Source organism: Protopterus annectens, chromosome 4.part1, assembly GCF_019279795.1.
Source record: "Protopterus annectens isolate FY-2018-M chromosome 4.part1, PAN1.0, whole genome shotgun sequence".
Taxonomy (NCBI): Eukaryota; Metazoa; Chordata; order Ceratodontiformes; family Protopteridae; genus Protopterus; species Protopterus annectens.
Window position 1 is genome coordinate 742,789,984 of NC_056734.1, and position 144,179 is coordinate 742,934,162.

General features: G+C 38.2%; 1 protein-coding gene across 1 annotated transcript; it reads left to right on the forward strand.

Annotated features, from left to right (window-relative positions):
- Positions 1 to 1,068: 1,068 nt before the first annotated feature.
- Positions 1,069 to 98,648, forward strand: LOC122801281 (thyroglobulin-like). The gene is made up of 9 exons (XM_044070828.1): positions 1,069 to 1,222; positions 1,762 to 1,929; positions 12,674 to 12,868; positions 63,444 to 63,641; positions 66,233 to 66,427; positions 74,142 to 74,336; positions 91,242 to 91,442; positions 96,914 to 97,108; positions 97,252 to 98,648. The coding sequence occupies exons 1-8, from the start codon at positions 1,069 to 1,071 to the stop codon at positions 97,105 to 97,107; spliced, it is 1,500 nt and encodes a 499-aa protein (XP_043926763.1). The 3' UTR covers position 97,108; positions 97,252 to 98,648.
- Positions 98,649 to 144,179: the final 45,531 nt, after the last annotated feature.

The following is a 144,179-nucleotide window of genomic DNA, read 5'->3' on the forward strand; positions in this document are numbered from 1 at the left end:
CATCTGAAAGCTATAACACAATTTCAAATTTTCCACCCTTCCAGTGTTCTCTGATAAACATGCACATTTGATCAGTTACAACAATTCAACCTAAGATGCATGCATACATTCTTTCTGTCCACCAGGAACTACTGTTGATGCATTTTTAGTACAAGTAACTTTACAAATATATTTTTAACTCAAACATCTGTACAACTCAGTGTGATAGTCAAATAACATAAAATTATTTACAAAACTCCAGCTAGGTATGCTGGCATAGGTGCACATATATTGCCCTACTCTCCCTGGCAGGGATGTCACTGCCTCATAACATCACACTAACTTGGACATTAGTTGTCTCAGGATCATCACTGAGGGTATCTATAAAAAATTCACAACCCTCTCCATGTGAAAGAAATGAAAATAGGCTTATCACATCAATGGCAAGAAATGCTATATTTGCATCAAACCAAGTTTAGCATCACGAGCAAATGACATGAATCTCTAAGTATGTGCTCTTTTTTTCCACCAAAGTCCTCATAATACCCTTGGGTGGGAGTTAATTGCACATCAACACACACCCTGGAGGGCATTATTGCTTGCATAGTCTGTTCAAATCTTCAGGGCAACAAAGACACATATATACATACTTTTATAGTGGCCTAACAGGCAAGAGTTTAGACATTTGTTTTCTGGAGGGGTAAAGTTCTTGATGTGACACTGCCATTTGAACAAGTGAACAATTGTGTAAATTGTTACTGCAAGTTTTAGGATTTATTAAATTCCCCATATTATTGCTATCTTTATGAGGGAGTCTACTTGTCAGGTGAACTTTCCTGCATATGTTGGGAGAATGTATCGGGACTTTAAACTACGGGTTGAATTTGTATAGGTTACAGCTATGTTTAAGTGTTGTAGTTTGGAATTGTTTGGTGTTTAGACTGTTGTTTGCATTTTTTAGTGTTCAGGTATGTCTGTTAGACTTGAATATGCTGTGTATTGATGTATAATTCCATAATTGTTAAAGTGTGAGCACAAGTGTGGTAACCTGTGTTGTGGCATACATTTTTTTATTCCACCAACACTAATATGGCTGCTAAAACTGGTAAGAGCACATCCTCATTGAAGTCTTACTTTTCTGAGGCTGAGAATGATGTGATAGTAAAGGCCTTCTATCTTTGTGATGGGCAGCTCCTTGATATACATGACTCTGGCAAGTTCTTCCATGACCGTTTGTCAGGAGGTGATTGAGGATGTCAGTCTTTTGGTGGCCAGGCTATATATATATATATATATATATATATATATATATATATATATATATATATATATATATAGTCCAGCATAAGGCCACAGATATGGCATGGGAGCAGAGAGCTACTGGTGGTGGACTGTTTACCAAACTGAGACAGAAGAGTTCCTGTCATTATTCAGAAATGCAGGCAGCTCATCATAGTTTCACAGTGTGGTTCTGGATGCTGGAGCAGAAATGGACAGGTCCCTGAAGATTTCTACTAGTAATTACCCAGTTATGCTATTCAAATATTTTACATCCACCTTTGCAATTGATAATGACATGCTTATTCTACCGCTCTCTCACCTATTGAGTTTAGATGCATCTAGCACTGATGTAGATTGACCACCTGCACATGGTATGGATATACTTGCATGTATTGGTTATGTTTAGTAGTTAGTAAAGTTATAGCACTTGCAAGTGTAGTTATGGCATTTCAGCTTAAGCAATATGGGTAATTTATCGTTATTATATTGGTGTGTTCACAGAAAAAGAGCTGTCTGGCACCAACTCTGTGGACCTACCTAGGTCTGACATTCTGGGATCCTTATCCTCTGATAATGATGATGCATATGAACAAACACAGTCTGGGACTGCAGGGGGTTTATCAGGTGTAGGAAGTATCACTACACATTCTCTTCAAACATATGGACTCTGTTAGTATATCTATGCAAACCCATGACAACACACCATCTGAGAGTATACAGGTTGATGGAAATACAGTTGACCAGGTTAGTGTGGTAGTCCCAGGTGAAGACATATAGCAGATTCTCTCCCTGGCCACCATAAGTGGGAGGTACCACACATGGGGTGTCAGTAGAGGTGCTCATAGAAGGCATGCTTACTGCCCAACCTAGAGGTCATTGTGTCAGTAAATGCCATCCAGCATATAAGCAGAACCATTGTGGAGGCCAAGGCAAGTTCCACCATGGCCTTGGAAGAGGTTATGAGACTACTGCATGTAGTTCATACTGATACATAAGACTGCATGAGCTATGTGTATGATTGCTTGGGCAAGAGGAATGTCAAAATAGGAGCATGTAGTGTCTCTTCTGTGACATCCTTTAGGGATAGCCAACATCCACAAGCCTGGTCGACTGGTATATCATCAAATGGCTGTGTCATGCTAGATTCTGCTTCCACAATGATAGCACTTCCGCTGTTATATAGGTTGTGGATATGTCTACTTCTGGGTGAGGTCATCCACATGGTCATGGTCTTGCACATTGTCATACTGATAGCTTATCTAGCAGACAACATGCACATTGAAATAGCACTCCAAGTTCTAGCTAAGGTTGTTGAGCTACCAGTGTACCTCCTGAGAGAGGTAGCTCCCATGGATATAGCCATCAATGCAAAATTTTAGGTTCATAGGTTCATAGGTAGGTACTAGGCTATCGGCCCAAGGGCCTACATAAGCCTAGCCAACAAGGTTCCCTGGCTTACTCCACCGAAGAAAGTTATTTTCCTGTGCCACTGTCAAGCAGAGACACAGAAGTGATCCCTGGGGTGTATTTCCTATTTCCCATCCACTCATCAAGATTTTTCTTGAAGAGTGCTAATGAAGAACTTTGCTTGACATAGATGGGTAGCCTGTTCCAGAGTATGGGAAGACTCTGGGATAGGAATCTATCCCTCCAGCATGTCCTGTTTATTGTGGTGACAAGGTTTAGGTCCCTAGAGCGTGTAGCTTGGAGGGATTGGGATTTCTTTAGGTGTAGCATGTCCAACAGCTCTGGGTTTGACACAGCTTTATATGTTAAGCAGAGATCACCTCAGAGTAGGTGATATGCTACGGAGTAAAGCTGGAGTTTTTTGAGATGGTCAGTAATCCTCTTTGTGAGGTACTTCTGTGGCCTTTCCAGCTGCTGCAGATGTCTTGTGAGGTACATTCCAAAAGGGGCATTGTACTCTATAATGGGTCTAATGAGTGTCGAGTAGAGGGGAACGATGACCTCTTTTTTCCTGGATGAGAACCCTTTTACTCACTTACATGCATGGTTGAGATGTGTCCAGTGTGCCAAAACATAATGGTGGGTTACACACTGTGGCTGTATTCCCACAGACAGATACAGTAACCCATGCTAGCTATGACACCTCACAGACACATACACCTCTCACACATGCACACACACACACACACACACACACACACACACACACACACACACACACACACACACGCACACACACACACACACACACACACACACACACACACACACACACACACACACACACACACACACAGTTGACCATGGACTTCCTCACAGTAGACACAAACTCTGTATCTGGACAAAGTGGCCTTAAGTGTTCATACTTGCTATTACCTCAGTTCTGACACTCACACACTTCCCTGTGACAGACATGCATGCCCATAACTCCCCACAATATGCAGATGATACTAACTGTGCATTGTCGTTTGCACAATGCATGACTTGGGTTGCCTATGTCTGATGCACAAAGTGGCCAGGCAATGTATGTGTAGGCAGAGTCTGGATAGCCTGTGCATACCTAATTATTTTTAATGTGTTATTACTCTGCTTAAGATCTATAGTAGTAATAGTAGTAGCAGCAGTAGTAGGAGGAGTGTTGGATAGCTTGCTCACCCACCTGTGCAGTGCTGAAAAATACCTACTTGATGCACAGGGTGACTGGGCAATGCATAGCTAGTTGTTGCCTGTTTTATTTGTATGTATCTTTGTTACTGTCTACATTTGCTGGCCTTATGAGTTTAGTGGAGAGGTATTCCTGTATATGCATCATCACTTTTACTGTCTGCTTAACCTGTTTAGGAGTCATAGTATTTGTGCAAGACAGCTTGATCATGCACCTCTGCTACTGCTATTGAGATTGGCCTAGCCTTGGGCTGCCTTTGGCTGATGCCTGGCAATGCATGGGTAAGCACAGCCTGGTTTGTGTCTCTTCTGTAGCCACTGAACTGCTTTTATTTGAGTTACGTAGCAAGTATATGTGAAATTCATTGTGTCTTAGCTACTGCCATAGCATATTGTGCCTGCCTCTGTCTAACATGTTTTTCTCCTACTGCTGGCTCCTCCCTTGACTCCTCATCTGTAAAAGTTGCTGAATCATGTAGTCCTGGGAACAGTGGTCCCTACACTGGCCACATTCCTGTTACTGTTTCCTAGGTCTAGTATTTTTAAAGGTGGCACACAGTTGATATTTTGTCACATGTGGTAAGGTCATATTGCAGGGCACATCTAGATGTATCCAGGTAGTGTAGATATGACTTGAGCAGTTCAGACATACATTCTATGACATTTCTAGCTTGTGTGGGTCATAAGCTCACAATGATTAAGTCCCAGCCCTTTATCAACACTGCCTTTCAGTGTTAATTTCTGCATGGCTGTGGTTGTAACTTTGCTCAGTGGTATTGTAGTAGCTAAGGTTCTAGGGCATGTTTTCTACTATTTTCTTCTGAGCTTTCCTTGTCACCTGCTTTTCCTTTTCTAATATGGGAAAGACAAACCAGAACTGTCTAAATTCTTTACGTTTTCCATAAAAAGTCATGTAGTCTTTTATTGTATGTTCACTCTCCACTCATTGGCCATATATTCATTTTTTTGCGTCTATATTAAATTATCGAAAGCTCCTATGAATGAATGGCATTTCATTGAATATGCCATTCATCGATTTCTGCTCTTGTGTGAGGCTCTGCCCTCCCACACACACACACACCCTTCGCTAATTACATATACCAACTCTGAGATTGCACTACAATGAAGAAAGAGCAAATTTCCTGATCTTCCGTGTATCACAATCTCATTATGAACAGTTCCGTGAACAACATGTTCGATGTAGAGCACCAAAAATGCCGTTCGCTGAACAGTCTTTTTGTTAATTTAATAGGGACCCCAATTTTTTTACAGTCCTATACTAAATGATATACATCCCCAAAGGGAGTTACCCCCAATAACTAACAATTCCTCTCTTATCATTCACAATTATTGTTTTTGAAATATGTTGACTTTTCCCATCCTTAACATCCATTGTTACCCACACTTCCCAACCCACACTGTGTACATTTCTTATATCACATTTTTTTAACTTCATGTACTTTACTACATAGTGAAAGAAAAAAAATGATTACCTTAAACTCATCCATATCTGAAGTTTTAAATTGTACACTGAATTTTCTTCTTTTGGTTGCAGTCCCAAGCTCTGAAGTAGCGTTTCCATGGTGTTACTGTATTTCTTTTTTCAGTCTCAGTCATACATTTTTCCAGCAAGTTAAAGCTTTCAAATGTCACATCAGAAAAACTTTCAACTCCCATTGTCTATTGTTAACCTATAGTTGCAAAATAATACTATCCATAATGTTATACCTGTTCACATTGCCATCACTTTTACTTTTTATTCTTAGCACTGGTCATCTTTCCTGTGGCTAAGAAACTGCAAATGCCTGTTTCACTCAGTCCCTTCTTCCATTCTTTCTTGCCTTGTTGCATCTGTAGAACTTATTTTTTTCTTGAAACAAAAAATCCTGTTGCAGAGGTAAACCATAGAAACTGGCTACTTCACTAGTTGAAACTACCTCCATTGTTTCCTTTCACCAGCTGTTGTTTTGTGTTTCCAGTCTCTCACTTAATTCCTCCTGTAATACATTCTCCAACATATCACTCCATCTCACTTCCACTCTTTTCTTTAGCTCTACCTGCTTCGGCAAATCTGTCAGTACTTGTGTTTGTACTCCACCATTTTCCAGCATTGTAACAGTTATTTCTTCTCATTCGCTGCTCCTCTTTCCATCTCTGCTGCACTTTCCTCCATCTTGGAATTCCCAGAACTGCAGTAGCAGCCCTCCAGCATCACACAGCAGCTCCAGAGTGCTTCACCCCAAGGTAGGGAAGTTTCCTGGTGTCCTGACTAAATTTTTCGTAATCCTTATATGGCCACTACATAGACTTTGACAAAACCATCTATAAAAAGAAGTACTTAACTGATTTATTTGGTTTCCTACTGAAATGTCGGCACTCATAACACTGAATGCCAACAGAATGAAAAAAAAGATCAAAAATCCAGGAGGTCTGAATCTCAAACATCTGTCTTCTCCATTAAACTTCTGTTTTGCAAGGAGTCAAGCACCCCTGCACCCACTGATTTGGGAGGGATAAATCCCCCACACTCCTAAATGCATATATACCATCTTTGAGACTGCCATACCTTAGAGAAAAGGAAATATTTTAGGAATGGACGTTTTGGACTTGATATATCGAAAGCCATTTTTTGGCCATTCAGTCTCCATGTTTCTAGACTCAATTTAGCAGGTTTTGACATTTGAAATAATTTCCATCAGTGCTTCTTTCTTAAAGCTTGTATTTATGTGTGAACATTAAGATGCTGAAACTAATTACTTTTTTATAATCTGGTCTTAAACCATGAGGACATCTATTTTAATAAGTTTCTCATCCTTCACTTTGTCCACAAATGTTAGCTTTTTTATATTTTAATATCATTGTCTATTATCGCCTGGGACTTTTCTTTCAGGGATTTTATAAAAAATGGACCACAAAACAGTGGGACAATCTGGTTATCAAATGCTAAATAAAACAAATTTTCCCTTTACCCAGGAATGTTTCATATTGGCTGCCATTGTAACTGCAAAACACTAGTGGTTGTCTTCTTTACCTGGTACCTTGAGCTGCATACTGTCTGTCTATAAAGTTGCATTGTTGTTAAACCTGAGAAGAAAAGGTGGGTCCAGTTCATATGGAGGTCCGTTTAAGAGCATACCAAGCTGAATGTTAATGGAACATTTTCCTGAAATCAGAAATCTGTATCAGAGTCATACATCGTTTTATTATCTTTCCAGCTTTTCTTTCTTATTTGTTGTATGATTTCGCTGGCATACTTTTGTTTCCTTCACAGCTGCATACTCATTGTCATAATAATTTTGTTCCATTTTTAACTTTACTGCTTTTCCTTCAGTTTTGTATCATACCCCTTAAAGTTTCTCTCCGTTTCTGTCTCAGCACTCAGAAGCCTGCATTGTCTGCATACCCATGTAAAATTTTATCCCCCTCAGTAATTAAATTTTTTACTTTAACCCTCTCAGCCTCTGTAAAGTACAAAATTTACCCCCCATTTCTAAACAATTTGTAGTAGTGTCTGTCATACAGTTGTGTGGTCTGTATAACAGATGTTGGCAGCTAATTATTCAAAAGAATTGAATGGAAAACATAATTTCTAGCAGTCTTTGTCAGGCAGACCTCTGCTTTACCTGTGAGTGCATACCTGCTATTGCTTAGTGTGAATATTTGAATGTGTGGTGCAGCTGTAAAGTTACCCCTTAAACAACACTGTTAATGATATTGTAAACATATGCAACATACAGCATGGTCAACAAACAGCATACACATATCCACGTGTGCACGCACACACATGCACACACACACACACACACACACACACACACACACACACACACACATATACATGCACCCATATACACATGTGCGCGTGCACACACACACACACACACACACACACCCACACCCACATATATACATGCACCCATATACACATGCGCGCACACACACACACACACACACACACACACACACACACACACACACACACACACACACATATACATGCACCCATATACACATGTGCGCGTGCACACACACACACACATATATACGTGCACCCATATACACATGCGCGCGTACACACACACACACGCACACACATGCACACACACGCACACACACGCACACACACACACACACACACATTCATGTAGCCATACAAAAACTAACTACACTGACTATGCACAGCAACACCCAGCATTAACTGCACATGACAAGAACATTTTTCAGTTTTTCAAACTAAATTTCTAAATGAGTGCTAAACAGCATGTACATTTCTAAGCAGCACTTCAGGGTTCATTGAAACTGTGGATACATATATGGCACAAGCCATCAATGCACTGGAGTGTTTTTAATACTTTTGCCACTACAGTTTGACCATGGAGTCATTTTATACCAATCCAACTGCTCACAAGTTACACCAACTGCTGAGAATACACAAGAAGTAGTATTTGCAAACTTGCTGTGAAAATATATATACCAAGAAATTATTTTTTAAATAAATTTATTGTAATAACGTATGTCAGTTACTTTCATCCATTTAGTTAAGGGACACCATCAGAAATGAAAATATGCAGTGACTCATCCCATTTATAACTTCATGTAAAAAAGGCGTACTAAGAACCCAATACCACCTATATCCAAAATAATTAAAAGTAAGTAATAACTTTTTCTTTAGTTAATCATAACCTACTCAATAAATAACTTGCCTTTTAAAAATGATAGATATTAAAGCATAAATGAAATTAATATTATAAAACTAAAAATATATATACATATGCTGGGATGGCTTTAAGTGATCCTTAACTAAGATGTTGGATATTTTTAAGAATATCTTGGATACTTATTAAGTGAATGATTGTTTTGGTATATACTGGCAGGTTAGAAGGGCATTATTGACCATGCCTGAACTATTTGTATGAAAATATGTATGTATGTATGTATGCATTTAGTCTCTGCACACATACTTACATACATATACACACATAATGTGGAGAATTGCCACTTCATTAACACACATATTTGAGATTTGGAAGGAAACTGATGAATCCAGTTGAAACCAATGTAGGCACAGGGAGGCTACAGAGAATCAACACAGAGGGCATCTCAGTTAAGGAATGACCAGGATTGCTGAGCACTCTCAAGCTACTATGTGAACTATGGTGTCACTGCAATGCCAATATAGATTGTTTATATTTTTAAGGACATGTATTCCACTGTTTCAAGGAGTAACATGTTAAAAATATTTTGTGAATACTTAAAAAAATTTAAAGAATATGAAATATAGCCTAACATCTATTTTAAATTCTGGACAGCTCCATGTTTGGTAGACCATTGTGAAAAACTGGAACAATTTGTAAGAAAAGGCCTGTCAGTCTCCTGTGGAGCCTACTAACATGATGACAGTGGTGGGTTTAAAAAGGGACTGAATCTGAGAGAGAGAGAGAGAGAGAGAGAGAGAGACACAGAGAGAGTGTGTGCTTCAATGCCATTCTGTAAGCATCCTTTGCACCATGTTTAAATTCAGCCCTTGGGCGGGCCCCATAAAGGTACTCAATGCTGACAACCTGAGATGAGATCTTTATGCTCACAGCTTCATATTTTATAAAAGCATCACTGATTCAGGCTGGAGTCTGCAGGAGATACACAATTTAAGGTCAGCATTGGATAGAGCAAGTTGGAGAACAAATCAGTTAACATGTTAAGACAATTTTTTATGTACTGCAGTTCATCTTGCTTATAACTTTTTCCCCCAGATGCACAAACCAGGTAACAAATGGCCTTCTGGCTTCAGTTCATGTAGTGCACTGTAATGTAAAGTAACTTGGCCATCCTCTTGCTTCATACCAATGGTTTCCTGGAGAATTTCCAGTACTTATCTATCATGCCATTAATATCAAGCCCACACTGCTGATACCACATTATTATCAAAATCATCAGTGTACCTGACGTAAGTTTGCTTCCCATATATTCAGCTTAAAACCATGCATCCCTGTACCTGTCTTACCAGCATTACTAACAGAATTCAGATAATATATAGGATTTAGGTCTCTGGTGCCCCTCTATTCTACTTTTTCACTTATTGTGTTCGTTTGTTATGTATATAAAACAGATAAATCCACATTTTGCTACATTAGATGCTGGGTAGTAAGAAGGCTTAGACAATGGGCAAATTGTACATTAAACCCTGACTGGAAAATAAATGTTCTCCACTTAATGCACTGGTAATGCCCACTGAAAAAACAAGTCTGCCTTTTTACAGCAGCAAATTAAGCTGACGTGAAACTCAAACAGTGAAAAAGCAAACCGCTTTATGTGCTAAATAAAATAAAAAAGAAAAGTATGCAGGTGTGTACATGGGTGGGCATGTGTGTGAGTTTGTGTTTGTGTGTGTGGTTTACATGTGTGTGTGATAGTGTAAGGAGAGTGAGTCCGAGAGATAGAGTTAACCAAGATAGAGCACTGTCTGTAACAGTCACCAAAAACTGACATCAACATGGATTCATTACACATTAAGGGGTAATGCAACTCTTAATGTCTGGCTTTACTGATTGACTTTAATCTTGAGTGATTTAACCTAAACTAATCAATGGACAGCATGAAGCAGCAAAACCACAGACTACAAGTGTGGGAGGAGGATGAAGAGTTACAATGCCTTTTATTTTCTTTTTATACTTTTGCTCACAAGGAGATGTCTGAGGATGTGTTTCCACAACAATGTGGCTATTAAGTGGTGTGTGTGTGTGTGTGTGTGTGTGTGTGTGTGTGTGTGTGTGTGTGTGTGTGTGTGTGTGTGTGTGTGTGTGTGTGTGTGTGTGTGTGTGTGTGTGTGTGTGTGTGTGTGTGTGTGTGTGTGTGTGTGTGTGTGTGTGTGTGTGTGTGTGTGTGTGTGTGTGTGTGTGTGTGTGTATGTTTGTGTGACTTATTTTGGATGGAAAACACTTTTTACAGCAACAAGTACATGTAGTAAAGCAAGTTTGAAACATTAGGCAGATGAACTATTTTACTATAATATATATCTATATTTAGATCTATCCTGTTTATCTTTATCTATCTACCGATCTATAAACATAAAACAATTTAACATATACTCCATTCTTCCAGGGTGTGTATTATTGTGGAAATAATGCCTTTACAGGTGTGTGGAGCCCTTGGGCATGAGTTATTTTCACAGTAATACACTCCCAGCCAGGCATTGTTGCTTGCATAATGACTAAATATCTTTCCTTAATATCTGAATGCAGAAAAACATGCATTAGTAATATAACTAAATGAGTTGCATTTCTAACAGCTCTGATTCTCCTCACACAAAACACATTCCCTATATGTATTACATTCATATTTAATGGGAACATAATTTCTATTATTCCTACTTTTATTAGAAATAGGAAATTCATATATGCCAGTGATAAAATAGGTTAGCATGAAGGCATGTAATTTAGTATGTATTTATAAATTAAACTTTTTAGTGTTTATACCATTAGCTGCTGTTTCTAAGAGGCATGAAGAAAACATAATTGTCTTGAAAATCTAGCTTTATTAAATAAATGGATAAAAACCTTGTATGTTAACTTGATATGATAATGCATTGAAGATCTACAACATGTCTGGCGCAGCACATTACATGCTAGGATGCCCTAGGCATATATCTAGGATGTCTTTCACTTTTCCTTCTGTGGAGATCAAAGTTTGTTCAACCATTATTTTACACAGTGAAGTTAGGCTGAACCCTGTGCCATATGGCACTGTCTTTTTAATTCGAAGTGTAGACTGGCCTGAAACCTCTGACAGGAAACTTGCAGCTGGTTTAAATGATTTTGATCTCATTTAAGACTTAGTAAACTTATTAAATACTGAGTGTTAAACAAGATAAACATTGGTGGCCTTTGAAGAATCATTTTTTCATTTCTAACCAGACTTCTTTGGTAAAGCCTTTCAAGATGTGTGCAGCCATAGAAAAAGCGGCACATTCCTATATTATATTTTTTCAGATGACACAGAAACATAGAAAAAGGAAGTGTGTTATTAGCCTCTATAGAGTAGGAAATATATGTTTAATACCAAAAGAACCTTATACTGTAAATAGCATCTCAGCCTAGTGTCAGCATGCTGGATGTTACATGTCACACTATTGTACTAAGAACTCTACTATAAGCCTTATATTAGCCCTTAAAGGGTTAGAAATTGAATGGTTCTTAGGTTTAATGTGATATGATTGAGAGATGGCCTCCCCTTCAGCACTAGTGCTGTATACTCCTTTACATTTTTCAAGGTTTATGGTTCCAAAAACATATCTTCTTACTTAATAACGATGGGCCACAGCCTTATGCAGCAACTGCAGTTGTTTTTAACTATGGAGATGGAGAGACACAGAGAAAACCTAGCGCATGGAGCAGGTCTTCCTTTAAGCTTAGAACTTTTTGAAAGACTGTGGGGAACAATGGAATTGTACAACTTGTAGATAAGAATAAACTTTAAAAGATTATTAAGGCATTTATATAAATCTATAAGTTTGTACTGTATGCAAAGTCACTGTTTTACATAGACTATTTTAATTCAATTCTTATGAAAAAAGTACAGCCAAAAAACACACGACAAATGTGCAGGACCAGAACCAATAACCAGCACATTTGCTGTATGTTTTTTTGGTTATTGGTTCTGTTCCAGCACATGGAATTTATTCCATGGAGGTATCTGCTATGGAATTTTCCCATTTGTGCAGTATTTCTTCAGCTTATGGAAAAGTAACATATCTTGTCATTGTTATGAAATTCTCTTTTTTTTAAAGCACATCCAAAGACAAAATGTGAGCAACAGACACCCCATAAGGTCCCCAACCTTGGAGCCTTCATACCTCAATGTGATGAGAAAGGTGATTACCTTCCAATGCAGTGTTATGGTAGTACTGGGCACTGCTGGTGTGTGGACAGGAATGGAACAAGGATTGCAGGAACTTTACGGCATGGAGATGCCAACTGCCAAGGTAATGTTTTTTATTACCTGGTTTCATAAAATGTCAATAAATGAAACGTTTGTGTGAATGCTTTTTTCCTGTCAGGAAATATGGAGCTCTATTGCCAGTTTATAAGAAAAGGGTACAATTTAGAGAACCACTCCTGTACAGTATCTACATTATTGTCTAGGACAATGTAATAGAAGGTGCTAAAGCTATGAAATTTGTTAAAGGATGGCAAAAAAACAAAAACAAAAACAACTTTGACTTCCAGGCAGAAAGAGTGCACATGATGGGTAATCCTGCAGAGTCCTCCTTGAACTCAAAGGATCTAATTGCTAAATATTGCAGCCATAAAATCAAAGTTTGACTGTTTCTAATGGTAGGAGAGAAAATGGTTGTAGGGATGACTGCTTACTACATCAGAGCTGATGAGGGCTTCTTTGCAGAAATGCAATATATGATAATATTTTCTTCCTACAATAAGAAAGCTGGTGCAAAAGGGGGTTTGATGTAGCAGATATCCCCAGTGTGCTGAAGCTGATATCCCCAGTGTGCTGAAGCTGATATCCCCAGCCATGCTGAAGCTGATATCCCCAGTGTGCTGAAGCTGATATCTCCAGTGTGCTGAAGCTGATATCCCCAGTGTGCTGAAGCTGATATCCCCAGTGTGCTGAAGCTGATATCCCCAGTGTGCTGAAGCTGATATCCCCAGTGTGCTGAAGCTGATATCCCCAGTGTGCTGAAGCTGATATCCCCAGTGTGCTGAATCTGATATCCCCAGTGTGCTGAAGCTGATATCCCCAGTGTGCTGAAGCTGATATCCCCAGTGTGCTGAAGCTGATATCCCCAGTGTGCTGAAGCTGAAATCCCCAGTGTGCTGAAGCTGATATGACAAGGTAAGATTTATCACTCACTGTCTATAATGAAGTTATGTGTAAAAGCGTAAACTGGTAGCAAAGTGTCTGCAGTGAGGATACAAGGATGGGGATCAGCCTTCCAATAAAGTTCTAGCAATCATCTAAATGTTCACAATCCAGCTGGGCAGAGAAAATAGAACAGATAAGCAATGAGAGTCCATGAGTGAAAACAGGGGCTTTGTAATCAAATATCTGAAGAAGACAGAGTGTGTGTGTGTGTGTGTGTGTGTGTGTGTGTGAGAGAGAGAGAGAGAGAGAGAGAGAGACGTATTCCCAAATAAACTCTCTCAAAAGCTTGAAACAAACACGAAGACACCTGAATATGATTAACATAAGCATTATCTTCAAGATAGCAGCTACTGAAGACCTGTAACATTATACGGCAGGCCATGCCACTTGGGTGGTGATATTGAGCTTTGTGTGGTTTCAGGAGGAGTACTTTATGGAAAGCATAAAATATGTTGGCTCCTAGTAAAGTTGTGGCACATTATAACTGAGATACCTTATTTCTCTCATCTGTTTTTCATTCATATGCAAGCTGAGTTCTGAAAGCTCTGATGAACATGCTGATTGTATATGAATAAGTTAAAGCTGTGACAGGTTTCAGGTCCATTACCTATCTCAGCATTCTGATGACATAAACAACCTGACATTATTATATGTGATCACTTAGCTCTGAAATGCTGTTTAGGTATAGTTTTGTCTTTAGTTTTCTCATATTGAAGAAGGGTGCCACACGCTCTTCAGCAGAAAACAGAAGTGAAGACTTAAGTTTATAACTTCAGCTAACAGCATTCAGGCCTGAGGCCATTAAGGAATGGTAATTCCTCAATACTAGGAAAATAGCAAATCACCTGTCCATTCCTCCATTCATGATTAATGTTAACCTATTCTATAAGGAGGGAATTTTGTGTGTAATATATGAGGTTATGTAAACTTTTGTCTTAAACATATAATTATTATGTTTGTGAGTCATGTTCTATCTACCCACAGTCTCTCACTACATAAATTGCCATTTTACATTTTCTTTAGACTCTTTTAAGTCTAATTGCCTTTTATTCTATATACAAAATACATTGTTGTATTCTATAAAAGGTCTGATATCAATTTTATATATATATCTATCAATTTTTTATTATTATGCATAGAAATATTTCTAGCAATACACCTGTCTCTCTTTAGTAGAATGGGAGTTACATGCTTAGAAATAGAACAATTGGACACCAACATTCCCAAATATTTATATTCACTAATAACAGTTAATATATCATTTTGCTATAAAATTATTGGATGATTTATAACATTTCCAAAAAAATTGTATAACATTGCATTTCTTCTTCTTCTTTCGGCTTTTTCCCAGTTAGGGGTCACCACAGTGGATCACCTGTCTGCTCAAGATTGGCAGTGGAGTTTTATGGTGTTGAGTTGTCAGCCTGGAGCCCAACCTTCCACAGAAGACATGCACATGCACACCTAGGGCCAATTTAGAGTGTCCAATCCACCTACAGCATGTCTTTGGGATGTGGGAGGAAACCGGAGCACCCGGAGGAAACCCACGTGACCACAGGAAGGACATGCAGATTCCGCACAGTAGGCACCCCAGCTGAGGATCAAACCGGAGAACCTCTTACTGTGAGGTGGCACTGCTAACCGCTGCACCACTGTGGCCGCCCATAACATTGCATTTACTGGTGTAGAATGTAATGCGGAATTCATTTGCCCAGCCTGATAATAAAGGCAAATGAGTATTAATCTTACAAAAGTAAGTTCCACAAGCTACAATAAAAAACATGCTTGTAATCATAAGCTTACCTATTTATCCAACATCTTTTAATAATAGGAACTGTTGAAAAAAACAATATTAAACAACAATATACCAATACAGATTTATGAAGAGCACAGGAGGTTACATTAAAAATATTGAGTTCTTTCCCATAACAGTAACATAGTGTTTCTTAGCATAAAGGCATTCAATAAGCCAATTAATTATATATGGAATATAATTACTTTAAACCAAAGTATCATAAATTGTCTTACATAGTATAATTTCAAAGGATTTAATTAAATCCAATAATATAAAAACAGCTGTCATTCCTTTGCCTATCACATAAATAACTTGTTCATAGAACTCTTTTAAATTAGTTAATACTGATCTCCCCTTTGAAAAGCTATGTTGACTAATTTCATATACGTTATTTCATATGTTTTAATATACATTATTCTGTCAGACACCTTTCAAAACATTTGCTTAAAGTGGAGGTTAAAGTAAATAAGTGATATCAGACTTCTTACTCTTCTTATAAAATGAAATAACATTTAAAAATGTTCAAGCCTTTGTTACTGAACCATTACAAAGAAGAAAATTAAATATACATGTCAGTGGACCCTTAAATTCTTCCAAAATTATTTTCAGTAACAGGTTTCTAATTGCTATATTACTTATAGAAATTATCAGACAATCATCAGAGATTATGTGTAATTTACAGATATTTGCTATGTTATTTCCATGATTGCTTGAAATATTATGAAAATGTTTATTGAATTCATTACATAACATAAATGGATTTATAATCATATTACCCTTAATCACAACTGTCAAAACCAAGTTTGATTTTTTTGCGATTTATTGTATTTACAATATTCATTTTTGCTAGCTTTGTTGGTGGCAATGCTGATATCAAAATACAACTGTCTTATCTTTATCTTCTTCTTAAACTTCTTAATTTCTTTTGTTCTTATATTAAAAATATATTTATTTGGTTTTGTAGGAAACCTTTGAAATGTATGGAATAATCTTTTTTGTATAATCTGATTAGGTCTCTTTTCCACCAATAAGGTCATTTATTGAATTGAGTTAGTTTCCATTTTTTCCAGTAGTACCTAATAATGAACTTTTTATGTGTTTTATGGTAAAATTCAGATCATTGTTACCATCTTGAATTAATATTTTAAAATATTTAATTTTACCTTCAAGTAGCTTATCAGTTATGTTAGACAAAGCTGTTAGTTTGAGACCTGAAAGTAATGACAGATTTACACTTTCCTTGTTAATAGCACATGACTTTCTGTCATAGTTTATCATAGAATTATAGTTTCAAAGATGTTTGCTTCTTTAGTAGGAAGTGAGCCAACTTTGCGCTTTCAGTAACATTATCATATCTAAAGTCTTCCTTTGTTAACAAACTATTCACCCCTCCCAACGATCTTAATTTTATTTTCCTCTCTCTATTGTTTTTCTCTCTTATATCCACATTCTCATGACTATCCCCACTAATGCTCTTATTCCTTACAAAAATATTTTATCCTTAGTCTCTGTGCCATCCAGTTCATCTTTTTTTTTGTCTTTGACTAATATTTTAGGGATAGAATATTCTAGCCTAGATGGAGAAATAGTATGATGAAAATCTAACTGATTTAAACATCATCCTCTATTTCCTGATTGTTTTCACTTATACCTAATGATACTTTTTGTATCTTTTGACTTTTATAACAGTTTTAATGCTTTCTTTTCTTTTTTTACAGTTTTTGGTATTTCTGATTATTTTTCTATGTCCTCCTTACCAGTTCTAACTTTATTAGAATACTGTTAACCTTTATTAATTGTACAATTTCCATAGAATATTATAGACCAATTAAGCACTCATTAAAATTGGACCAGTTTCTAGTCAAGTCTTCAGTATTAGCTCCTAAAGTGTCAGAGACATCTGGAACATCAGGACCATCCTTTAAACAAGAATTGATGCTGTTAGCTAATAAACATATGTCTTCATACCAGTCAGATAGAGAAAAATAGTATTTGTTTTTAACAATTTTCCATTACAACATTAGCAAAAAATTGATGGATCTATAGTTTTACATTTGACTACTTCAAAAATATTTTTTGCAATTAATACCTTTCTTATCAGAATGCTGACAACTTTTAAAAAATACCTTGTACCCATTACATCCTTCAGAGCATATTTATGTAATGTGTACATTTTATATTCAAGTAACATATTCTTGCTAACAAAAATACAAAATTACTACCTCACAGAAGAAAGACAAAACAAAAATAACTACAGTCTAAATATATCACATCTGAATCCTACTGAGTACTGATCCAATATAACTAAAAATCTGATTAAAAATAATACATACAATGAAAATAAAATGCAATTATAATATAATACCTTTAAAATGCTAGTATATTTTCAAAGATTAGCAACTAATCTATTTAAATTGCCAGTATTAACTGCAAGGGAGCCCGCAGGATTTTTTGCAGGGGGGTGCAAACCCAGAGCCCCACCCACATAGCTCACCCCGCCCCCTGCCAACACAGCCCCGCCCAAGTCCACCCACCCCAAGCCCCGCCCACACAGCCATTCCAGTGTCCCATTACTTGGCTATTTCTCCCCATTTACTGTAGACACTGTTCAAATCTGTGTGCATACTGTTTTATGCTTTAGTTCTACAATGATTACAGGCAGTTGGATTTAATTTACAACTTTTATTTCAAACATTATAGCCCAAACACTGAGACATTTACTAAACCTAAACAAAGCAATAGTCTTACAATGAAAACAGACTTGGCATTAAAGCTTCTCTACTTTTGAAACTCACATTCAATGAAACAGCATTGAAAACCACATTCAAAGAAAATGCATCTGGCCAGTGGCAGGTTATTTACCTTTGAACTGTTTTCAAGCAATAGGCATTTACAACTTTTATTTCAAACATTATAGCCCAAACACTGAGACATTTACTAAACCTAAACAAAGGTCTTACAATGAAAACAGACTTGGCATTAAAGCTTCTCTACTTTTGAAACTCACATTCAATGAAACAGCATTGAAACCCACATTCAAAGAAAATGCATCTGGCCAGTGGCAGGTTATTTACCTTTGAACTGTTTTCAAGCAATAGGCTCCTTGCACACCGTTAGGGCCATGCAAAAGTTATTTGATTTACCTGATTGTATTAATTATAATATATAATTGAATTATATCCCTTGTATTATACAGCAGCACTTGTTTGAGTGACTCTGCTGAAGTAAAAGTAATCTGAATAATTCCACATTAAAGATATCTGAAACTAATGAAGATGTTGTTGCTAGAAAACAACTGTATATTTCAGTGTTTCATCTACAAATTCAGTGCCTGTTGCCGTCAAAGAATAAATTGCCTATGTTAAATTAAAAAAAATGGTAAGCTGGTATATTGCAATAGAAAATGGATGACAAGCTGAAAAACAGGTTCATAGTTATTAGGCATCTCATCCAAAGGAGGACATCCTGAGGACTGCAGCATACAAATGTATATGCTGTAGGAATAGAACCTCAAGCCTTTACATTAAGATGCAAGTATTCTACTTGTGGTGCTACTAACATAGCTTTAAAACTTTATACCACAATAGAGATACCATTTGCTAAACAAAACAGTTGCACATTGTAAATAGACTTGGCATGAGCAGCAGTGAACTTAGCTTCCCTTAAAACTCACAGTTCCTTGAAAATGCACTTGAAAATTCCACCTGTTAACTCTAACTTGGGCATTTCACTTTCTCACAAACATACCACACCCTCAAGGCCTCAACCTTAGTGCAAGAAATCTGGACAAAGCCTAAAATAAATAGGGACAGATTATAAATATGGCTCTCAGAAACTTAGAAAATTGCAAGAGTAACAGGATTTGTGTTGGTATGCATTTTCTAAATGACATGACACCTAAAACTGAAATGTCTCATTTAGCAACTTCAATCCTTTTTAGGAGGAATATGGGGCAAAAATCTGGACAGCTGAGGGTATGCTACCTCCCTCTTATACACACACCAAATAATTCTGGTCAGACAAATTAGTTCTGGGAAGGTTGCACTGAACGGCACCGTGCTTGAGCTGAAGTGGGTGAAATCCTGGTAGCCAGTGATAACTGATCTGCAGCTCAGCATTGTGGAGCATTAAAGCATTTTTAGCAGAGCATTGTTTCATCACTACCTATTGTGTTTGCACATAAGCTGTAGTTATTTTAAACATTTGCCTTTTTTGATTACTACAGAGTACATTTACCCACCAGAGCTATTGTGTTTTGACTTCAGTGTGGAGCTAGTTGTTGCAGGGCTTGGCTTTTAAATAAGGTAGCAATGCTTATTTACCATATACCATTAAAGCCACCCTGACCCAACTACAAGTGTACTAACACACAGACGCTGCTATAAGACACTGGTCTGCAATAAAATGTAATGAGCTTCTGAAAATACTGTAATCCTGTCCTTTTATTACAATTAATATAAAATACTTCGAAATAAGGTAAAAAAGCTCATAATCTTAGACCGACAAAACTACTTTTCCACACTTCAAAATAATAAAATCAAACCCTCAGAAATTTTGGAAAGGTATCTCTACTCTACTTAACTCCAGCAAACCAGATACCCCTACCCCAGACCCAAACGCTCCTGACCAAGACTTGGCTACCCAATTTAACTCTTTTCATTGAATCCATTTCCAAATTAACGCCATCTTTCTCTAACACCACTACACTGCTACTACTTCCTCATTCCCATCTACTAACTCCCATCCCTCCACTCCTCCTACTACTTCATCAGCTTCATCTGCCCCTAATTCTCCCTCTTCACACTCCTTTTCCTCATTTAAACCTATACCCAACTTCTACTATAAAGAAATTCCTTATGAAACTGAAGCCATGCACCAATGCTCCTGATAACATCCCTTCTTACTTTCTTAGCAAAGCTGCTGAAGCAATCGCTACCCTATTAGCATTTTAATCAACTGCTCTATCCAAGAATGTATAGTACCCCAAGTCTGGAAAAGGGCCTTTATCATACCTCTACATAAAAGGTGGCAACAACAACAATGTTACTAATTTCCGCTCCATCGCTATTCTGTCCCCCATCTCTAAACTCCTAGAAAAGTGTATCCAACTACAACTCCTTCCACATCTCTTAGATAATCACCTACTAACTCCCACACATGGAGTCAGACCACATCATAGCATTATGACCGCCCTCCTCTCCTTCCTTGAAACTGTAAATAAAGCCCACGACTCTGGCCAAATTGTTTCTACCCTACTACTCGACCTCTCTAAGGCCTTTGACACACTCTCACAGCCTGCTACTAACTAAACTTTCTAAACTTAACCTATCTCCCTCCTCCTTGAACTGGTTCTCCAGCTACTTATCTAACAGATCTCAAGCAGTCAAATGGAAAAGGCCACCTCCTCATTTCTAAATACTCCTACTGGGGTACCCCAGGGCTCTATACTGAGTCCCCTTCTCTTCAATATATTTATAAATGATTTCTGCAACTCTATCCCATTCTCAGACATCATCCAATATGCCGATGATTCTGCTATTATCTGCGCTGCCACCTCTATCCCCTCACTCCTAAAACTGACTCAAGATGCTTTTATAACAACTGAGCAATGGATGAAAAGGAATCACCTAGCACTCAATGCCTCTAAAACCAAATTAATGTTATTCACCCCTCTAAGGCAACTTCTTTCAATATAAACACATTCCACATCTCTAGACAAAATAATCTACCCCTGGAACTGGTGTCTGAGACCAAGTTACTTGGGCTCCAAATTGATAACCAGCTCAAATTCAACTCCCACCTACAGTTAAATATCAAGAAAACCCGGTATGCTTTACCGACAAAATCATTACCTTACACCTGCTACCAAAATCACCCTCTACCTCATTTCTTATCCCTCCTTCTCTATGGAGCTCCACTCCTAACTAATCTACAGACCTCTCTAAAACACAACTTTCCTCTTGCTACAACAAAATTGCCAAGTTCGCTACAAACGACGAGTCCTCCACCCACGACTGTTCCTCTCTCCAACAACTAGAAATAGCTAGAGCTACCCAGTTATCTCACATATACTCAACTAAATCTTGCACATAAGCTCATTTTCAACCCCTCCCTTTGTCCCTCCCTTTCATCAGCCTTTAAAATGCACCTTCCTGCAAGAGTATTAAGGTCCAACAATCAAAATCTATTAGAAGTATATAAACCAACTAGTCCCCAGGCAAAAATCTTCTGTCTTATGGCCTTGCATGCCTTTGGAACTCCCTACCACCTTCCATTCGCACCACCCCAACCATTTTATATTTAAAAGATCTCTTCACTCACATCTAGTATCCCAGTGGGAATGCTCTTGCTCCCACACCACATAACACTTGCAAACTCCATCTTCTTTCTTCCTCTGTTTCCTCCTGCAACTTTCCTAATTACCAACCCTAACTCATACATATTATTATTCCTACAATAATCAGAAAGAATATACTAGGCCACACTTCCCAAGTATTGCTTCCCTAATACATTATTGCTTCTCAGTACTTTTGTGCATTGCTTCCTAATATGTTATTATTCCTCAATATTGTCATGAAATGCTTCCAAATATGTTGTTATTTCTCAGTGCTTTTGTGCTAAATTTCCCTTTAGTCTGTATTACCTATTAATTTCATCACTAGATTGTACTCGCTCTAGTTGTATTATTTTCAAATTGTTATTTCTTGTATGATTAACTTCTGTGTAATTGTATAATTTGTATGATTAACTTCTGTGTAATTGTATAATTTGTATATCTATTAATAACCTACTTAGTTTTGGAGCTTTTCTCCCCAGGACTCCATTGAAAACGGGTTCATTTGGCCCAATGGACTATCCTGGCAAACCAACTGCAAATAAAATAAATAAAACTGTCATATGCATTTCAATACCCAAGGCTTATACATTATCTAGTCATGTAAATATTCTCTGCATGGCAACAACGAAAAGGCTTTCAATGCTGGTAATTCTTTAACAATATACTTACTAAAGCTTACTTGCATCTTACAATATCCGACAAGCTTACTAAAGCTTACTTGCATCTTACAATCTCCGACAAGCTTACCTGATGTTCATTAAACCATGGCTACTTAAACAGAGCAACAGGGCACTGTGACAGCATACAATTCCAGAATAAGAAGCATAAATCAACAGTACAAAAATCTGATAGAAAACCAGAACATTTTGCAAAATCAAGGACAGATGAAAAGCCACGGTCGTATTTGTGATCTACTTTGGATGGGGGAATACTCTGCACATTTACACTGCATAACTGCTCCTTGCCTTCCATGGACACATCCAGAGCCACTACAATGGGGAGTGGGGTGCAATAAGTATGTCACAATTTGAAATGTCTCTGGCTGACAGTGATGGATCTGACACACATACCTCTCAACTTCAGAGCAAGAAATCTGGACAAAGCCATACATAGAACTAGAAGTGTGACAAGCCCAAAAATAAGGCCAATTTTTAAATATTGCTCTTATAACTTAAATAGAACAGGTAGATCTTGCATTAGTACAAGTTTTCTGAAGGGTATGAAATCTGAAACTCAAATGTCTGCCATTATTTTCTAACTTCAATCTTTAATGACTTGCCACTAATTTGCCAGAAAACCACAATTTTATGAAAAACGGACCAAAATGTGATGCAAAATACCTGTCAAAAGGGACACCTTTTTAATATTAACAGTTAACTTGAAGCAGCTAACAAAATAAGAGCATCCACATGCATTTCTGAAATAAAGGTAATCTATAAGTGATCATTACAGTTGTATATAATTGTAAACCCTCCACATTTTCTTCCCAAAATTGCCATTTTGGAGGAGGGATTATTAGGGGAGAGCAACATTTTGAGCCAGAATTGGGGACAATTGAGATGTTTGGATATTCCTAATCTACAAAGTGATTTGCACGTACCACTCAACCTCTTAATGCAGGAAATCTGAACAAGGCCAAATATATTGGGGAACATACAAACACTACTAAAAATTGCTCTTGTATAAACGTAAAGACAGTCTTGCATTAGCATGCATTTTTCTGGAGGTTATGACATCTGAAACTCAATGTCTGTCATTTAATGGCTTCATTCCTAAATGATTTGCTAGAAAATCACAAATTTGAGAACAAACCAAAAATAAGCAGCAAATATCTATTCATTCTGCAAAGATATGGACAACTGAGAGGTATAGTTCAACCGGGGCTGTCTGAGCTTGCTACCCCCTCACAAAATCATGGTCAAATGGAGCCTCCCCTGCAGCCATTCCAATGTCCCATTCCTTGGTTATTTTGCCCCATTTATCATAAACACTAATGTGCATACTGCTTTACTTCTGCGATGATTTAGGATTTCATTTGAAAGTTTTATTTTGCATTTTACAGCACAGACCCTAATACATATCTGTTAAAGCAATGCAGTCTCACAATGAAAATAGACCAACATTAAAACTTCTCTGCTCTTGAAACTCGCATGCATTGAAACAGCACTGAAACCCACTTTCAGAGAAAATACATTTCGCCAATGGCAAATATTAACTCTGGGCTGTCTACAAAATCATAGGCCCCTCGAACATAACATACACATGCTCTTTGATACACCTTCCTGACTGTATTACATTATATTCCTTGTACAATACAGTACAGTTGTTAGAGGGCATTTTAAATTTATTGTTTTGAACATTTTTCCAGTAAACAATGAAACAAAAAGCATCCACTAATGACAAAACTGCCCAATTCAGAACATTTCCATCATAAAAAGTCTACTCAAGTCCACCAGTATCAGTAAAAAATATACAAAATCTCTGAAGTAGTAAACACCACATTGAAAAAATTTGTAACTAATAAAGAGGTTGCTGCTAGCAAACACTTTATATGTCATTGTTTAATCTACAAATAAAGTGCCTGTTACTCTTGAAGAATAAATTGCTTTCGTTGCATGCAATAAAAAAATGAAAAGCTAGTAATACCGCAATAGGGAATGGATAGCAAACTGTTAACAGGTTCATAGTTACTAGGTATCTTTGCCAAAAAGACTGCAGTATCCACCCCCTTTACAACACAATACAGCATTAGCAATGCATTTACCTACTGTGGGAGTAGAACCCACAGCCTTCAGCATCTAAAGCAAGTACACTATCTGTTGTGCTATTAACAATGCAAGCAGACTAAACACAAGCAGCACTAAACTTTTGCTCCCCTGCAGCTCTCAGCTCCTTGTAAAATCTACTCCGACACTCAGCTGTATCTCTGAACTTTTCAGCACAAGAAATCTGGAAAAAGCCAAAATTTATTGGGGGCGGGGGGGACAAAAGGCCAAAAACCAGGGACACATTTTAAACATTGCTTGTATAATGTTTGAAAGTTGCTAGAATAAAATGCTGCGTTACCACCATACATTTCACTGCCACGTCTTGAACCCAGGGGTACCAGTGCAAAACAGTCAGAGCAACATACCACTACGCCAAATCAACTGTTTTGTGAAAGAGGAGGACTGAAACTTAAATAGCTACCATTTAGTGAATTCAGTTCTCACCATAGCACAGCTGTCAGCCTCTTAGCACAAAAGACCTGAACAAAGCCAATAATGGGTGACTACTACAACCACCAAACATTCAGTGAATTCAGTTCTCACCATAGCTCTCAACCTCTTAGCAAATAACACCCGGACAAAGCCAGTAATGGGAGAATATAGCCCCCAAACATATTCAGTGAAATCAGTTCTTACCATAGCTCTCAACATTAGCAAAATAACCTGGATGAAGCCAATAAATACCTGAACAAAGCCAATACTGGGTGAATACAGCCCTCAAACATATTCAGTGAATTCAGTTCTTACCATAACTCTCAACCCTAGCACAAAACCTGGATGAAGCCAATAATGGGGGGAATACAGTCCCAAATACTACCTAAACAAAGCCAATACTGGGTGAATACAGCCCCCAAACATATTCAGTGAATTCAGTTCTTACCATAACTCTCAACCCTAGCACAAAACCTGGACAAAGCCAATAATGGGGGGGGGGATACAGTCCCAAACACAGGGATACATTTCAAATATCCATCTTGTACACTTAGAAAATTGCTAGAATAAAAGCTTTTGTTACCATACACTTTCTGAAGAATATGAAGTCTGACAAGTGTGTCCATTTTTTTAACTTTTGTTAACCAGGAAAGTCTGACTTTGAAAAAAAAAAAAAAGCTAAGTTTTAGCAGAGGCCCAGGGAGAAACACTCCAGACAGCCAAGAATAAAACCAGAGAACATGTAGCTGTCAGGCAACAAGGACACAAATGCAGAAACCACAGATTTTATGAGGAACAGAAAAAGTATGAGGGAAAATCCTGCAACATTTTTACAAATGGTGGTGGGTAGGGAATTCAGGCTCTTGCCACTTGGGCCCAAGGTACAGGGTTCAAGCCTTATTCACTACCCACCACCATGTACACCTGGGGCATTACACACACACACACACACACACACACACACACACACACACACACACACACCTGAAAGTGCCCCCCCCCCCCACACACACACCTGAAAGTGCCCCATCTTCCTTCCGTTCGTTTCAGCTGCTGCTTGCTAAGTGTCCGGTCGTCAGGTCCTGCTCCCATCTTCCATTTCACACACCTCTCTCTTCCTGAAAGTGCTGCCGCTTGCTAACTGTCCGGTCGACAGTTCCCGCTCACAAACCTCAAACTGACAGCGATGATGTCAGCACGCCTGCGACTGGACTATTTGGACTTCTTCTTAAAGGAGAATGTGCGTAAAAAAAAAAAAACAACTTTTTTTGTAATTCTCTAGCCGTAGCCGATTCCAGGGGAGTGCAAGTGCACCCCCTTGCACCTGCCTGCGGGCACCCTTGATTAACTGGTAACATGGGTCATCATTATATTTTGTACTACAAAAGATTTGTTGACAATATCCTTTTATTATGGGATGGCTCCCTTGAACTGCTAGCAGAATTTATGTTTTTACATTCTACCACAGATATCCTGAGATTTACATACACAACTTCTGATAAAGAGATTGCATTCCTAGATGTATCCATCAGTAAATCAGTACTAGGATGTGTTAAGACCAAGGTTTTTAGAAAGGCCACTAGGAAGAATGTATTACTGCATAAGAAGAGCATGTATTCTTGGCACATACCAAGGAATGTACTGAGGGGTCAGTTCTTAAGAAGTAAGAGGCTTTGTAATGATGATAGCCTTCTGCATAAGAAGTTTGAGAGTTTGAGAGCTGACTTTCTAGCAAGAAGCTATGCACAGAATGAGGTAGATAGCTGTATAGCCCAAGTATGGCAAGAAGGGAAAGGCAAGGGGTGAGCTTATTATGCCCAACAGCTATCTGAGGGAGAGGCATCCCCTATATTTAATCCACAATGTACAGTGAGGGTTCCACTCACATTTTTGAGTGATGTAAATACTTTCTGTGATATAGTGAAGAAACAATGGGGGATTCTAACTGTCTCTGAAGAACTGAGTGGTGTTGTATCAGAAGTTCCATGGTTTTCTTTTAGAAACAACCCCAATCTGTAAAGACAACTATGCTATAGAAAGGGAGCATTAGGAGGGTTTCTGCAGTCCTAGCAGCAAGGCACATATCCCTGTCGAAGATGCAGTGCATGTAGTTATATACAATCTGGTATGGTTTTTAACATCCCCACTTAAGATTTTTTGTTGACTGTATGTTTTATGTAGACCTTTCTACAAATAACTTAATTTATTCACCATTCTTCATCCTCTGCTATGCTTTTTACATAGGGAAAACCAATTTATTCGCCAGTCTTCCCCCTCTGCTATGCTTTTTCCAAAGGAAAACCAATTGTTCCTTAAAGGAACAGATTTTGGAATACTTGAGAGACATTAGGAATGGGAGGCAGGAAAATGCATTAGCACACCATGTGGTGGTTGAAGGGAACTCCCGTAAGTTTAGGTTTCTGGCACCGGAGGTAGTTGAAACTGATATCAGGGGCAAGGATCTTAAGAATAAAACAGAGGCAAGGGAACAAGCCTGGATTTTATCGCTCCACGTAGATAGGTTTCCAGGACCAAATTAGGTTGTTTCCTTGAATCCTATGCTGAAGGCATGCCCACTCCCACATTAATGTGTGCATATATTTTTTGCATGAATGTTTTAAAGTTTTGTACTTTGGTGTTTTGTAAGTATATTGCCATTATGTAATATAATTTATTTTTTATTGTTGTTTAAACATTTTTTACATGTTTCTTGTAAGAGGAAATGATGTTACAGTGCTATTGTTATATACATGCTTTTTCATTTTAGTGTGACTGTCTGATTAAATGATCTATTGTATCGTAAAATCACTTACCAGTTTTTTACTTTTAAGTTGAATACATTTGATAACCTACAGCCTTGGTGGCCTGGCACTTTGTTTATTTGGACACTGTTTTTTGTTTAAGTGCCGTTCCGTTATCTTGGTGGTCTTTCGTTGTTTTTTGAAATTGCCAGTCATCCTAAACAAGTAATAATGCTAATAAAATTAAGTACACAAGAATCTATTTATGAACTACAGACTCAAACAAAAACAAGAATTAGCCCATAAAGAGGATAGTATATTATGCAAGATTTGCTGATCTATATAAATTCTAATCTGCATAAATTACCAGCTATCCAAAATAACTAGCATTATACTAAAAACAAATACACTGGAATCAACTGTATTTTTATACATAGCAACAAGCAAAGCAGTCATAAATGCAATAGCATAAATTCCCTAATATTTAAACTAAAAATATCACAAAAGACAACAGCAAAAAGCCCTACTTTACAAAGACCTTTCCTTCCACACTCCCACAACCTTCATGTCGATGTGAGATGTACGCTTGTCCGCATCTATTCAAAACAGACTTATCAAATAGCCCCTTATGGTTTCTGAAACATTGTAGAAGAGCCAATGCACAAATAGTTTTAAAAGTAATAAAATAGGCATTCCCTGCACCTAAATAAAGACATGGGAGAGCACCCAACGTAAAAGAAAAATATATTGCTTCCACCAGTCCTAGTTAAAACTGTAACAGAGACAAAAGCAACTAGTGAACACCACTTGAGATGGCCTTAACAAATAGCAACCTGGAGCTTCTGATAGACTGTAAAGGCAGTCAAAACTCAAGGAAACCAGTTGGGTGTATGTTCATACAGGCACTGCATATGGTTTTGTTGTGTTATTTTTATTAAATAAATGTCCCAAGGGCTAGATGCTGTTTTGTGCACTTGAAAAATAGGTGTAGTTAGGAAATGTTCTGTTTACAAGTTCTTCCCTTAAAGTAATGAGAGTATAAATGTTTCAGTAAGTGAGTTTTAGTGATCTTGTAGTTGTACAAAAGTTAGCACCATTACTTATTTTTCTTTTATGCAAATAACTGGTAGAATACTAATTAACAGTGGTGTTTGTACTGATGAATATATACTATGTTTTAAAAAAAAGTCTGGTTTAAAATCTTATTTCTTAATAATAACTGTTTTTTTAACAACTATGGAAGAACGGGATTTATTTGCAGGTAAAATGTCAGTGTGGAATAGTCCAAGCTTAGGAACATACCTACAGAAGTATGAGCAAGCAGTGGGGTCAGGATCATAAAGCATAAAGGGGTGGACTTATGAAAGGTGCACAATGTGTGTTTCAAGGCTGGAGGTTCATTTGTTGATATCCTGTAGAAAGGAAATTAACAGCCTGTTAGTGTAATAAGCTATACGTTATGCTCTATTGCTTAGTTCCACTTGAAAACTATGGAGTTAGGGGAGGAGGCATGGATCTAACTTAAAGTATTTAAGAGGATTAGAATTTACAATAAATTGAGAATTAATATGGATTTAAATGTTGAAATAGCCATGTCATAATATGTACAGAGTGTGCTGAGATACTGAGTAGGGGTGTACTTCATTTAGGAACTTCCCATTAAAAAAATGAGGGTTTGCATTTCAAAATCATCTGGACTTGTAAATTCAGGGATAGGATTACATATACAGTAATAGAGAAATGGTGGAGGTTATCGTTAAGGGGTAAATGAAAAAGATGATATAAAATCAATAAGTAAGTAAGAGGAATGGGAAGGGAAGATGCAGAATAAGTTGGAGGTAAAATGTCAGTCAGTATTTATTAATCTAGTAGGGTACTTGTATTAATTGTGGTAATGTCCCATGCCTCTTTTCAATATTGTTGTGTATTTGCTGTGGTGCTTAATGTAATTTTTTAGTTCTTGCAATATATCACTGACTGTACTTGTATAATGATTTGTTGAATGATGCACTCTGTCTAAAATGATATATAATGTCAGTCTCAATAAAAGGATATACTGCAAACAGTAGAATAGAGGGATGAAGGAAAGATTGAGGGAGTATGTGGGGAGGTGTAAATATGGGGGATAAAATGAGAAATAATAATCTGATAAACAGGATGTGGGTATTGAATTTCCTGGTAAAAGAAAGGGGTGATCTGATTGTTAAAAATGCAAAAATGGGACACATTTTTGTCAGTGTAAAGAAAGAAGGGAGTAGAGAAGCCGGTATAGTCATACAAGAAAGGTTCAGATGGGAGTTTGACCATCTACTAGACGGTGGGGAGAAGGGCTGTCTGGAGATGCAAGAAAAGGGGTGAAATTGTATAGTGCAATAGCGTATAATTTTATGTCTCAAATTTCAGTGGTAGAGTCAAAAGGTTCACGCACGGAAGACAACGTGCACGGCCACAATACCCATAAAAATCCACAAAAATCAACCAGCACGTAAAGGATTGCTTGAACTTGTATTTATTAGAAACAAAAATGAACTAAATGCAATGGCTGGTAAGCCATTACAAAATGCAAACGGGTTTCGGCTTGAAGCAGCCTTTTTCAATGCTCAAAAAATCAAATTAAAAACATCTCCACCATATCCTGGTTTTATATAGTGAAGCCCTTAAAGAGACATGCACCGCATACCCCCACAGTAGTCAACCCAAATTAGAATTTAAAAAAAGAAAAAAGAACACATAAAAGTAAAAAATGTATGAAAATAAATGAAAATAATTATGAATAACATCTCATACAATGATATCAAACTAGTATAGCAAAATGTAAATATTGCAAAATTGTGCATAAGCTATTTACACAAAAAATAAAGATTAGACATAGTATATGTATAAAGTCATGCATAATATGTAACTAATCAATGTCAGTCTATTAATTCAAAAAATTCAGAAAACAGAATAAACTATATATAATAATCTATAGTGTTATTCTGATTCATTTAATCCCGGCCTGAACAGGCCCCCTAATTTAATAATCCACATGTTCTCCATATGATTTAATTTAGTATGCCATCCTGCTTTGAAATTCCTATGTAATACTATCTTGTCAATGATAACAAATTTGAATGCAGCAGATGGGTGATCAATAGTATGTTTAAACAATGCATTAGTTAAACGTTTGTTCCTAATGGCACTCATGTGCTCCACTATTCCAAATTTAACAGGCCTGGATGTCTGGCCTATATAAAAAGCAGAGCAAGTGCACGTTGCTAAATAGACCACCCAATCTGAACTGCAATTAGCAAAAACTCTAATGTTGAAAACCTTAGAAGTATTCTTACTTGTAAATTCAGTTGTTTTAGATGTATGTTGACAAGCAGTACAATGGCCACATGGGAAACAGCCCACTAATATGTCCCCAAACAGGTTAGTTTGTAGTGGAATATTGGGAATATATCTTTTGTAATGAGTGAGGTATGAATTAATGTTGCGTCCTCTACGATATGAGAATGAACATTGTTCAGGTAGAATATTATTAAAGAAATCATGTGACTTCAAAATGTCCCAGTGTTGATTGATAATGTCTCTGAACCTATCAGTGTTAGTCCCATAAGTCATTACCAACCTCAAAGATTGATCAAAAGATTGATCAGAAGATACCCTGTCTTTGGATTTATATTTCAATAAGCCTGTTCGTGTCAAACCATTGGTTTCATCCATAGTCAAAGAGAGATTGTGTTGATTATATCCACGATTGATGAATCTTTGTGACAAATCAAGGCTGCAAGTAGAATAGTCTTGTTCTGAGGAGCAAATGCGTCTAATATGCATAAACTGAGATTTTGGGATGTTACGGATGATGTGGCGTGGGTGGGAGCTTTTGGCGTGTAATAATATATTATATTCCAGAAACGTCCGATGAACAGAAGTAGCCAGGGTGTTATCTGAATGTCTGGTGATGACTACGTCTAAAAAGACAATCTTATCATGTTCAATATTAACAGTGAATTTAATGCCAAAAGAGTTGTTATTCAAATAGGAAACAAATTCAGCCAACTGGTTCCTTTCTCCACGCCACACCATCCAACAATCATCTAAATATCTGCGCCAGATATCTAGATCTTGAATGTGTATATTATGCTGGACATCATATATAAATGTTTCTTCATAATATCCCATAAAAAGGTCTGCGTATATCGGTGCAAATTATGCCCCCATAGCAGTGCCCTTGATTTGCCAGTATGCTTTTCCTTTGAAGTAAAAAATATTTTTACGTAGCACAATTTCAGTCAATTTGATCAAAAAATTGTTAAAGCCTATGGAGTACAAATCAGATTTATATAGCCAATAAGAAACTGCAAGAATGCCCACATCATGAGGAGTGCTGGTATATAAGGATGCCACGTCCAATGTACAAAGCCACCAATTAGGCTCCAGTTGAGAATCATTAATGATGTTTAAAAATTCTGTAGTATCTTTTATGCGAGATCTAACTTGTTTTAATAATGGTTTCAGGTGGTATGTAAGAAAAGCTGACAGTGGCTCCGTTAAGGATCCTCTACCCGACACAATAGGTCTACCCGGAAGGTGAAGAGGGTCCTTATGTATTTTGGGTAGCAAATATAAATATTGTGGAATTGGTTCATCCACCTTAAGTTGTTTAGCTACCTGCTCAATTATAATTCCTTGTTCCACTGCCAGATCCAAAAATGAATCAATTTCCACCTTGAAAGTGGAAGTAGGGTCAATCATCATTTCCATATAATAACCGGAGTCTGATAATTGGCGTAAGGCTTCCTCCGTATATGCTATATAGTCCATGACTACAATAGCGCCACCTTTGTCAGCCATGGTAATAACAATATCATGATTGTCTTTGAGTTGAGACAGGGCAATTCTTTCAGCTGATGTAAGATTGTTAGATTTGGACTCATACAGAGTGGAAGAATGTAAATCTTTCATTACACAATCTCTGAATATCGAGATGTTTATTCATAGGTGGAATAAAAGTAGATTTGCCAAATCTAAAATCAGATGATCTTTGAATGGTATCAGAATCTGCAAAAAATAACCTAAGGTTAAGTAATCTACAAAACTCATTTACATCTTGTAATAAATGATTTTCAGAGACAGATGCACTGAGAACAAAATTCAGGCCTTTATTAAGTAGTCGTATATGCACAGGAGAGAGATCAAAGGATGAGATGTTAAAAACATTGTCAGTTATTTGACCATCTGTTGTAGTAGACACTGTAGGGTTGGAGATCCTAAATCTAGATCAGTGCTTTCTACCCCCCCCTCCTACCCTTGGATCTAAAGGGGGTGGTTGTTTCCTTTTGGCAGCTGGGGACGCCTGGCATGAGGGAACCTCACCATCAGTAGCCGATGATGTATCATCCTCAGAGGTTGCGTCAGATGTAACCTTCTTGTGTCTTAAAATGGACCTAGGTCGTTTCCTACTGGTGTTGTATGTATTAGTATGATCAGTGAATCTAACTGTCTTTTGACTAACAAATGGTTTTCCTTTATCGTAGTCCATGAGGTCTCTATTAAACTTATGAATTTTACGTTTCATAAGTTGTTGTTCTAATGAAGATAAATCCTTGGCAAGATCAGAGATATACTGTGGGTAAAACCCCTCTTTACTGAATTTTTCAGCTTCACCACATAACTCTTGAATCTCTGTTAGTTGACTTTGTATGATTCTATCATAATATCTAGTTAGAAAATCAACAAAGTGCATGGCAGACTGATGCTGGGCCTCTGCCCATTCCCTAGATAGTTCAGTATCTATATTAGCAACTAGGGGTTGTAAACGGACCCTAAGTCCCCTTGGTGTAATGTCCTTGATCTGGTATGCCTTGAACAGTTTCAAATGCCAAACATTTGAACGTAAGGTTTTCATATGTCTATTAAGTTTCGAAAAAATGGCACCACATCTTTGTTGACCATCTACTGAGATGTTATTTGGATTATGTCCTGTATTGTTATTTAAACCAAAAACTTCTAAATTATCTTTGTCGGTCGAAAGCCCTTGTAAAATACCACAAAGATCCATAACTAAAGTCAATCTTATAATGGTTGAGGCTGAATAATGTTGTGAGTCACTGTATTATAACAAGGCCATCAAACCAACCACAGATATATGGAAAAACCTTAAGAAATAAAACAAAAATATATATATATATCTCTGTCAAAGCAGTTTAAGCACCTATATACAAAAAATGTCCACAATGAAGTAACACAACCCAATGCAACCTGATCAAATTAAGTGTGTACCAAACCAGTCTGTATATATGTTGAAAAAGTCTGTTTGCCTTACTATAAGTGGCAATGGTAAAGATAGCAGAATGGGACCAAAACTATTACTGACTAAACATCTTTATTGTCAGCAAAAGCCAGTATTCCCATTGTTCAATTGTTCAGGTCAAAAAAAGTTGAAAACATTTTTAAAGCCTGAATTTTTAATAGCCGACCTTCATCTCTGCTATGTCAATATCTGTTATTGAACCACATAATCCAAAAGATAAGTAGTTGGCACTTATTAAATGATAGTCACCATACCACAATACCATATAACCACTGTAAGGAATAAATATATTTCCAAATAATCAATATTAATTTATAATATATTGCAATATTATTGTTGTTGTAAAAGGTTGTTAGCTCGACCATCATTGAGGACACTCATATGCATATAATTATAACCAATCCAAGTTAAAATTATCTGTGGAAGGTCAAAAAGCCATGCAAAACCAGCGACTCCAATATGTTACCAAAGGTTTATATTCTAATTAGATTAGAAGAATAAGTGTTGAAAACCATGATGTAAATCAGTTGTTAAACTAATAGGACCCTGAACTACCAAGAAATGTATATATATATATATATATATATATATATATATATATATATATATATATATATACAGAATCAAACTGTAAGTGTTAATATATGTCATGGAACAAACATTCATGATATGTCCTACAGAACCATGAGCATACTCGTTGTTTTATAACTTGACCCAAAAAATGATAAAATCTAAATAATCGTCAGGACACAGTATATTTTTTTGGTAAAGCAACCCTATTAGTACTTAGTAACTGACCTATGCTTGATCAAAAAATGCATATTAGCTGCAATATATCTGAAATTGTAAGCTGTACAACAAAAGGAACCATATAAAATTAAACTGTTATAATATTCAAAAAATATTATCAAAAAATTATGTGAAACAGTCCAACGGGTATTCAACTCTCCACGGCTTCACACAGTTCACTGGCCCTTGAGGAATGACACTGCCATAATCTTGCGAGATATATAGTCCAAAAAACAGTACATAGGTCCAAAACGATTATAAGTTTGGGTTAAATAAAGAAAAATGAGTAGGCCAAATACTGTAAAGCCCCCACAGTTCACCGGACCTTAGGAAATAACACTCATGGTGTTCCCAAGTCGTTATAACTTTCGTAATCCAAAAGACATATATAGAACACAGTACCCTAATTCCAAAAGCCCGTAAATGTCAGCCAAAATATCAGTGTAAATCTGTAGAGGTTCACTGACCATAAAGTATTAATATAAACAGTTATTCCAGAGCGTTATTCAAAGAAAATCCATATAAAAATCCAATAACTTAGTCCAAAACACATAAAGCTAGAATTCTAAATCATTGTAAACGATCCCCCTATGTTTCTTATATCCAAAAAAACATAGAAACATAGAAATGGCGGACCATGAAACCAAAGCCCATGTGGTTGAACTGCAAAAGATGGTGGACTTCTTCGTTGCTTAATTAAAACGCCAATAATAGAAAAAATGTTTTCCCGATGTTAGGATCCATATTCCAAGCTGCCAAAAGGATGAGTAAATACAGGTATGCGAAGACTAATGTCTTGAAAATGTGGAAACAGCACAATGGCGAAATCAACCGCAATCCAGGCGTCCCCAGCGTGATGGAAAAGCCAGTTGTAGAGTCAAAAGGTTCACGCACGGAAGACAACGTGCACGGTCACAATACCCATAAAAATCCACAAAAATCAACCAGCACGTAAAGGATTGCTTGAACTTGTATTTATTAGAAACAAAAATGAACTAAATGCAATGGCTGGTAAGCCATTACAAAATGCAAACCGGTTTCGGCTTGAAGCAGATTTCAGTGGGCCAGAAGTTGAAAAGTAATTATTGGAGGACAAATAGAAAGGAGAGTATATTATTAGGAGATACAATTTACTGTGGTTTTATAGTGGAAAATGGATTGCTTAAATGGAGAGATATAGTTCCATATATAATGTCACAAGGAGGTAAAGAAAGAAGTGGCAAAATTACATTTAGTTGATATATGGATGGAGAAGTGGGGATAAAAAAGGATCTCTATAAATAAGAAAGTAAGTTGTACAGAATCAACAGGATGTTTGTAGATGCAGAAACGTAGACTACTTCATCTTCACAGTGTACATCTTTCACATTCAGTAATTCTCATAAACATATACATAAAAATATTTATTATTCCAATTTATTTTGCGAAATCTTGACTGAAAGTTAATCTAATTCACTCACAGCCATTAGTCTTCACATTTAGTATATTTCCTATTCAGCATTCCCACCATTGCAGATATCAAAGTGTATTTTCCTTCTAATTGGACTTTTAAACTATTTCCTTGAAGTTGAAATGTTTCAGTTATCATCTGAATATATACACAAGTTAACACACATGATGATAAAACAAGTGGACAAGTACTTTTCTGAAAAGTATTGCTCATAATATGAGAAGTCAAATGCAGTAAAACTTCTAGAAAATACATATATGTTTCATGTATTTTAATAAACTTGCAGTATACGTGGCTTTTTATTATTCACATATTCCTTAGGAAAAATCCTTGTCATTTGATAAATACATCTGGTGCAACCCACTGCCAGAGAGACAGGGCATTTGCCAAAAAACCTGGATTAAGATTGTAATTAAGAGACTAAACTGGAGGCTTGGTTTGGAGGTAGCAGGTTGAGTTTTTATAGCATTGTGGGGAGAAGGTTCCACAGCCTCTTCTAGACAGGAATGCTCCTACTAATGGCTAAAGGACTTAACCAAACCCCACAGGTCTGCAAGTAGAGTGTGATGTGACAGGTCAGGTGCCTTAATTATATGGGTACTCACAGTAACATGCAAGTCGACATTACACCACTGTGATACCTCTGCATATCTCTATACAAAACAGGAGGAAAAAGAACCATGCATCTTAGCATACACCTTCAAATATTTAACATGAAGTCAATGATAGGGTTTAATGTTTGCATAACTGTACATTGCTGGTGCGACAGTCAAGACACTAACCATAGTAAACCAGGGAAATCACTAGAAAAGGAGTAACATGCATGCAAAGCCTTTTGAGAAATGTGAAGGAACATATCAGACAATAATTTTGCAAAGTCTGGAGGAACCCAAAGCTCAGGTAAGTGTTTCTTGTCACCTTTGTGTGAAATATAACATAGCCAGATGTACCCTGTAGGAACAAGCACAGAATAAACCCAAAAACAATCTCCCATGGTGGGACCATAATATCAACAAGCTTTATAATAAAAGGAAGACAATTTTGACCAAAGATAAGAAGAGTAATTCCCAGTATGATAGAACACTCATCACTGAAAAAAAAACAAAAAAAAAACATCTCAGGAGTTTAACAGAATCCACAAAAGCCAAGTATAACCCTGAAATAGCCACTTAAGCCAAAGACAAACACAAGGTCTTTGTCAGTTCTGGTCATAATCGCAAAAGCAAAATGCAGCAATGTGCTCAGCTGATTCTGAATAATGTTACCTACGCTGAGCCTAAAGATATATCAAACCTCCTGGCCAATAAATACAGTGCATATTTTATCTCTCTCTCTCTCTTCTCTCTATCCCACAAGATATTCCTGAAACCAGCTTACCTTCAGCTTTCACATATCTTAAAAAGCATGAAGCACGATTTATCCCCCCTTCCAACAACACTGTTTAACCTCAGCCACCACACAGGATTAACACTACATGAGTGTAGCCTGCATAAGGGAGGAGCTTTCACAAACTCAGGCAATTACCGACTCATAAATCTGACCAGCCTCATATGCAAGGCCATAGAAAGACCTATCAAAGAACTAATCAATAAGAGCATCGGCAACCTCCAAACACTGGACCAGTCTTAGTGGGATTCATCAAGAGCAAGTCATGCTTACTCAGCCTAGTGAACTTTTATTGAAAATGCCACCAAAGCAATGAATGACAGTAAAACAGTACATACAGCACACCTCAAGCTGGCAGAAGCTTTTGACATAATCTCCCACTTAGACATAGAAAAAAGCTAGTTAGGAATAAACCCCTACATCACCTGCTGGATTGCCAACTAACTAAAAGATAGGATGCAGGAGATCAAAATAAGGAAAGCTACCTCCACAAAAAGACCAGTCACCAGTGGAGTCTCCTAGGATTCAGTGTTGGGACCTGTCTTGTTCGATTTGGCATCTGCTTCTCTGAAGCACAAGCCAATACCAAAGGGCTCTCGCTGACTAAGTTTGCTGATGACTATAAGCTAGGAATAGTCATTAAACCCCTAAATGACTTAGCCATCCTGGAGGAAGATATCTCCCAAACAAATAACTGAGTTCAGAATTATGGAATGAAACTAAATGCCAAACAGTGCATCATCATGTTCTCTGAGGAGTCATATATCCTGGAAAACAACTACAATGACAATATACCCTAAGACTCGATCTAGTTGTTTAAGATTTGGTAACTTATGTGGACAGTGACTATACATTTGAGCAACATGTGCCCACTGACATAAGAAAGCCCTTCTATATTATACAGTTTTCAAACAAAGGGATTGTATCTGGATCTAGAAATTTGATTGTCTCTTTTACTCAGCACTTGGTAGGCCAGGCATTAAGTATAATACCCCCTTTGGCATGCATCTGTTCAGAAACATGCAGCAACTGGTATGCCCACAGAGATACATTACTGAAAGGATACAAGACCCAAACAATATGTCATTTGTGGACAGACTCAGAATCCTGCCACTATACCCTGTATCCCGCAGACTGCTAAAAGGTGACCTGTATCTGGCATACAAGATATCTTCTGGCCCAAAACTGATGGACCTCCTGCAAAATTAACAAGTTAAAAGGCATAAGAAATAATCAGTCCAAGGATCTAAACCAGTACTACAACATCAACAGAACAGTTAGAAGGAACAGATAAATCTCATAGAGGATACTACTACACTGGAAGAGACTCCCCATCAATGTAAAACAAAGCTCATCACTGTCCACATTCAAGTGCAACTTGGATCTATGATGAGTAATAGAACATTTACCCCAGGACTGTGCCTTGTGCTACAAGTGGACAGTAGCAGCACCTAAACACTTAATCCCATATATAGATCCCCTTCAAATTATCTATGATATGATACCAGTTATTCTCACTTGGGGTAATATATAGTTATCAACCACAGGATAGGGAGGCAAAACTAACACCAAATGGCATAGGTTAATTTAAGCAGCAAATGTGGAACTGACTAAGTTTAAAATGGCCTGCAAGAACAGTTATCCATGTATTTAACTATGAGCCTAAATTTCCACTAGTAGTATAAATGCCACCTCAGGTCTCCCATGAAATGAGGCTACTAGCCTGGTGGGAATAACCATTTAACAAAAGATAAATAAAATAAATATGTGTAGTACAGAACTATCCTGGTAAAAAAAAAAATCAAACTTGTAGTAATAAGCCAAAGGGGGGAATTCAATAAAGCCTACATGGAGTGATTTTCCATGTACTCATAGTGGCACAGCCCCAACACAGAAACTGGCAGCTTTGTGATCCAGTAAACAGAGCAGAGGAGTGTGCACGAGTGTCTGGATACGGAGGAAGTGTCTGTGGTATGGAAATCACCTCATAAGCTGATGAAATGCATGCAAATGAGGGTGATTTGCAATCCATTAAGCAGAAAGGTATCCGTGTAGAAGCCATGTTGGTGTCAGAAATGTACATGGAGAAAAAAACGTGTACAGAAATGTAAAAATTGAACAGCGGTTGTAAAAGCCCAGTTAGAAGGTTGGAAATATCAGTGTAGGCACAGATATCTGCAAAACTATACCCTGTGAGTCCAAAAAGTAATGCAAATTAATATAAAATAATATATATTTTTTAACACACGTATTACATTTGTGTGGCACGCTGCAACTTGCAAACATGCCTTTATGCCAAAAATAATTATTAAAGTGTTGAAAAACTAAAAATAAGACATCTGTGAAAATAATGCATCATAGTGCCCTGCATGCAGTATGTAAAATGGTAGGTTTCAGTGGTTGCTAAGGAGGCAGTCCCTGGAATAGTGAAGTATCCATGGTATATAGAAGGATCTGTATGCAAATGTGCTGAGGTTACTGAATAGTAAAAATGGGCCACTGTGTCAACAGGTAAAACTCGTGTAGCCTCAGAACCATGCTGATGTTAGTAGAACAGGTAGCTGACATCAGAATTGGGTGTATCACTATGTTTAAGCAGATTGGAGCTCAACAGCTCCTGTTTGTGCACTGCACAGCTCAGCTATACAGGCGGGGTATCTACTGCTGCTAAGCCTTGTTTAGCTGTGGGGCGAGTGTTTTAGCTGGCTTAAGCTATGCTAAGCATGCTTGAGCATGGGGGTGTGTCCAGACTGCTGAGCACTGTTTACACTGGTGACATGGGTTTGTGCCCTGCGCTGCAGTGCTTAGCAGTGAAAGCATTTAAAAATACAAGGAAATAGCCTGGGAAAGCCAATCATGTATAAATTACTGACAAGCCCTCTTCCACAGCCACTGGGCCATTCAAACCTGTCACTGATATATCTGACAGGTAGCATGCATCATAGTTAGCCAATTACACAGGCTGCATCTGCAGTGCACCAATACAAAGTATGCATGCACCCTACAATCTGATTTTTCCCACATACTCTGCACCATTGGAGTATAGATTTGGGAATTTTAACTGACAGAATGCTAGGGGCTGCTGCTGTTCTGCTCCATCTGTATGTGCTAGAGGCTGAGGTCAGTGCTGCTGCTGACAATAAGCCTAGACTGAGAAAGAGAAGAGTGTTCAGGCCCAGGATAACCTTCCAGGAGCTACAGGACCTGGAGATTGGAGAGCACCACAGGGTGGACAGGGACATACTACAGGAACTCACAGAGCTTTGCATCCCTCAACTCAGACCCAGAGCCAACAGAGTGGAACCCATTCCATTGGAAACAAAGGTATGTGTAGCCCTTAGAATTGTAGCTACAGGTACTTTTCAAAGACCAACTGGGGACATGATGGGGGTCGCACAGGCATCTGCATCCAGGGTACCCACTATTTCCTGGCTGCCATGCAAACACATGCCAGTGAGCACATTTACTTACTCCACACCACTGAGAAGAGGGCCAGTAATATGGATCTCTTCCGCCATGTAGCACACTACCCTGAGGAGCTGGGTGCCATAGACTGCACTCATGTACACATCAAAGCACCTCCCAGTGCAGAGAATAGAGTCTATGTCAACCGCAAGGGGTATCACTCCATCAGCAACCAGGTCATGTGCAATGCCCAGGGCATTATTATGAGTGTGTTTGCTGGCAGCCCTGGCAGCTGTCACAACTCCCATATCTGGCATGCATCCCAGCTGTACCAGATGTTTGCCAGGCAAGACATCCCATATGGCCACCTACTGGAGGATGCTAGCAATGCACAGGAACCATGGATAATGACACCCATCAGAAATGCACACACACCTACCGAAAAACGCTATAATGAGGCACACGCACAAAAGTACAGTTGTGTACACTTACCATAAATATAGATGTTCAAGTGTATTCACTGTTGCAGTCATTACATTTGGGTAATCCTGCTGGCAGGTTGCCCTCAGTCAGCCTGAATTCCAAAGTCTTGGGTTCTGTGTCAGCTGCCGTTGCCCCTTCCCTGACGTCAGGTCGTAAGGGGTATAAAAGAAGCAGCTGAAGCCATTTTCTTCAGTTTTTCTTGCCCCAGATGCCAGGTGCTCCCTAAAAGGGTAGCCAAAATTTATATATATATATAAAAATACATGCACCAATATAAACTTTACCTTCATCTACAAGCAAATACACCACAAATGTTGTATAAATCAGAGAAAGAAAGATAAGTTCCAGCAGAAAAAAGGGGGATGGTGCGTGGGTTACCTGGACTGCAACAGTGAATGCACTTGAACATCTACATTTATGATAAGTGTACACAACTGTACTATGTTCTTTGTGTTTCACTGTTGCAGTCATTACATTTGGGTAGAGTCCCAAAGCTGTGGTTGGGAGGCTGGAGCTAAATAGCATTAGGAGTGGCTATGAGGCCCTGCAGAACTGCAGTGGCAAAGCCTGTCCTGGATTTAGAGTAGAGTGGCATTAGATAGTGCTTTGTAAAGGTGTGCACTGAACTCCAAGTAGCAGCCTCTAAAATGTCTTTGGTTGGTACTCCCCTGAGAAAGGCTGCTGAAGTGGCTGCAGCTCTGGTTGAATGTGGCCTGATGCCCTTAGGCTCTGGCTTGTCATGGTTTAAATAGCAGAAATGAATGCAGTGGCCTATTCACTTTGAAATAGTCTGCTTTGAGATAGCCTTTCCTTGTGATCCTGCAGCATATACCACTAGTAATTGCTCTGTCTTCCTGAAAACTTTGGTTCTGTCCAAGTAGAATCTAAGCTGTCTGTGTACATCCAAAGAATGCAGAATTCTCTCCTCCTTGTTCTGTAGATTTGGATAAAAAGTTGGCAGATGAATAGTTTGGTTAAGAACCACACTGGACACCACCTGAGGCATAAATGTTGAGTTTGTCCTCAGCGAGACCCTGTCTGGATAAAAAATGATAAAAGGTTCCATAGCCATGAGTGCCTGTAGCTCTGAAACTCGTCTTGCAGAAGTAATTGCTAGGAGAAGAGCTGTTTTCCAATATAAAAACTTTATATCAGCAGTAGCAGCTGGCTCAAAAGGAGGTAGGGTGAGATTTTCCAAGACATAGTTGAGGTCCCATGCAGGTATTGGTGATCTCCTTGGAGGCCTTAAATTTTTGGCTCCTCTGAGGTACTGCTTTAATAAAGGATGAGAAAAGACTGGTGGCTCTGTATTGTAATGAGCTGAAATGGCAGAGGCATGAATTTTAATTGATGAAAAAGATAGGCCTTTGTCCAGCATCTCAGTTAAGTATTGCAAAATCTGAGGAATATTTGGTACAGCTGTATCAGTTCCTTGTGCCTGGTTCCAAGCACAGAATCTCTTCCATTTCCCAGCATAAGATTTTCTAGTACTAGGCCTTCTGGCTTCCGAAATGACATCCATCACAGCTTTACTGAGAGGTGTGTTTTGTATGACTACATTATCCGCCATGCTGCCAGGTTTAAAGTCCTGAGGTGGCTGTGCAGGATCTGATTGTTTTGCTGGGACAGTAGCTGAGGTATTTGAGGTAAGGCCCAAGCTGGGCATTGAGACAAGTTCCTTAGGATTGGATACCAGAACTGGTGGGGCCAGTCTGGGGCAATCAGTATCATTTTTGGCTTCTCTTGTCTGACCTTTAAGAGTACCTTGGGGAGGAGAGGCAGTGGAGGATAGGCATATACTGAAAGGTTTTTCCAGCTGAAAGATAGGGCGTCCACTTTCCATGCTTGTCTGTGATAAGTCCTTGTGCAGAATCTTTGTAGTTGGTAGTTGTGAGGGGAGGCAAATAGATCTATGTCTGGGCATCCCCATTTCCTTGTTATCATGCTGAAGACTTGTGGATCCAGCTGTCACTCATGGGGATCCATAAGGTTTCTGCTTAGTTCGTCTGCCAGAGTATTTTCCTGGCAGGAATTGTGCCTGCAGATGTACTTGGCAAATCAATGCTGTGTCCCACAAAGTCATGGCTAGTCTGCAAAGGGGGTAAGAATGTGTGCCATCCTGCTTGTTTATATACCACATGACCATAGTGTTGTCTGTCTTTATCAGTAGTTGTCCCAGATGAAGTAGGTCCTTGAAGGCTGTCAGGGCATTTTGAACAGCTAGCATCTCTTTCTGATTGATATGTAGATGCATTTGGTTTGAGGACCATGTGCCCTGAATGCATCTTCCTGCCATGTGGACCCCCAGGCATAATCTGATGCATCCGTTGTTAGTGTCTGCCTGGCTGAGGGTAATTTGAATGGCTGTCCCTTGTTCTGGTGACAAGCCTTCGCCCACTATTGAAACTCCTGTTGCAGGCAGGGAATGAGAGTAATCATTGTTTCCAGGCTGTGGCAATGTTGAGTCCAACACTTTTTAGGTACCGTTGACGTTTCCTCATATGCAGTCTTGCGTATGGAATTAGTAGGATGCAGGATGCCATGAAGCCCAAAGCCTGCAGAATTTTTCTTGCAGATAACTGGGCCTTTGTTGACAACATTTTGAAATAGGTAGTCAGTTGCCTTTGTTTGTCTGGCATGAGATAAGCCATCTGGGCAGTTGTATTTAAGCTTGCACCCAAGAATATTATCTCTTGAGAGGGTACTAGTTTTGATTTATTTTCGTTGACTGTGTACCCTAGGCATGTTAGAAGTCTTTTCACAAACGCCAGATGCTGTAGAAGAATGTCCTTGTTCTCTGCTTGAATTAGACAGTCGTCCAAATAAGGATATATTTGCATTCCTCTTTGTCTGCAGAATGCAATTACTGGCGCCAGGCACTTTGTAAAGACCCTGGGTGCAGTAGATAAGTCAAAGGGCAGTGCAGAGAATTGGTAATGCATTGAGTCAGCCTTGAATCTGAGATATCTTCTGCATGATTGTCTGATTGGGACATGCAGGTATGCCTCTTTTAGGTCTAAAGTCACCAGCCATGCATTCTTGCCCAGCATGGGCAGAAGCTGCTGCAAAGTCAACATTTTGAATTTTGGTATATCCAGGAATGTGTTCAGAATAGATAGGTCCAGTATTGGTCTCCAGGCCTTGTCCTTTCTTGGTACCAAGAACAGTCTTGAGTAAAATCCTTGTCCATGCTCTTGCTCTGGTACTTGTTGAATGGCCCCCATGTCCATGAGGGATGAGACTTGTTTTGTGCCTCTGCCCATTGATTTTTTGGCAGAGCTGGCCAGCCTTTTGTCTTTGGCAGGGTATGGAAATGGAATTTGTAGCCTTGTGACACTATATTTAGAACCCACTTGTTCTGGGTCATAATGTGCCAATTTTGAGAAAAAAAGTGATCATTTTCCCCCTTAAGGTGCTGCCAAGAAGATAAGTGCTTGGTGCAGGCAGGGGGAAGTCATTGGGGCTGTTTCCTGTATGGTTGTGATTTGTCTTCTCCAACTTTGGAGGTAGAAGCACCCCATTGCTTTGACCTGTATGAACCTTGCACCTGGGATCTGCCTCTAGGGCATCTAGATCTGCCCCTTTGAGGTCTGTCTGACACAGGAAAGGACCACTTCTTTGTAGGCCAGTGTCTACTAAATCTAGGTGGCTGTATTTGTAAAAAATCTTTGACAGTTTGCATAGATTTAGCTTTGTCCTCCATTTTCTTTCACACCTCTTCTGCCTTACCACCAAACAAAGTATCATGCTGTAAAGGTGCATCTAATAATTTAACTTTGACATGATCAGGCAGATTTTGTTCCTTTAACCAAGCATGCCTCCTAATTACAGAACCCATAACTGTGGCCCTGCAGGAGGCCTCCAAAGAATCAAAACCACATTGCAAAGTATGCTTTCCAACTTGTTCAGCCGCATGCAATAAATCCTGCATTTCCTTGTTTTCTGCACATTCAGAGTTTCATAACATTTTCTGTTTAAGCAATGCCATGACATGTTGCTGATATTTGGGCATATGAAACTGACAGTTGAAGGCCCTTGTAGCCAAGGGAGCAGATGTGTAAACCTTTTTTCCCCATCTATCCAGTGCCCTAGATTCTCTGCCAGAGGGGGTAGGGTTTTTTTGCAGCGGAAGCCTTAACTCCTTTGGGACCCTGTGAAATAGTTTCTGGGTCAGCAGCAGGGTTTTTAAAAAGGAATTTATGAGAGTCAGGAACCCTGTAATATCTGTCAGGCTTAACAGGAGCTGGAGGTAAGGAGTCAGGAGTCAGACTAGACTCCGAAAATACATCATCTACAATGTCTAACACAGGTGGAATGGCTAGAGGCCTGTGTTGAGGGAGTAAAAGGAAATCCCTGAGCCTCTTTTTAGATTCTGAAAAATCTTGGCTCTCCCAGTGGAAATGCTCCCTCATGGTATGCAAGGTTTCCCCAAAAGAATAGTCCTCTGGAGGAGAAGCTGAAGGTATAGATTCTTCAGCATCAGAATCCTCACTGGGGGAGGAGAGAATATTCCTGATCAGAAGAGGAATCGGAAGAAATAGAAACCTGATCTGAAGATTCATAGTCAGTCTTGCCTAGGCCTCTTATCAGGAGGGGGATGGGAATCCCTGATTAAGGTAATCAAGTCTTCGGCCATTCTGAGCATCTGTTTTTTGGGCATAGAGGCCTATCCATATATATATATATATATACACACACACACATATATATACATGTGTATGTGTGTATGGGGATGTACAAATGTCCCCACATACATGCAGGATGCTGGGGTTACCTGCACCTACACACACAGCAGTTGTTTGATGGTAACAGACCAAGGCTGCATAATGACAGACTCTACTCAACCACAGAACCTTCTGCCTGTGGAATGCCACCTTGTAGACAGACAATGGTGAGCAAGTAATATAATGTACAATGGCTTCAATGCAGAACTTGGACAAGTCATATTGTCAATGGTTACTTGTCCACCTAGCAAACTGCAACTGGCTAGACATCGCAGACATACACACCAGTGGTATTAACACATACCCCCCTGCTAGTACACTAGATACACCAACAACATAAAGCAGGTTCAGTCTTGCAGGCCACACATAATGTATAATACAAGACCACTTTGCATAGTCCACAAGGAGTGTGTCTGCAACCATGTCTGCAAAAAATGCAACCAGTGGAATGCGCAATATGTATTGTGAGCTACAGTCTGCAATAGTAGCTAGGTAGGGGTTCTAATCTCACTTCAGCCATTTTGTGTGTGTGTGTGTGTGTGTGTGTGTGTGTGTGTGTGTGTGTGTGTGTGTGTGTGTGTGTGTGTGTGTGTGTGTGTGTGTGTGTGTGTGTGTGTGTGTGCGCAGATATTTCCCTAACAGCAGTACAGATATGCCCATCTGGCCTTTGCCTGTGCCATGGTTAATCATTTTATGGCCTTGTGAGTAGAGTACTCCTGCACATTGTCCTCCATGTCAACACCTGCTGATCTGAACCACTTTAACAGGACTAGCTGACATTTGAACAACAGCTAAACTCTTTGGTCCATGCGATAAGTACATAGTGCTGTAGTGTATGTTACTAAATAGGCAGAGGTTCTAATCTCACAACAGGCAACTGTTTGCATGTATAAATATATCTCCTTGCTGCACTGAGCCTGTCTTATCTCTCTCTGTGCAGTAGTCCTACATTTTAATGGCCTATAGCTCCCTGACTGCCTCTCTGTTGTCCTCAAATTTTGATGCACTATGCCTACCTACCAGCCTCCCCATTGTCCTCCTTTACAGGCCCTTCTCATGTCATCCACCTTAACAGCACTGGCTGACAATCTCAAAATAGTTAAACTCCATGGCACATGCAATATGTCCCTAGTGCATTAGTCTATACTACTAGATTGGTAGGGGTTCACAATCTTACAACAGGCAACTCTGTGTATAAATATATCCCATTGCAACAGTGTGTCTGTCTCAACTATCTATGAGTAATGGTTATACATTTAAGGCCCTGCGCTTACCTTTCAACCTCACCATTGGCCCACTTTATAAAGCATGCTGATGTAATACACCTTAACAGCACTGGCTGAAATTCCCTTAACAGATAAGCTGTGTGGCGCATCCAATAAGTGCGTACTGCTATAGTGTATATAACTAGATAGGGAGAGATTCTACTCTCAGTAATGGCAACTCTGTCTGGGTGAGTGTGTGTAAATATATCCCCTGCAACAGTGTGCCTCTCTTGACCATCTAGGTGCAGTGGTTTAACATTTTAAGGCCCTGTGCCTACCTATCCACCTCCCAATTGGCCTCCTTTATAAGGCCTACTGATGTAATTCACCTTAATTGTACTGGCAGACATTCAAAACAACTAACCTGGGTGGTGTATGCAATAAGCACTTAGTGCTGTAGTGTATGCAACTAGATACACTATCTGTTTGTGTAAATATAGCCTCTGGCAACAGTGTGTCTGTGTTCAATAGTTATACATTTTCAGGCCCTCTCAACCCCCCTCATTGGCCTCCTTAACAGGCCCTGCTAATGTTATCCTCCTTAACAGCAGTGGCAGACACTCTTGCAACACATAAGCTCTGTGGTGCATATGATTAGTATATAGTACTATTGTATATAATAGTAGAGATGTAGGGGCTCTAATCACAAAAAGGCCAGCTCTGTGTGTATGCACATATACCTCCTTGCAGCTGTGTGTCTTTCTTGCTTGTGTGTGTGCAATGGCTATATCTTAAGGCCCTGTGGGTAGCTACTAGCTCTACATAGCCCACACTAACCTAGGCATAAATGCTATCTGGCACCACCTACATTGGTAGGTAGAGAAAACCCAGGTGACATGTTTCAAGAGTAGCATGCCTTGGCATGGAGTATGCATGCAAGATTATGCTGTATGCCCCCATTACCCCTGACACACTGTTCTACATATGCACCTTGGAAACCATGCACATATACAGCCATACCTTGCTGATGTCATATGTCTGCTCTGCTACCATGCTATCCTGAGCTGCTGTATTGCTACCATGTCTCCACAGCGAACCCACCCAGACCCCTGCAACAGACACATACAATGTTCTGAGAGACATTTGTCAGTCTGCAACACCACTGCCAATCTAACATCCTGCAACAAAGATACAGACACTTTGGTGTGTACCCATCACACATGCCAGTATGCAGCATCTGTCATGCATAACACAACCACACTACAATATGTCAAGTAATGTATTATAGTCATACTGTGTATCAGATACATATTTCCATGTCCTTGCATCAATGATATGAATGGCAGGGATGTGGCACAGGTATCCTCACATGCACAGGGTGTGATGTGGTGGTGCCAGAGGCCTAGGCTATTCTAAACAGATGACATCATGTGTGAGAGTCAGGAAGAGATACTGGTCTGCCGGGCCATGGGGAGGTGACATGTGTGTCTGTGGTGACCTGTATGTCACAGTGATGCATGGGTGTGTGCGTGTACACAGTCAAGCCATGTGCTAGTCCTACATGTGAGTATGGTGGACAGCTGTGGACCATACATGGCAGAATGGACAGTTCACCATCTCTAGCCACAGACACATGAACTGGCACTGCCAGGAGTGGCACTGGCACCACCATACCCAGAATCAGATGTGGTACGAGTCACTGATGGTGAATGGTGTCTGCTGGGCCTGTGTCCCTCATGGAACTGTCCAGGACCATGCACCCATTGTCTACCATGTTGTGGTGTTGACAGCACCTTCCCTTCTGTAGTGCTGGAGGTACTGCCATTATGGGAGCGTGAGTGTGCATGGCCACATGGACACTCAGTGGATGTTGTTGCTGACCTATGTCCATGTGTCTGACACCCTACTCCCACCACATGCTCTAGTGCAGACAATGTGTGGTCAAGGACTGACAATGTCTCACCCCATTGTCTGTCCACTACATCAGTAAAATGATGCATGGCATCATCGATGTGGTGGAAGAAGTCATGGATGTCAGACTGTGCTGTATCCATGATCCTGAGCATTCATCTGATGTTGCATTCAGAACGTGTCTGTGTCTCCATGATGGACCGAAACAAGCATCGAGTGACTCATGAGGTGACACCTGTGATGGTGGTGGATGGGCAGCAGTCCTCCTATGAGCACCCCTGTCAATCTGCCCATGTGGGACCTTTCCAGCTCTCTGGCTATAGCTAGTTCTGCACTCACTGATGCCATTGTTGCCACACTCTCCTGTTCGATGCTGCCACACTCTGTCCGATATCTGTGGCCACAGGGGACTGAGTAAGTGTGGGCATACTGACTGTTTGCAGGGACAATGGGGGAGGAAGTGGGATGTCAATTGATGGGACATATTCAGACCCCAAAAACACCTCCTGTGCCTCACTATGGCCACCATCATCAGCAAAATCCAATGAGACACTGACATCAGGTTGTTAGGGAGACAGACCCTATCCCCTATGGTCACCTATGAGGAAGAAGACAAAATAAGTGCATTACTATCTGCACTATTATGCATGGTAATCCACACACACACATACAGGTGAGGTCCCACAACCACATTACACATACTATATGTTATTTCTGATCCTATGCACAGCACACAAGCAGACTACAACACACACAGGCAAGACAGGCCAATTAAACCACATGCACTGCAGCTACATCTGGTTAATGTTGCCATTACTATGCACCTGTTTGATAAGCGACATGTCAGAGTATGTGATAGACCTACACCTAAAACACAGTCCACTCATCTTGAGCATAATAATGCCCCCTGTATAGCAGACTGCATAGACCTTCACAAAGATAAGTGCAGATAGGTTACAACTCCTGCACATACACCACTGTGATTACCAATACAATGCACTTCAGTTAACCCCTCCAAAAATAAACATACAAATAGTGTACTCTGGCTAGGCATATCAGTTGTGTGTACAGCTAAATGGAAGCTCTTAAGATTCTTAGGGTATATATGATGCATACAAAAAGAGTATCACACTCACCAGGTACATGACATTGGGCTCTGGCCAACCCTGATGTATCTATGGCAATGTGAGGGAGAGGTATTGTCTGCAACACCAAATGGGGCATGCTATAGTGTAATATGTGTGTATCTCCACATGTACAGTAGCTAATGTGATATTGCCTACATTGCCGACATTTTGTGTATGAGAGCAAAAGTGTGCATTACAAACAAACAGGTATGTAGTGGCTGCCACAATGACTGATACAGTATTGCAGTGATGAACACAGGAGTCTTACCTGGATGTTCCTGTGCTGTGGATGGTGTGGCACCCACCTCCACAATGTATGGGTTGATGGATGCTAGGGAGCTGGCGGCTGATCCCAGGTTTACTAGAAATTCCTCCATGCCTGAGAGTGGTTTTACTGCTGCAGGCCCTCCACTGGTGACAACATGGTCCTGGCCACAGTGGTGGCCCTTTGTCAAGCAACTCATAGCTCCTCTCTTGTAGATCTATCTGGTTGACTGCTGTTACAAGGTCAGCCAACAGTGCCACACATTGCTAACAGTTCTGATGACTCCTGGACAGCAGGATGTTGTGATGCAGTCGCAGGCCATCCAGGATCACTTCATTTTCAATGGTAGGTAACTCCATCTATACCACATTCTCTGAAAGACATGAATAGGGTAACACATCACAGGATCACATACATTGCTCTCCACTATGTACAGACTCTGCCCATCTAAATTGACCTGCACTATCCACTCTTACTTCCTTGTCATACCCCGTCATCTGTCAACACTGTATGTATGTGGCAATCAGCAACATAGTAGCAATACCAGTCATGTCCCTGTGTGCCATGACAGTGTGAGCTGTATGTCCCCATTTCCATCAATGCCATCTACTGTAGTGTGTCCTCTATGGGCAATGCCTCAGCACCATGTCAGACAGCCACTGTTTGACAGATAGCTGTGTGTTACTACCAGTGTATGGGGACAGTCCAGCAACATTCATGTGCCCCAATGACAGACAGCAATACAGACGTGCTGTAGGGTATCTTCCCTGTAAGTGTCCTACTTCTCTCATACACGGATGTTTGTGGAATGTGTATATGTGCAGGATATACGTGCTCCCTTTGCCAGACATGTGGATGTCTGGCAAATGGTTGGACAATAATTGATGGTTGTTCTTACAATGTGGAGAATCTCGCTGGCACACGGCAGAACCCTAGAAAACAGTTAAGCTACATATCTGTTAATGTATTCATACCTTTATGTTGTATGATCAATATGTACACTCTGTCACCGAGATTGGGCCTGTATCCCCCCACTACTAATGGCTATGACCTGTGGTCCTGCTATACAGGATTGCCAGGTATGCTAGCCATAGCTGTCCAGCAATGAGATACAAATGTTGACAAAACAGTGACCTAGCCATGGTATATCAGGGACACCTGCACAATGTCTGAAGTATTCCTGTGTGATATTCATAGACTGAGAGCAGTTGAATGACAGTACATCATGTGATATGGCAACGGTGTGCACTATTACTTACTGTCACTATGTCTAACATACAATCCAGTAGCATCCATACAGGAGCAGACCACTGGAAGAGGGAGTGAGAGGGCCAGAGTTGAAAGGCATGTCTCTAGCTGTTGGACAGCAGAGTATCACAATGTCATTCCCAGAGATGTACTGCAGACCAACTGTTGTAATTCCTATTCCTCATAACTGCATCCTCCCATCTGCATTCCATTATATGGGGACTTGTATTACATACTTGGCAGAGTGCTGTAATTCTTTTCTGTAGAAAACCTGAAGTACAATACTTGTGATATTACAGGCTGCCTTTGTAAAGTAAGTTACAGACCTTTTCACCCTAAGCATCTGCTTGCCTTTTGTAGGTAATGCTCAATAACAGGTAATTGCCTGTGCAGTAATCATTGGCTCAGACTTGCTAATTGCATCCAGATTAGCTGGGTTGCACTTTAATTAGCCAATGACATGGTATAACAGTGCAATATTTAAGTCCTTCATGTCTTTCATATGGACATTACTGAGGTTTGGAAGCTACAGCATTACAGAGGGTAGGTACAAATACTGACCACTGTGGGGATTTATGTGGTTTATCCACACATATGTTTAAACATTGTCAAATGACTTGACTTTCTGATTATGTGGAAGTTCAGTGGTAAACAATGTGGGTTGAGTTCAATAAGGGGGAAGACACATGTGAGTATTATACGTCATACACATCAGAATATGCATACTGCTGCAGTAGCTGCTGGTCTATCAGCTGTGTATGTTTGTAGGGGCAGACTGGGACACATGTCCTTGTTACTTTACCTCTGCCCCCACCCTTTATGTATGGGTGTTGTATGGATACCTTGTACTAGGAGGTTGTGAGGTATGTTAAATCTGTAGCATGTGGCTGACCATACTGCTGCATATGTTGTAGGCTGCAGCTACTGCTTTTTGCCCAGGACCCATACTGGAGAATGTGAACATGCTGGAAAATAGCAAGCTGTATGTATCAGTGAGGGAGCGGCATCAGCTGTGTCATTACAGCAGAGTCAGGGTGAGGATACCCATAACAGTCCAGGTGAGGCTAATAGTGCCAATCACAGAGTGGTAGGTGACATATCGGTAGCCTATACATACTTGTGCAGTGTGTCCCTACCTATAGGCCTTTGACATGCTAACATGGGTAGCAGTGACTGCAGTCGCAGTAACCTGTTTTGGTTAAAATTGCATAAACTCAGTCATTATTTGTTGTATTCACAAGCATGTGCTTGAAGTGCTACAAACTGGATTCGAAGCCAGGACTGTGGGTGGCCAAATGTACAGCATAATAGGAATCTTAACAGTCTGAGCTACAGATTCAATGCTATATTGGATATATTTGCAGGATATATGTGAATGCATATAGTCTGTTACACAGGATTCACATTAGCATGTGTGTTCGGATGGGTATGAAGTGTTATACTGAACTGTCTGTCATGATTTCCTAACCTCAATGTGTACTGACTTGCCAGTATTTTATCACACAGAAAAAGTTATGTGAAAACTATACCAAAATTAGGTGGCACAACTGTGGACATTCTGAAACAGTCTGTGAAATTCATAGCTATACCTGCTATCCCAGGCTTCAGGTACATCCATCAGTATTTATTTGGCTATGTAATGGTTTGGTGTCTGCATCACAGTCCCATGTATACTGGCATTTTACCCATTATATGTACATGCAGTGTGTCATTGGCAATCAGGATATGTTTATGGAAATACCTGTTTTAATTAATAGCTGAGTGGCCTAGTGAGCTAATGCACTATACTGTAGTTTACAGGGTTATGGGATGATTATTTTGCAGATGTGTCTAATACTGTTAGAAACCCATATGGTGATTAAAGCAGTTTTAAGCAGATTTGCGTGGCCCACAGTACCACTTAGCTACACTTAACCCCTTGCTAAATTCGAAAAAAGAAAAAGGGGTGGTAAGAGAGTGGTGAAATGGGGGCAAGCAATGGGAAAAACATACTTAAAGGCAGACAGGGATGTGCAGGGCAGGTGTAGGAAGGACCATAGCTTTCCATTTCTTGTACAGCAATAGATGTGCATTTCTACAGATTTTGTACATTAATTTAGACCCTCAAATTCCATAGAGAGGTCTGAGGACAACATAAAGGTGCTGTCAATCCAATTGGATGAAATGAGTTGTGTTCAGTGGGCACATGTGAAATGGGGAGCTATGTATGGAGTAATATTTATTTTTGTGGAACAGGTGCCCATTTTTTTTTTTTATAAAGTGAGAGTGGAATGTTCGGGAAGGGTTATAAGTACATGGGGGGAGGTAAGTTCGGTAGAAGAAGTCGCATTTTCAAACAGACAAGACAGCATACAGGGGGGATATATAACAATAAGGGGCTAAACACCTTGGATGTGGAGGATATTGTGGAATCGGACAGCCATGTGCCCCCAGATGGCAGCAGTGAGACTGAGCTCCCCACCCAAAGGCAGTCAACACTGTTCATTCACTGCCCCAAAGGTGGCTGTGTTGGGGGCTGGGCACTAGGGACACCTTGCCCCTCCAGGTTGCCCAGTCTGCCCTCAATCTTGCACAGGCAATCTTCCTACCTTTGGTGCATAATCCTGCACATCATCCCTGGTAGCTATCACTGGGTGACAACTCCCTCTCCACACCTGCTCCCAGGGGGAATGGGCACTGTCCTTGAGGCAGTTATACCTGTAGGTGGTGTGCAGGACCAGCAGAGGGTGCAGCACCAGGTTGGGTCACAGACATGCTGCGACCCAGTGCCATGGCTGGCTGAGGTAGGGTAGGTGGATCATGAGGAACTGGCCTACCCAGTTAAGCTATGGTGTTGAGGTTTTTCAAATTGCATAGGTTAGCAATGAACACAACATTTAGTTAGTTATAACAGCATGCCAGAACATTTCAAATAACCCAGTAACATAATACTGCATAGCATATGGAACACAACAATGAGTGGGATAACAAACGGTATTGTAACAGCATGGCAGTAACAGTTACAGTATAAGGCCAATGACATAGCTAATTCAACAAGGTATGGTACTATGCAGCCATTGTAATACAAAACAATAATAAAACACAAGGCCCAACATAACGTTTTGAGAACAACATATGTTAAAAGTAAACCATACCCGATGTATAAAAATAATAAATTATGATGCAGATAAAGGGTGTGGGAGAGAGAAATATATTCCATTATTACCAGTATAGCCTATATTGTATGCAACAGTACTCTTAAATACTCTACAGGTCTACCTTTACTTTATGTATGCCAGTGCCCTATAGCTTCTGTAGAATGTACATACCTCTCAAGCTATCCACATGAGACACTATGAGCCAAGCTATAACACATACAGGTACACAGCTACAGAGGACTATTACATGTCAGGGGGACATATATGACTATCAGGGTGTACTGTGGACTGATGTAGTGTGACTGTGCTATTGACATAAATCAAGTGAATGATAAATCTTTGTCTGAGGGATTTGGCAACAGTGATCATAGTCTGTGACAGTATAACACTTGAGAGACATGTATCGTGCACAGTACAGAGAGTTTACGACTATCATGGCATCCTTGGCAGGCATGGGATTAGACTATCAGCAAGCTAAAAATTCCAGCAAACCTTGGATCCTGGTTGCAAAAAAACTTTTATTGATAAAACTTGACCAAAACAAGAATGTAAAATCCACAATACACTCCACAGGAAACTAAGCGCTTTCACCCTCATTAGGCATCATCAGAGTACAAACTTCATTTCAAATCATCCCTTAAATACTAAATACTGAAACATTAAATGGATAATAGGAATTCATTAAACAATTAATTAAATCATTAAATAAAACAGTTCGTCTTTTTAAAAGAACAAGGAAAACCATAAAAAAAAAAAAACAACTGTTTTCAAGAACTGTTTGAAGGAACAAAAGATAGGTAACAATGCCATTTACATCAACAAAGGTAAATGTTAAAATGGTAAGAATCTAGATGTAAATATAATTGTAAATGTAAATATAAATGTGAATATAAAAATTAGAATAAATATGTAAATGTTAAATATTAAATATTAAATGTTAAATATAAATATAAATATGTTGTAAAATTAATTTGATGTATATGAAAAAGGTGTATGTAAAATTTATAAATATTGTTAAAATTATTAATGAATAAGCACATCCTGAATCACAATTGCTAAACCTATTAATAAATATATACAAAATATAAATAATTGCATAATGTTGAATAAAAATTAATGTCAATAAGTTGTAGTAATGATAGAAAATACTCTTACGTATATGTTTATATAAAATGTGATCTTAGTTTAAGAATACTGGAAATTGATATTTGTTCATTAATGCCAGGCCATTTGCTGGCGTTGAGCCTTAGTTGCCATAAGCACTCTTTTGCTTCTAGCATGTATTTTTCGTCACCACCTTTATGTATATTGTGTGGTATTCTATCAATGACGAAAAAAAGAAATCTTTTGAAATTAGAACAATTAATACTATGATTGTATAACGTACTAGTTGTTTTATGTTTTTTGATGTCACTCAAATGTTCTATGATACGTGTTTTTAACTTTCTAATAGTTTTACCTATATAAAATGCTTGGCAAACTGTGCAAGACGCAGCATAAACAACCATAACAGAGTTACAATTACAATGACCTGGACATCTGATGGTCTTCCCATAATTAGAAATAGAAATATATGGACCATCATTGATAATTCTACAAACATGACATGCACCACATTTGCTCATCTTAGAATTTTTGAACAAGTCAATGTTAATGTTATTTTCAAACAAATTTTTCAGGTTTTTACCTCTACTATAAGTGATTTTAGGTTTGTTACCTAAAATACCTGAAAGTTCTGTATTAGAATCAATGACACTGGTCCATGCTTCCTGTACTATGTTAACAATCTGTTGTGATCTATCATTATATGAAATAATAAAGGTATCATGTCTAGCTGCTGTTAAATTTGATGTATCAACTTGTTGTATTCCATATAAAATAATAGGTTTATATAAAATGGTCCTTTTGATTTTAATTTCTTTGCTAATTTCAGAAATAAAATCACAAGGGTAACCTCTGGCAATAAACATATTCGTGAGTTTTTCCAACTCCTGGTAAAATACTTTGTTGTCACTAACAATTCTGGACAGCCTAACCATCTGCCCTTTAACTAGGTTCCTTTTTTGGTAAACCGGATGACAGCTGTCGAAATGTAGGAATGAATTTGAGTATGTTTTTTTCCTGAAAATACCAGATTCCAATCTGTTGTTAGTAACAGAAAGCACAAAATTGTATGATTCAGATTTTTGAGAAACTCTGTGAGACTCAAATTAAAAGAATTTTAACTAAGAAGACTGTCACCAAATATAATTTGACATCAGCAGAGAAGTTCTGTCTCAAAGAGCTAACAGGTTCTGAAAAATATAGGATCATGAAACCAGATAAAGGGGGTGGTGTGGTTATTATGCTTAGTACCGAGTGTTACAATAGGATGACAACATTATTAGAAGACAGTGACACCTATGAAAAAGTTAGTCGACATGAAGTTAATAGAGCATATACTAAAATTGATTGGTTGTTTTATGAATACCTTATGGATGCTAGAATTGATCAAAACACCTTCAAATATATTTCTGTGGAATTTCCCATTATACCATCTATTTTTGGGATTCCCAAAATTCACAAAGAAGTACACAACCCCCCATTTAGACCCATTGTGTCAGCTAAGGGCTCCAAGACTAAAGCTTTAGCAGCTTATATAGATTTGAAGTGTAAAAATATTTTGAAGTGCTTACCACATATTCTCAGAGATTCATGGCATTGTTTAGACCTAGTCAGAGAATTCTCAAACAACTTTGACTTTAAATCTGAATTCATTATGACTACCGTGGATGTTGTTAACCTTTTCACTGTCATTCCTCATGGACAAGGGTTGGAAATGTTCGAAGCATGTCTTAATAAACATAACAGACTGAACAGTTCTGACAATCGATTATTAACAGAAATGTTCAAACTTGTTTTGGAGAACAATTTCTTGTACTTCAATAAAGAATATTATAGACAGAAAAAGGGAGTTGCTATGGGGGCTAGATGTGCCCCCATCTATGCTAACTTAGTTTTAGCACATTGGAAATCTGAGTTTATATTTACCAGCAATTTTTGGCAGAAGGTTTTGTTATATTTACGCTATTTGGACAACATCCTTATTTTTTGGGGGGGTACCAAAGATGAGTTCAATGATTTCATTACATTTTTGGGACTGACCACAGATTTATTTAAATTTACTAGTCACATTTTTGACAATAATGTGGAATTTTTGGATGTTGTGCTTTCTGTTACTAACAACAGATTGGAATCTGGTATTTTCAGGAAAAAAACATACTCAAATTCATTCCTACATTTCGACAGCTGTCATCCGGTTTACCAAAAAAGGAACCTAGTTAAAGGGCAGATGGTTAGGCTGTCCAGAATTGTTAGTGACAACAAAGTATTTTACCAGAAGTTGGAAAAACTCACAAATATGTTTATTGCCAGAGGTTACCCTTGTGATTTTATTTCTGAAATTAGCAAAGAAATTAAAATCAAAAGGACCATTTTATATAAATCTATTATTTTATATGGAATACAACAAGTTGATACATCAAATTTAACAGCAGCTAGACATGATACCTTTATTATTCCATATAATGATAGATCACAACAGATTGTTAACATAGTACAGGAAGCATGGACCAGTGTCATTGATTCTAATACAGACCTTTCAGGTATTTTAGGTAACAAACCTAAAATCACTTATAGTAGAGGTAAAAACCTGAAAAATTTGTTTGAAAATAACATTAACATTGACTTGTTCAAAAATTCTAAGATGAGCAAATGTGGTGTATGTCATGTTTGTAGATTTATCAATGATGGTCCATATATTTCTATTTCTAATTATGGGAAGACCATTAGATGTCCAGGTCATTGTAATTGTAGCTCTGTTATGGTTGTTTATGCTGCGTCTTGCACAGTTTGCCAAGCATTTTATATAGGTAAAACTATTAGAAAGTTAAAAACACGTATCATAGAACATTTGAGTGACATCAAAAAACATAAAACAACTAGTACGTTATACAATCATAGTATTAATTATTCTAATTTCAAAAGATTTCTTTTTTTGTCATTGATAGAATACCACACAATATACATAAAGGTGGTGACGAAAAAACCATGCTAGAAGCAAAAGAGTGCTTATGGCAACTAAGGCTCAACGCCAGCAAATGGCCTGGCATTAATGAACAAATATCAATTTCCAGTATTCTTAAACTAAGATCACATTTTATATAAACATATACGTAAGAGTATTTTCTATCATTACTACAACTTATTGACATTCATTTTTTTCAACATTATGCAATTATTTATATTCTGTATATATTTATTAATAGGTTTAGCAATTGTGATTCAGCATGTGCTTATTCATTAATAATTTTAACAATATTTATAAATTTTACATACACCTTTTTCATATACATCAATTTAATTTTACAACATATTTATATTTATATTTAACATTTAATATTTAATATTTAACATTTACATATTTATTCTAATTTTTATATTCACATTTATATTTACATTTACAATTATATTTACATCTAGATTCTTACCATTTTAACATTTACCTTTGTTGATGTAAATGGCATTGTTACCTATCTTTTGTTCCTTCAAACAGTTCTTGAAAACAGTTTTTTTTTTTTATGGTTTTCCTTGTTCTTTTAAAAAGACGAACTGTTTTATTTAATGATTTAATTAATTGTTTAATGAATTCCTATTATCCATTTAATGTTTCAGTATTTAGTATTTAAGGGATGATTTGAAATGAAGTTTGTACTCTGATGATGCCCTAAGTATGAGGGTGAAAGCGCTTAGTTTCCTGTGGAGTGTATTGTGGATTTTACATTCTTGTTTTGGTCAAGTTTTATCAATAAAGGTTTTTTTACAACCAGGATCCAAAGTTTGCTGGAATTTTTAGCTTATTGGTGCCTTTTTGGTGTTTGGACAAATTAGACTATCAACAGACATTCGCAGACACACTAAGCAAGCAACTGTACCAAGATTAAACAATTTTATTTATTTTATTAACTTTTATTAGTATTGTACTTGTTCACATTATTTAAAAAAAACAGTGCAAGGAACTTCTCTGTGTGAAAGATTTTCAGTTCAAATATCTTTAGTTAATCACTGTATATTAATCAGATCAGGCAATAGTAGTAAAAGTAGCGAACATGAACTCATCTTAAGTCAAAACAATAATAAAAATATATAATTTGAAATATTGTGCAGAATTACTAAGTATTCAAAAATAATCCAAGCAAGGCAGGCAGTCTGTTTCCAGCCAAAAATCCTTTATTAAGTACACAGCTAGTCTGAGTATATATGACCTGGTAATAGAGGTAGAGTGTTTTGCAAGACTGCAGTGACACTTGAACACACATGCATGAGAGTCATGCATGACAGAGATAGTAGATGAACTGTGCATTAATGCATAGAATGCAGGTGTAGACAATTAACCCCTAGTGGGTGAGAATATGTGTGATGTGTATAGACCATAGCAGTGTGATGGGTTGGCTACCTGACCCATATATACCTCCAGATAGTATATTTGCAGTCTACAGCTATTACAGTTTCATACTAGCCTGAAGCAGCATACCTAACAGCAGGAATGCATATAGCTGAAATGCAATGGTTATCACAAGACAGTCCTGAGATACACAATATGCCTTGTGCATTTCTATTATTAGTTCAGATCTTAGTGCAGAACAAGTATCATAATGCATTATATCTTGTATTAAGTTCCACATTTACAGTTCAAAACACTCTTTATTAGCTAACCTTCAGTCACGTAGTGATATTATTCCTGTTTTTACTTCACAACAGATGTAATACTCAGTTTCATGACCAACAGCCCAATATACATTCACGCAGTGATTGGTATATATCAAACATTCTTTATTGATAAACAGTTCATATAATGCAGGTGTTACAATACAGCTGTAATTCCACAATTAATGCAGTAGAAACTTTATTTCCTTAACATTTGTTAATGCAGTATAATTTTATTTTCTTAACATTATTAATGCAGTAGAACTTTATTTCCCTAACATTATTAATGCAGTTGAAACTTTATTTCCATACTATTATTAATGCAATAGAAACTTTATTTCCTTAACATTAGCAGGTTTCTTGCTTCCATCTTTATTGAACTATACCTGGCATTATTCACTTATATCAGTCCAGGTCTATGACCACATTCATTGCAGTACAATCAAAACTGAATTTACCTACTGCAGCTACTAATTTACTCTTTCTTGTTTGTATGACTATAAATTGCAAGATACATCTGTACTCACCATACTAATGGTGCAGCCTGGCCATGTGCCCTGCATGGGCCTCCAGCTTGAGAGCTCTCTCCTCTGCAGTTGTTGTACTTAAATAAGGCCCTTTACCACCATAGGGCAATTTTTAAAAATGTGGCACTTTGCTTAGCACCACACAAACCTGCTGAGCTCAGCAGAGCAGTGCTTAAACTAGCAATGCTTAGCAATGCTTAGCGGTTTGCAAACTCACATAGATGGACTGAGCACTGCTTAAATGGGTAATGCTTCACACTGCTTAGCAATGCACAAACCAGTTAAGCACTGCTAAAATGTTCCTTGTTTATGCAGCAATTGGTAAGGCTTAGCTGTGCTTTGCAAAGCTTAGCTGAGTGCAGCAAAAGTACAATTTTTAAATAATAATAAAGCATAATTATAAATAAGTCATAATGTGTATTTGTAACTTAGATGCTTAACATGTTTGTGCATACATACAATAGTCAATCAAGGGTTTAAAAATGCTTCTCATAATTGTGTATTTGCAACATAAATGCTTAATTACCTGTATTTGTATTCATAAAAATGCAATCATGGTTTCATACTACTTCTCCTAAATATGTATTTGCAAAATAAATATAATAACCTGTTTGTGTAATCATATAAAATGTAATTGGGATTTAACATAAGTCTTATAATATGTATTTACAAAATAAACTGCCTCTGCATTTGAACCCTGCACCTACCTCACACAAGGCTGTAACTCTAACCATTCAGCTACATGGCCATATGGAGTGCTGTTTTACTTCCTTATATATCTCTCCACTATGTTTAAGCACCGCTGAGCATCATGGCGCGCCATGCAAACATACTAAGCTATACTTCAATGTGACCTTTGCATTCATAATTAAATGCATCCGGTTTCTATTTTTAAATGTCTGGTGGATGTCCATTGCTGTGCCCTGCACCGCTCCATGCAAACACACACAAAAAAAAAATGAAAAACCTTTTATTACATATGCCTACATTGATATCTGGCACTTCGACAATGCAGGGGGTGTGTTACTCATCTCCAGACACAATAACACACTCCCTACACAGATTCAGTAACCATGTACATGGCTCTACCTCAGTAACACAACTTTATTAATATGCATGGTGCTCTACCGAGGGGGTACCGCATACACAGACATGGTACCTTCTTTGTAGGCCTTCCACTATTCTTACATGGAGTTTATTAAATCCCCAGGAAACTTTAAAAGGTACTATTATTTCCCAAACCAACTAAATACTGTAAATGAAATTGAACTGGATTTTAAATAATGAGGAAACTCACAGTTAAACTTATGAAATTAAAAAAGAAAAGAAAAAAGAAAAGAAAAAAAAATTGATTGTAACTTGTAAAAAAAGGCAATCAGTGGAAACATCTCAAACTTTTAACAAGCTAAGCCTTTCAGAAGACATGAATGCTTATGCATCTGTCTTTTAGCATAACGTATAGGGAGATAGTTCTATTATGTATGATTGAACTAGTTCAATGTTGAACTGAAAACACTGACAAAAAAGTTCAAACATGCACAATACTGAAAAGAAAAAAATATCGAATGAAATAATATGATGAAAGGAAAACTATTTCCTTTTTTGATATTAACACTAAAACCCTTCATTAACACTAGCCTCAAATTTATCTGAACACTGGAAGTGTTACAGGAAGATTTTTATGCAGGTAAGGTGTGGGGTTAGGATAGAGAGAAGGGAAATGTTAGGTTAGGGTTAACACTCATTACTAAAGAGAACAAGGGGGCAGAACCCCACTGCAAAACCTTATAATGGGTGCTTACCTGCTCCTTTGAAAGGTTTGTAAATTTTTAAAAGCATCAGTAAGAATAAAGAGATTACAAAAAATATTATTAATGTTAAATATGTATTTGTTTCTTGAAAGCAACTGACATTCAGAAAAAGTGCCGTAGAGAAGCAGCAAAAGTGATTCGAATGCCTGGAGCCTTCACTCCACAGTGTAACTATAAAGGAGATTATCGCCCAATGCAGTGCCATGGTAGCACTGGGCAGTGTTGGTGTGTGGATGTGAATGGAGACAAGATTTCGGGAAGTGAACAGCAGGGACCAGTTGATTGCAAAGGTAATAGTAACTGAACACTTTCTATAGAAATGTATTCTGTAAAGCATAACCATGTTGCATTTTCTAATATTTTTGTTGGCATTTGGTCACATTCTTTAATAGTTGTATAGTATTAATGTGAGTGATTGCAGTGAGTCTGTCAGTAAGTGGAAAGTTTATATTCAGCCCTCCCACTCTGTGTCTCACACACATACATACACACAGACATGCACACACATACACACACATGCATACACACATATATACACAAGCACACAAGACACACACACACACACACACACACACACACACACACACACACACACACACACACATATACACAAACATATACACATACTGTTCATATACATATACAATCATCAACAGCCCTTATTTTATAAAATATCTAAGGTTTTTGCCTCATATCTTCTGTCTTTCATGTCATAGATGTGTATAGTCCATCACTATTGCCAGGTTTTAGTGTTTCATAAGTATCATAGTTTAGTTGCACATTCTTGCTGCAAAATCTATTGTAATAATGACTTTTTAAATTAAAGCAATATTTTAAGTGTCCATGATCCCTAATGCCCCCTGCCATGTATTATAGCATTTCCTTGTTAGTGTAGTGGGAGATGAGAACTATGGAAGTTCACACCCTCATACACACATGCATGCACACACACACATACACCCTCGCACACACACACACACACACACACACACACACACACACACACACACACACACACACACACACACACACACACAAACACACTCACCTGAAGCCACACATATCCAGACATGAGCAAACACTGTAGTATTATTAGTTATCAGTGTAGTTCAAAGGTACTTGGGAAGAATCTTGGTTTGGATATGCCAAAACAGTTGCACTGATGGCTAATTGTTTTACTTACATGGAGTCAGTAGATCACAAGCCTTCAGCACTTCACATTTGTGCAATTTGAATGTGAAAAAATATTCAATTCTTTACGTGTTAGTTAATACCAGAATGTAGAGGGCATTCCTTGTTCAAGGAATATTACAATGAAAAATTATTGAATATGAACTAATTATGATGGTCCTTCACATTTTATTGAGACTTTTCTGAGAAGTTGTGAAACGTATTTGAAAAAAGGTTTCATAATCTGCTTCCTATATATGTTTTAATTCTGAAATCAGACACGATAATAAATACTGTAATAACTTCAAATGAATCAATATAAAAACCTCTGGAACACCCTTAACTATACTAAATAAATATACTATAATAGACGGTAGTGGTCACACTTGTGTAACTCTTTGCAATACACTATCTAAAAACTAACATCTTCTTGATTATAAACAAAAATTAAATTACAACATCAGTCAAGAGCTTTGGTTGCTTTATTATTTTTATGCTTTAGTTCTGAGCCCATTCCTTATATAAATGACACTTTTTCCAAAAGGACCACAGGACCACAATCTTCCTTCCAGTCTTTATTTTCCATTCAGAAGGCAGTATGATCAATTAACTGGCCCTTCTGCCAAAACAATGTGTGAAGACACAGCAAAGGGTATTGTATCTCTAACTCCCTCATCCTCATATTGAAACAATAATGCATTAGCCTGTTCTGTCTAAAACCTATCAAATAGTTTCACTCATTCAAAGTGCTAGTGGGCTAACACTCTATAAAACAATTTGATAGCATATTCATATTTAATTAAAAATAAAACCATGAATATTATAAATAATTACACTCATATATATATATATATATATATATATATATATATATATATATATATATACTGTACATAATTACTATACAACTCTCTCCCAATCTCTTTTATTTTTAATTTCAGTTTGCCTCTCATTTTTCTTTTTTTCTGGGCTTTGCTTCCACATAACCCATTGTTTAAAATAATTTGATTTGATATAATTTATTTCAAAATGCACTTATTTTAAATGAAAACATTCAGTCCTTAGGACTATGTAATCTCTTTTCCAAAATGCCCATCTCTTCACCCTGAGAAGCAGGCAATAAAGTAGACTAGATGTAACAACAAAGAATGATAATCTACAGACATTCATCACTTTGTAAAAGCAGAAAAATGAAACACTTCAATGAAATGTACATTTTTGGGAATGAATGCATGACAAAATATAGCTGCTCCCAATCATGTAATAACAAGCCATTAAATGTGATTACTTGTTATTTTCTGTGAATGTTATAATTGTATTCAGATGAAATATGAAAAACAAACAGAATTCATTAAAAGTTTATGTTATTCAGTGTGGCTACAAATACAGCCTTAAAGTAAGTTACAGCATTTGTACTTAAGCATATGCTATATGTACTCAAAACTAAAATAATTGTAACTCGGGCTATTTTGTAATTTCTTTATATAGAAACCAATTACTAACTAATGCTTAATGTGTACAGATCCTCAAAATGCATTCTTACCTTAACATTTAAATTACATAAAAGTCCATATGTGTTTAGGATGAGTGTATTCAGTCACTGCTTTATAAAATAGATGAATAATGTCATTATTTTATTTTATTTTTCAAAAACACTATGTAACTTTTACTCTCAGTTTGTAAACTAAAATATTTACATCATATTTCACAGCACATGATATTCAGACAAAGTGCCAGAAAGACGCAGAAAGATTCAAACCAAAGGATGGAACTGACATTCCAATGTGTGATGAGAGGGGGGATTATCTGCCAAAACACTGTCATGCCAGCACTGGGTTTTGTTGGTGTGTGAACAGGCATGGAGAGATGTTAGGCACTAAACAAAGAGGAGAACTGAAATGTCCAGGTAAAGTTCTGCTTTAATCCATCTGAGTAGTAGATATAGAGCTCTTGCATATATCAGACAGAGACTTTGGATTTATCATGTCACTACATGTTATGATCCTCTTTAATAATGCATGCTGTTTTACAGTTTATATCTTTGTTGCTTCATTAACCAGGTATGGAGGTTCATTACCCAAAGCATTTCCAGCCATGAACCAAGGTGTTAGGCAGACAGAACAGAGCTGTAGGTCTTGTGCTTAGAATGAAATTATGTACCTATTACATTCATTTCTTTTCTCATTTCTTCCCATCTAGACCCCTCTACTGACTCAAATCTGTCACAGGAAGAAAAATACACATGTAGTCCTTTAGAAATAGTCCTATGCCCTTTCTCATCCTTTAAAATCATAGGCACCAGCTCCCATAAATGACACCAAATTACTGCCAACAGGTATAATAATTCCACTATAACTCCACTATTGTCAGAAAGGGAGTTAGAAATATTAGCACTTGAAACAACTTTTGCCAGTGGTATGGCTGTCATGCAGATATCATTAATCCTATTTGCCCTGACTTTCATTGGAGCTAAGCAAATATAATCAGCTGAATGTACAATGCTGTCCTGGTTTCAGAGACTCCTATATCCACCAAAAAGTGACTCATTGTTGTGATTTTCTTGGGAGACTTATTATGGTTTATTGGAATTCTATCCTTCCGCGAATGCACTACAGAGTTAAAGTCTCCCTATGATCATAAATATATGCGGTCTATTTAAAAAGTTTCTCTGATATAAGACGTCCTAGAAAGACTCTAGCATATCATCATTAAACATGTAAAAGTTGATTAGTATCACTTCCCCTTTACAAATACACATCAAAATAATGTCACATTAGTCCTCATTGTCCCTAGAAACTGATAACAGTTTTCATTATAAAGATGAATGACTCCTAATCAGAACACTCACATTTTGCTGACCAACTAGCACTCCCCAATGCTTCCATATTTTAAAAACTCTTTGAAAATTATATATTTTAAGTTTGGTTTCTTGCAATAGTACTAAAGTAGTGCTAGGCTTTTTTTTATAAATGAGAGGCATGCATTTATCTTCTGCCAGGTACACATGCCTGAACATTCCAGGAAAATCTAGCTGCTTTGGGATATAATAATAAGTAAAAATTCTGAGATAAAATTAAAAAGAACTCAAAAGGGATATAGAAGCTTATAAAAATCAGTCTGCCTATCCTCCTCACCACCTTCACAAACCAGGAAACATGTTGAACAGCAGCAGACACATGTACAGTGTAACAGTATGGAAGCATGTAGCTGGAGACAGGCTACTCCATCCACAAGTGCAGGCAACAGTACTGCTAATTTTAAATTAAGAGAGGAAGCGTGTTCCACCGAACATAATAACGGGGTCGCTCCAGATGAAGATATTGAATATATTAACAACCATGGAGGGAGGGAGCAAGTCCCTTTTTCTAACAAAGGACAGAACCAGCAGAAGTTCCGCAATATGAGGGGGGCAGAGCAACAACAACAGGAAGGAGATCTACAAAATGAAGAAATAAATGGTAATCGTTTAAAAGTTCTTTTGAATAAGAACGGTGACTTTAAAATTTATAACTATTCTAGTTACTCAGTCCTGTTGAACTTTGTGAACTCTTTTTGAAGGGATTAACGTTTTGTACCATCTCAGCATTATAATTTTTCTAGAATATTCGTTGATTTAAAATTGTATATACATAAACTAAATTTGACTATACTGTTGGGAAGTAACGAGATGCCTAACCGTGTGTTGAGAGTTCCATGTACTTTCATCCCCCCATTCACCCTCTATTGTCTTTATATGAATTCCTATGTGAGGTTGAAATTAGGAACTTATGTTTAAGATGTTCATTTGCATATAATGTTTCTGTAATGGAAAAAGATGCTTTAAATGCTATTAAATCTGCACCTGTTCATCTACTGAAACCAAATAAGGGAGTGGGTTTGGTTTTAATGGACTTACACCATTATATAAGTAAGATGAAGGATGTGTTGGAGGAGGACACTTATGAAGTTTCAAGTATTAATGAGTTGAATATTGCTTACAGACGTATAAATAGCTTTTTAAATGATTTATTTTTAGAAAGAACTATTGATTTAAGCACTTTGAATTATTTGTCAGTACTATCACCTAAAATACCTTCTTTGTTTGGTCTTCCTAAAATCCAGAAAAATTTAGAGAACCCTCCAATGAGACCATTAGTGAATGCTAGATCATCTGTAACAAATGCTAGTGCAAAGTGCATTGACAACATTCTAAAAAAATACATGAACAAGGAAGCCCAAACTTGTAAAGACTCGTGGGCCTTCTTGTCTCCTATTAATCAGATTCTGTATAAAGAAAACATGATATTTTTAACTATAGATGTTGTCGATTTGTACTTTTCCATACCCCGCAACATGGGAATTGAATGTGTTGTAGAATGACACATCATGGTACTGAGAACAATGAAGTGAGGTTAGTTCAGGAATTTCCTGATATTATACTAACCAATAACTTTGTAACTTTGTGATGTTTGACAGTGAGATTTACCTTCAAAAGGTGGGTGTAGCTATGGGGTCCCCATGTGGTGCAAGTTTTTCTAACTTAGTAATGGCCCAGTGGGAACATTTGTTCATCTTTGGTGAACCGGGGACCCTAACGAAGGTTAAGTTTTATACCAGATTCCTGGATGACTTTTTTATAATGTTTGATGGAGACATGTCAGAGATTAACATCTTTTTAGACAAAATCAACAACAGTACAGCCTTTTTAAAATTTACCCACAAGGTGTCTATTGACAGAATAGCCTATTTAGATGTGGTGTTATCTAAAGATTTGAACAACAGGCAGTTTGTGGCTAAAATCCATCGTAAGGAAACGTACTCCAATACAATGTTACACTATACGAGTGCCCACCCATACCAACAAAAAAAGAGGGTCGTAAAGGGCCAGTTGGTACGTGTGGCTCGTATGGTAACTGATGATGAAGCATTCCTTGAAGAATGCAATGTTTTGAGAGTTTTTTTTTTACAGTAAGGGGTACCCAGATAGTTTGTTGAGGGACACCATTGAAGAAGTGCAGCAAAAAAGGAGTTTGGGAGTATACACACCTTTATTGGCAAGACAGGCCTTTATATCAGATGAAAGGGAGAGGATAAGAAACGTTGTATCCCCCCGTGGTGCCACTGATGCAGAGTTTTCGACATCTAATTTCAACACTAGCTTTATTACACCATTTAGTTTAGAAGCATGCACAATAAAATGGATTTTGTGTAGGAACTGGAATTTGTTTACTTTTGAGACAGATTTAACAGACAAGTTAGGTAGTGCACCCACAGTCATATATAAAAGGGGTAGAAACTTGAAGAGCATTATGGAAACTGTCAAAGTTGTGTCACACAGAATAGAAGGAACATTTAAATGTGAGGCCTGTAATTTTTGTTGGTACATAGCCTCTGGAACTTCTATCTCAATTAATAGTAAGACCTATAAACTAAGAGGGAGGTATAATTGTTTGTCAAAATCTGTCATATATTTGGTTTTCTGTCAGTCTTGTCCTGCATTTTATGTAGATAAGACTGGCAGGAAGTTTAAAGATAGGATATATGAACATATTTATTATATTAAGAAGAAGAAGTTGGAAAATGGTTTGGCTAGACATGTAAACGAATATCCCACACATTCCTTATTATTTAGGGTTCTGGACCAGATATCTCCAGATATAAAAGGTGTTCCTTACCAGTTACTTTTGGAGCGTCAAGCACTATTATGGCAATTGAAATTACAGTCATACAGAGCGCCAGGTATTAATGAAAAAGTGTCATTGACCTGTATTTTGAAGATGAAGAGCTTAATACGTTAGTGAGAGTGATTTTAACTATTTTAAGGAAATGTTTAGTGTTATTTTATACCTTTTTGGTTTATTTAGTTCATTGATCAACTTTAGTTAAAGTGTTATGTGAATGGTTTTGATACATTTTTGTGTAAGAATGTTTATTGTTTTTTAATAATAATGTTTCTTAATAATGTTTAAAAAAAATTATAATAGTTGGGTTTTAACCAGGATGTTCACATTTGGCTTGTTTTTCTACAGTACAGTAGAAGGAGTTAATTGATTGATCAATGTGATTGAATAATTGATTGTATATGATTATCTTTCATTATTTAAGCTGTGTTTGGTTCTCTTTCATTTGTCTGAAGAAGTTTAGCTATATGTGCTGAACGAAAAGCTTATTGGAATAAACTGTCGTGCTTTACATGAATACATTGCTTTGAGTCAACTCCTTGCGCTCCAGTGGAGTATTTTTGTTTTTAATAGCTTTGGGATGTACCTTAGATATGACAACAGTGGCATCATTTGATAGTTGTACCCCATCCTGTGAAATAGAAATGCTGAACATAGTCAAGTCATGATTCATATGCAAAAATCCACTCCTTTGTGCAATAAGAGAAAAATTCTCTCTCAGCAATTAATAAAGTTAACATGGGCCAAGTCTATGCAACAGATGCAGTCTTGTGGTCTGGATAGTGATCCCAGAAGTGATGGAAAGAAAACTCTTCCCTCAACCTTCCTAGAGTATTCCAACCTCCAGCTTGGGGTGCATGCCTTTTATGCAAAATAAACAAAGACATTCTTATAATATATCCCACACTTAGTAGTATTCCAAGGAAGTGTTAAGATTTATCCCATGCTACTATACCCAAACTTATTTTATGTTTGAAATGTCCTCATGGCTGTATTATTCTACTTTTTCAATGTCCTCTGGTGTTATATCTGGGGTAATAAAATAATTTCCTCTTCTTCCTTTGGTAATGCTTGCAGAAAGGAAAACCTGTTGCAAAGAAAGAAGGGGGACCAGTAGTATGATTTCTGGAAGAAAGTAAAGAAGCAACTGGCTGTTGAAAATCTTGTGGTCAAAGTATTTTCCCTGCAGGTGATTCCAGCTGGTGAGGATGTATTTCCACTCTCCGCACTTCTCTTATCCCTTTTGGCTTGGGAAACATCTATAACACAGATTTTAGTCCATGACAAGGAAGTCCTGTGCTGTGCTGTTAAGGAGTCAACAAAAGCATTAGTGTCTTCTGGGTTGCCACAGAGTGTTTGCTGGCCCAGAGCTGACACCAGTAAAGTAGATGGAACACATAATTGGTAAGGGCATCCCACCTCTTTCAACTTATGAATAACAGGCACCGTAGTTTTCTGTTTCACAAACAAAGCATTACAATAATCTGGGTCCAGCCTTACAACGGAGCCTGCAATAAGAAAATTAGATCCCAGCTCTCTCAACTACTTAAAATCATTCCCCTGTCATTACAGTCTAAACATATATTATGAAGTATGTAGGAAGAACATAGGATTTAGACCTACTTGAGATTCTGTAAAGCACAAAAACCAGCACGATAGTAGGTATTATATAAGCCACAAGAATGGGGAGATGGGGAGGCCAGCGATATAAAAAAGTGGTTACTTTATTAAAACAAACAAAAAAAATGTATATCTCAGATTTCTAGTGCCTCAGCTGTAACAAGCCTTTTACAGAGTATAACCCCACTTCTACCAAACAATCCTTAAATATACCCTTTCCAAACCAATTGAATAATTAATTAATAATTAATTAAATACATTTAGAGACCCATTCACAAAAAAACATTTCCAATTGCTTTCCCTGTTTAAACCTATAGGAAAAAGAGTATTGCACTGTAAAATAAAAATTGATTATCCACTGATTTTTTTATATCATGTAACATTATTTTTTCATCTGGTACTTGTTAAAAAATTGTTGCTTGCAACCCAGATGGATATATTTGAGATTTTGTTTGCTTATTCAATAACTGGGGGGCAGTTTCAGTTTTAACATTTTAACTAACTCCCTTCTTTTAAAGTAAACAAGAGGTCTCCTTTTCTTACCTTCTGGAAGCCCAATGACATGAAAATTGATCTGCCTGCTTCTAATTTCCAAACTGACAAAATTAAGCACCAGTTGGTAAAATCAAGTTTCTAGGTACAAAATTTGGGGTAGTATGTGATGGAATTAAGTCAGTATGTCTCTCCAGTTCTTGCTGCTGGTTATTCAACTACTCCAAAAATTTCATCATAACAGCCTTGTGCTTACTGCTAGCTTCTTTTAGTTGGGCAGTATATTTAACACTGTCTGTATGAGTGACATTTAGTTTATCAAGACTGCCTTTACTTCAGCAGATGAGGACGCACAACCCACTGTCTCATCTACCATCATACCAGCCCTGGCACAGTCATGTGGGTTCAGTGTAAAAATCCAACTGCTCAAATGGCTATTGCTGACACTGTATAATATACTAAGATTCTAAAAAGACTATAATGAAAAAAAACTATATAAGATACTGTAAAAAATAAATAAAATAGGATGTTATATCTATAAAGGCTGGGTGGTTTGGCACTACCTTAGAAAGGGTCCATCTCTGTGGACAATCCCAAGACCACCCCCAGCTATTCTGATGTTCTTTGTGTTATCAGTCAGACAGTATATTAACCAAATATTTTTCAGAAAGACTAATGTATATTAGTCTGCAACGGATCTTAACTGTATTTTGAAAAATGCATGAACATAGTTATATGACAAGATTAAATCTATTGTGGGTGATAAACCAAGTTATACCTTTAAAAATAATATGTCCCTCAAGAGACAACTTTGTTATAAATCTTCTTTTAAACCAGCATTGTTTTCTGAATGGAAAGGTACATATCCATGCAGAAGCTATAAAGTCTGTAGTTACATTTCTAATAAGATGGAGTTTAAGTATCCGTCTTGTGATGTGCTGTTTAAACCTAATTTCTGTGCTGATTGTAAGTCACATGGCTTGATTTATTAAGCTAGATGTAAACAGTGTACCTCATTTTATGTGGGGAAAACTGTTAGAATGCTTAAGGAACACATTCTTCAGCATTTAGGCAATATTAGATGGAAAAACTTTCTTAATGCCTTAGCCAAGCATATCTCTGTCTGTCCTGGTCATGGCTTTGGTTTTATAGTGTTGCAACTTGTGTTTATTAACAAAAGGCAAGGGGATTTTAATAATATACTTGAAACAGCAGAAACTAGATGGATTGTTAGATTGCAGGCGGATAACCCACCTGGGATTAATGCTTCTGTTCCTTTAAAACCATTGTTAAAAAAGGCAGTATACATCAGTGATTAATTCAATGTGTTGATTGGCTGTTTGCCTTTGTATCTTACTATTTAATGGCTTTTATTTATTTTATTTTGTGGATCTGAAGAAGTGCTTCATGTGTGAAAGTGCTTAACCTATATTAAAGCTTTTTATCTGACAGCCTTGGGGGATGCTTGGTTTGTTCGTATTATATTATCCATTTTTTTTTTATTTATATTCTATTTATTTATTTACTCTTCATTACCCAGGATGGTTCACTAGACCAATGTCCTCTTCTCTGAGGAGACCTGAAGTAGTATTCATACCGATTATCTATTTGAGAGTTGTATTTTGTTATAAAGTCATGTGTGTAAAAATGTATGCGTGAACAGAAAAAGTAGATAAATTGAGCCACATACACGTGATGAGAATCTTGTGAGATCTTAGAGATAGGTCATATGGTATAATATTTAAATCACTGTACCACTGTTGTATATAGGCTTTTGAACTAATGCTTAGAAAATCGTATTTTTACTCCTGAGTTACAGATTGAAATACACCCACATTTTCTTAACAGAGCACACTCAGACAAAGTGTCAGAAGGAAGCATCAAGGTTAACCCCAATGCCAGGAGCCTTCATTCCACAATGTGATGAAAAGGGTGCTTATCTTCCTATGCAGTGCAATCATAGCACTGGGCACTGCTGGTGTGTTGGTCGACGAGGAAAAAAGTTTGTAGAGACAGAACAGTTTGGAGAAGTTAGCTGTGAAGGTAAGACTTCTTTTGTTTTCCTTCAAGAATTTTTAGAAAGACAAAAAAACACATATATATTTTTAAAGTGTGCACTCTATCAGTATACATTGAACAGTGCATGTTACAGGTAGGTTATAATCACCAGCTTTTTCATGCAAAACTACAAACTAAAGTGAACAAGAGCACTCTGCATTAAGGGTAGCTTTGCTATATTGAAAATACACTTCTTAGTCTATAAGGCAGTCGGATGAAAACATTTTCCTCAAAAATCATCCTGCACAAAAGTAGTGGAACTGACAGTTTGAAACAAAAACTTTTTTCTGCAGGGAGGCAAGTCTGTACATACTAAAGTGGTGAGATCTGAACTATATGTACCCCACAATAAAATAATGACATTTGATGTTGCTGCACCGTAGAGCAGGGGCAAAGCCAGATCATAAAAGTGTTATTTTGGCAAAAGTACATTTCTTCCAAGTGCAAATCTTCAAGCAGCTGACATTTCCACTTCTGAAAAGACACTGCAGTCGTACTTCGAGAGGTACAATGACTTGAAGCTTCGACATTATCCACACTGGGACATACGCAGCCACACTTTCTACCAAACTGACTTGGCATGGCATGTATTTGGAGACAAGCTCCTCAAAGCAGATTCTCAATGAGCTATGTCTTGTTATAAGGAATATCCCAAATGGAGAAATTACTAAGCATAAATATACTAACATCTCTACTGTATTTGTGGCAGGCATACCTCTCAACCATACTGAATTCCTTGGAATGTCCCTGTTTTGAGGTTAAAATAATGGGATGCCACGAATTCCCGAGTGGCCACTTCAAATCATGATTTTTTTCGTTATTTACACTTTTTTCATTGATGGTGACGTCATTGCACATCACCAGCGTATCCCACATCTTTAAGATGGGCTCAGCATTTCACAATGTCTGCTGTGTGGCTTGGTTGAAACCATCTAGCTGCTGTGAGTGAGCACTTTAGGTCTGCTCTTGGAATGTTTACAACATCAACTTATTATTTTTTCTATCTGTTGAAGTGTATCTATGAATCAACTGTACTGATGACAAATTTCTGGCAGACATGCACCAAACTGCAAAGACATAACTCGAACTAACTGCCTATGATATTACAGAATGTCCTTGATTTTGCTCATATTGTTTTTTTTCTCTTGCTCTTCTAATTTATTTTTTATTTACATACACTAAAACCAAACATCAAAGTTTCATAGGTATTATTGTTCATAAAATGCATGCTGGTTCAGTCAGTGTATTAACGCACCAACACTCTCCATCTCCAAGTGACCAGAAGAGTATATTTTGTCAGCCGATTTCTAGCAAACTGTATTACAAGTCTTATTTATTGTTGATGAAGAACAAATGGCTATCCTTAATAAATAACTGCTTAAGCAAAGCAACCGGTTGATGTACTGCAACACCTCACTGCATCAGAAATCCCAGAAAGAATCGATGGGGAATCAAAACTTAAAAGGTGGAATGGAAACTCAAACTTACAGCTGAAACTGGCAGCAATTAACAAAAAGGTGGGATTCCGCTGGTGAGGACTATATAAAGGAGTTATGGATGACCATTACTAAAAAGAAGAGCACCTTTATGAAACAAGAAACTCTGCACTGTCTGAAACTGTTCCAGAAGAGTTTAGGTGATATTGTCGACAGGGAAAAGGGTAAGCTTGTTTGGTGTTTGAATATGTATGTGTGTATCTGTGTGTGTGTGTGTGTGTGTGTGTGTGTGTGTGTGTGTGTGTGTGTGTGTGTGTGTGTGTGTGTGTAGGTGTGTAAAAATGCCTAAAATTAACTTTCATAGCCTTGCCCTTTACTGGCAAAAGCAAATGGGTCCTAATTTCAAAAACAATTTTTTCATTGTTATTCTTAGAAAGTCAAGTTCTGAAACAGTCTGTGTTTAAGCCATGAAATGACAGTCGAGCATTACATTGTCATTCATTACACTCAGCGGAAAAGAAGAACAGCACCTCCATCTCCCCTGAGCTTTTTGGCTTAGTTGTTCAAATTACAGTTTTCTCTCCACACACAAGTATATAATTAATATGAAACTTCACCGTATATTAGTCTTTGACCAAGAAGAATTAAAAATGTGAACTACAGCCTTTAAGCAGTTTGTAAAAAACTTTATTTAAATGATCTTACAAACTGCTTAAAGGCTGAAGTTTGCATTTTTAATTCTTTTTTTGGTCAAAGACTAATAATGCAGCTATTCAACAAGCTATAAAGCAACCATGTAGATTCCGTGCATGTGTTCACCATGAATACCAAAACATTTGGAATACGGCCATGGAAAGAAGTATACATGGACAGAATAAAAAGTAAAATGTGTGAGATTTGTTCAGAAATGGCATTAATATGTGACAGTAGGCTGGATGTAACAAAAGGAGAGTTACAATAGCAACATAAAAACTCGTTTGTGCAATAACACAAATGCAGCTCTGCTCCCACACCCCCAAATGAACAGTACACTTGTAAGTAATGCAGGCAGATAATAGTGTAAAAGTGTGTGCTAATGAAAATAAATATAAAGAACATTAAACAGATAATTCATAATTACATGCCAGCATATGCAATATGTAGCTGACGAAATGCAGGCATATCATCTAAAAATCAATACTTCTCTGTGCAGGTATATTCCAAAGTAATATCCTGTCTTCTGTGTTCAACACATAAACAATTTAGCTCCCCTTCAGTTTCCCTAGTTACACGGTTTCCTTCTGGTGCAGATTCAGTGCTGTCAGCATGGTGAAGATGCACATGACGTGTGAACTCATTAGAATAGCTGAATTCCAAATTCTTGGCTCTGTGTATCAGATGTAAACATAGTGCAGGCACTCCCTCACTGTATGGATGGCAACTGTGAATGCCTACATTAGGTGGGTATGTCAGGCTAGAATTGCAAAGTGTTAAATGTATGTCTATCAAAGCTGGAAATGCAAGTATGCAGCACACAATTCACAGGTTCTGTTTCATTAACATCCAACCTCTTCTTCATTGGTATGCAAATTGTGTTTTCTCTGTTATTTTTTTATTATTATTTTATTATTTTTTGCTATAGCTTGTATAATGGGGTGCTTAGTGCAATCGTTGGTAATGAAGGAATGACTGGAAGGTTTGTGCTTATCTTGTTTGCATGGCATTGCATGAAGGGAAAAAGGGGGACCTTAAAAATGACTAGTACATAAGGGATTGTCATGTAACTATTCCAGTGGCAGCATTGTTAAATTATGGCAGTTAGTATTGAGTCTATGGTATACACTTGCTACTTAAAAGATTCTGTACCAACAGGTGTTAATGCAGTGATACATTCCTTTTTGGGGCCAGATGGTACTGGGTTGGAATACAGCTGTATCTAATACTTTTAATTACTTTTGCTTTACCGTTGGTGCTTGCTGATGTGTGAGGTGCACCATTGTGCAAAAATGTATTAAAGAAAAGAAATGGGGAAGACAGGACAGGAGTGAAATAGGGATGCCAAAGTCTGACAGCTAGTATTGAGTCTGTGGAATACGCCTGCTACTTCACTGACTCTGTGGTGGCACATATTAATGTAGCTAATGCAGTAATCCATTCCTTTTTGGGTCCAGATGTTAATGGGGTTCAATACAACTGAATTGAACAGTTTTTAAGTACTTTCATAGTACTGTTGCTGCATGTTAATGTGTGGTGTGCACCATCATGCAATAATTAATTAAAGAAAAGAAGTGGAGAAGATAGGACAGTGGTGAAATTGTGAGAAAACAGGGTGAAAAACAAATAGAAAGTAATACAGGAATATGCATTAGTTAGATAGGAAAGAATCATAGATATCCATTTTTCAATAGTAAACACTGATAACATATGCAGAATATTAGCTGAATTTGGACTTTTACCTCTAGAGAGAGGGGCGACCAGAACACCTCAAAAATTTAGGGTAATGCTACTCAATGCTAGAAGTCTAAACCTCAAAATTCACTCACTCGAGGCACTCCTTAAAATGGAGAACATCGATGTCTGTGCAGTGACTGAGAGCTGGTTCAAGGCTCCAGAGAGCACCCCTGCATTACCAGGCTATAACTCATACCATACCTTTCGGCCATGTAACCTGGACCGGAACACTAAAGGCGGAGGTGTGTCCATATTCATTAAGGATACCCACACCTCCAGGCTAGTTGCTCAGCATAATGCATCTGAGATTATCCAAGTGCAACTAACTCTGGGCAAAATTGCAATCCAACTTGTAGCTTGCTACAGATCACCCACCATGCCCCATGACTCCCACTCCTCTTTTCTTGATATACTGGAAAATATTAGGGTTCAACCAAACACCCTAATAATAGACAATTTCAACTACACCACCATTAACTGGGAAAACTACTCATGTAACAACTCCTTTTCTCAATGCTTTCTGGAATTCAAAAATTCCAGTGCCCTGGATCAACATATTCACACCCCCACCAGGGACAAAAATATCCTAGACCTAGTCATTACAAACATGAGTGACCGATGTTCCACACCTGAAGTCAACTTCTCGTTGGTCAGATCCGACCATAAGCTAATCACCCTAGATATCCACACCCCCCACCCCCTATTAAGGAAACCACTGTAAAATATTTCTCCAAAGCTAACTTCATGCTTCTTAAGACAGAAGTGGTGAACTTCATGACACCCATGCAGAAGGACAATGCAGTTACGACTGCTGAATCCTTCATAAATGCACTCTATACACAATTACATGAGTGTATGGATCATGCTATTCCTAACAGAACCAAGATGCTATCCTCCAAAAAAAGGAAGCCAATCTGGTCGTCCCCTGCAATAAACAAACTCTACAGCAGAAGGAAGAAACTGTTACAAAAGAGAGTGAAATCCCACGAGTGGAGGGAACACCCTGGTCAGCCTCAGTCAGAAGCTGATATCCCTCATAAAATCCTCCAAAGCTAGCTATAAAAACAAAATCACCACTGATTCAAAGGACAACCATAAAGCATTCTATAGCTATGTCAAGAATCTCAATGGCAACACCCAGATCTGCTGTGACTTACAGCACAATGGCACAAAAATTATAGAACCAACTGATATTGACAACATCCTGGCAGATAAGCTCAGTGCTAACTTTACCCCGCTCTGAATGCAGACTCCCTGTAATCACAACTACACAGGTAAAAACTGCACTCTCTAAAGCCAAGAACACTGCATCCATGGGACTGGACAACATCCCAGGTTGCATTCTACATGAACTTCAGAAGGAACTGGCTCCCCATCTAAACACCATGTTCAATCATAGCCTCACATCAGGCTTTGTGACAACTGAATGGCGTACAGCAACAGTTATCCCACTCCACAAATGGGGAGCCACCACTGACCCCAGGAGCTATTAGCCTGATGAGCCTGGTCTGTAAGGCCATGGAATGTATCGTCATGGAACTTATAAACAAAGACAATGGTAACCTCCAAACTCTGGACCCCACCCATTTCAGGTTTGTGAAAGGCAGATCATGCTCCCTGAACCTGACTGACGTCTTTGAAGCAGTCACCAAAGCTGTAGAAGAGAGTAAGGTGGTTCGCACAGCTTATCTTGACCTTGCTAAGGCTTTTGACACCATCCCCCATTCTGAAATCATAGATAAACTCACTAAATCAGGTATAAATCCCTACATCACATGATGGATCACCAACCGGCTCCTTGACAGAACCCACACTGTAAAAGTTACAGACTCCAAATCTGACTTCAAACCAGTGAGAAGTGGAGTACCATAGGTTTCAGTTCTAGGCCCTCTCCTGTTTGGTATCTACTTCTCTGAATTACAGGCTAACACTGAAGGTCTTTGACTAATGAAGTCTGAAGATGACTGCAAACTAGGAACCATAGCCGAGTCCCCAAACGATGTGGACATCCTACGGAAGGGCCACACAGAGACAGACACCTGGGGCCAGAGCCATGGCCTCAAGCTCAATGCCAAATCTGCATTGTCATCCCCTTTGGTAAAATCTCTGTACCCATGAACTACCATATAGGCAGTAGTCTGCTAAATGCCAAATGTGTGATAAGAGACCTTGGGACCCAGGTGAACAATAGTCTCTCCTTTGATAATCACATCACCAATAGTCAGGAAATCCTTCTATGTGGCACACCTCATCATGAAAGGGTTCTCATCCAGGAAAAAAAAGGTCATTGTTCCCCTCTACTCATCACACATTTGGCCCATTATTGAGTTAACACCCCTTTTGGAATGTACCTCACAAGACATCTGCAAAAGCTGGAAAGGCCACAAAGGTATCTCACCAAGAGGATTACCAGCCTCAAACAGTTGACCTATGCTGACTGGCTCAAAAAAAACTCCAGCTTTCCTCCATAGCATATTGCCTATTCCGAGATGATCTCTGCCTAACATACAATGCTATGTCAAACCCAGAGCTGTTGGATATGCTACACCTAAAGAAATCCCAATCCCTCTGAGCTACACGCTCTAGGGACCTAAACCTTGTCACCACTATAAACAGAACATGCTGGAGGGATAGATTCCTGTCCCAGGGACTTCCCATGCTCCTGAGCAAACTACTCATCTATGTCAAGCAGAGTTCCTCATTAGCACTCTTCAAGAAAAATCTTGATGAGTGGATGGGAAATAGGATCACTTCTGTGCCTTTGCTCAATAGGGGCTCAAGAAAATAACCTTCTTGGGTGGTGAAAGCCAGGGAACCTTGTTGGCTAGGCTTACGTAGGCCCTCAGACAGATAGCGTAGTATCTACCAATGAACCTATGAACCTATGTTGTATAGCCCATTTGACTGAATCAAGTGTGTCAAGAAGACACATGTGAACTGGAGAGCTATGTATGGAACGATTTTTTTTTTGCAGGGCAGGTGCCCATTTTTTTTTTTTTTGAGAGAGTAATGTTGTGGAAGGGATGCAGGTATATCTGGGTCTGGTACGTTAGGTAGGTGAGGAAATAACTGCAGACAGATAAGACAAACAAGACAACACAGGGACAATGACAGACACAACAGGTTGATGGACACCATGGATGGTGTGAGCGAGGGGACATCCAGGACCTACGGACATCAGGCTGGATGACAATGAGAATCAAGTCCTCACCTACAGGACTGTCATCACTGTCAACTCACTCCACCACTGACTGGACCGCTTAACTTCTCCTTCTCCTCCTGCTGGTCCTACATAAAATGAGGGAGAGAAGCCCCTCCATCCTGTGTAGGTGTGCACCAACAGTGTGGAGCACGACCCGACACACCATCCCTGGCAGTTCAGTGTTGGTGATAAACTTACCACCCCTGCCATTGCACCCAGAGGGAATCACTGGCCTATCATCCAAGGCAGAAGTACCTGAGGGGGCAGGTAATGAAGGGGCAGCACAGGTGGTGCTGCCAAGTCATCTGCCAGACATGCTGGGCAATGTTGCCAGGGCCAGTGAAGGGGGGCAGGTTGATCCTGTGAGGCATGGTACACATAGAGGACATGGAGACATGTTAACAGCTCATAATAACATAAACCAACAGCAACAGCAAAAAGGGACAATTGTTGGGGTAACAGAAAAAAAAGAGATAATATTAGTACCTTCATGTGTAACATACAATGTATTAATACAATTATTTGACTCTGTTATCTTAACCTTTACTTTTAAGACTACCGGCTCCTAACAGATGCTCACTATACTACAGATAGCAGCAAGTACTCCTTTGCGTGTGCATATGTGGTACATATGAATGCTCCAATTATACAGATTACAGTTTACAGCAGGGCATCTTTGCCACTGGCATAGAGCTTCCAATTTAAACCTGTAAGTTACACATAATTGAAGAATAAGCAGTTATTGTATAGTTGGGATGTGTGGTATTTGAACCCACCACCTCTGACTAAACTCTACCATTATACTCTTAGTTTGTGCTACAGACTAATGTATGCATACCTGCTTTTACAGTTGGAATATGCATGTTCAATTTGATATAAAATACCAAACTAGCAACCTTTGTTTGTGCTACAAACTAATGCATGCATACTTGCTTTTACAATTGAGATATGCATGCTGAATTTGATACAACTGTATAAAATACCCAGAAAGCTGTCTTTAAAATTTAATGCTACAATAACACTACTCTTCTGCTGCATACATACCACAAGCCTCCCTCATCCTCACCAATCTTGTGGCATGGATTCTAACATTGCACTCCTTCTCCATAGCAACTGTGGAAAAAAACAGAACAGAATAGAATACCATTATGAATATCAGGCTTGCCTATATTCAGCTTTTAAGCTTTACGAGTGCTCTCTGTAGTTGATACTTACATATCTGTGGGATGTCCACTATCCAAAATTCTTCAAATCAAGCATCAAGAGTACCCCTCTTCCTCCTCTGGAGGTCATTGTAGTGCTGCTTACATTGTTCACCAGTGCAGGGGATACCAGTGGCACTGGTCACAGTCCTGGCCAAACCGTCCCAAGCCTCTGAGTTATATTGGGACCTGGAATAGTCTCCCTGCAGCAACCTGGAACTGTGGTGTGTCACTAATAGTCCAACCAAAATCTTGGACTCCTGGACACCCCATCTCTGAGCCCTAAATCTCACATCATCTCCAGGAATGCCTGCTATGTCTTTCACAGATCAGGAGTAATGGAGACTGATGGTTTCACACCAGTTCCAGTTATCATTATTTCTGGGAGTATGCACACTGTTTGAAATTGTTGAGCGCCATCTTGCAAACGCAGTACACTAGGGTAAGTAGTGCACAACAGTGGCAAGCAATGCAATTTCAAGGTTATTTGATGTACAGGCAGCTGTGTAACTGTGTTAGTCAAATGTGAAGGCCATGCCAGTCCATAGAGCAGAAATATACTTACAGGAACTCAGTACACATTATACCTATAGTCATATGTTTGATAATAAATGTGATAATATATAGATAAATAAATACATAACTGACACAATACTAGTGCCACAGCCCTCATATGTATAATTAATATCAGCTACACTATTTCAAGTGTTATAAGTGAGAGTAACAGTAAAAGTGCATGGAATATTCTGTATTTAAACCCAGGACTATGTGTATGGCAGTCCTACACTTACACTTGTTGCCACAACAAGGTTAAGAAAACAGTTGTCTATGTTGCAGTTCATTGCTATAAACTGCAATGTCACAACAGTAAAATAAAGGTTGTACACCCTGCACTAGGACCCAAGACCATCTGTACTCCAGCTGTACAGGTATACCTGCTGTCACAGGATTAGTTACATGATATTGCCTATTTTACTATTCATTCTTAAGGTCTCACTGTTAACTGCCATGCAACATCACTTATCAGGTTTGCAAGATGCCCAATAATATTAATTGAATGCATCCCATTTCTATTTTGGCAGTCCGGGTCCTGTCTACTCCTCAGCTTCAGTTTGCACACTGCTTAACATCGCTCACAGCAGATAAACACAGCCAAACCTGATATTCATTTCATTCATTTTTCTGTATTTCCTGTGTTTGCACTGAGCAGTTCAGTGAGCAAACACTTGAAAAGAAAAAAAGAGAGAGAGAGAGAGAGAGAGAGAGAGAGAGACAGACAGAAAAGGATTCAAACCCAGAAACAATCTGGTTCCAAAAGGGAAAGTATCAATGCATTAAGACATGCTGCCATAGAGCCAGTTAAGTGGAGATGTGTTTCACAGACTCAGTAGTATCTGTCAGACTTTAGCAATGCAGCCCACTTTGTGTACTTCTATGCAGTGTGCAAACAGGTGTATCTTGCATGCATATTCCTAAATGTACTTAATTCCCATGCACCACCTTGAACTATAAGAATCAAATCCAAATCCGCATCATGGTTAACTAGGGAAACCAAAAAACTTATGCAACAGAGAGATAAATGCTGGAAATTATCTCAGCACAATAAACAACCAGAGACCCTAATTCAATATAAGCAACTCTGCAACCTTACTAAAAGACATATATCCAAAGACAAAAAATCCTATTTTATGACTCTCCAAGCCAACCACTCTAAAAACCCCCAAAAATTCTGGAAGTCCATTAATTCACTTCTCAACCCAGGCACTAAAAATAATCCCTGCCCTGACACTACCAAGTCCGACCCAGAAATTGCCACTCTTTTCAACTACTCCTTTATAAATTCTATAGCTGAACTAAATAACTCCTTTCCTATTAACCCATCCTCACAGTTCAGTCACTCTACCCCAGCCTCCAAACCCAACGATCCCCCCACTTTTCAACTCAATCCAGTCTCTACCTCATATATAAAAAAACTTCTCAGCAAACTGAAACCTTGCTCTAATGCCCCAGATAACATTCCATCTAAATTTTTACAAATTGCCACAGATTGAATTGCCCTCCCCATTAGCATCCTAATCAACAGATCCATACAGGAATCATACATCCCCAAGCTGTGGCATGCTGCCTTTATACACCCTCTCCATAAAGGAGTTATACATAACAATACCTCAAACTTTCGCCCCATAGACATCCTCTCCCCAATTTCTAAAATACTGGAAAATGCGTTCACATTCAGCTAATGCTTTTCCTTACTGAAAACCACCTCCTCTCTCACACCCAACATGGTTTCCGTCCTGGGCATAGCACTATAACTGCTCTACTTTCATTCCTTGATATAGTCAATCGTGCCCGTGACACTGGCAAAATAGTATCAACAGTCCTACTAGATCTCTCTAAGGCTTTTGACACTGTCTCCCATTCTCATCTCCTTAGCCACTTAGCTAACCTCAACCTCTCACACAATACACTATCCTGGTTCTCAAGTTACCTTTCCAATAGATCTCAAGCTGTAAAATGGAGGAAAGGCACTTCTAACTTCCTTCCTACCCCCACTGGAGTTCCCCAAGGTTCCATTCTTGGCCCCTTGCTTTTCAATATCTTTATCAACGACTTCCACTCTGCCATCCCAAACACCAAAATCGTACAATACGCTGATGACTCCACTCTAATCTGCTGTGCCACCAACCTCCCTGAACTTCTAGCATACACCCAAACTGCCTTCTCCACCACTGAGAACTGGATGCTCCAAAACCACCTAGCTCTAAATGCTAACAAATCCAAAATACTACTCTCCCCCCCTCAAAATCCTTCCCTCTTGACAAACAGTCCTTCCAAATTAGAAGCCACAACAACTCAACCATAGAAATTGTTCCCTATGCCAAACTCCTTGGGGTCACCATAGATGAAAACCTAAAATTTGACACACATATTCATCTCAACATCAAGAAAACACATCAAAAACTAGGCCTGTTATATAGAAACATCCACTATCTCTCTCCTCCTTCTACACAAACCCTCGCCAGTACTTATCTTCTTCCCTCACTATTGTATGGTGCCCCTCTATTAACCAACTTATCTGCCTCCATCTCCTCAAAAACGGAAAGTTGTTATAATAAAATTTCAAAATTCGCCATCAAAGCCAAACACTCCTCCCACCATTGCTCTGCACTCCACTCACTAAACTGGTTAGAACTTCCCAACCTTCTAGACTACCTCCAACTTACCACTGCCCACAGGCTATTATTTAACCCCTCTAAATGTCCTGCGCTATCCAACATCCTACAACCATACACCCCTAACAGGCCACTTAGATCTGCTCACCTAAATATACTCAGTATCCACAAACCAAAGCGACCTGCCGGGCAGTACCTCCTATCTTTTTCCTTAGCCAAAAAGTGGAACTGTCTCTCTCCTTCTTTACGAATGACAGAAAATTCTGACAACTTCAAAACTCTACTCCATTCCTACTTGTTCTCTAGGTGGAAGTGCAACTGCACTTTCCCCACCTAGACTTTTACTCCACACACACTAACTGTATTTCTATACTATTTCCTACTACCATCAACTTTGTTCCTGGATTTACTTTCTGTCTACTGTTGTCGTGTGTATATATGTATGTATTGTAAATAGTTTGCTCTCCCTTTATTCCCCTCCCTAACATTTATGCTTGTTCTACCACTCTGCCATAACAAGACTCAGACTCTATGTAACCTTTGTAACCAACCATGTCAATATATGACTCATATGTCAATATGTCACTATACGACTCATATGTTATATAAATACTATACCTCTTAATGTCCCTGTTTCACAATCTACCAGTATTCTTATCACTTAGGCTGACTGTTGCATCTATGTATCTGTATCTTTGAACCAAATTTAATTTTATCTTTTGTATTTTTTTGTTTTATCTTTTATATTATTATGTAATGTGGAGCTTTTCTCCCCGGGCCTCCACTGAAAATGGGCTCCTGAGTCCAGTGGACCTCCCCGGTCATCAAACTGAAATAAATAAATAAATAAATAAATATACACTTTGCTAATTGTTATGCAATGGAAAACTGCTTATTATTAAGTATTACTGCTGTTTATTGTCCATTTCTTGTGTATGACATGACATTACATGTGGAAAAATAAAAAAAAAATGTAAATGAACACCCTGTCTCACAGTATGTCACATGTTTACAATAGAGCCATGTCCACTTCCTCCAAAGCACTGCAGCTCAGGTGTCTCAGAACTTTTTCCACACATATACCTGCACTACAGAATAACAAAGGTTCTGTCATATGCCATGCACATCAGTCTGGTAACATGCAGAACTACAACTAATGACCCATAAGCCTAACAAGCCTTATCTGCAAGGCTAGGAAAGGGATCAGCATAGACCTTATCCACAGAGAAATAACTGACCTTCAATACACTTGCGTTAAACCATGTTGTGTTTGTTAAGGACAGATCTTACCTATTGAACCTTGTGGACGTCTTTCATACTGACTCTGAAGACCTAGATGACAGATAGGAGGACATACTGCCTATGTTCAGTTATCCAAGGCCTTTGACAATATCCACCATTCATGTCTCACAGTGAAAATGTCCCATTTGGGAATTAAGCCGTACAGTACTAGCTGGATCAGCAACTGTTTCACCATAAGAACACACACTCAGAGTTAAGACTGAAACTCCACCACTAGCTCACTCACCAGTGGAATACCACAAGGATCTGTGCTAGGACATCAACTGTGTTGAAACTACTTCCCTGAAACACAGCCAGTGGTAGGTGGCCTGCAGTTTACCACATTTGCAGATGACTGTTAACTGAGCACACTCATATAAATTCCTCCAGTGATGGTAACATGACAGAGACAAATGATTGGTGCCAAACTCACAGACTAAAATTTACAGCAAACAATGCCTCATTGTACCCTTTGGTAATGAAGTACCCCTGCTAATTATGATATACATAGCACACCTCTCAGAGCAAACGTAGTGTTGTGAGACTTGTGAGCACATATCTATACTTTCATCACTATGTGACCATAGTGATGAGACACACATTCTGCATTGCGTACATCATGTATATGAACATCATATCGAAGACCAGAGAGTTTTTAGCTCTGTTGTGTTCCACCCTTATCAGGCCATTAATTGAGTACAAGGCTCCCTTCTGTCTGGTCCTCACCAGACAACTGCAGCAACTGGAAAAAAAAATAGAGGTTTATGACAGGGAGATTGCAGGTCCTCCAAACATCACATATATGGAAAGACTACAAGACCTGTCACTGTACTCAGTTTCCTGCAAGCTGCTGAGAGGTGACCTATGCCTGACCAACAGAAAAGTCTCAGACCCTGCACTACTGGAAATGGTGGACATCTGCAAATCAAATGGGACATGAATGACTTAGTAAGGCAAAGGACATATACTTTAGCCCAAGCTGTTGAGCAATACAATTCAAAAAGTAAAGGGCCAAGCACAGATCCCTGTGATTTGTCAATGGTGAAAGCTCTACTGCTACAAGTTGATCACCAACTTTCACATGATGTGTTCTGCCAGTGAGCCAATTGTTTACCCATCAACTGACATAAGGTTTAATCCCAATCCCCAGCTTGGGATTTTCCTTAATGATACCTGTATGTGTGATTGTATCAAAACCCTAGGCCATGACTCAGCACGTATACCTTCCTGATACATTTGAATACACAGTTTAACACACCCTCTGCATGGCCTATGTTCCCATACAAAGGTGTACATCAACATGCATCCACCTGAGTTGGGGGGACAGTACCTGATGCACGCATGTATAAAGACACCCTGACTCTCCTCAAATGTGAGGCAGACCAACATGTCATCATGGACCTCCTCTACATGTACACTAGTAATATTCCAGGTGTATGCAACAGACCTGTGTGAGTTGTTACTGCTACATCAGGTTTGTTACATCTGATAGATATCCTCAAAGAGGTCAGTGAGGGCATGCACGATGACTAAAGTGTCATTGTGTGGAACTTGAACAGGTCAAGGCATTTGACAAAAATCCACACTGAGGTATTCAATCAACACTGTCATATGTGGCCATAAACAGCTATATCACCAAGTGGGTAGACCAGTGTATGACATACGTGGCATATCACTATGTTGAAATGTGTGACATGACATACACTCTGTGTAGGCTGTGCTTGAAGACTACACAGACTTTATTGAATCCTGCAGAATGATTTAAAAATACTATGCAGCCACTAAGAAACTGTCTCTAAGCTCAGTGTATCTATTTTATAGTTTTTAAGCTTGCAAGAAACATTTAATATTTATATCTTCATTCAACCCTGGTTTCTTGTCTGAATTTAGCTTTAAGTGCTATTCAGCATCCTTGCATTCTAAAAAGTTATAATAATTGCCTCTAAAAATATCGCTATATTATCTAATGCAAAAAAGCTGAACTTCATGAAATTCTCACATTCCAAGGAAGGCTTAGCTAAAGCATTACTGAGATTGTGTTTTTAATAGCAGTTACATGCTCATACACTCATTTTGACAATTTCCTTATAGTGATTTCCCACATAATAACTGTCACAAGACTGGCATAGCGCAATGTATATGATCCCTGTAGTGTTACAGCTATATTGACCTCTGGACAAAAATGTTTTATTAAGATTTTTAATATATACAGATGAAGTATCCATCAGATAGCTACAACATTTGTTATTATTACATTTGAATGTTCGTACTAAATTCCCACTTATGTCTTGAATCTTTGGAACTTTCTAACAAAGCTTTAAAATTGTTGCCATCTTTGTATGTGAATATTGATTTATTCCCAAAAACATCTGCCAGATCTTTATTTCATAAAATTATTTTCCAATTTGTGTTGAGAATCTCTCAGATCATGGTCGTGTCACATGCTATGGGTAAAGGAAATGCCCTACTGAAAGAATCACATTCTCAAACTTTTTATTTTAATTCATCACATGTTGAATTATTTGGATCAATTTTCAAAAGTGGCTAAACTTTATCTTGAGACTTGGATGATGTATCAGCTATTATAGTGTCTAAAAAATCACTACTTTACCCACTTTCTACGAATAATTAATTTAGAGCTTGGATATCTGTCCAGCAAACAGCATCATTGCTAGTCATTCTACTTAATCTGATAAAGTGTCCTCTTATTATATTGAGCTTCATAAACACGGGGCGTTGACTATGTTGATGTAAATTATTATTCATACAAGTTTCCTTTCTGTAACTCTAACTCTCAAAATTGTTACTCATGTTATTAGTTTTGATTGTCAAATCAAGAACATTGACTGATGACTATCTGTCATGTAAAGTGAATGTAAGAAAATTTGTTGTCTCATTAAGTTCATTAAAGAAGTGATAGAATTCTTCTGAGCCACTCCAATAAAAGACAGATCATCAGTATAACATTTGTAGAAATGTATCTTGTCAAATAATAATGACTTTTTCAGATAATATTCTTCCCAACTGGCTATCACTAAATTAGAAAAAAACTGGTGTCACTCTGGCAGCCACAGCAACCCCTTTTGTTTGTTGGGAGTATCTTTGTCAAAAAACAAAAAAAATAATGAGCGAACGGTGTTGATAAATATATTACTAAAATATGTAAACTTGGATAGATATGTACTAACATATGCTACTATCATACAACTTTATACTACTTAATATAAAGTTTCCACCATTTCAGATGCCCAAAGAGCAGCAGTTTTTACAGAAAGTTGAGATTCTGCAGGACAGCAAATAACATACATTCATTGCAGAGTTGAGTTTAACTCTGTCACTAAAGCAAAAAAAATATCTGCTGCAAGATTGTAATTGTTTTTTCTCCACATTAGATTTCTGAGACTGCATTTTAAATGATAAGTGAATGTAAATTAAAATATTTTTTGTTTCAAATGAAAGGACATTTGCCTTTTTTATTTTTGTTTTTGCAGGATGCAACTGAAAAATAAGGGTATCTTGCAAAAAGAGATACCACTGTTTACTCATAATTTCTGGAGCTTTGTATAATTTGTATAGCTATGTGAATTGAACTAATGTATTTTACTTGAACTGTGGTTTGATGGTTATGAGAAAATATACCACATAAATGCACACATCAACTCTCATGCTCATCCAGTCAATCACACCCCCTAAACACACACACACACACACACACACACACACACACACACACACACACACACACACACACACACACACACACACACACACACTGGTTGGTACAGAGAGCTTACTGCAGAAAACTTAATAGTTTACTGGCTAACTTTGCAGTAGCTCCACATTTTAACATTTTCATAGTCTATAGTAGAAAAATATTGGCCTGCACCACAGCAGAAATGTTTTCGCATGCACGAAAAGTGAAACTTCTGTATTCATTGTTCATTCCTATTTTACTGCATTTCCATTGGACTTGCCTGTGTACAGCAACCAGCACAAAGAAAATAATGGGATAATGACAGATGCTGCCTAGACTTGAGGCTGTAGAATATATTTTAATTAAGCTGCAGGGATTTCTAATTTTATAAAGAGCACAATATCAAAATTAGTCTCTTAACATGTTCACTTTGGATTGCAATAATTCATTATTTGCCTCTTTGCATTGAAAGGAGTTGGCAATATCACAAAGTGTGAAAAAGAAGCAGAAAGAATACAAGTTGGACTTTTGGGTGTATACAAACCACAATGCAATGAACATGGACACTATGAACCAATACAGTGCCACAGTAGCACAGGGTACTGCTGGTGTGTGACACAGAATGGCACAAAAATCCCTGGAACTGAGATACGTGGAACACCAAAGTGTGATGGTAAGAAAAAAATATTATTAAATGTACCTAATGCAGTAAACAGTCTTGGTAGTATTCATGGATAAGAAGTATGTAGATGATCCATTGTATAATTATTCAGTTTTATGTGGTCTTTTGTATTTTATTGTTGTTTAGTTTTCTGCTCTCTTTCTACTTGGAGAAAGAACTTTTGGGTTTCACCATATGTTGAACATCTGGCAGTCTTAGTATAATTTCCACATATTAATGGTGCAGTACCTTCTGCCTTTTAGCAGGGCTTAGTTAAAGACAGACTGTTATTTATATTTATGGTGTAAATACATGAATAAAAATGAGAGAAACAGTTTTAAAATAAGGCTTCATGAAGCTGGGGACAATCATGTATGGCAATGAGATGTATAGTGATGTCTCACTCTGTCACAGACAGACGGACACACGCAAACACACACATACTCACAAGTTCACACACACACACACACACACACACACACACACACACACACACACACACACACACACACACACACACACACACACACACACACACACACACACATGAACCCATGCACATATGCACATATTCACTTGTGCACACATACATACATGCATAACTGCACTCAATCATGTGCATGCACACATACACGGAAAGCCATAAACACACCATCACCTTTACACAAAAAGACACGCACACACTTACTCATGTGTGTGTGTGTGTGTGTGTGTGTGTATGCACGCTTGTGCACAAACACACACACACACACACATATGCAGAGACTCAAACAAACACATGCATAGATACACATGCAGACTCACAAAGACACATGCACATACACACACACACACACACACACACACACACACACACACACACACACACACACACACACACACACACACACACACATACATACACTTACACACTCACTTGAAGTGACATATATGCAGACATGCACAGCCACTGTAGTATTATTAGTTATAAGTGTAGCTAAAAGCTTCTTGGGAAAAATCTTGGGTGCATATAACAAAACAGTTGCACTGATGGCTAATTGTTTTACTTAAATGCAGTCAGTAGATCACAGGCATTCAACTCTTCACATTTGTGCAGTTTGAATGTGGAAGAATATTCAGTTCTTTACATGTTAGTTAATACCAGATTGCAGAGGCCTATCTCTGCTTGAGGAACATTACTATGAATACATTATTAAATATAAACTATTTGGGATGGTCTTTCACATTTTATCAAGACTTTTTGAGAAGTCGTTTCATAATCTGCTTCCTATATATGTTTTAATTGTAAAATCAGATAGGCTAATAACTATACTAATAATAGCAATTAAATCAATATATATATCTCTGGAACACCCTTAGCTGTATTAAATAAATATAATATAATAGATGGTAGTCATCACACTGACATAATTATTTGCAATACACTATATAAAATTAACATCTTCTTGATTAGAAACAAAAATTAAATAAAAATGTATTTAAGAGCTTTGGTTGCTTTATCATTTGTGTGCATTAGTTCTGAGCCCATTCCTTATTTAACATGACACTTTTTCCAAAAGGACCACAATCCTCCTTTCAGTCTCTTTTTTCCATTCAGAAGGCAGTATGATCAGTTAACCGGCCCTTCTGCCAAAGCAATGTGTGAAACCACAGTAAAATGTATTGTATTTGTCTCCCTCACCCTCATATTTAAACACTGATGCATCTTGTCCATTCTGTGTAAAACCTATCAAATAGTTTCACTCATTCAAAGTGATAGTGGGTTAACACTCTATAAAATAATTTGATAGAATATTCATATTAAATTAAAAATAAAACCCTAAATATTGTAAATAATTACACTCATACATATGCTGTACACAATTATTATACAATTCTCTCCCACTCTCTTCCATTTTCAATTTCAGTTTTCTTTTTTTCTCGACTTTCCTTCTGCATAACCCATTGCTTAAAATAACTTAATTTGACACAATTTATTTCAAAATGCACATATTTAAATGAAGCATTCACTCCTTAGGACTACATAATTACTTTTCCAAAATGCTCATCCCTGCACCCTGAGAAGCAGGCAATAAATTAGACTAGAAGAAACAATAAAGAATGATAGTCTACAGACATTTTTATTAGAACTCAGGGGCTATTTTCTCATTTCTTTATAAAGAAACGATTTACTAACTAATGTTTCATGTGCACAGACCCTCAAAATACATTCTTACCTTAACCTTTAAATAACATAAAAATCCATTTGTTTTTGGAATTAGTGTGTTCAGTCATTGTTTTACAAAATACGTGAATAATGTCATTACTTTATTTTATTTTTAAAACACTTGTGACTTTTCTAAACTGAAACATTTACATCATATTTCACAGCACATGATGTTCAGACAAAGTGCCAGAGAGAGGCAGCAAGAGTGAAACCAATGCCTGGAGCTTACATTCCTCAGTGTGATGAGAAGGGGGATTATCAGCCAAAACAGTGTCATGGCAGCACTGGGCTTTGTTGGTGTGTGAGCAGGCATGGAGAGATGTCAGGCACTAAACAAGGAGGAGAACTGAAATGTGAAGATAAAGTTCTGCTTCAGTCCATCTGAGTTGTACATACAGAGCTCTGGGATTTATCATGCAGAGATTTGGGATTTATCATGTCCCCTGTATCTTATGACCCTCTTCAGTAATGCACGCTGTTAGCAATTTATTTCTTTGTTGCTTCATTAACTGGGCATGGAGGTTTATCAAGCAAATCATTACCAGCCATAACCAAAGGTGTTAACCAGACAGAACAGAGTTAAAGGCCTTGTACTTAGAATTAAATTGTATATCTATGGCATTACTTTTTTCTCATTTCTCATTTCTTCTAATCTAGATCCCTCTATTGACTCAAATCTGTAACAAAAAGAAAAATATACATGTAACCTTGCAATAGTACTTTGGTAGTGTTAAGCTTTTTTTATAAAGGAGAGGCATGCATTTACCTTGGGCCAGGTACACATGCCTGAACATTCCAGGAAAATATAGTAACTTTGGGATGTACCTTAAATATGACAATGGCTATGACCATGGCATCATTTGATATTGTATCCCATCCTGTGAAATAGAAATGTCAACCATAGTCAAATCATGACTCATATGCAAAAATCCACTTCTTTATGCAATAAGAGAAAAATTCCTTCTCAGCAATTAATTAAGTTAACATGAGCCAAGACGAAATAATATGACCAAACAAAATGATGCCGTCTTGGCTGTGATCCCAAAAGTGATGGAAAGAAAACTCTTCCCTCACCCTTCCTAGAGTAATCCAACCTCAGTTTGAAGTGCATGCCTTTTATCCAAAATAAACAAACAAAGACATTCTGATAATATATCCCATACTTATTAGTAGTCCAAGAAAATGTCAAGATTTATCCCATACTACTATATCCAAACTTATTTTGTTTGAAATGTCCTCATGGCTGTATTATTCCAGTTCTTCATGGTTCTCTGGCATTAGATCTAGCATAATAAAATACATATCCTCCTCTTCTTACCTTGGTAATTTCTGCAGAAAGAAAAACCTGTTGCCAGGAGAGATGGGGGGGGGGGGGGGCCATGAGTATGATGTCCAGGATTCCTGGATGAAAGTGAAGAATCAGCTGGCTGTTGAAAAGCTTGTGGTTTAGGTATTTTCCCTGCAGGTGATTTAGATAGTGAGGATGGATTTCCTCTCTCTCAACTTCTCTTATCTCTTTTTCCTTGGGAAACATCTATGCCACACAATTTCAGTCCATGACAGGGAAGTCTTGTGCTGTGCTGATAGGGAGTCAGCAAAAGCATTAGTGTCCTCTACGTTGCTAAATGGTGTTTATTGGCCAGGATCTGACACCAGTAAAGTAGTTGGAACACATAATTGGTAAGAGCATCCCACCTCTTTTAACTTACGAATAACAGGCACCATAGTTTTCTGTTTCACAAACAAAGCATTACTGTAAACTGGGTCCAGCCTTACAACAGAGCCTGCAATAAGAAATTTCCCTCCCAGTTCTCTTCCCCTACTTGAAATCATTTCCCTTTCAGTATAGTCTAAAAATTATATTATGAGGTATCTGGAAAGAACAAAGGATTTAAGCATATTTGCAATTCTGTTTGCTCATTCAATAACCAGGGCTGCTTCAGTTTTCAAGTATTTACTAAGTCACTTCTTTTAAAGTAAACAACAGATCCCCATTCCTTATCTTCTTGAAGACCAATGACATGCACATTGGTCTGCTTGGTTCTATTTTCCAAATTGTCTAAATTAAGCTCAAGTTAGTAACATCATGTTTCCAGTGATGAAACTGGAATAGTATGTGATGAATTTAAGTCAGGGTGTCTCTCCAGTTCTTGCTGCTGGCTCCTCAACTGCTCTAAAAGTTTCATCACAGCAGCCTTGTGCTTACTGCTAACTTCTTTTAGTTGGGCAGTATATTTAACACTGTCTGTATGAGTGATATTATGTTTATCAAGGCTGCCTTTACTTCAGCAAATGAGGTCACACAGCCCACTGTCTCATCTACCATCATACCAGCCCTGGCACAGTCATGTGGGTTCAGTGTAAAATCCAACTGCTCAAATTGCTATTTCTGACAGCATGTAGTACACTGAGATTCTAAAATGACTATAATAAAGAATACTACATAATGTACTGTAAAAAAATAAATAAAATAGGGTATGAGCATTATAGAAGTTCTGTGAGGACTGGTATATGTTAGTAAGTGTCCATCTCTGTGGACAATCCTGAGCACACCCCCAGCTATTCTGATATTCTTTGTGTTATCAGTCAGACAGTATATTAACCAAATATTTTCTGAAAGACTAATGTATATTATTCTGCAACTGATCTTAACTGTATTTTGAAGCATACATGAACATGATTACATGACAACTAACCAAGTAACACCAATTCAAAACTAATGTTTACATTTCATTTTATTTAAGAATAACAATTTAAGTGTCAAAGTGAGTTTAAAAAGTAAGATACCCTCGCAAAAAAAAGTTGACCATAAATTTAGAATGTGATTAAAACTGTAGATTCAGTAACTAAAGTCAAAATGGAAAGAATCTGGGATTTTCTTTGAGATTTAAGCTAAAATGAAAATACAGGACAATGATTTTTTTTTTAATTTATATTCTATTTCTTTATTTATTTAATTACACTTCATTGACCAGGTTGGTCACTAGACCAATGTCCTCTTCTCTGGGGAGACCTGAAGTAGTATTCATACTATCTACTTGAGAATTGCATTTTGTTATAAATTCATGTGTAAAAATATATACATGAACAGACGAAATAGATAAATTTAGCCACATACATGTGATGAGAAACTTATAATATATTACAGATAAGTCATATGATATAATATTTGAATAACTGCACCACTTTTGTTTATAGACTTTTGAACTAAGGTTTGGAAAAATCATATTTTTACTTCTGAGTAACGGGTTGAAATATGCTCGCATTTTCTTAACAGAGCACGCTCAGACAAAGTGCCAGAAGGAAGCAGCAAGTATAACCCCGATGCCAGGAGCCTTCATTCCACAATGTGATGAAGAAGGTGCTTATCTTCCCAAGCAGTGCCATGGTAGTACTGGGTTCTGTTGGTGTGTTGATCATTTGGGACAAAAGTTGTTAGGGACGGAACAGCATGGAGAAGTTACCTGTTAAAGTAAGTTTTCTTTTTTCTTCAATGATTTTTAGAAAGACAAAAAACACATATTTGTATTTTAAAAGTGCATGTTCTATGATTATAGGTTGAAACGTGTATGCTACTGGTAGGTTATAACCACAATCTTTTTCTTGCAACTACAGACTAAAGTGAAGAAGAAATCCCTGCATGAAGGGCAGCTTTGCTATAGAGAAAATACACTTCTTAGTCTACAAGGCAGTCGGATGAAAACATTTTCCTCAAAAATCATGCTGCACAAAAGTAGTGGAACTGGCAGTTTGAAACAAAGACTTTTTTCTGCAGGGAGGCAAGTCTGTACATACCACAATGCTGACACCTCAACTATATGTACCCGAAAATAAGATAATGACCTCTGAAGATGCTGCACCTTAGAGCAAGGGCAAAAACTTTATTCAGGCAAAGATGTTTCTGCCAAGTGCAAATCTTCAAGCAGCTGACATTTCCACTTCTAAAAAGACACTGCAGTCTTACTTCCAGAAAGACAGAAAGACAATGATTTGAAGCTTCAGCATTACCCATACTGGGACATACCCAACCACACTTTCTACCTTACTGATTTTGATGGTATGGCATGAATTTGGAGACAAGCTCCTTAAAGCAGGTTTCCCATGAAATACCAGTTATGTCCTTAAAAGGAATATCGCAAAATGGAGAAATTACTAAGCATAAACATGAAAACATGTCTATTGCATTTGTATCAAAGTATAGGCTCAAATTCCAAATATCACTTTAACTTTCATCATGTTGCTTTTACAGTCTCAGGGATGTGCTTAAGCAGGGCATTCAACCAATTTTGTCTGTACATATGACAATGTAAGCAAATGATATTCCAGCAAGCCAGATCATACAAAGCCTGAGTACATGTTAACATTGGCAACCTTAAATGGAAAATGTCCATACAATATTTTTTGTTAGTTTCTTTGAAATCTTATTTAACCATGCTGTAGTGTTTTCATGAAATAATTTATCTTACTTTTTTTTTTTTTTTAGGACATCTAAATCTTTCCATTATATGTAGCCTTTCTCTAAAACTAATTCATTTATTCTACCTTATTTCTGTCACCACTATCCCAGTTTTACAACCAGCACTGTAAGTGAAACTGGTAGATTGTTGATGGTTGGGTTGAGTGGAATGATTCAGACCATGACAATGTCCATTGCCCAGGAAGGCGAGCTAGGTTTTGGGCAAGCATTCGTTTGTTTCTTTTTCTGATCTTGTTCAAAAGTCTAATAATGAATCTAGATGCAGAAGTGGGGGTGGGGTGGGGGTGGGGGGTTGTACACAAAAAGTAAAGCAACGTGATAGAGGACTAAGGTTTTATTTGCAAAACAATGTACTGTTGTAAGAACAGGCAGCAGTTAAATATGAAAATAATAAGTTCAAAATAATGAAAATCAATTAAACAGCAGCATGATTTTAAGTGTTTGTAATGATTATGTTATTCCACTACACTGACTGCTACTTTTTACCCTCTAACCTGAATACTGTCTGTATTCCTAATAAACATTTAGGAATCAAGTGTAGCTGATTTGTTCTACATTGTGGAATTGGGTGAAATAAATATAAAACAGGAGTTACAGAGTAATATTGTTAAAAATGTAATACACTAAGAAAGAAATGTATCAAGAAACAGAAATATGTAGTGCATGTAAATGTATATTTATACATTTCTCTGCAGTACTAGTGTGTCTGTGTTTTATAATTCTAAGTTATATTGTATTAAAATGTGTTGAAACCACTAGTATGTGCCAGGAATTATCTGCTCCAACACTGGCTGAAAGGGTCAAAAAGAACTAATTTCTGGTAGAGACAGTTGAGTTTTTTGTACTTGAGGGTTTGCATTCTCTGCATTGCTACAATATTGGGGTCTGCCTCCACCACTTTAATCTCAAAATATACTAAATGTAATGTTACACACTGTTAGAGAAAGCAGATTTTTTTAATTACAGTTTTCTTTTATTCCTACTTCCTGCAGCACAGAAGCAAAGCAAACGTTTAAAAACATGGTTAACATTTATGAACTTTAATGAAGTGAATTTCAATAGTTTACTTATTTAGTAAAATGAAAACTTGCTAGATTATAGGCCAGATTCAAAAATGATCAGGGATCTTATCCTGTGCCACACTGCATCATTACCTGAAACCTTAATTACATGTCCACCCCAGAGTAATACATCCTATCTGGAGATTGGTTACACCATACATAATACCTTGCAATATCAGGGTACTGAATGTTTGGAAGTCCCCTATAGCACATATCAGTCAGGAACTTAGGGACACGTGTAGACAGTAATCTAGCCTTTGACCATTACATGTCTATAGTAGTAAGGACATCTTTCTATGTTGTTCAACTTATAAACAAAGGTGTGGCATTTAGGTCTAAGGAGGTCATTGTTGCACTATATTCTGCATTCACCAGACTTATCATTGAGTACAATGCTCCCTTTGGTATGTACCTAACTAGGCATATCCAACAACTGGAATGTCCACAGAGGTTCCTCACTGAAAGAATACAGGCCATAAGTAACATCTCCTATGTGGGCCACCTCAAGGCTCTATCCTTGTATTTGTCTCCTACAGGCTGTTGAATTGGATATCAGTGCCTAGCATAAGAGGCATTGTTAATCTCCACCCTTATGGACCTCCTGCATAAGAAATACCCATTCTAAAGACTTAAACCTTGCATAGCATGCACATAGGACCTGCTGGAGAGGCAGGTATATAACCAAGAAACTACCCCTTCTCTGGAGTAGACACCCCATCCATGTTAAACAGAGACCCTCCCAAACCCATTTTAGGTATAACTTAGACAATTGGATGGGGAACTGGAAATTCCTGCCTGGTTTGACACCCATATTTTTAAGGGACAGAGGCAGCTTGTAAATGGTTCATCTCCCAGGCCCCTGCTTGCAAATGTGTCATCTCACAAGGCTCTGTTTACACTTATGAAGGGTACCAGAACTTGTTAGAGATTTGGGGTGCATGGCTAGGCTTATCTATGAACCAAAGTGTTCTGGTGTTGAAAGACTGATTCTCATTTTTAAACTGGGCATAGGGCTCTTCCAAAAAGAGCACTTGTTTTGGGAATTTGGCATGGAGTAAGTACTTGGTAATTAGTCAATGATGGCAACCTTTTTTTTTAAACTTAGTACCTGTGTAATATGTGGTATTTCCATAATGTATATCCAGATAAAACATTTGGATCCCCTGGTTTTATACCATATGCTATATATAATTTACTTGTCTTCAAATTCTTGAAAACATTTCTATCCCATTAAATTAATTTGTTATTTTATAAAAGATATCTGTTAGCCCTACTTAAAATAGGATACACTGGAATTAAAATGCAAAATAACCTTTGTGAAATCAAAGTTCTTTGTAATATCATACCTTGCTTTAATAATTGTACCATGACCATTATTTATCAGGTACTGGATTAAAAGTGACAGACAAATGAGCCACTGGATAAAAGAAGAAGAAAGAATCCACAAAAGTACATGCTATAGCCATAGGTAGAAAGCAGCACTGTTTATGGATCTAGAGCATACTGGGTCACCTGCATAAAATTCAGTAAGAAAGATACATTTTTGTGGCATTTTTGGATTCTCACAGTTGTCCACCAGCTGTAGGTAGGAGTCTGTCTTTTTTAATGGGTCTATCAAATCTGACAAATTGCACATGGACTATATCAAGGCACCCTGGCACAGTATTTGTGCTGCTGGGAAAGAGAGTTTATTGCAGGCTGAGATGCTTAGTATAAAGTTGCCACCATTTCAGATACCCAAAGAACAGTTTTTACAGAAAGATGAGATTTTGCAGGGCAGCCCATGCACACCTTCTTTGCATAGAACTGAGTTTAACTCTGTCACTAAAGCAAAAATATCTGCTGTAGGCTTATAATTCTTACTTTTCTGATGTGCATTTTTGTAATTTTTTTACCTAAATGCTGTCATAGTTAGGTCCACTAGATGTCAGGCGTGCATAAGAAATGTCACAAAAGTGGGCTATTTATTTGGAGAAAAACAGCCATATTGTTGGGTTACATAAGCTATTAAGTACTGGGTTTCATCATTGTAATTTTATCTGAAGAACTCTGGGTTATTGTGATTGAAAATGCTAAATTAAAGTCATTTTTTGTACTGAGCATATTGGTTTTATACTTTGTTAAAAATCACCTACATAAGTGTACGTTTCTTCGTGTGTGTGTGTGTGTGTGTGTGTGTGTGTGTGTGTGTGTGTGTGTGTGAATATATAAACAGGCATATTATGCATTTATTTATATATATAAACATATATAAATTGCTTCAAAGATCAAATTAAAAAAGGCAATCATTTTACAGAAAATTGAAAATTATTAAAAAGTACAAAAGTACAAAAAAAAAAAAATGTTTTTACAGGGGTGGATTCTCCATGGTATCCCCCACACCCCAACTAATTGCACATATATATGTATGAATCTCAAAATCCAAAACTACATGACGAAGGAGTAAGGACAAATTCCCTGACCTGCACAGAAAGCAGTGGACAGGCTGAAATACATGAAAATAGAACAGTTACATTCTTAGTAACTATGACAAAAAGCATTTGCCCTTCTGAAAATTCACTCTTATGAACTCTAACCATATACATACACACATAAGGTGTGTGTGTGTGTGTGTGTGTGTGTGTGTGTGTGTGTGTGTGTGTGTGGTTACAGATTTAGTATAGATAGGTATATAAACAGATGGAACAGATGTTAATAAATCAAAATGTACAAGCATGAAAACATAATGCTAGTATTTCAAAAATCAATATACCAAAAATCCCTAAAACTGTTTGGGACACTACCACCATCTGAATGTTATTGCAGAAGGACATAGTAAATGTGGTTTTGCGTGAAGCCTGCAAAATTGTAGTAAAGAGAAGTATTTTTGTTTGTTTGTTTGTCTGTTTGTTTTCTTAGGCTTTAAGCAACAGCTGGGAATTTGTTAGCCGAGACTTGATAGAGAAAAATGAATCTTGGGTGAGTCATTCAAGAGTGGACAGGTTGTGAGCAGAGCAGATGAGGGTGGAATCATAGGCATATTGGAACAGAGGAGCATATTTAGTTGTTGTATTGAAATAATTTATAAACCGGTTGAATACAAGGAGCTTTAATATGGATCCCTGAAATAACCCAACAGTGAATAGAAGAAAAAGATGAGTAGCTACATTTCCATTTTACTGATTGATGCCTGTTAGTGGGAAAGCTGTGAAATCATTGAAAGTTAGAACAATTCAGTGCATTTTCTAAAAAATTATTCATGGTCTCTCAGTCTACACATATACTTTTTTACCTCCACATCTAAAGGGATTTCTAAATCTATTAAAAAGTATACTACATATAAAATATATTACTTATCATATTTATGTTTTGTTGATTCTGTGCTGCTTTTTGAATATTTAGAATGGACTAAATTTGGTGAAATGTTTACATAGTTATTTCTTGCTTAGATCACATGCTATAACACAGGTATACAAAGAAAGTTGGAGCAATGCATTATAGATGCACACTGAAGACTGTTGCAAAACTTGGGTTCTTGTTTAGTCTTTGAGAAAGCTTTAATAAATATTGGAGTCATATTCTGTATAGGTGTGAGTGTTGGATTACTTCTTTTGGACTTTCATGTGATATTTAATCTACACACTTTCTTTTGGGACCATGCTCTAATTTTTCGGACATCTCCCTCCTTATATAGATATATATCTCAATACAAATCTATATATCAGTAAAATTGGCAAGAAAAACCCAGCCAAACTAGAGTTTTCAGTATGTGCTACACTAAACCTCCTGTAATGGACTGAATGGTTTGCCTGAATCGCCTTTTTAGCCTTTGGTTTCGATGCAAGTTGGAATATTTTGTAGTTACTTTAATGTTTACTGGCATAAGCTGTGTTTAAAGACCCAACGCTTCTAAAGTATAGCCATATAATCTACTTATGCTGTGCTGAAGAGGTCAATGAAAAGGCTGATACATGCATGTCCACAGCTGGTGAAGTTTGGCTTTATTGGCTTTAATGTATCCTTAAATACTTAAAAAGTAAAAAGTCAAGGACATTCAGAAGTTGGATAGCTGAAACACTTGATGTCCATAAAGGATCATTTGCATTTATACCACAGGACTCCATTACATGAGACTTAAGGTGTCACATAGTGAAAACTGTAGCTTGACTGGATTTTTCTTACAGTTTTTACCAAATGGTTTGTCTGTGTGACATTTTTACCCATTGGTTTGGATATATCTAAGCATGAACCTTACAAAATCAAGGTGGGAACATCGAAAATCTGGAAGATCAAATGGCATGAATGGCCATGGTATAGGATCATGGTACAGTGGGGATTGGGGTTTTGGTCCTTTCTCCCTGTAATGTATATTCAGAGTTTGTATATGTAATTAGCAAGGAGTGTGGGGGCTGCAGAGGAGCTTGACCACCTGCAAAAAAGCAAGTGTGTAGTTTGTTGGTCGGGCTTTCAGGTTATTAATATTCCAGGCCTGATCTTGTAAGGTTCGCATTTGTGGGACTTTTCGCTTATGATATATATATATATATATATATATATATATATATATATATATATATATATATATATATATATGTGTGTGTGTATGTGTGTATATACATATATATGTATGTGTGTGTGTGTGTGTGTGTGTGTGTGTGTGTGTGTGTGTGTGTGTGTATGTGGTGTGTATATATATATATATATATATATATATATATATATATATATATAGATAGATATAGGTTCATAGGTTCATACTAGGCTATCTGCCCTATGGCATTTATAAGCCTAGCCAGAGTGTGTTTGGCTTTCACCACCCATTTTAAAATAATTTTGCTATGCCCTTTTTCGAGGTTAGTATACTGTACCTCTGGCTAACAGTGACACAGAAGTGATACCCAGGGTAAACCTACGATCTCCCATCCACTCATCAAGATTCCTCTTGAAGAGAGTCAATGAGGGACTCTGCCTAACCTGGACTGGGATTTTATTCCAGAGTGAAGGGAGCCTCTGGGTTATGAATCTGTCCCTCCAGCATGTCTTATTTATTTCAGTGCTGAGGTTCAAGTCTCTCGAGCACGCAGCTCGATGGGATTTGGATTTTCTGAGGTGCAGCATGTCCATTAATTCTGGGTTGGACATGGCTTTATACGTCAGGCACAGATCGCCTCTGAGCAGGCGGTATGCCACTGAGTAGAGCTGGAGTTTCTTTAACCGGGCAGCATATGTCATCTGTTTGAGCCCTTTGATCCTCTTGGTGAGGTACGTTTGGGGTCTTTCCAGTTGCTGCAGGTGTCTGGCAAGGTACATCCCAAAAGGGGCATTGTACTCAATTATGGGCCTGATGAAGGATGAGTAAAGAGGCACGATGACCTCCCCTGATCTAGATGTGAACCCCTTCATGATTAGGTGGGCTATATAAAATGTTTTTCTAACCACTTTGGCCACGTGGTTGTCAAATGAGAGATTGCTATCAACTTGGGTCCCCAGGTCCCTAATTACTTCTTCTGTACTTAATGGATTACCACCTATGTGATAATTTGTGGGCACTTTGTTTTTGCCAAAGGGGATGACTATACACTTTTTTTATATATATATGTGTGTGTGTGTGTGTGTGTGTGTGTGTGTGTGTGTGTGTGTGTGTGTGTGGGTGTGTGTGTGTGGGTGTGTGTGCATATTTATATATATATATATATATATATATATATATATATATATATATATGTGTGTGTGTGTGTGTGTGTGTGTGTGTGTGTGTGTGTGTATATACATAGATGTAAATATATATATATATATATATATATATATATATATATATATATATATATATATACACATACACACACAAAGGGTTGACATGTTTGACAGTTTTAGTTGTATATTATTTATTTATTTACAATTGTTGACTGGGAAGTCCAGCTGTGCACAAAGGCCCTGGGAGAAAAGCACCAGTAAAATGCAGTACAGACATAATATTTTACTTTACACAGTATCAGCAATGTCAGGTAGAATTATCCTAATATAATAATTCAAAATGTGTTATACTGTTGGCTTTTTTTAACTGATCTGTACTGTTACAATAACGTGTATTTTACTTTTTGTATACTCATGCTAAAAACATATTGCTGGTTTGTTTTCCTTTACTTCCAGGTTGAACTTAAAAATAGTTTCATTGGATTAGTGTTCTCTCCTGCAAAAAAACAGCAAGCAAGCAAACAATTAACTAAATAGACAGATAGATAAATATAGAAAGGTGGTGCTCGTAAAGATATGTAATGCTGTTGTACAGTGAAAAACAATGCACATTATAAAATACAATGTGGCTGTGGTTTGGCAGGACTTTTTTTAGAGATCATTAGTTGACTGATTCTGTGATTTTGCTTTTTTGGTTCTTGGTTGTTTCTTCTAAGTGGATCTCCTTATATCTTCCAGCCAGAGAGACACTCCTGTTGGAGATGTGCCATTCTTTGGCCATAATGGTTTGTTGGGTGGTCTTATCCATGTGGATTGCATCAGAATAGGCATAGTGCTGTACTGCAGTGGCATGGCAGGAGGTACAGAAGTATAGTCACATTACCAGATGCTATCACACTGCTACACAAACTGTCCCTTATGGTCAATCACTGGCTTAAAGGAAAAGGACCTTCATCAACAAATAATTGAGAAATGCTGGCATGCTAGATTCATGTCACGATGCATCACCCACCTTTAGTACAAACTTTCATTACTTACCACCTTCAACATTCACCTAGATAATTTGATAGGTACCCTCAGATTCTCCTGCAGGTTATCTCGTATTGCCCTACGTAAGGCTGAATAACACTTATACATCTGGATTATTGTGTAGGCTTGGTCTGCAGACTGACTTTATTTACTTTATATACTTCTGCAGACTGTATTTACCTACGAACCAGAGGAGAAAGTAGCACGTATGTCATGTGCCCGTTATGTGTGTTCACATGCTCAGAGAAGTGGCACATAAATGCAGTATTTGCACTAACCACAGCCAATAGAAGGGCAACAGAGTACAGTGTCAGACCATTTCTTTATACAAATGGGATAAAGTGTGAGGTGGAAAAATCAGAAATTAGGAAGAGAGCAAAGAAATGCACAAGAGGGAAACAAGAAGGTTAGACAGGTAAGTACAGGGACAATGGGTATACTTCTTGTGAGGAGACAGGTAGCAACTTCCTTTTATAAGAAGGCTAGAGGAAGATAGTAGGAATGAGTAAGTGGGAGGAGGAGGAAAGGTATAAGAAAGATAGCAGGGGTGCACAAACTAGCATGATTCTCAGACAAAGGCTAACAGGGAAGGTCATGACATATAAGGGTGGTGCAGCAAGGGAGTGACCAGACTGACAAAAGGTGGACAACTGCTATTGGGATCAACTGGAAAATAAACAGGGGTTGGGTGAGACACACAAGTAAGAGGAACACAGTGTTGGGGATGTACCTCTAAACCTCTTAGTGCAAGAATTCAGAGACAAAGCCAAAAGTAAAAGGTCAAAACTCAGGAATGGATTTTAATTACTGATCTCATCAATTTACTAAGCTATTAGATTAACAGTTTTTGCATTAGCATATACATTTTGAGGGATAGGCATTTTGAAACTCAAATGTCTGTCATAATTTAGTGACTACAGTCTTCAATCATATACCAAAACAAACAGAAAAAACACAGATTTTATAAGGAACAGAATAAAATATGAGGCATAAATCTGAAAGTTCTGTAAAATTCTGGATAGCTGAGGAGTATGTTGAGGAAGTGGTATGGTACAGTGAGCATGCTTGCCTGGCCCAGAGCTCTCCCTCATAACAACCACCTCCAGATCAGGGGCAGGAGCTGTCTCATATGGCCCAATGTTCAGGGCAAGCTGGATGCAAAATAGTTGCACAAGGAGATGATCTAGTGTACCAGTATGGACATCCTGGCTCTGGTCCATCTTTGCTCTTACCAACCACCACACATCCTGCTGAATGACCATGGTGAGGCTTTTTCTTGAAGAGATGCTTTAACCCCCCCCCCCCCCCCGCAGGTATGTTGCCAATGAGCCCTCCAGGTTAACATCTACAAGGTGACTTTCATCATCCATCAGGAAGGCAGGCCTGGGGACACTGTGGACTTAGCAGTAAATGCAATGTCAGATGCAGTACACATTGGCTAATGCCTCACTACTATCTGTATCATGTGAGATCAGGCAGAAAAAAATGATTATTAATGGAGAAATGCAAACTAATAATAATAAGAAAACAGAAATAAATACAGCATTTTTCATGCTTGGTACACTTGATTGAAAAAGTACAGAAATTGGATTAATAAACTGCATTTTCATCACTGCCTGGAGAGCCAAGCCTGTCTTCTCAGGCAGATTAATCTATTGACTTCAACATCTTGGGCTGCTATAAAGTATCATCCCAGAATGATGAAGATAATAGATTGCTATAAAACAGAAAATAATTAATAATATCAGCATAAAATGACCAGAAAAGGCAGTGACAGATGAAGGAGCAAAACCTACTGTACACTGCCAATATAAAGAATACTTCTTACAGAAAATTATGTTTCTCTTTTCATAACTACTTTTTCTTTCTACTGGTGGAGAAAGTCTGTGGGGCACCTCTGAGGGTCATTATACTTAAGATGGCATTGGTCCCTAGAGCTGATGATACCACTAACATCAGTCAGCACCCTGGCAAGCTGCTGCCATGCATCCACTTTATAAAGAGGGCTCTCATTGCCAAGTACTCTCTCTCTCTCTCCATATATATGTATATATATATATATATATATATATATATATATATATATATATATATGCTAAACCTCATTCCTGAACATGTCACATCCACTCTACCGGTCTAAATCAGGTGAAAATTGAAAGGCCAATGCACAGAGCCACAGCCACTGGACTCAGTGTACATCAATGGACAACATGCCAATGTGATGCACAACATTGATAGTGGCATGATAACAATGCCCAGTAGCCTAGCCAAAATTTACAGTTACATTAATGTGGCCACCCCCTTAGTAGTACAGTGTCCCTGAGCATTACTGTGGCAATAGATAATGTAACAAACAGTAAAGTGGCCACTACCAATGAAGTGTGATGCAATAAACATAAACAGAAGAATATATTAAATAGTGATGACCCCTCAGGCTTTAAACTGAGGGATTTTTATTAAAGTAATTGTTGACTCCACAACAAACTAATCAATCCCTACTAAAGAAAAGCATGTCAAAAAAGCAAGAAACTGCTTACTCCCTTTATACAGAGCTTTGGTGTTATAGATGTCTTATGATACACAAAACCTGCTGATCCTGCCTGTTCCTTTTCTGCTTCATCCCTTGCAAATCATAGCTTGGCTGATTAATGATTGATATCTATTGTGTTTCTCCTAAGATTTGGAGAAGTAGAAAGAATCCCTTACCCACTTCATGACTATAAAATGTCTCTCATTTTCCATGCTAAATCAAGTGCTCCAGACCATGTTGTTTAGACCCACAGATCCTACATGACTCAGAACCATAGCACCTCTTGGAAAGTACAATACAAGCTTTTCTCCCTGCTAAACACTACTGGCATTGTCCCTATATTTGTTTGGTGGAACTGCCTCAAACTGAATTTACAGGTAGTAGGATCGACAGTAATGTCTGTTCTACTCAAAAAGGTAAACACCCAGATTAAAGATCTATATAAAAGGATGGAAAAAACACTAGTATTGTACCGCCAGGATGCCTTTTAAAAAGTTATTGTCCACTCAGTCCTTTAGATGTGCTTATTTCAGTACCTCAGAGGGGCCTCTTTAGAGTCTTGAGCCATGAAAAATTAATCTAGTCAATTACTAGTTTACTGCCTGTGGCTACAAAGGAGGGAAAAAGGGATCACAGAATGCAGGAAGTAGCTCAGCTGGCAAAAATCCTGGTGACCATAAACTTGGCCTTTATACATTTTTATTCTTGACAAAACATGACAATATATAGGCAGGGACCAATACAACTGATCCAGGATGCTCTCCTTCATGACATGAAGCAATGATCATGGAAGTGTGTGTCCAGTCTAATTGTAAAATTGTATTGGCAATACTTTTTAAATCACTTGGAAGTTAATTCAGTTTATCCACTGTTCCCAGTAATTAAAAAAAAATAACTTTTGTGCCATTCTTACAGAAACTGTTGCTAATCTTTTTATACAAACTAACCCATTCTAACAGCAATGGCTCTTAAAAACATTTATGCACCATTAGAATGAATCCTCTTAAGTATATATAAGACAGCAAGATTAAATGTAGGCATTTAATCACTCATAAAAACTTATACTCCCTAGATGCCGTCATCATATTCTGCTGTACCCAGTGACTCAAATATTCTAGTCTCTTTTCCAATTTAATATCATATGTATAAATAAAAATATGTTATAGTTAAAACTAATGGTAGATAAACAATTAATCACCAAGGCCCAAGAAATGATCCCTGTTGTACACTCTTATTAACATAATACATCACTAATTTTTCATTTTCCCAGTGTAAATACCACATTCTATTTGATAGCCAGCCCCTTACCCATTTAATCACCATTTCAGACAATTTGATTCTGGATCACTTATTGACAACTTACCTTTGGTGGACTGGGTCATATGTACTAGAAAAGTCTGTACAGATTATTCCAATCTTCTTTGTATTTTCTATGCATTCCATGATGTTTTGATAGAAGCTAAAATTGAAAGTGATAGGCAAGCAAGCCATCAGGAAAGCAAGCTGGAATATAGATAATTTTCATTTTCCCATTAATTTCACTTGTATCCTTTTGAGAATCGTTGATTCTATTAGTTTACTCTTGCAAGAGGCCAATAGGTTAACAGGTCTTCACATAATGACATTCTTCCTTTTTTTTCATATAAACTGGCCTAATGATTGCTATATTTCCATTCTTTCGTATAGCTACTACCTCAAAACTTTTCTTAAACTATACTTTCAAAAGTACTGCTAGGGAGGATGTTTGTGGTCTACACATATTTGAATTATTTATCAAATTGTTTAGGTAATCCCAATTTAATTCATGTTTCAGTTTTCTATTATTACACATTAAAGTAATCTAATATTCTCATCCTGTCTATAACAATTCTTGGTATTCATTTTAAATATTGCATACATGATTACCTTGTTTTACTACCAGCTACGTATATTTAAAATGATCCTTTATTTCTATAGTCCTTCTATAAATTGTTCTCATAATCTTTGATATTCATTTCTACTACAGTTTTGACATGTTTACAGGTAATTTGATAACTTAGAATATTGTTTTGTATTATTGAATTTCTGTGCTTTCTGTTTCTTATATTTATTAGTTTCCTTGTTCTTTGTGCATGCTTATTTTTCTATGATGCCAAATTTTTACAGAGATTGAGCTAGTATTTATCAGCTGTGTGCCATACATAATGACTTTCCATAACAAAAAAACACCATCCAATTAATTATATTTTGCTTCAGAAATGTAGATAGTTGTTAGATATTGATTTATTATTGATATAGCTTTGATCTTTATTAACTTTATAATATTCAATATTTAACTTCTCACCTAGTTTATGTGGCATGATATTTAAAGGGCATAGGTTTACCTTCATTGTGTCATGATCATTAACTAAGTAAAAGTGGAAGGAGTTTGTAACAGTAATTATAATAATTTGAATTTAAAAACATCTATGATGATTTTCCCTGTGTTGGGCTATTTATGTGTGACAAGCTAACAAAAAACTTAATAGATTATAAAATAGAATTGAACTATTTATCATTCGTGGGTTGGATAGATTAAAGCGATGGAATAACTTAAAATCTCCTATTAGTCAGATTGGTCACTACATTCTTGAGATACGTTGTCAAAAATGCTTCAAGCATTTTAATTCTTCTCTGGAATGGAAAAAAAAAGGGAAGTCTTCATAATAAAGCCTTTACCACATGTGAAGCAAAGGGAGCTTAGATTTCATTGATTTAAGACATTGGGCTTCATTCTTCTGCCAGCATTGAACATCATCATGTAAGTATGTATGAGCAACAGATCACAGTTATCATCCATCTGGAGATGCAAGATTTTGTTTTATGTTTCTAAACCTCTCACTCCATGGCTGCCAAAGGGCAATGCGGAACTTGCAGCACTGTCTCTGATCGACTTGCAGTACTGTCTCTGACTGACTTGCAATACTGTCTCTGACTGACTTGCAGCACTGTCTCTGATCGACTTGCAGTACTGTCTCTGACTGACTTGCAGTACTGTCTCTGACTGACTTGCAGTACTGTCTCTGACTGACTTGCAGTACTGTCTCTCATCGAATTGCAGTACTGTCTCTGATCAGCTTGCAGTACATTCTCTGATCAGCTTGCAGTACTGTTTCTGATCAGCTTGCAGTAATGTCTCTGATCAGCTTGCAGTACTGTCTCTGATCGACTTGCAGTGCTGTCTCTGATCAACTTGCAGTACTGTCTCTGATCGAATTGCAGTACTGTCTCTGATCAGCTTGCAGTACTGTCTCTGATCAGCTTGCAGTACTGTTTCTGATCAGCTTGCAGTAATGTCTCTGATCAGCTTGCAGTACTGTCTCTGATCGACTTGCAGTGCTGTCTCTGATCAGCTTGCAGTACTGTCTCTGATCAGCTTGCAGTACTGTCTCTGACTGACTTGCAGTACTATCTCTGATCGACTTGCAGTACTGTCTCTGATCAGCTTGCAGTACTGTTTCTGATCAGCTTGCAGTACTGTCTCTGATCAGCTTGCAGTACTGTCTCTGACTGACTTGCAGTACTGTCTCTGATCGACTTGCAGTACTGTCTCTGATCAGCTTGCAGTACTGTTTCTGAACAGCTTGCAGTACTGTCTCTGATCAGCTTGCAGTACTGTCTCTGATCGACTTGCAGTGCTGTCTCTGATCGGCTTGCAGTACTGTCTCTGATCAGCTTGCAGTACTGTCTCTGACTGACTTGCAGTACTGTCTCTGATCAGCTTGCAGTACTATCTCTGATCAACTTGCAATACTGTCTCTGATCGACTTGCAGTACTGTCTCTGATCGACTTGCAGTACTGTCTCTGATCGACTTGCAGTACTGTCTCGGATCGACTTGCAGTACTGTTTCTGATCATCTTGTAGCACTGTCTCTGATCAATCTGCCTATGCATGCACATGCACACAGACACGCACCATTTCCGTTTGATGTTTGGCACACTGAAGTATCCATTCCCAGCCCATTCTCTGCCTGCAGTACCACCTGGCTTCTACCGTGTATCAGCTGCCAGCACTGGGAACTTCTTCCAGCCACCTGGGTAAGTGTTGTGACATTTACAGCTCACTACCATTTCTGTTGTCATCTTAGTCAGTGATTAGGCTTACTTGTAAATGCAGGTTTATAGGTTCTGTAGCCAGCACTCTATCCAATATCATACAGATGGCATTTAGCAAACATCTAAAAATCTAAGCCTTGCAAGGTTTCACCCATGAACTAAGCTATTTGTACCTACACATCTTCAGCAGCAAATTCATTGGTAAAGGTAAGTTTCACCAGAGATTATCTAATCATCTGACAAATTAAGAAGTATAGAACAAGGTAGTACTTTGATAAGTGTTTCTGAGATTTTAAACCTTTCTTTAAGTTTCTTATTTTCTCTTGAACTGGGGATCCTGCAGATGTATCTGCTCAAGTCTTTGTGTTGATAAAACTCAGTAATTCCTTATAACCTTAGTAATTTAGAACTCTGGCCTCAATACTGTATAATCTACTTCTGCAGGCTAGTCATCTGAGGAAGAAACTGACATTTTTAACCACCCTTTTAGATTAATTCAGCAGCAAAGGATTGCAATACATAGATTAGCCAAAAGCCATAGGTTTGCTTCAATTTTTCTTACTTTTGGAATTATGTACCTGAATGATGAATACATTAGGCAAGAATATTTTTTTCTCTCCACTTATTCTGTCTTGCTATATAGTTTACTTCAAAATATATCTCAAAAAAGCAATAAAGTCCCTTTCTCTTCTGTCTATATATATTTATTTGCTCTTTATTTATTTATTTTTGGTGTTCAAATGCATTTGCATGTATTGTAAAAGGAAAAATGTGGATTTAATAATTTTGCAGAATTTATACATTTCTTTTTCTCGTGTTTTAAAATCAGATGCAGTAAATATAGGATTTTTTAAAATAAATATTCAATTATATTTTTGAAAAGATCTAAGATGCTAATAAAGTGCCAGGGTGAAGTAACAAGTGTACCTGCTGGCATACTTTGTGGTTACAAGCCAGGGGAGGAAGATCAGTTGCAGGGTACCTCATTCTTCCCCAGTGCCTTATTAATCTTTCAATGTCCTCATCAACAATGTAAGGTCATGACTACCACAGAATTTCCAGCACTTCATTAATTCAAAAGTCTGTATAGTATGCTTTTAGTTTAGTGGCAACATCAGGAACTGTCACCTTAAGAATTTTTTCTTTGCAAATCAGACTGTCTCTTAATGTTGATATTTTTCAGTATTATTATGGACTGCCTCAAAGCCATATACATGTGATCAATCTCCTACAGACTGCTGCAAGGCAATCTATGCCTAACCTACAAGGCATCCTCTGATCCCACATTGATGAATTTGCTGCACATCTGCAAAACAAATAGCATCACATTCTAAGGACCTAAATCTCACCTGCAACATAAACAGAAGATGCAGGGACAGGTATACATCTGAAAGATTACCCTTTCTCGGGAATAGGTTTCTCATGCATGAGATGCAAAACTAAGCCCAAACTCAACTCAAGTGTAACTTAAACCTGTGGCTAGGGAATCAAAAATGTACCGCCGGTCCGGCACCTATGTCTGTATTAGAGGCAGCCTGTAAATGTTTGACCACCCATGCCCCGTCCTGCCTCTATCCATTCATCCATCCATCCATCCATCCATCCATCCATCCATCCATCCATCCATCCATCCATCCATTCACACCCCCTTTTCTCATTTTTGCACATGGGGTTAGGGTGTCAGTTCAGCAGTGATAATCACATAGAGTCATTGTTCACACTGGCATGTGGCTACCTCTATTGTAGCCTACATTTACCTCTTAAAATAACCCTAGGATATCAAAGCTTGTCAGAAACATTTGGGAAGCATGGCTAGGTTTATAAAGGCCCCTTGTGGTCACTAGATAAGTACTCAACTATAAATCCATTGAACATAATAGGTGTGTGTGCGTGTGTGTGTGTGTGTGTGTGTGTGTGTGTGTGTGTGTGTGTGTGTGTGTGTGTGTGTGTGTGTGTGTGATCATCATTCTCTTTCCTTTGTCATACCTTAAGCCATGTATTTTTCATAACAGCATATTTTTGATAACCCTGTACATTTTCTTAGCCTGCCTGTCTGTCTGAGGAACTCCTCCTTCCATACTCATGCTGATATATAGCCATACTCTTACATAACAAAAGTTAGTTTCAGGAATTCATACCATGTGCTTTTTGTAATCCACATTTCACCTCTATCTATGTCTAGGCCATCTGATAAGATATTTTTTTTATATGTTGCTAAATACAAGTAAGACATAATGCAGGCAACAAAAAGGTGCTCAGTTTTTAACTGCATGCATTTTTGTACAGTAATGCAGCTTTAGCATTGCTTCCTTGCAGTGCTCAGTTCTTTGGATTGGTTCTCAGCTGAGGTGCTTTTTATGTGTATGCTGTATATTTTCCAGTGTCTATGTTCTTTTTCTTCAGGTGGTTTGTTTAACACCTTTATATTATAAACATGACATAGGAAAATTAGTAGTCTTTATAACTGCCTATGTGTGCTGTTTGTAGGTAAACATGCGTGCATGTTTGTGTGAGCGTCTTTGTGTACATAATATGATGTGCTAGCATGCATTACATTCATTGCCTATTATCCACTGTGCGTTGAGATATAATACATATCCCTCTTGAGAACCTAAACCAGATTAAGTAGGTTATTGTAGAATGAATGAATGAGTGAGTGAGTGAGTGATGTTAGTACCACATCAATTTTAATTGTTAATCAAATATATTGCTGTAGTCATCACATCTAATATTTTGCCTCCCTGCCATTAAATAGCATAGACCAACTGCTTTGATTAAATTTATGTTATTTATTTATTTGTCATTTGTTAACCAGGTTAGTCTAGCTGGGCAGATGCCCTTTTTCAGCAGAGACCCAAGGAGAAAAGCTCCAGACAGAAAGATTACAATTTGTTACAAAAGTAATACAGATAAGAACAGTAACATAAAAAGAGAGTCTTATATGCTTTTAACATTCATTACAGCTATGCATTTAGTAATCTTAAAATGACATGTAAATGATGTAGTTGTATGGTGGGAAATAGGAGGAAAGGAAAGGGAAGGACTAGTAAATAGGGAGTGCTTACTTATAGCATGGAGTCAAGTAAGGGAAAATGGTGGGGAAGGAGCAAGGTAAGAGGATGAAAGACACAGGTGAGAGTTGTCTGATACAGTGACATAGGTGAGAGTTGTCTGATACAGTGACATAGGTGAGAGTTGTCTGATACAGTCACATAGGTGAGAGTTGTCTGATACAGTCACATAGGTGAGAGTTGTCTGATACAGTGACATAGGGGAGAGTTGTCTGATACAGTCACATAGGTGAGAGTTTTCTGATACAGTCACATAGGTGAGAGTTGTCTGATGGAGTGGCATAGGTGAGAGTTGTCTGATACAGTGACATAGGTGAGAGTTGTCTGATACAGTGACATAGGTGAGAGTTGTCTGATAGAGTGACATAGGTGAGAGTTGTCTGATACAGTGACATAGGTGAGAGTTGTCTGATACAGTCACATAGGTGAGAGTTGTCTGATACAGTCACATAGGTGAGAGTTGTCTGATACAGTGACATAGGTGAGAGTTGTCTGATACAGTCACATAGGTGAGAGTTGTCTGATACAGTGACATAGGTGAGAGTTGTCTGATGGAGTGACATAGGTGAGAGTTGTCTGATGGAGTGACATAGGTGAGAGTTGTCTGATACAGTGACATAGGTGAGAGTTGTCTGATACAGTGACATAGGTGAGAGTTGTCTGATGGAGTGACATAGGTGAGAGTTGTCTGATAGAGTGACATAGGTGAGAGTTGTCTGATACAGTCACATAGGTGAGAGTTGTCTGATGGAGTGACATAGGCGAAAGTTGTCTGATAGAGTGACATAGGTGAGAGTTGTCTGATACAGTGACATAGGTGAGAGTTGTCTGATACAGTGACACAGGTGAGAGTTGTCTGATACAGTGACATAGGTGAGAGTTGTCTGATACAGTCACATAGGTGAGAGTTGTCTGATACAGTCACATAGGTGAGAGTTGTCTGATGGAGTGACATAGGTGAGAGTTGTCTGATAGAGTGACATAGGTGAGCATTATCTGATACAGTCACATAGGTGAGAGTTGTCTGATACAGTGACATAGGTTAGAGTTGTCTGATACAGTCACATAGGTGAGAGTTGGCTGATGGAGTGACATAGGTGAGAGTTGTCTGATAGAGTGACATAGGTGAAAGTTGTCTGATACAGTCACATAGGTGAGAGTTGTCTGATACAGTGACATAGGTGAGAGTTGTCTGATACAGTGACACAGGTAAGAGTTGTCTGATACAGTGACATAGGTGAGAGTTGTCTGATACAGTCACATAGGTGAGAGTTGTTTGATGCAGTCACATAGGTGAGAGTTGTCTGATAGAGTGACATAGGTGAGAGTTGTCTGATACAGTCACATAGGTGAGAGTTGTCTGATACAGTGACATGGTGAGAGTTGTCTGATACAGTGAACAGTCATTAAAAAAGAGGTACATTGTTACTGATATGCACCAAAAAACGCGGCAAGGACACTGCTATTCCTTAAAATCTTTATTGCACATAAACACAAGATGAGCGCTTTCGGGACTTCTCCCTTCATCAGATAAAATTACAATAAAACAACCCCTTCTTTTAAACTAGTGCATATCCAATAGGATTCAGTAAAAAGCCCGCCTATTTTGAAGGGTGGGCTTAACAGGTATCACATCATTCAAACCTGGTCTACGACTGGCCATAAGCTCAATGATCCATCTGGATTCTGCTAATTCTGTCAAATGCTTCACATCACCCCCTCTAGTGGTAAGCCTTATGTTTGCTATAGCCCTGAAAGTGAATTTGTGTGTTGCGTTATCCATCACATGTCTGCTCAAAGCATTATGCACATCCCCATTCCTAATGCTAGATAGGTGTTGTAATATCCTTGTCTTTAACATCTGGTTAGTTTCCCTACATAAAAACTAGGGCAATGGCTACACTCAGCTAGATATACTATATCCGTCGTTCGACAGGTAGCCCTCCCTTTTAACTCAAATTGCCTATGTGTGACAGGATGCTCAAAGTTAGTCTTCTTATTAATGTGGCCACAAGCTTTGCACCTCCCACACGGGAATGTGCCCGTCGATATTGTTGCCACTGTATTTTGACTACTTACCCTTTCTTTGCATAACAAATCCTTCAGATTCTTGTTTCCTCTATATCTGAAGTTAGGTCTACAGCCTACTATATCACTCAGCCCTTCATCGCTAGTCAGAATGTTCCAGTTATTCTGTACAACATTACAGATATCACCTATGTTGCTACTGTAGGTAAACATTAACTGGGGACTCCTTACAACTGTGGGTCTTTTATTTTTGTCTATCTGGGCTGGAGTGCGTCTGAGCCAAGGTTTATATTTGCTTTCCCTAAAGCCTTTGCTGGTGTTTATCAGCTTATCCACTTTATCTTCCCGATAACCCCTCTGTTGTAAACAGCCCTTAAGTGTAGCTAGTTCTTTGTCATAATCATCATTATCCAAACATAACCTGGAGATCCTACTCGCCTGCCCCTGTACAATGTTCGAATATGTATAACGTGGATGCATGCTATCGTATGACAGTATCGTGTTCTTCCAACATTCTTTCTTGTATAGTTTTGATGTGAAACCATCTACACTCTGTGCTAAGTTTACATCCAAAAAATCTATAGAATCAAAGGAGGCTTTTAAAGTGAACCTAAAGAATGTTGTGGTCGAATGTAAAAAACTCACAAAATTCTGTAACATGTTCAAATTTCCATTCCATAATATAAAGACGTCGTCCACAAAACGCACATACATCTTTATATATCCCTTCCATGCATCATTACTCAATATGTGGTTTTTCTCCCATTGGGCAAGGACTAGATTAGCATAAGTGTTGGCACAAGGGGTGCCCATGGCTAGCCCCTGTGCCTGTCTATATATAGACTCTGCTCCTATGAAAATATTGTTCTCCAATACCAATAGCAGAAGTTCCTTTATTAGGCTAATCTTGACCTCAGTAACTCCTAGGTCATTCAAGAGGGTACTTAACATATCCACTCCATATTCATTGTTAATGACTGTGAATAAGTTGTTTATATCTAGGGTGGCTATCAATAACTTATCCTTCTTATCCATATAATCTACCCTACCCAACTTCATCAAGAAGTCACCTGTGTCCAACAAAATATTCTCAATCCCTTCAACATAGGGTTTCAATTGATGTTCCAACCATATAGAGATATTCTCAGTCACCCACCCCCTCCCTGAAACTATGGGTCTCAGGGGTGGGTTAACCAGGGACTTATGAATCTTAGGAAGTGCCTTGAAGACAGGCGTGACTGCTTTTTCTAACCAAAGAAAGTCAAAAGTGTCATCAGTGATTCTCATCTCAAACTTCAGCCTTTGCAGGGCATGATGTACCCTATCTATGGCTTGTCTCACACCCAATGGATTAATCTGGGTATATGTGCTTTCATCTTGGAGTAGTTCTCTCAATCTACTATTATACCAGGTTGTATCTAGCACAACAACTGCCCCACCCTTATTCGCTGGTTTTATTGTTAAATCTGTATTATTACATAAACTCTGCAATTGCTATCCTCTGTGTTTGAGTAAGATTGTAAAATCTGCTGGTATCTCCTTCAATGAAGTATCTTATCAAATCTTACTCACATCCCCTAATGAACAAATTCAGGGTGGGTGTAAGTGGTGGTACAAAACTACTCGGTTTCTTTAAGGTCAAATTACCTCTATCATTATCCCCATACATCATTTTCAGAGCTACATTGCGACAGAAAAGCATGATATCCATTATTATTTCATTATATACACTGCTATTGCTGGGCACAAAGGTAAGCCCTTTGTTAAGTACTGCTAACTCATCATTATTTAAAACATATGTAGATAAATTAAAAACAATACCAAAGTCCACATTATTAGTCAGTCCAACATTTTCCTCCTTTTGTCCACGCTCCGGTCTTCACTCAACGACCTTTTCCATGCACCTTTTTTCTTCATAGGTACTGGCAGCATCTCCAAAAAATGCTGTTTCCCCCGTTGTGTTTTTGGTCATGCCCAAGAAAGAATGTTGGAAGAACACGATACTGTCATACGATAGCATGCATCCACGTTATACATATTCGAACATTGTACAGGGGCAGGCGAGTAGGATCTCCAGGTTATGTTTGGATAATGGTGATTATGACAAAGAACTAGCTACACTTAAGGGCTGTTTACAACAGAGGGGTTATCGGGAAGATAAAGTGGATAAGCTGATAAACACCAGCAAAGGCTTTAGGGAAAGCAAATATAAACCTTGGCTCAGACGCACCCCAGTCCAGATAGACAAAAATAAAAGACCCACAGTTGTAAGGAGTCCCCAGTTAATGTTTACCTACAGTAGCAACATAGGTGATATCTGTAATGTTGTAGAGAATAACTGGAACATTCTGACTAGTGATGAAGGGATGAGTGATATAGTAGGCTGTAGACCTAACTTCAGATATAGAAGAAACAAGAATCTGAAGGATTTGTTATGCAAAGAAAGGCTAAGTAGTCAAAATACAGTGGCAACAATAACGACGGGCACATTCCCGTGTGGGAGGTGCAAAGCTTGTGGCCACATTAATAAGAAGACTAACTTTGAGCATCCTGTCACACATAGGCAATTTGAGTTAAAAGGGAGGGCTACCTGTCGAACGACGGATATAGTATATCTAGCTGAGTGTAGCCATTGCCCTAGTTTTTATGTAGGGAAAACTAACCAGATGTTAAAGACAAGGATATTACAACACCTATCTAGCATTAGGAATGGGGATGTGCATAATGCTTTGAGCAGACATGTGATGGATAATGCAACACACAAATTCACTTTCAGGGCTATAGTAAACATAAGGCTTACCACTAGAGGGGGTGATGTGAAGCATTTGACAGAATTAGCAGAATCCAGATGGATCATTGAGCTTATGGCCAATCGTAGACCAGGTTTGAATGATGTGATACCTGTTAAGCCCACCCTTCAAAATAGGCGGGCTTTTTACTGAATCCTATTGGATATGCACTAGTTTAAAAGAAGGGGTTGTTTTATTGTAATTTTATCTGATGAAGGGAGAAGTCCCGAAAGCGCTCATCTTGTGTTTATGTGCAATAAAGATTTTAAGGAATAGCAGTGTCCTTGCCGTGTTTTTTGGTGCATATTTGATTTTGGAATCGTAGGCTGGACTTTGGTATAGTACTCAACTTTTTTGCTTTGTTTTTTTGCATTGTTACTGATATGGAAGTAAAAATATACAACTAGGAGAGTCTAAGGTGTGAAATGGAGACAGAGGTTTGGTTGGAGAAAGAACATCTGGGGAGGAATTGACTCAAGTATATGGAAGCAGATATTGTTTTCCCTTTACATTGGCTTATTACATAATTTCAGTGCATGAGGAATTCTTTAAATCAAAATCTCTCCGTTTTTCGAAATTTCAACATTATATCCAGTATATAAAATCAGACATGTAATGGTATGTATTCTTCATGACTGGATAACCTTCCCCAAGAGAGGATTATCGTAACATTGCACTCCATACATCCTTAATGGTCAGTATTTCTGCATGTCATCCTCACCTTGTACTGCATATCACACACTCAAACGTAACATCTTCACGTCCTTCAGTTCATAGAATCTCTGCATTTCAGTCACAGATTTTGCATCAGCTTTCTGGAAAGTAAAAATATCCTTTTTTTCATTTATTTTTGTCAACATTTACAGATTCTTTTATAGCCCCTTTGCAGATCTGGAGATCGATAAGTGGAAAGGAAGAAATGAAATCACAAGCTACCAAGGTTTTAGTTAATACTTCCATCTGATATATTTTATTTTTTTTCTTTTGACTGATTCTTTAACTATTAATATTTGTTTTTAAATCTACTTTTTCAATATTTTTATTTACTGTCTAACACTCTATTGACAATCACTGCTGTTTATTACTACTCTGCACTCCTCTAGTATATTACAATGCCAAATATGTAAATTATCTGTGACTTCTTACAACAGTGGAACAACCCACTTTAGCTATCAATCAACTTATCAGTAAGTGCATACTATATACCTCTCAACCTCTTAGCCCAAGATATCTGGACGGAGCATGACATAAAGGCCCTAAGATAGGAACAGTTTTTAAATATTAGTCTTATAAATTTAAAAAAGTAACTAGAATAACAAAGTTTGTGTTAAAATGTATTTTCTAAACGATATGAAACCTGAAACTCAAATGTATGTCATTATTTAGTAATTTAATTCTTCAAGTCATCCCAGGGATTTGCCAGAATACCACAAATGTTTTGCGGAACAGAAAAAATTTGGACATTATGCAAAAATCTGGACAGTTGAGATGTATGCCACTTCAACAAACATACTATATTAACAGTAAAGGTTTGAAGAGGCCATTGAAAATGTTTACAAACTGCCAGAAGTCTGCGAGTATAGTGAGCAATTTAAAATGTTCTAGCAGTAAGGAGTCATATCATTCCAGAGTTCACTACCTTGCACTGAATTTGACAAGACACATCTTTGACAGTCACAAATACTTCACCATTTTGTCAGTTGTATATCATTTTTCAGGCAATGGTAGCTCAACTACAGAGATGTTTCTGCATATAAAATGTTTTTATTTTTGTCTTCAAAGCAAGGTTTTATGGAAACCATTTAATGCATTCTGAATAAATGCAATCATAGACAGAAAAACAAAAATGCTCAAAGATTCCGACAGAAATGGAACTGAATCAGGAAGAAACCAATCCAGAAAACAATTCTTATTTTGTGGATTGTGCAGATATTTTGAAAGCACATACAAATGTATGAAATGATTTTGTTAGTCTTCCCCATGTTTACATAAAGAGAGGGAAGACAGGTGTCCTTAAGTATAAGCTTAGAAGGAAGACAGAGTCCATTCAGTCAAATGAATCCTTGGTGGAAAATACACATAGAGTTTGGTATAGGTAGTCTGGAAGAAACATGTAAATGTGTTAAATTCAAGGAAACTGTCAAATATAGCAAAGTAAGTAATCAAAAAGAGCTTGGCCTCCAAGTAGAGGCTATAAAACCTGCATCACCAACGTCCACAAACTGCAATTTACTGTATATCACATTTTCATTTATTTTGTGTTCTGTTATGCATACAATAATAAAATCATACTCATTTTAAACTTATATATATATATATATATATATATATATATATATATATATATATATCTATATATATATATATATATATATATATATATATAATATATATATATATATATATATATATATATATATATAAAATCCACTATTTTCCAAACAGAAAATGGAAAACTAAATTACATTTCTGAAAAAATATTAAACATTGATGTGATAACAAGGCTAATGGCAAGCTAAGGAAATCTCATTTAAAAACATTTGCTATTTTTCTCATTTCTTTCTTGTTATGTAATACTAACAAATTTAGTCTCAAATAAAAGACCTGACTCAGAAAGGCTGCCATCAGGTACACACCTGGAGTACATTGCACTGTAATCATTTCCTATTCTGAGACGGCCTTACCATGGTGCTGCACAATGAAGAAGTGTAGCACGACAGTGGGTTGTCTATCTGACCTGCCATAAATACTAATGAGGCATTCCAAGGGGGCAGCCTATGCTAATTAGCTACATGGTCTTCCCCCAGAAATGTCTGCAGTAAGGTATTTACACAGCTGGGTGATTCGAATAACTGCTCAGCTGCATAAGTTGCACTAGCCACCTGTGGTAGTGAACACTGCCAAAGCTCATGTTCACCCCATTGTGTTAGAGATGAGAGCCAGGGAGTTCAGTGGGCAGGTAGTGTTGGGGAGTTTCTGTGCATGTGTATGTATGTGTGTGGTTGCACATGTAAGTGTATATAGAGATATGAGTGGTTGAGCGATGTAATGTGAAACTGTTTGTGTGTGTGTGTGTGTGTGTGTGTGTGTGTGTGTGTGTGTGTGTGTGTGTGTGTGTGTGTGTGTGAGTGAGTGTGTGAGAGAGACCTCATGCACATATGTGTATATGTTTGAATGTGTGCAAGTGTATGAGAGACTGAAGTTGGTGTGCTCTGCCAGTGTGATGCACGGGCCACCAGTGGTGATAATCGAAAGAAAGTATTGATTTGCACTTGTGATTAACAGTGATTTAGAAACATGCAAATTAGCTGAGAGTTGCATCTTTCCACATTACAGCTAACCTGTCTCTGAACTACAATTTCCCATGTTGTGTAAATTGTCTCTTTTGGTTAAAGCTCTTACCCCCACCAGTAGTGAATTTGTTCTGAATTCCAGAGTATATGTAAGTTTCTAACCACTCCTTCTGAAACTGTTAGAGGGTTATTCAAGATTTTAATAGGTAATACATGTCAATATTGTTTAAGTCCTCTGGTATATTATCATGGCTTGCAGAAGTAGCATTCACTGTTTTAGATAAAGCTCCTTGGAATTGCAGTATAGTAAATTTGGGATCAAGAACTAAGGAATCAGGGGACAGTTGTGTTGGCAGGGGAGATGAAGATCACACTGAAATTTTTGCTTTAGAAACTTAATATTTCTTTGGGATCAGAATGGACTGTATCATTGTGCATCAGTCCCTCAGTTCAAAAAATTGATACATACTTCTTAGCTCGTTATTGTAATTAAAGAAGGGCATAAATACCTATGGAATTAAGAGCCATTCTGAATTTATAATCAGCTCTATGTTTTCTGATCACAGATTTAACATTTTATGTGAACCGAGGGTATTCTGTTACTTTGGGGAGTATGGGACCTCCCATAGAAAGATTTGCACTTTCTTCCTTTTGTGATGTAATGCATTTATATAATAATTCTACCTTATGGATTTGCTTTTAAATGTCCTCACATATTTGAAAGTAGTTGTTACTGCTTTCTTTATACAACTGTTTATGTGAGAGTCAAACTTAGACATAAAGGCCTTAGCTCTCTCTCTTAATGTCAGACTTGATAGGAATATGCAATACAAATTATTTAGGTCACTAATAGCTGCAAGAGGGTTACTTTCAAGAGTTAATTGAAAACTGATGTATATGTTTGTGGAGTACCAATAGCCTTATATAAGTAAATCACTAATTTTAATCAGGTGTAACAATGGAAGATGATATGGGTAGTAACAGCAAGGACAAGATTCAGGATATTCTGTTTCTTGGCTGCTATGTTTACCAGCTGTTGAAGGTAGGTCACATTTATGGTAATAGTCAAGGAATGGATGGTCATGCTTAGTACTTGTATAACAGGTGAGCCAGTTTATTGACAAATAATTGAAGGCACCTAGAAAAATGTCAATAATGGTCATGGTCTAAATGCAGTATAAGACATGGGGAGAGATCTGTGATTGTCTATGAAGTGGCACTTAATTTTATTTATGGTTGTTTAGATTTCCAAAATTTAAAAATTTTGTCAACAAGGATTCTGCTTTAACATGAGGAGGTCACTGATCAAGACTGACATTCCCCTGCAGTTGCCTGAAGGTCCGAATGCATGACAGATTCTAAGCCATGGTCACAGGGGAGCATTCATCACATTTAAACTATACTTCTGTTACTAAACATACATTAATATGTTTAAATAGCAGGACAGCTTCAAAGCACAGGCATCTCCTAGTTAAGATTCATAAACTAACATTGCTATTGTAAAGTAATGCAGCTAAATATTCCCATTATGTTATCAGATGAAGACTGATTGAGATCTACCATATCAGGTAAACTACAGGTAAAACCTGCTGTGATAATGTGTACTTAAAAGAGGAAAGTGATTTTTTAATAGTAATATGGAATATATTTTATCATCTCTTCTTTTTTTCTCAGGCTAAATTACATTTTTCCACCCCTCTTAAAAGATTAATAGAACCACGGCTCTAGCTCTTAACTTCTGCATCATCATCTTCATCATGATCAGGACGCTAAAAGGCAATCTTTGATCTTGTGAACTGGCTGTTATTAAATTAAGTAACTGAAAAGTGCACGCTACTAAAGGACATTGAATATTATTTTTTTTAATAATGTGTTCCCTGAATGCATGAGCTGTTAAGTTTTCAAAGATGCGAGAACATTTTACAGTAAGTCCATAGACAACCACTGTTTAATTTTGCTTTGAAACATGTTGCTATATTGCATTTCTTGTTCTTGTGCTATATAATTTGTTGACTGGCACCATACACAATGCATCTAAGCAGATGAAGACAGTGAGATTAAGTCTGCAAACAGCACGTAAAACCTGCTGCAAGAGTTCATGTTTAAAGGAGCTAACTGATTTTCTATCAACATCACTACTACTTGGTCTGGGTACTTGAATACTTTTTAAAATGCAACTTTTTGAGAAATAGCATTTTAAATAAAATACACTATAAATAATATATGTTAAATGTATTTCACATGTAATAAATTGTGTGTAAATTCAATTGTTACAGAGTCAGAGTATAACTTGCATATTGCAACCACATTTGCAGCTAATGATTTTTGCCTCTTGTTCTGATAAATGGAACAATAACAATAGTAGATTAGCCCTTTGATATACATAATTTAATTTATGTTGGTTTACTTAGTTTCTATAGTAAAATATGACACTGTTAGAGCTGCAAAGATGTGTAGGTATCTCCCTATCCTTTTCATTAAGAAGATTAATCTCGGGCAGAAATGGCATGATGGGAAAAACGTACAGAATTTTTTAAAGTGGGTCAGAACTGATATGTTGCAGAGATGTCCTTGAAAATAATACAAGCACAGCTTTATTGAAGGAGATCAAAGGTGGAATCCAGCAACATTACAATGATGGTTAACACTTGCCCAACCTCAGTGAAGGGGAAGAAATGGAAGGAACCAACGCAGGCATCACACTGAGTGACACTATCATTGTAGCTGAAAGTGGCAGAAATCCAGTAGAAAAGATAATATCAACAGGTGAGATCCAGAAGAAATATGGTCATTCATTATTCACTTTCTCATCTTTCTGAATTTAACACTGCTAACAAAAAAAAATAATAAAAAAAATAATAAAACAATGAAGAGACACACAATCTGGGGGATTCAATAAACTCCATGCAGGCTCCATGCACGTATGCGATACTGCATATTGCACGGTATTGTGCAGCTTTGCGCAATGAATATTAATGATGTGCAGTATGCAAAAGCCAGGTTTCGCAGCTCGCCCTGGTATTACTTGCTGCAAAACCTGTATACTGAATGTGGATCATTCAACACAACCTGTTAGTGCCGGAAATGTGGACAAACAGCAAACTAATGAGAAGACAAAGGGTAAGCATGCATTTTCTGAAGGATATGAATTATAGAACAGAAATGCATGTCATGTATTGACTGCAATCTTCAGTGATTTCACAATAAAGCATACATTTTACAAGGATCAGGCCAAAAATGTGATGCAAATATTTGGACATTCTGCAAAACTGTGGACCGTCTGCCTTTTGTGTTTTAATTTCTTTTTTTTTTTCTTGCCAGTGTTTATGAGATGTTCCACTTGGCATAAGTATGTTTAGCTGTGCTGACTTGGTTTTCACGAACCACAGCAGTGCACAAACTGGAGGAATGGACCACCCATATTGTATAGACAGCCACAAATATGAACTGGATGCATTCAATGAATAATATTGTACATCTTGCAAACATGCTAAGTGGTGTTGCACTATGATTAAAATCGAGAACCTTACAATAACTACTAGGATAGCAGATATCATCCCACTAATCCCATGGCAACAGGTGTTACATGTTGGTGTGGAGTGCAGATGGTCTGGGGTTTAGTACAGGGTGTGCAAATTTTGTTTTACTCTTGTGAGATTGCAGATTATAGAAATTAAGTGCAAAATACACAATAGTTTTCTCAACCTTGTTGTTGCAACAGCTGTAAGTGCATGAGAACAGTAGACATGGTACAGCTTTTAACTCTGACAAGTAGTCTCTGTAAATGATAATTATACATCTGTCGGGCACTCTTGGTCTTACATTCCTCAATCCAATAGTCTAAAGTACCCCTCTTCCTCATCCTAAAGTCTCTGTAGTGGTTCCTACAATGTTCACCAGTGTGGGGGATACCAGTAGCACTGGTCTGGTCAGAGCCTGGACCAGACTATTCCATGCCTCTGCCTTGTAATGCAAGCCACAATAGTCCTTCTGCAACAACCTGGGCCCATGTTCACTCACTAAGAGTCCGACAAACACTTTGGACTCCTGGACACCCCATCACTGAACACAGAATCTCAAAACCTCTTCAGAAATGCCAGTCATGTCTATTACAGATCAAGACCAACGCAGAATGATGTTTTCCCACCAAATGCAGGTATCACACTTAATGGGAGTGTGCACTTTTCTGGATTTGCAACATTTGAAAGTATTGAGCATCGCTTACCATCGTGGAAACACAATGGGCAAAAGTACACATGGCCAGGAAAGGTGTTTGCGTGATGGCCAATAGCATTAATTGAATGCATCCAGTGTATGTTTTTGGTTGTCTGGGTGCTGCCCTCTACCTGGGTGGCCCATTCATGTGGTATGTGCAGTGCAGCTGTATGTGCAAACAAAATGCACAAAACAAACGTCATTTGTGCTAAGTGGTGCATTGTGCAAATAGTGCCCTGCACAAAAAAGAACAAAGTATAAAACATGGAGAATTAGTTAAAATGTAGAAAATCAATCTATGACATACAGAGTAGAAACTGTACATGAGAAATATGACAACATAGTTGTGGATCCCAAATCTAACTGCAATGCACTGTCACAAAACAGGAGGGGGGTTTATTCATCTTTGCCCCACAAACACCTTTGCAACAAAAACATGACATAATTCCTCACACAACCAAGTGCAACTGAATGTACACTGATATCAAGACATGACCTGTTATTTGTAAATGTATTCTGTGTAATGTGTTTGGATATAGTGTACTTACTGATCAAACAACCTGCTATGATTATTCCTTGCAAATATGTAGCTGTATCCTACCTTTTTCTGTTTTTCAGTCATTCATCAGTTATTTAAAGAGTACTCAGAGCCATGTAGTGTGTATACCCCAAAATGTGTGAGGACATTAATTGGGAAGACTATGATATGCAGTTATCATCAAATTAAAGACTGGTTGGATGGCACAAACAAGCATAGACTGCTGTTTAGAGGGAGAAAAGTTTTGTTCCTGCCATGGCACATGCAAAAGTATAATGTTCTTTTGAGGGGGTGGACCGAGGTTGAGCTACTGTTATGGCAAGGAAGCAGGTGTGGAGTGCAGATGTCCTGGTTTCTAGTAAAGGGTGTGCAAATTTTGTTTTACTCTTGTGAGATTGCAGATTATAGCAATGAAGTGCAATGTACACAACTGTTTTCTCAACCTTAGTGTGGCAATAGCTGTAAAAGCATGAGAACAGTAGACATGGTACATTTGACTAGCACATTTACATAAGTGTCTGTATGCCAATAATCTGGAAATTGCAGTGCTTGCCACTGTTGTGCATCTCTTAAAATCATGTAAACATGGTGCTCAGCATTGTGCACCCATGACTACCATGTTTGCATGATGGTAAGCGATGTGTAATGTTTTCAACTTTTTTGTTTATTTCTTTATTGTTTTGTTTTTCCCATGGCACAGCAGGGTAGTACTGTCTCATGGGATGCCTTTGCTCCCACTCTATTGGCTACAGCACTACTAATAAGTATATCTAGTGCAGAACCTGGTAGCACCGCCTCTGCTGCCCCTGCCGTACATGGCCCCTCAAGTACTCCTGCCTCAGTGGATAAGCCTATGGCTTCCTCTAGGACCAGTGATGGAGGGGTGAGGTTATCTTCCATGACAAACTGTAAGGATGGTGCATAGGATTCTGCACTTCACTGTTGGCATACGCTTACTCTGGATGGAGCACTTGCTCTCTATCCTTATGCAGAGTACCCATAGGAGGCACAGACATCTGGCACTGCAGCCAGTGGGTGCAGTGAAGTGACAGTGATGACAGTCTGCTGTGTAAGGACTTGATTCTCACTGTCAACCACCTTAGCATGTGTGGGACTGAGATTTCCCACCCTCTCCCCATCCTTGGTGTTCATCCACCTCATGTATCCTTTACTTTCCCTGTCTCTTGTCTTGTTTGTCTTGTCTGTCTATAATTGCTTCTTCACCTGCTCAACTTACCTCACCCAGACATTCCTACAGCCCTTCCCCAACATTCTACTCTCTCTCAAAAAAAGAGCAACTGTCCCACAAAATATCATCCCATGCATAGCTCTCCATTTTGCATATGTATCTTCATGATCCACATGATTCTTTCCAATTCTCTATATGACAGATTGTGTTATGGTCACACCTCTCTCTGCATATGACAGCCCAAAAATCAGCCAGATATGTGCATATATTGCTCCCCATTTCACCACTTTTCTTTCTTCCCAATTTCTTTTCTTTAAAGAATTATTGCAAAGTGAAGCAATGGTTTAAAGTATTAATTAAATATTTAAAGTATAGTACACGCTTGTAAAATTATTTCTTCTACCCGTATTCAAGCCCAGCACCATCTGCCTCCAGCAATTAGTGCATTAACATTTGCTGCAACAGAGTCAGTTAGCTAGTAGATGCATTTAATACATTCAATAATAAGTGATGCCGTTTAGGAAAGATTTCCTTTGTACCTCCTCACACTTGCTGCCGATGTCATTAATGCTGTATCTTCTTCATTAAATTTCTATGAAGCAGCATTGCATAATCCCCTGTAATGTTCTATAAAGCATTATTGTATGATACTAATTTAGTCTTGTACAGCAGTAGTGTGAGATTTTGTGCAATGCTGAGCATTGAGCAGCATCGATAAACAATATCACTAGCACAATACATTAATATATATTACCTATAGCTAAACCACTTGCCATGAAAAGGAACTTATCACTGCATTAAGTGCTTTAATTGTTGCAGCTAGAGATTCGGTTAACTAGCAGGTGTATACAACATCAGTTAAGTCTGCCATTTGCTATACAGTCTCTAAAATATACCTGCTAATCAAATGAGTCTATTGCACTACCTGTTAATGCAATGATACATGTAACTTTTTGTTCAGATGGTACTTGGTTTGAATCCAGGTGTTTGTTAACAGTGGCAAATAACTTTATGTGTAAATACAAATTTTGAAGTGTGATAGGTGGTATAGAGTATATACAATATGGCTAGGTTGTACTGGTTTCCAATCCAACTATGTAATACTTAGAACTGATTTTGCAATAGCCATGTGTTAGTGAGTAATGCACACCATTGTCCAATAATGGGGAGCAAGCAGGGGAAAGAACAAAATGAAAGCAAGGCAGGAATGTGCAGGAAGGATGTAGGAAAGAACCATGACTATCCATTTCTTCAAGAATAAAACTTGAACATATACGCACAAATTTGGCTGAATTTGAACGTCACCTCCAGAGAGAGGGTGACAACAACACAATCTGTTGTATAGGGAATTGGACCAAATTATGTGTGTCATGAAGACACATGTGAGAAATAAAGAGCTATGTAAGGGATGATATTTTTTTTGTGGGGCAGGTGTCCATTTTTTTTTTTTGAGAGAGAGAGGAATGTTGGGGAAAGGCTGAAGGAATGTTTGGGTGCAGTAAGCTGGGAAGATGAGGAAGCAATTGCAAGCAGACAAGACAAACAAAACAAGAAGCAGGGATGGTGAAGAGCACATGAGGTGGTTGAACACCATGGCTGGGTTGAGGGTGGAGACATCGATAACCCATGGATGCCATGTTGGGTGACAGTGAGAATCGAGTCCTCACCTAGTGGACTGTCAACACTGTTACCTCACTGCCCCAATGACTGCAGTGTCTGATATCTGTGTCTCCTTGTGTTATTTAGTACAATGATGAAGAGCAGTGTCTCCATCCAGTGTAGGTGTGCACCCACAGTGCAATACACAATCCTACACACCATCCTTAGCAGCTCTTCTCGGGTGATAAACTCAACACCTCTGCTACTGCTCCCAGAGGGAACCACAGGCCTGTCTTTCGAGACAGAAGAACCTGAGGGGCAAAGTAGTAGAGGGGCAGCACAAGGGGTGCTACCAGGTTGCAACTCAGATGTGCTGAGCCTTGGTTCCATTCTCAGTGGAGTGGGGGCAGGTGGATCCTGTGGGCCAGGCCTACCCTGCTATGATGTGGGAGAAAAAAATAAAAACAACCAAAAAAAAGAGAAAGTAATGGTTGGGGTGAGAGATTACACAAGTTGTCTTATTTGCTTGTTTAGGCTGAGTATGGTGGCCTTCCAGTTCTGTGTTCTCACTTTTATATCTGTAGACAGCAGCTTTTTTGCTTACTGTATAACCTAGCAATGACAGATGTGTGTCTTTCCAGGACAAGATAACAGCATCCCATAGGCTGGTGCAAAAGGTTGACTGTAAAGTTGAACAACAGCTATACACACACACACACACACACACACACACACACACACACACACACACACACACACACACACACACACACACACACACACACACACCAACCCCACATTGGACTGCAATGAAAATAAAATCCCTACCTAAGTACATATACTACATAACACTGTGCCTATCTCAAGTGCCATGGCTCAAGTCTGACTTGGAGTGTGTCAGACAACACTTTATAGATGGCAACAGCAGTGACTGTTGAGGACAATATAACAGTGTCCTACTGGCTGCTGTAAAAGGCTTGCTGCAAATTCCAGCAACAGCTCACACACACACACACACACACACACACACACACACACACACACACACACACACACACACACACACACACACACACTCTCTACCCATTTGACTGCAGAGAGAATGGATCCCCTGTCTAAGTACACAGACTACAGAACACAGTACATAATGCATGCAGCCTGGCACAAGTTTGATTCTATCAGGACTGCAGGTGAACTTACAGTAGATGACATTGGCAGGCCATGTGGGTGATGAGAGGTTGGGGGGGTCTGCATGAAATGGATGTGTAGCATACCGCTCAACTGTACAGATTTTCATAGAATGTCTAGATTTTTAGTTCATATTTTTGGTCTGTTCTTCATAAAATGTGTGGTTTTCTGGCAAATCACTGGGATGATCTGAGGATGGAAGTCACCAAATAATGACATACATTTCAGTTTCAGACTTCAAATTATTCAGTATGTTAAAACAAAGTCTGTTATTCTAAAAAATGTCTAAGTTTATAACACTAATATTTAAAATATGTTGCTATTTTTGGACTTTTGTCATCCATTTTGTCAGGCTTTGTCCAGATTTCTTGTACTAAGAGGTTGAGAGGTATGATGTGTAGGCTTTTGCAAGTCACAAAAACCTACCAAGTGATGCCATTGGAGAAGTACTGTGGGAAACACACGTCTGCGTTTCAGTGTAGACACACACACACACCAAGTTGACTGCAGTGAGAATAGAACCCCTACCTATCTAAAACTGCAGACCACAGGGCACAGTATTTAATATACATGCCATGGCATAAGTCTGATTTTGATAGGACTGTAGGTAAACTTATAATAGCTGACATTGTCAGGCCATGTGGGAGACAAGAGGTTGGGAGGCCTGCATAAAATGGATATGTAGGCTTGTACTAGTTTCAAAAAACTGGCAAGCCATGCCATTGGATAGGTAACTGTGGGATGCACACACACACACACAGTTGACTGCAGTGACAATAGAATCTCTGCCTATCTAAAGACACAAACTACAGAACACAGTATTTATTGCACAACCCATGGGAAAAGTCTGATTTTGACATGACTGCATGTGAACTTACAGTAGATGACATTGACAGGCCATGTGAGAGACAAGATGTTGTGAGACCTACATGGATACATTGCTTCATAGTGTCATCTAAGGCTAGTAGCCTAATAGCAGAAGGCTGTTTGGAAGCCTAGTTGTGTAGCAACACAAGTACCCTTACTGAGCATATTTGTCTGTTTGAGTTTTGCAGAACAAGACTGTGAGCACTACCAAGTGGCCCTAGCACAGAGGGCAGTTTCTCCTTTGTTCACACCCCTTCTACTCTACTGGAAGGAAATATTACTCTGCTCTATGTCATAGCTGTTGTTTAGTATGGATCTCTGCTTTGTTTTTAATGTTATGTTCTGCCTGTACTCTTTGTTTGAGAATACACCTTCAGGATAAAAGAAGGGTATCAGTACTCATTCTATTACTAAGGATCTCTCAAACAAGGATATAGGCAAACTCCAAACACTTGACCCCACCTAGTTCGGATTTGTCAAGGGTAGATCTTGCCTGTTGAACCTGGTTGACTTATTTTGGACTGTCACCAATGCCATGGATGAGGGAAAGTCAAAGCATACAGCTTACCTTGACTTGGCCAAGGCCTTTGACACAATTCCCCACTCGGGCATCATCAAAAAGCTAACACAAATTGGTGTAAATCACTATTTAATCAGGTGGGTGGCCAACTGGTTCACTGACAGGACCCTCAAAGTCAAAATAGGCACCTCCACCTCTGATAGCAGACCTGTCACTAGTGGAGTTCCCCAGGGATCTGGCTTGGGACCCCTACTGTTTGGTATCTACTTCTCAGAGGTGCAGGCAAAGACAAACAGCATGTGCCTGACCAAGTTCGCAGACAACTGTAAGTTGGGTGCTGTCATTGACTCTTCAGATGATGTTAACATACTGCAAAATAGTCTCACAGCAACTAATGACTGACGCCAAAGCCATGGCCTCAAACTAAATGCAAAAAAAAGTGTCATCATACCATTCAGCAAAAACATGGCTCCTACTGATTACCACATCAAAGACAACCCCCTAAGCATATAATCTGTGGTGAGAAACCTGGGCACTCAGATTGATAACAACTTCACATTCGACCATCATATAGTGGCAGTGGTCAGAAAAGCCTTTTACTTGGTTCATCTCATAAGTAAAGGGATTGCATCCAGAATAATGGAGGTTATTACCTCTCTATACTCCTCCCTCATTAAATCAATAATTGAGTATAATGCCCCATTTGGTATGTACCTCCCCAAACATCTGCGCCAGCTGGAATGGCCACTGAAACACCTCATAATGAGAATCCATGGCCTCCAACACCTGTCCTATGTGGACAGGCTCAAATTGTTATGACTCTATTCGGTATTGTACAGATTGCTCAGGGGTGAGCTGTGTCTCACCTACAAGGCAATCTCAGACCCTGCCCTACTAGAGATGCTCCAGATCCATAAGTCTAACTCCTCACACATTACCTGATCAAAAGGCCTGAATCTAATGTGGAACATCAACAAAACCTGCTGGAGAGACAGGTTTGTCTCCCCAGAGGCTGTCCTGTCTCTGGGATAGACTTCCCATACATGTCAAACAGACCATCTTGCTGACCCTTTTCAAGTGCAACTTTGATGAGTAGATGGGAAACCACAAATTTGTCCCAGGGGTTCCACCTGTGTCCCTCATTGTCAGGCATGACAGGTGCTGACTGAGGTTTCTTTTTGGGGATAAACTCTTGACTAGGCTTGTAAGGGCCCCAGGGCCATTGGCCTAGTAACCTCCTATGATCCTATGATCCTATGTATGTTACATTTAAAATCAACATAAACAATAACTCAAGAATGAACAGATGGATGTCACAGAAGATGGCACTCTTCTTGGACAAGCTTCCTTTTTGTACCACATCAAACTATCTTTCACTGTCCCCCCTTTTTATAAAGGGGCTTGCTATCATCAAGTGGGAAGAAAATGCTAACATAAGATGATGGCTGTACCTTAATATAAAAGATCAAATAGCTGGTTGGCGTAATGGTTAATGTGCTTATCCTATAGACATAAGGTGCAGGGTTTGATTCATTTTAAGCCATCAGAGTGTTCTAATAAGCTTTTTCATGTGGCTTCCTTGAATTCTTTTCAGACCAATACCATTGAACAAGATCATGAGACTTTTTTGCCTATATCATATTATCATTTCTCATCACTCATTAAACCATCATACTTTACATCATTTCAAAGTTTCCATTACATTAAGAATTATTTGCATTCAGCATTTTACAGACAAACTTTCACATGAACTTGTCATTAAAATATTTTATCCCCTCTCCATAACTCTTTTTCTTTTATGGTCTATCATTTACTGTCTTACTACCTCATATTCTAAAGCATTTTGAACATTCTGTTACCTGTTTATCAGCAGTCATGCCTTCTCCCTTCTCATCTGCTCACTTATCAGTCTAACACTGCTACTCTTTCTCCATTAACTACAGCACTTCTCTCTACCTTTGCCTCACTATAACCTCTGCATAAGTTACCAATTTCCTTACCTCCACTATTCCCTAGTCCTATATTCATTCCTCTCTCCACTGCAGTCCTCCCTGTCCATTGATGCATCTTGGTGCTCTCTATCCTTCATAGGGTGTTCCTACCCTTCCTAATCTCCTAGGGTTGGGGATGATAAGGATCCTAAGGGCATCCGAGGACTGCATGTCATTCTTTTACCATGGTTGGTTTTGATGACCTACCCTCACTTTGCCTTGTGGTTGCTTGATATGTCTAAGGGTTACTACCTTCACATTCTCATCCCATTCCTGTCCTCTCCCAGGGACCATATACAAAGAATGCCTGGGTGGCCTGCTCTCCCCTCATGATAGGCATGCCCATTCTTCCCTGCCATCACCTGAGGCATCCAAGCTGGTAATCAAACCCAGGACTCTACACCACAGTGTTGGCTCTCCAGTCCTATATTCTTGATCCAAGCCTTATATTTTTATTCCATAACTTTTCCACCTTTGTCTTTTTCAAGTTCCTCAAAATCAACAACTTAACTTCCCCTTCCACTAGCCACTGGACATAAAATTTCTCTTTTTTATCCCAAAGTTTTTTATTTATCTTCAACTCAAGGTATCACATACAACTTCCAAATCTCCCATATCATCTAATCCATGATTGCATATCTGATCATTGATGGTAACGCCAAGCACCTTACTACATCTACTGTAGCCCTCAGTGTAAATGTTCTGAGAATGCTCTATCCAAAAGTATCCCTAGTTTACCTTTAAGACCCACCATCACCCCACCCCATCCCCCCCCTCTCTCTCTCTGTCTCTCTTATTTCTTGGACTATCTTAAAAACCCACATTGCCAAATATCATTCCCTCTTCTTATACATGGTAGGACTTCCATTTCTTTTTCATCCTATCCAAGATCCTATCCCCCCGATATCAACAGATGAAGGCATAGCTTGTTTCATCGTCGCTCCCCCTAGAAATCTCTGATATTCTCAGCAGCTGTATCAATGTCCTCCAGCAAATGCTTACAGTAGTCAAAAAATAAAAACATCCTACTCCTATTATATTCCACCTTCCTTAATTTATGTCTAATTGTCAGACTTAATCAATGTCTTCCAATTAAGAATAACCCTGGAAATTATGCATACCCCTTTTACTTTATCATAGCTTCCCGTTTACCACAATTCATACAGACACTTATATAATTATCACAATCTCTGTAACAACTTCCTCTCTCTTACAGCATGTCCAAGTGCTCTGAACATATATTTCCATTTAACACTAACAAAAGTGTCCATTAGTACTATTTCTGTCTGACCATCATTTTTTTCCTGCCCAGCATATAACATTTTTTTTTTTTTTTTTTTTTTTAACATTTGTTGACCGGGAAAGTCCAACTAGGTTCCACAGATCCTGATTTCAGCAGAGGCCCGGGGAGAAATGCTCCAGAAGCATGTCTTTAGAATGTGAGAGGAAACCGGAGTACCCAGAGGAAACCCATGCAAATGCAGAGAGAACATGCAAACTCCACACGGAAGGCACCCCAGCCGAGAATTGAACCAGAGAACCTCTTGCTGTGAGGCGACAGCATTAACCGTTGCACCACTGCGCTGCCCAACATATATAAGGAATCACCATTAGTCTGCTGATGACTTCTATATCACAAAACTGATCTTTTCACTTTGTTTAACCTCAGTTACTATCTTCTCCAGCCTTGCTGTCAATACTCTATCACATATTTTAACATCTATATTACATAGCAAAAGTACTCTTCCCTTTTAGCATGACCACTGCCATTATATCTCTTAATGAATCTGGTATTTTGTAGTTTTACATTGTATCTCTCAACATTCTAGTCATGATTTCCTTAATCTTAGACTTACTTTCTGATAAAAATGAGTGGGGAGCCTATCTGGTCCCCCTTAAATGCCTGATTGCCTCTACTATTTCCCCAACTCCGTAACTCATAACTGATCTGCTCTTTCTATTTCACCTCCAGCACCAGACCACTTCACACACTTCCTACCCATTCATTATGCAACTACTCATAAATTCCATTAAAAACACCCAATGTCCATAGTTTACTGACTCTTTCCAAGCTTTTACCTTTAACTTCTGTCATCCATGCCCTTTTCTGCTGATCTTTAAACCCTCCTACAAATTTTTTCCATTGCCCAACATTATCCCCCCTACACTTCTGCCTCTATTTCTGATTTCTTAGGCCCTCATAGTTCCTTCATAACTGCTATTATCTCTTCTCTTACCATTTCTCCTACTGCCTCCACTTTTCCTAACATCCTTTTAATCTCTTTGCCAGCTGCCGAGTCTTACTCTCCTTACCCTGTTGTATTACATGCTCATTTTCATAAATCTTTCCACTATGCTGCCTTTATAGCAGTCCATTTCCATTTATCCATTACCCCTTACTCAAATTTATTTTTACCAAGCAGTTGTATCAACATTTCTTTCACCTAACAAACCTGCTAGATATCTTTCCAATTCACAGAGTTCTATTTGCACCCCGTGGCAGTCATGGTTGCAAGCTTTAGGGGGCATGGTTGGTACCGTAGAAGTGGTCCCAAACAGCTCCTGCAAGCAGTATCAACAATCACTTCAGAAGCATTGATCATGATTGTGGCTGATTAAATAATAGCCTATCAGGTTTGCATGTTTTTTTACAACAAGGGGCTATTGTCTCTTTCTGCTACATTTTAGCAAATGCATTTGACACAGTTAAGCAAAAAAAATCTGCTTTAAAGATATGTAATGATCTTTTGCTTAACTAGAAGACATTTCTTTTTTAAGCATAAATAGCCATCAGTGAACTGTAGCAAGGGGCAAGTATAGCTCTCTGCTACAATTTATCAAAGGTATTTGGTACAACTAAATGCTGTTATGTATATACATAATAGCATTGTGATTACTTCTAGAAGATTTTTTTTTTTACTTTTTGTTTGGTTGTCAACTTCAGACTGAGGTTACCAAATGGGAGATTGTCCAGGGCAACAGCTGTCATTGCTATAGCTTATCTTAGTACCTCCTGCCTTTCCTCATATTATTCCTCTCTCCTACCACCACAATAACACTTAATAACAATAACTTATAATAACACTTCTCTTCTGCTGCATACATACCACTTGCTTCCCCCAGTTTCTCCAGTTGAGCAGCATGAGCCTGCCTATTGAACTTATACTCGGTGGCAGCTGGGGACAGAACAGAAAAGAACAAAAGAGCATTATGCATACCAGTCTTGCCAATATTTAGGTTTCTACATGTTATAAGAACTCTCTTATTGTCATACTTACACAGCTGTTGGATGTACACAGTCTGAAAATCATGCACCCAATGGTTGTGAGTATCCATTCTTCACCTGCATAGGTCATTGAAATGATACCCACATTGCTCTCCAGTGCATGGGATACCAGTGGCACTGAATACAGACTGGGCCTGACTATTCCATGCCTCAGACGTGTACTGGGAGCCAAAAATGTCCCCCTGCAGAAGCCTTTGGCTGCGGTGCTTTACCAGAAGTCCAATAAATACTCTGGACTCATGGACATCCCACCTCTGTACCCTAAACTTGGCACCTTCCTCTCCAATGCCATCCATGTCTACCAGCTGAACTAGAGCAATGGAAATTGATGCTTCCCTGCCAATTCCAATTATCATATTTACTGGTAGTGCACAAACCAGAGCAACAATGCCAACTGCGCTTGAGCAATGTTAAGCAGTGTGCAGCAGTGTCAAGCAGGGAGAAACTAAATAACTGAAATTGGAAGGTAAGTCTGACACTTGGCCTTAGTTTGATGGGTGTCTGCTGATGTAGCCTGGAGATACATATTGGAAATTGGAAGGTGACTGTTAAATGAGTTAAGTTTGCAGACATGCACTGGGGTGACCTGACATTTTTTTTTGTCTTTATACACTGAGGAAAATAGATTTTTTTCAGTGTGAGATTCAAAACTAGGCATAAGGATAAAGCATTTTCTTTCACGGTTTTGATTTTCCATCTCCACCACAGAGGAAGTGCTGCTTGGACATAGTCAGGAAACATGCATAATTACAGGTAACAATTTGAGCTGTTACACATGTATTTGTGTGACCTGGCAAGGTTATTGGATATAAATTCAGTTGTGTGTGTGACTTAGGTAATTATGAAGGCCATGAAAGTCAAGATATCAGAATTATACTTACAGAAATATAGTAGACAGTAAACCCTCAGTCATACATCTGAAAACACAATAATGGTGTCTCATGCCTCATACACATAATTCATATCAGCTTCACTATCTAAAGTGTCATAAGTGAGAGTGAGTATAATGGGAAGTGGAACAACAGTAAAAGTGTATGGAATATCCTGTATTAGAACCCATAAGCATATGTATGACAGTCCTATACTTACATCTGTTGCCAAAGAATGTCAAAATAACACTTTTCTATCTTTCAGTTCATTGCTATAAACTGCACTGTCACAATGGTAAAAAAGGTTGTACACCGTGTACTAGAATCCAGGACCATCTGTACTCCAGCCCTACACTTACACCTGTTGCCACAGGACTAGTTACATGACCTTCCCTAATTTACTAATCATTCTCAAGGTTTCTGTGTTAACAGCCATGCAATGCCATTTAGTGGGTTTGCATGGTGTCCAGCAGAATTAATGGAATGTATCCGGTCTCAGTTACTGGCTGTATGAGTCCTGTCTCCAAGTGCTTGATGGCTGCAGCTGCTGGGGAACCTCGCTAACTTCTGCACAACACTGCTAAGAGCAGTTCCATGATGGAAGCCATCAATTGCAACAATGTATTGTTTTTGACCTTTGCCCTTTTACAGACACCCTGTTTGCAGGTGTTCTGCAGGTGTTCTGTCTGATTCCTGGGTGCAAAACTAATCCAGTTTGTGCACTGCTGCACGTTGCACAAATGAGATAAGCACAGCCAAACCTGAGATTCATTTTCTCCATTTCCTGTGTTTGCAGTGTGTGCTAAGCCACACTTCTTGCAAACAATGGGCACATAAAAAAGAAGAAGAAGAAAAAGAAAGAAAAAAGGGAAAAGTAGTTGAAATGAGGAAAAACAATCTATGACATGCACACTACAAGATGTTAGTACACACAACATATTTCTCCATAGGTCTGGATGTGAACTCTTACTCCAATGAACCTTCAGAACTCAGTAACAGTGCCTTATCCCTCTTTGCCACACAAACAGCTGTACAGCAAGGAATTGAAATCATTCTACATGCAACCAACTGTAACATCGTCTGCAATAATATGAAACCATACAACTGTTATTTGTATATTTATTTTAGATGTAGTGCACTAAGTGATCACACAACCAGTTGAGTATAATTTGCAAATATGTAGCTGTGTCTTACTTCTCTGTGTTTGTTGCTCATTCAGATGTTATCTGACCAGTAATCTAAGACACACAATCTGTAAGACAGTCTCTATCATTGTCCTTAAAATGTGTGAGGATACTAAATGGCAGTAGTATAATATACAGTTGCCAACAAATGAAGGAGAGGTTGGATGCTAATAAACAGAACCTGTGAATTGTGTGCTGCTTACTTACATTTTTAATCTTGACAAAATTGCATCTAACAATATGCAAGTCTAGCCTGGCACACCCACTAAATGTAGGGCAGTCTGCATTGCTGTTTTGTTTTCCTTCTCCCTATCAGTAATCATTCACAGTTGTAATGCATTAAAAACAAACACTGAGGGATTGCCTGCACTATGTTTGCATTTGCAACACGGAGCTAAGTATTTGTGATTCAGCAATTTTAATAAGTTCACACCTCATTTGCATCTTAACTGTGCTGAAAGCCCTGAATCCACACCATAAAAAGGCAACCGTGTAGCTCAGGAAACTGAAGCTAAGGAGACTTCTTTATGTGGAGAACACAGAAAAGAGGCTATTACTTTAGAATATATCTGCACAAAGGATTACTAAACTGGAGAAGGTATGCTTGCATTCTGTCCACTACATATTGCATATGCTGAAATGTAATTCAAAAAAATCTGCTTAATAGTTTATATATATATATATATATATATATATATATATATATATATATATTGATTAGCAAAGGCTTTTACACTTTTATCTATATGCATTAGTTAGAAGTGTACTGATGGCATGCACATGTTTGTTAGGGCATGTCACAGGTATACGTGATTGGCAATACCTTAATATGGAATGTTCTGTGTTAAATCTGTAGGCATGTTTCAGGGATAGTTCATTTGATAGCACATTTTGCATTTCAAAGATGGTTTGTAAGAAAAATGTGTAATTTGCCAGTTCTTTTGAGTGTGGGGAAAAAGCTGCATTTCTTTTATGGCACAAATATGGATATGTTGCTGTTGTTACTCTCCTTTTTTGCATCCAGACTGTTGTTCATATATCAAATCTCTAGACTATTTTATGTTTTTCCAGTGGGTAATATTGAAATGTTACTTTTTCTGTTTTATCTGTGAACAGTTATTTTGTAGTTATTTGATACTTATGTGTATTATCCTTCTCTTGTCATTTAGGACATCTAGGAATATACCACCCGGGCATCTCAGTCCTTGAAAACCACTTTCACTGACTCTGACAATCAGGTTATTGTGGAAAAGGTTTTCGGTGACATGGTGCCTTTCTGCTTGACAGGGGACATGGAAATATGTCAGGCAGAATGCATATTTGGCAAAGGATCATTGCAGATGTTAATGCAGTGGGTGGCCATAGGAGGACATATGTCCAAGTGTGCCATAGGGCCTCTGACATGATGAAGTCTGCATATGTTGGACTCTAGTAGTGTAGGTCATACCTCTCAACCTCTTAGAGCAAGACATCTGGGCAAAGTGATAAATAATGGGGGAACAAAGGCCCAAGAATAGGGACACTTTTCAAATATTGTCCTTACAAACTTAGAAAGTAGATAGAATAACAGATTTTGCATTAGCATGATTTTTTTTTGGGGGGGGGCATAAAGTCCAAAACTCAAATGTCTGTCATTATTTTCTGACTTCAACCCTCGACTATTTCCAGTGATTTGTCAGAAAACCACTATTTTATGAGAAACAGACCAAAATTACGAGGCACTGGACATTTGGCGAAAATCTGTGCATTTGAGAGGTATGTTGTAGATATTAATTGTTCCTGTGTTGGTGCTTATTATCAGAGGTGATCCTGACAGTGGAAGGGTGGGACATCTACCACCTGATGTTAGAGTATCAGCAGACTCCAATGAAGATGGTTGCCAAAAAGAGACACAGTCGGAGGTGTGTGCAGAGGTTGAATCTGACATTGAGGTTGACATATGCCTAACCCCTGAAATTCCATTGGACACAGCCAGTAGGCATACGCCTACCCATTCCAGTGAGCCCACAAATATTGGACAGGTGGAAGGTTACTGCAGCTTCATTTCCTGTTGAGTCTGGCTATAGCCAAAGTGTGGGTGAGGTGCCACACAGGAGAGTTGTTAGGGGTGCTTGGAGGAGGCCTGCTGTCCATCCCTCACCTGATCCAGGTGTTTCTTTCAATGCTACTCAGTGCATGTTTAGGGCTATCATGGAGGCACAGACACTTTCCCATAGGTGCTCCAGAAAATGCAGTACTTCCACTGTTCCATCAGTGGGTGAGCTTTCCACATCCATATGTGGCAGGCCATGAGGTAGTGGTCCTGTGCATTCTCGTGAGGGAGCGCATCCAGCAGACATCAGTCACGTTCAGGTAGCAGCAGTACATCTGACTGTGGGCATGGACATGCCAGTGCCACTCCTGGCAGAGCCAGTACTCATGGTCGGGATGAAAACAATGAATTGTTTTTTATTGCATATCGATATTGTACTATACTGCCTTGATTTGGATAGTGTGCCTTACTCACCTACAGTGTGTTTACTTTTAAACTGATTTTTAGTGAATATTGATATTGTGCTGTACTGCTTTAACTTGGAAAGTCTGTCTCACTCACCTATAGTGTGTTTGCTTGTAAAATTATTTATAGTGCATATAGATATTGTGCTGTACTGCCTTGAATTGGATAGTGTGCCTTATTCACCTAACTAGTTAATCTCTTACCACTCTTGCTTTACCCCCACTTATGCCTGACTTGTCCCTCCATTTTCTTTTGTCTTTTTTTCTATTCTTCCCCAACTAGCCCTTCACTGTACTCTTTCACCCCCTCTCTTAATCTGTTTCTCTTCTCTTCTCCTCCCTAATTAGCTGCTGCCTGTGATCTTCAGTTGCTGAAACAATACTTCACTGTATCTTTATCTCTCATTTACTCACATTTGCCTTCTTCCCTTTTTCTTTTTTTTCTAGGTTATAAGCCTGGTCTATTCCACACTGAGACTGCAAGCTACCTCTCCCCACCTTCCACCAGCCAAACTGACCTCAGCATAACTTGAAAGATTCAGCTCCTCACTCTTCTACCTTTGAGGGAAGTATGT

Bases quoted from the DNA above. Each gene is read 5' to 3' on its own strand.
- LOC122801281 (XM_044070828.1), top strand. From the start codon at position 1,069: ATGGCTGCTAAAACTGGTAAGAGCACATCCTCATTGAAGTCTTACTTT. The intron at 1,930-12,673 runs GTTAGTATATCT...TTTTTTTTAAAG, and splicing joins TCTTCAAACATATGGACTCT to CACATCCAAAGACAAAATGT. The intron at 63,642-66,232 runs GTAATAGTAACT...CATATTTCACAG, and splicing joins GGGACCAGTTGATTGCAAAG to CACATGATATTCAGACAAAG.